General features: G+C 43.7%; 3 protein-coding genes across 11 annotated transcripts in view; 1 reads left to right on the forward strand and 2 right to left on the reverse strand.

Moving 5' to 3' along the window:
• Window positions 1–36,254: 36,254 nt before the first annotated feature.
• On the reverse strand, window positions 36,255–89,560 carry LOC121569326 (hepatocyte nuclear factor 4-gamma). 3 transcript variants are annotated; one of them, XM_041880192.2, is made up of 10 exons: window positions 89,344–89,560; window positions 45,233–45,398; window positions 44,893–45,005; window positions 41,598–41,704; window positions 41,280–41,435; window positions 40,901–40,988; window positions 39,533–39,685; window positions 38,613–38,849; window positions 38,337–38,456; window positions 36,255–37,742 (listed from the first exon to the last, which is right to left on the reverse strand). In XM_041880192.2, exons 2-10 carry the CDS (start codon window positions 45,391–45,393, stop codon window positions 37,618–37,620), a joined length of 1,260 nt encoding a protein of 419 aa, XP_041736126.1. In that variant the 5' UTR covers window positions 45,394–45,398; window positions 89,344–89,560; the 3' UTR covers window positions 36,255–37,617. The 3 variants fall into 3 exon arrangements, with proteins under 3 accessions (XP_041736126.1, XP_041736124.1, XP_041736125.1); XM_041880190.2 differs by lacking the exon at window positions 89,344–89,560 and adding an exon at window positions 50,751–50,975; XM_041880191.2 differs by lacking the exon at window positions 89,344–89,560 and adding an exon at window positions 50,751–50,973 and having other exon boundaries at window positions 44,911–45,005.
• A 176-nt stretch (window positions 89,561–89,736) lies between these two features.
• On the reverse strand, window positions 89,737–104,781 carry LOC121570484 (probable G-protein coupled receptor 141). The gene is made up of 3 exons (XM_041881944.2): window positions 104,606–104,781; window positions 94,191–94,596; window positions 89,737–90,586 (listed from the first exon to the last, which is right to left on the reverse strand). The coding sequence occupies exons 2-3, from the start codon at window positions 94,589–94,591 to the stop codon at window positions 90,055–90,057; spliced, it is 933 nt and encodes a 310-aa protein (XP_041737878.2). The 5' UTR covers window positions 94,592–94,596; window positions 104,606–104,781; the 3' UTR covers window positions 89,737–90,054.
• A 29,904-nt stretch (window positions 104,782–134,685) lies between these two features.
• The window catches only part of LOC121569324 (RAB11-binding protein RELCH homolog), a 65,526-nt gene continuing 56,032 nt past the window's right edge, over window positions 134,686–144,179 (forward strand). For all 7 annotated transcript variants that reach the window (XM_041880182.2, XM_041880183.2, XM_041880185.2 and 4 more), the window contains exon 1: window positions 134,686–135,238. In XM_041880182.2, coding sequence (XP_041736116.1) covers window positions 134,776–135,238 — 463 coding nt within the window. In that variant the 5' untranslated portion in view covers window positions 134,686–134,775. The remainder of the gene's footprint in view (window positions 135,239–144,179) is intronic.

Consider the following 144,179-nt stretch of genomic DNA (forward strand, 5'->3'; position numbering starts at 1 on the left):
TCCTAGTGACTACTGTTGTAAGGCAGTGAATGGAGATGTTATTATGTGTTGACTCCTAGTGACTACTGTTGTAAGGCAGTGAATGGAGATGTTATTATGTGTTGACTCCTAGTGACTACTGTTGTAAGGCAGTGAATGGAGATGTTATTATGTGTTGACTCCTAGTGACTACTGTTGTAAGGCAGTGAATGGAGATGTTATTATGTGTTGACTCCTAGTGACTACTGTTGTAAGGCAGTGAATGGAGATGTTATTATGTGTTGACTCCTAGTGACTACTGTTGTAAGGCAGTGAATGGAGATGTTATTATGTGTTGACTCCTAGTGACTACTGTTGTAAGGCAGTGAATGGAGATGTTATTATGTGTTGACTCCTAGTGACTACTGTTGTAAGGCAGTGAATGGAGATGTTATTATGTGTTGACTCCTAGTGACTACTGTTGTAAGGCAGTGAATGGAGATGTTATTATGTGTTGACTCCTAGTGACTACTGTTGTAAGGCAGTGAATGGAGATGTTATTATGTGTTGACTCCTAGTGACTACTGTTGTAAGGCAGTGAATGGAGATGTTATTATGTGTTGACTCCTAGTGACTACTGTTGTAAGGCAGTGAATGGAGATGTTATTATGTGTTGACTCCTAGTGACTACTGTTGTAAGGCAGTGAATGGAGATGTTATTATGTGTTGACTCCTAGTGACTACTGTTGTAAGGCAGTGAATGGAGATGTTATTATGTGTTGACTCCTAGTGACTACTGTTGTAAGGCAGTGAATGGAGATGTTATTATGTGTTGACTCCTAGTGACTACTGTTGTAAGGCAGTGAATGGAGATGTTATTATGTGTTGACTCCTAGTGACTACTGTTGTAAGGCAGTGAATGGAGATGTTATTATGTGTTGACTCCTAGTGACTACTGTTGTAAGGCAGTGAATGGAGATGTTATTATGTGTTGACTCCTAGTGACTACTGTTGTAAGGCAGTGAATGGAGATGTTATTATGTGTTGACTCCTAGTGACTACTGTTGTAAGGCAGTGAATGGAGATGTTATTATGTGTTGACTCCTAGTGACTACTGTTGTAAGGCAGTGAATGGAGATGTTATTATGTGTTGACTCCTAGTGACTACTGTTGTAAGGCAGTGAATGGAGATGTTATTATGTGTTGACTCCTAGTGACTACTGTTGTAAGGCAGTGAATGGAGATGTTATTATGTGTTGACTCCTAGTGACTACTGTTGTAAGGCAGTGAATGGAGATGTTATTATGTGTTGACTCCTAGTGACTACTGTTGTAAGGCAGTGAATGGAGATGTTATTATGTGTTGACTCCTAGTGACTACTGTTGTAAGGCAGTGAATGGAGATGTTATTATGTGTTGACTCCTAGTGACTACTGTTGTAAGGCAGTGAATGGAGATGTTATTATGTGTTGACTCCTAGTGACTACTGTTGTAAGGCAGTGAATGGAGATGTTATTATGTGTTGACTCCTAGTGACTACTGTTGTAAGGCAGTGAATGGAGATGTTATTATGTGTTGACTCCTAGTGACTACTGTTGTAAGGCAGTGAATGGAGATGTTATTATGTGTTGACTCCTAGTGACTACTGTTGTAAGGCAGTGAATGGAGATGTTATTATGTGTTGACTCCTAGTGACTACTGTTGTAAGGCAGTGAATGGAGATGTTATTATGTGTTGACTCCTAGTGACTACTGTTGTAAGGCAGTGAATGGAGATGTTATTATGTGTTGACTCCTAGTGACTACTGTTGTAAGGCAGTGAATGGAGATGTTATTATGTGTTGACTCCTAGTGACTACTGTTGTAAGGCAGTGAATGGAGATGTTATTATGTGTTGACTCCTAGTGACTACTGTTGTAAGGCAGTGAATGGAGATGTTATTATGTGTTGACTCCTAGTGACTACTGTTGTAAGGCAGTGAATGGAGATGTTATTATGTGTTGACTCCTAGTGACTACTGTTGTAAGGCAGTGAATGGAGATGTTATTATGTGTTGACTCCTAGTGACTACTGTTGTAAGGCAGTGAATGGAGATGTTATTATGTGTTGACTCCTAGTGACTACTGTTGTAAGGCAGTGAATGGAGATGTTATTATGTGTTGACTCCTAGTGACTACTGTTGTAAGGCAGTGAATGGAGATGTTATTATGTGTTGACTCCTAGTGACTACTGTTGTAAGGCAGTGAATGGAGATGTTATTATGTGTTGACTCCTAGTGACTACTGTTGTAAGGCAGTGAATGGAGATGTTATTATGTGTTGACTCCTAGTGACTACTGTTGTAAGGCAGTGAATGGAGATGTTATTATGTGTTGACTCCTAGTGACTACTGTTGTAAGGCAGTGAATGGAGATGTTATTATGTGTTGACTCCTAGTGACTACTGTTGTAAGGCAGTGAATGGAGATGTTATTATGTGTTGACTCCTAGTGACTACTGTTGTAAGGCAGTGAATGGAGATGTTATTATGTGTTGACTCCTAGTGACTACTGTTGTAAGGCAGTGAATGGAGATGTTATTATGTGTTGACTCCTAGTGACTACTGTTGTAAGGCAGTGAATGGAGATGTTATTATGTGTTGACTCCTAGTGACTACTGTTGTAAGGCAGTGAATGGAGATGTTATTATGTGTTGACTCCTAGTGACTACTGTTGTAAGGCAGTGAATGGAGATGTTATTATGTGTTGACTCCTAGTGACTACTGTTGTAAGGCAGTGAATGGAGATGTTATTATGTGTTGACTCCTAGTGACTACTGTTGTAAGGCAGTGAATGGAGATGTTATTATGTGTTGACTCCTAGTGACTACTGTTGTAAGGCAGTGAATGGAGATGTTATTATGTGTTGACTCCTAGTGACTACTGTTGTAAGGCAGTGAATGGAGATGTTATTATGTGTTGACTCCTAGTGACTACTGTTGTAAGGCAGTGAATGGAGATGTTATTATGTGTTGACTCCTAGTGACTACTGTTGTAAGGCAGTGAATGGAGATGTTATTATGTGTTGACTCCTAGTGACTACTGTTGTAAGGCAGTGAATGGAGATGTTATTATGTGTTGACTCCTAGTGACTACTGTTGTAAGGCAGTGAATGGAGATGTTATTATGTGTTGACTCCTAGTGACTACTGTTGTAAGGCAGTGAATGGAGATGTTATTATGTGTTGACTCCTAGTGACTACTGTTGTAAGGCAGTGAATGGAGATGTTATTATGTGTTGACTCCTAGTGACTACTGTTGTAAGGCAGTGAATGGAGATGTTATTATGTGTTGACTCCTAGCCTAGTGACTACTGTTGTAAGGCAGTGAATGGAGATGTTATTATGTGTTGACTCCTAGTGACTACTGTTGTAAGGCAGTGAATGGAGATGTTATTATGTGTTGACTCCTAGTGACTACTGTTGTAAGGCAGTGAATGGAGATGTTATTATGTGTTGACTCCTAGTGACTACTGTTGTAAGGCAGTGAATGGAGATGTTATTATGTGTTGACTCCTAGTGACTACTGTTGTAAGGCAGTGAATGGAGATGTTATTATGTGTTGACTCCTAGTGACTACTGTTGTAAGGCAGTGAATGGAGATGTTATTATGTGTTGACTCCTAGTGACTACTGTTGTAAGGCAGTGAATGGAGATGTTATTATGTGTTGACTCCTAGTGACTACTGTTGTAAGGCAGTGAATGGAGATGTTATTATGTGTTGACTCCTAGTGACTACTGTTGTAAGGCAGTGAATGGAGATGTTATTATGTGTTGACTCCTAGTGACTACTGTTGTAAGGCAGTGAATGGAGATGTTATTATGTGTTGACTCCTAGTGACTACTGTTGTAAGGCAGTGAATGGAGATGTTATTATGTGTTGACTCCTAGTGACTACTGTTGTAAGGCAGTGAATGGAGATGTTATTATGTGTTGACTCCTAGTGACTACTGTTGTAAGGCAGTGAATGGAGATGTTATTATGTGTTGACTCCTAGTGACTACTGTTGTAAGGCAGTGAATGGAGATGTTATTATGTGTTGACTCCTAGTGACTACTGTTGTAAGGCAGTGAATGGAGATGTTATTATGTGTTGACTCCTAGTGACTACTGTTGTAAGGCAGTGAATGGAGATGTTATTATGTGTTGACTCCTAGTGACTACTGTTGTAAGGCAGTGAATGGAGATGTTATTATGTGTTGACTCCTAGTGACTACTGTTGTAAGGCAGTGAATGGAGATGTTATTATGTGTTGACTCCTAGTGACTACTGTTGTAAGGCAGTGAATGGAGATGTTATTATGTGTTGACTCCTAGTGACTACTGTAGCAGGCAGTGAATGGAGATGTTATGTATGTTGACTCTAGTGACTACTGTTGTAAGGCAGTGAATGGAGATGTTATTATGTGTTGACTCCTAGTGACTACTGTTGTAAGGCAGTGAATGGAGATGTTATTATGTGTTGACTCCTAGTGACTACTGTTGTAAGGCAGTGAATGGAGATGTTATTATGTGTTGACTCCTAGTGACTACTGTTGTAAGGCAGTGAATGGAGATGTTATTATGTGTTGACTCCTAGTGACTACTGTTGTAAGGCAGTGAATGGAGATGTTATTATGTGTTGACTCCTAGTGACTACTGTTGTAAGGCAGTGAATGGAGATGTTATTATGTGTTGACTCTAGTGACTACTGTTGTAAGGCAGTGAATGGAGATGTTATTATGTGTTGACTCCTAGTGACTACTGTTGTAAGGCAGTGAATGGAGATGTTATTATGTGTTGACTCCTAGTGACTACTGTTGTAAGGCAGTGAATGGAGATGTTATTATGTGTTGACTCCTAGCCTAGTGACTACTGTTGTAAGGCAGTGAATGGAGATGTTATTATGTGTTGACTCCTAGTGACTACTGTTGTAAGGCAGTGAATGGAGATGTTATTATGTGTTGACTCCTAGTGACTACTGTTGTAAGGCAGTGAATGGAGATGTTATTATGTGTTGACTCCTAGTGACTACTGTTGTAAGGCAGTGAATGGAGATGTTATTATGTGTTGACTCCTAGTGACTACTGTTGTAAGGCAGTGAATGGAGATGTTATTATGTGTTGACTCCTAGTGACTACTGTTGTAAGGCAGTGAATGGAGATGTTATTATGTGTTGACTCCTAGTGACTACTGTTGTAAGACAGTGAATGGAGATGTTATTATGTGTTGACTCCTAGTGACTACTGTTGTAAGGCAGTGAATGGAGATGTTATTATGTGTTGACTCCTAGTGACTACTGTTGTAAGGCAGTGAATGGAGATGTTATTATGTGTTGACTCCTAGTGACTACTGTTGTAAGACAGTGAATGGAGATGTTATTATGTGTTGACTCCTAGTGACTACTGTTGTAAGGCAGTGAATGGAGATGTTATTATGTGTTGACTCCTAGTGACTACTGTTGTAAGGCAGTGAATGGAGATGTTATTATGTGTTGACTCCTAGTGACTACTGTTGTAAGGCAGTGAATGGAGATGTTATTATGTGTTGACTCTAGTGACTACTGTTGTAAGGCAGTGAATGGAGATGTTATTATGTGTTGACTCCTAGTGACTACTGTTGTAAGGCAGTGAATGGAGATGTTATTATGTGTTGACTCCTAGTGACTACTGTTGTAAGGCAGTGAATGGAGATGTTATTATGTGTTGACTCCTAGTGACTACTGTTGTAAGGCAGTGAATGGAGATGTTATTATGTGTTGACTCCTAGTGACTACTGTTGTAAGGCAGTGAATGGAGATGTTATTATGTGTTGACTCCTAGTGACTACTGTTGTAAGGCAGTGAATGGAGATGTTATTATGTGTTGACTCCTAGTGACTACTGTTGTAAGGCAGTGAATGGAGATGTTATTATGTGTTGACTCCTAGTGACTACTGTTGTAAGGCAGTGAATGGAGATGTTATTATGTGTTGACTCCTAGTGACTACTGTTGTAAGGCAGTGAATGGAGATGTTATTATGTGTTGACTCCTAGTGACTACTGTTGTAAGGCAGTGAATGGAGATGTTATTATGTGTTGACTCCTAGTGACTACTGTTGTAAGGCAGTGAATGGAGATGTTATTATGTGTTGACTCCTAGTGACTACTGTTGTAAGGCAGTGAATGGAGATGTTATTATGTGTTGACTCCTAGTGACTACTGTTGTAAGGCAGTGAATGGAGATGTTATTATGTGTTGACTCCTAGTGACTACTGTTGTAAGGCAGTGAATGGAGATGTTATTATGTGTTGACTCCTAGTGACTACTGTTGTAAGGCAGTGAATGGAGATGTTATTATGTGTTGACTCCTAGTGACTACTGTTGTAAGGCAGTGAATGGAGATGTTATTATGTGTTGACTCCTAGTGACTACTGTTGTAAGGCAGTGAATGGAGATGTTATTATGTGTTGACTCCTAGTGACTACTGTTGTAAGGCAGTGAATGGAGATGTTATTATGTGTTGACTCCTAGTGACTACTGTTGTAAGGCAGTGAATGGAGATGTTATTATGTGTTGACTCCTAGTGACTACTGTTGTAAGGCAGTGAATGGAGATGTTATTATGTGTTGACTCCTAGTGACTACTGTTGTAAGGCAGTGAATGGAGATGTTATTATGTGTTGACTCCTAGTGACTACTGTTGTAAGGCAGTGAATGGAGATGTTATTATGTGTTGACTCCTAGTGACTACTGTTGTAAGGCAGTGAATGGAGATGTTATTATGTGTTGACTCCTAGTGACTACTGTTGTAAGGCAGTGAATGGAGATGTTATTATGTGTTGACTCCTAGTGACTACTGTTGTAAGGCAGTGAATGGAGATGTTATTATGTGTTGACTCCTAGTGACTACTGTTGTAAGGCAGTGAATGGAGATGTTATTATGTGTTGACTCCTAGTGACTACTGTTGTAAGGCAGTGAATGGAGATGTTATTATGTGTTGACTCCTAGTGACTACTGTTGTAAGGCAGTGAATGGAGATGTTATTATGTGTTGACTCCTAGTGACTACTGTTGTAAGGCAGTGAATGGAGATGTTATTATGTGTTGACTCCTAGTGACTACTGTTGTAAGGCAGTGAATGGAGATGTTATTATGTGTTGACTCCTAGTGACTACTGTTGTAAGGCAGTGAATGGAGATGTTATTATGTGTTGACTCCTAGTGACTACTGTTGTAAGGCAGTGAATGGAGATGTTATTATGTGTTGACTCCTAGTGACTACTGTTGTAAGGCAGTGAATGGAGATGTTATTATGTGTTGACTCCTAGTGACTACTGTTGTAAGGCAGTGAATGGAGATGTTATTATGTGTTGACTCCCTAGTGACTACTGTTGTAAGGCAGTGAATGGAGATGTTATTATGTGTTGACTCTAGTGACTACTGTTGTAAGGCAGTGAATGGAGATGTTATTATGTGTTGACTCCTAGTGACTACTGTTGTAAGACAGTGAATGGAGATGTTATTATGTGTTGACTCCTAGTGACTACTGTTGTAAGGCAGTGAATGGAGATGTTATTATGTGTTGACTCCTAGTGACTACTGTTGTAAGACAGTGAATGGAGATGTTATTATGTGTTGACTCCTAGTGACTACTGTTGTAAGGCAGTGAATGGAGATGTTATTATGTGTTGACTCCTAGTGACTACTGTTGTAAGGCAGTGAATGGAGATGTTATTATGTGTTGACTCCTAGTGACTACTGTTGTAAGGCAGTGAATGGAGATGTTATTATGTGTTGACTCCTAGTGACTACTGTTGTAAGGCAGTGAATGGAGATGTTATTATGTGTTGACTCCTAGTGACTACTGTTGTAAGGCAGTGAATGGAGATGTTATTATGTGTTGACTCCTAGTGACTACTGTTGTAAGGCAGTGAATGGAGATGTTATTATGTGTTGACTCCTAGTGACTACTGTTGTAAGGCAGTGAATGGAGATGTTATTATGTGTTGACTCCTAGTGACTACTGTTGTAAGGCAGTGAATGGAGATGTTATTATGTGTTGACTCCTAGTGACTACTGTTGTAAGACAGTGAATGGAGATGTTATTATGTGTTGACTCCTAGTGACTACTGTTGTAAGGCAGTGAATGGAGATGTTATTATGTGTTGACTCCTAGTGACTACTGTTGTAAGGCAGTGAATGGAGATGTTATTATGTGTTGACTCCTAGTGACTACTGTTGTAAGGCAGTGAATGGAGATGTTATTATGTGTTGACTCCTAGTGACTACTGTTGTAAGGCAGTGAATGGAGATGTTATTATGTGTTGACTCCTAGTGACTACTGTTGTAAGACAGTGAATGGAGATGTTATTATGTGTTGACTCCTAGTGACTACTGTTGTAAGGCAGTGAATGGAGATGTTATTATGTGTTGACTCCTAGTGACTACTGTTGTAAGGCAGTGAATGGAGATGTTATTATGTGTTGACTCCTAGTGACTACTGTTGTAAGACAGTGAATGGAGATGTTATTATGTGTTGACTCCTAGTGACTACTGTTGTAAGGCAGTGAATGGAGATGTTATTATGTGTTGACTCCTAGTGACTACTGTTGTAAGGCAGTGAATGGAGATGTTATTATGTGTTGACTCCTAGTGACTACTGTTGTAAGACAGTGAATGGAGATGTTATTATGTGTTGACTCCTAGTGACTACTGTTGTAAGGCAGTGAATGGAGATGTTATTATGGCGTTGACCAGTGGCTAGCTAACTGCTGTAGGTAGTGAACTGTGATGTTGATGTAGTGCTGACTCCTAGTGACTACTGTTGACTAAAGAGTGAATGGAGATGTTATTATGTGTTGACTCCTAGTGACTACTGTTGTAAGGCAGTGAATGGAGATGTTATTATGTGTTGACTCCTAGTGACTACTGTTGTAAGGCAGTGAATGGAGATGTTATTATGTGTTGACTCCTAGTGACTACTGTTGTAAGGCAGTGAATGGAGATGTTATTATGTGTTGACTCTAGTGACTACTGTTGTAAGGCAGTGAATGGAGATGTTATTATGTGTTGACTCCTAGTGACTACTGTTGTAAGGCAGTGAATGGAGATGTTATTATGTGTTGACTCCTAGTGACTACTGTTGTAAGGCAGTGAATGGAGATGTTATTATGTGTTGACTCCTAGTGACTACTGTTGTAAGGCAGTGAATGGAGATGTTATTATGTGTTGACTCCTAGTGACTACTGTTGTAAGGCAGTGAATGGAGATGTTATTATGTGTTGACTCCTAGTGACTACTGTTGTAAGGCAGTAAATGGAGATGTTATTATGTGTTGACTCCTAGTGACTACTGTTGTAAGGCAGTGAATGGAGATGTTATTATGTGTTGACTCCTAGTGACTACTGTTGTAACACAGTAAATGGAGATGTTATTATGTGTTGACTCCTAGTGACTACTGTTGTAAGGCAGTGAATGGAGATGTTATTATGTGTTGACTCCTAGTGACTACTGTTGTAAGGCAGTGAATGGAGATGTTATTATGTGTTGACTCCTAGTGACTACTGTTGTAAGGCAGTGAATGGAGATGTTATTATGTGTTGACTCCTAGTGACTACTGTTGTAATACAGTGAATGGAGATGTTATTATGTGTTGACTCCTAGTGACTACTGTTGTAAGGCAGTAGAATGGAGATGTTATTATGTGTTGACTCCTAGTGACTACTGTTGTAAGGCAGAGAATGGAGATGTTGAATGAAATATGTGTGTTGACTCTAGTGACTACTGTTGTAAGACAGTGAATGGAGATGTTATTATGTGTTGACTTCTAGTGACTACTGTTGTAAGGCAGTGAATGGAGATGTTATTATGTGTTGACTCCTAGTGACTACTGTTGTAAGGCAGTGAATGGAGATGTTATTATGTGTTGACTCTCTAGTGACTACTGTTGTAAGGCAGTGAATGGAGATGTTATTATGTGTTGACTCCTAGTGACTACTGTTGTAAGGCAGTGAATGGAGATGTTATTATGTGTTGACTCCTAGTGACTACTGTTGTAAGGCAGTGAATGGAGATGTTATTATGTGTTGACTCCTAGTGACTACTGTTGTAAGGCAGTGAATGGAGATGTTATTATGTGTTGACTCCTAGTGACTACTGTTGTAAGGCAGTGAATGGAGATGTTATTATGTGTTGACTCCTAGTGACTACTGTTGTAAGGCAGTGAATGGAGATGTTATTATGTGTTGACTCCTAGTGACTACTGTTGTAAGGCAGTGAATGGAGATGTTATTATGTGTTGACTCCTAGTGACTACTGTTGTAAGGCAGTGAATGGAGATGTTATTATGTGTTGACTCCCTAGTGAGGACCTACTGTTGTAAGGCAGTGAATGGAGATGTTATTATGTGTTGACTCCTAGTGACTACTGTTGTAAGGCAGTGAATGGAGATGTTATTATGTGTTGACTCTTAGTGACTACTGTTGTAAGGCAGTGAATGGAGATGTTATTATGTGTTGACTCCTAGTGACTACTGTTGTAAGGCAGTGAATGGAGATGTTATTATGTGTTGACTCCTAGTGACTACTGTTGTAAGGCAGTGAATGGAGATGTTATTATGTGTTGACTCCTAGTGACTACTGTTGTAAGACAGTGAATGGAGATGTTATTATGTGTTGACTCCTAGTGACTACTGTTGTAAGGCAGTGAATGGAGATGTTATTATGTGTTGACTCCTAGTGACTACTGTTGTAAGGCAGTGAATGGAGATGTTATTATGTGTTGACTCCTAGTGACTACTGTTGTAAGGCAGTGAATGGAGATGTTATTATGTGTTGACTCCTAGTGACTACTGTTGTAAGGCAGTGAATGGAGATGTTATTATGTGTTGACTCCTAGTGACTACTGTTGTAAGGCAGTGAATGGAGATGTTATTATGTGTTGACTCTAGTGACTACTGTTGTAAGGCAGTGAATGGAGATGTTATTATGTGTTGACTCCTAGTGACTACTGCTGTAAGGCAGTGAATGGAGATGTTATTATGTGTTGACTCCTAGTGACTACTGTTGTAAGGCAGTGAATGGAGATGTTATTATGTGTTGACTCCTAGTGACTACTGTTGTAAGGCAGTGAATGGAGATGTTATTATGTGTTGACTCCTAGTGACTACTGTTGTAAGACAGTGAATGGAGATGTTATTATGTGTTGACTCCTAGTGACTACTGTTGTAAGGCAGTGAATGGAGATGTTATTATGTGTTGACTCTAGTGACTACTGTTGTAAGGCAGTGAATGGAGATGTTATTATGTGTTGACTCCTAGTGACTACTGTTGTAAGGCAGTGAATGGAGATGTTATTATGTGTTGACTCCTAGTGACTACTGTTGTAAGGCAGTGAATGGAGATGTTATTATGTGTTGACTCCTAGTGACTACTGTTGTAAGGCAGTGAATGGAGATGTTATTATGTGTTGACTCTAGTGACTACTGTTGTAAGGCAGTGAATGGAGATGTTATTATGTGTTGACTCCTAGTGACTACTGTTGTAAGGCAGTGAATGGAGATGTTATTATGTGTTGACTCCTAGTGACTACTGTTGTAAGGCAGTGAATGGAGATGTTATTATGTGTTGACTCCTAGTGACTACTGTTGTAAGGCAGTGAATGGAGATGTTATTATGTGTTGACTCCTAGTGACTACTGTTGTAAGGCAGTGAATGGAGATGTTATTATGTGTTGACTCCTAGTGACTACTGTTGTAAGGCAGTGAATGGAGATGTTATTATGTGTTGACTCCTAGTGACTACTGTTGTAAGGCAGTGAATGGAGATGTTATTATGTGTTGACTCCTAGTGACTACTGTTGTAAGGCAGTGAATGGAGATGTTATTATGTTGTAAGGCAGTGAATGGAGATGTTATTATGTGTTGACTCCTAGTGACTACTGTTGTAAGGCAGTGAATGGAGATGTTATTATGTGTTGACTCCTAGTGACTACTGTTGTAAGGCAGTAAATGAGATGTTATTAGGTGACCCTAGTGACTACTGTTGTAAGGCAGTGAATGGAGATGTTATTATGTGTTGACTCCTAGTGACTACTGTTGTAAGGCAGTAAATTGAGATGTTATTATGTGTTGACTCCTAGTGACTACTGTTATAAGGCAGTAAATGGAGATGTTATTATGTGTTGACTCCTAGTGACTACTGTTGTAAGGCAGTGAATGGAGATGTTATTATGTGTTGACTCCTAGTGACTACTGTTGTAAGGCAGTGAATGGAGATGTTATTATGTGTTGACTCCTAGTGACTACTGTTGTAAGGCAGTGAATGGAGATGTTATTATGTGTTGACTCCTAGTGACTACTGTTGTAAGGCAGTGAATGGAGATGTTATTATGTGTTGACTCCTAGTGACTACTGTTGTAAGGCAGTGAATGGAGATGTTATTATGTGTTGACTCCTAGTGACTACTGTTGTAAGGCAGTGAATGGAGATGTTATTATGTGTTGACTCCTAGTGACTACTGTTGTAAGGCAGTGAATGGAGATGTTATTATGTGTTGACTCCTAGTGACTACTGTTGTAAGGCAGTGAATGGAGATGTTATTATGTGTTGACTCCTAGTGACTACTGTTGTAAGGCAGTGAATGGAGATGTTATTATGTGTTGACTCCTAGTGACTACTGTTGTAAGGCAGTGAATGGAGATGTTATTATGTGTTGACTCCTAGTGACTACTGTGGTGGCAGTGAAGGGAGATGTTATTATGTGTTGACTCTAGTGACTACTGTTGTAAGACAGTGAATGGAGATGTTATTATGTGTTGACTCCTAGTGACTACTGTTGTAAGGCAGTGAATGGAGATGTTATTATGTGTTGACTCTAGTGACTACTGTTGTAAGACAGTGAATGGAGATGTTATTATGTGTTGACTCCTAGTGACTACTGTTGTAAGGCAGTGAATGGAGATGTTATTATGTGTTGACTCTAGTGACTACTGTTGTAAGGCAGTGAATGGAGATGTTATTATGTGTTGACTCCTAGTGACTACTGTTGTAAGGCAGTGAATGGAGATGTTATTATGTGTTGACTCCTAGTGACTACTGTTGTAATGCAGTGAATGGAGATGTTATTATGTGTTGACTCCTAGCCTAGTGACTACTGTTGTAAGGCAGTGAATGGAGATGTTATTATGTGTTGACTCCTAGTGACTACTGTTGTAAGGCAGTGAATGGAGATGTTATTATGTGTTGACTCCTAGTGACTACTGTTGTAAGGCAGTGAATGGAGATGTTATTATGTGTTGACTCCTAGTGACTACTGTTGTAAGGCAGTGAATGGAGATGTTATTATGTGTTGACTCCTAGTGACTACTGTTGTAAGGCAGTGAATGGAGATGTTATTATGTGTTGACTCTAGTGACTACTGTTGTAAGGCAGTGAATGGAGATGTTATTATGTGTTGACTCCTAGTGACTACTGTTGTAAGGCAGTGAATGGAGATGTTATTATGTGTTGACTCCTAGTGACTACTGTTGTAAGGCAGTGAATGGAGATGTTATTATGTGTTGACTCCTAGTGACTACTGTTGTAAGGCAGTGAATGGAGATGTTATTATGTGTTGACTCCTAGTGACTACTGTTGTAAGGCAGTGAATGGAGATGTTATTATGTGTTGACTCCTAGTGACTACTGTTGTAAGGCAGTGAATGGAGATGTTATTATGTGTTGACTCCTAGTGACTACTGTTGTAAGGCAGTGAATGGAGATGTTATTATGTGTTGACTCCTAGTGACTACTGTTGTAAGGCAGTGAATGGAGATGTTATTATGTGTTGACTCCTAGTGACTACTGTTGTAAGGCAGTGAATGGAGATGTTATTATGTGTTGACTCCTAGTGACTACTGTTGTAAGGCAGTGAATGGAGATGTTATTATGTGTTGACTCCTAGTGACTACTGTTGTAAGGCAGTGAATGGAGATGTTATTATGTGTTGACTCCTAGTGACTACTGTTGTAAGGCAGTGAATGGAGATGTTATTATGTGTTGACTCCTAGTGACTACTGTTGTAAGGCAGTGAATGGAGATGTTATTATGTGTTGACTCCTAGTGACTACTGTTGTAAGGCAGTGAATGGAGATGTTATTATGTGTTGACTCCTAGTGACTACTGTTGTAAGGCAGTGAATGGAGATGTTATTATGTGTTGACTCCTAGTGACTACTGTTGTAAGGCAGTGAATGGAGATGTTATTATGTGTTGACTCCTAGTGACTACTGTTGTAAGGCAGTGAATGGAGATGTTATTATGTGTTGACTCCTAGTGACTACTGTTGTAAGGCAGTGAATGGAGATGTTATTATGTGTTGACTCCTAGTGACTACTGTTGTAAGGCAGTGAATGGAGATGTTATTATGTGTTGACTCCTAGTGACTACTGTTGTAAGGCAGTGAATGGAGATGTTATTATGTGTTGACTCCTAGTGACTACTGTTGTAAGGCAGTGAATGGAGATGTTATTATGTGTTGACTCCTAGTGACTACTGTTGTAAGGCAGTGAATGGAGATGTTATTATGTGTTGACTCCTAGTGACTACTGTTGTAAGGCAGTGAATGGAGATGTTATTATGTGTTGACTCCTAGTGACTACTGTTGTAAGGCAGTGAATGGAGATGTTATTATGTGTTGACTCCTAGTGACTACTGTTGTAAGGCAGTGAATGGAGATGTTATTATGTGTTGACTCCTAGTGACTACTGTTGTAAGGCAGTGAATGGAGATGTTATTATGTGTTGACTCCTAGTGACTACTGTTGTAAGGCAGTGAATGGAGATGTTATTATGTGTTGACTCCTAGTGACTACTGTTGTAAGGCAGTGAATGGAGATGTTATTATGTGTTGACTCCTAGTGACTACTGTTGTAAGGCAGTGAATGGAGATGTTATTATGTGTTGACTCCTAGTGACTACTGTTGTAAGGCAGTGAATGGAGATGTTATTATGTGTTGACTCCTAGTGACTACTGTTGTAAGGCAGTGAATGGAGATGTTATTATGTGTTGACTCCTAGTGACTACTGTTGTAAGGCAGTGAATGGAGATGTTATTATGTGTTGACTCCTAGTGACTACTGTTGTAAGGCAGTGAATGGAGATGTTATTATGTGTTGACTCCTAGTGACTACTGTTGTAAGGCAGTGAATGGAGATGTTATTATGTGTTGACTCCTAGTGACTACTGTTGTAAGGCAGTGAATGGAGATGTTATTATGTGTTGACTCCTAGTGACTACTGTTGTAAGGCAGTGAATGGAGATGTTATTATGTGTTGACTCCTAGTGACTACTGTTGTAAGGCAGTGAATGGAGATGTTATTATGTGTTGACTCCTAGTGACTACTGTTGTAAGGCAGTGAATGGAGATGTTATTATGTGTTGACTCCTAGTGACTACTGTTGTAAGGCAGTGAATGGAGATGTTATTATGTGTTGACTCTAGTGACTACTGTTGTAAGGCAGTGAATGGAGATGTTATTATGTGTTGACTCCTAGTGACTACTGTTGTAAGGCAGTGAATGGAGATGTTATTATGTGTTGACTCCTAGTGACTACTGTTGTAAGGCAGTGAATGGAGATGTTATTATGTGTTGACTCCTAGTGACTACTGTTGTAAGGCAGTGAATGGAGATGTTATTATGTGTTGACTCCTAGTGACTACTGTTGTAAGGCAGTGAATGGAGATGTTATTATGTGTTGACTCCTAGTGACTACTGTTGTAAGGCAGTGAATGGAGATGTTATTATGTGTTGACTCCTAGTGACTACTGTTGTAAGGCAGTGAATGGAGATGTTATTATGTGTTGACTCCTAGTGACTACTGTTGTAAGGCAGTGAATGGAGATGTTATTATGTGTTGACTCCTAGTGACTACTGTTGTAAGGCAGTGAATGGAGATGTTATTATGTGTTGACTCCTAGTGACTACTGTTGTAAGGCAGTGAATGGAGATGTTATTATGTGTTGACTCCTAGTGACTACTGTTGTAAGGCAGTGAATGGAGATGTTATTATGTGTTGACTCCTAGTGACTACTGTTGTAAGGCAGTGAATGGAGATGTTATTATGTGTTGACTCCTAGTGACTACTGTTGTAAGGCAGTGAATGGAGATGTTATTATGTGTTGACTCCTAGTGACTACTGTTGTAAGGCAGTGAATGGAGATGTTATTATGTGTTGACTCCTAGTGACTACTGTTGTAAGGCAGTGAATGGAGATGTTATTATGTGTTGACTCCTAGTGACTACTGTTGTAAGGCAGTGAATGGAGATGTTATTATGTGTTGACTCCTAGTGACTACTGTTGTAAGACAGTGAATGGAGATGTTATTATGTGTTGACTCCTAGTGACTACTGTTGTAAGGCAGTGAATGGAGATGTTATTATGTGTTGACTCTAGTGACTACTGTTGTAAGGCAGTGAATGGAGATGTTATTATGTGTTGACTCCTAGTGACTACTGTTGTAAGGCAGTGAATGGAGATGTTATTATGTGTTGACTCCTAGTGACTACTGTTGTAAGGCAGTGAATGGAGATGTTATTATGTGTTGACTCCTAGTGACTACTGTTGTAAGGCAGTGAATGGAGATGTTATTATGTGTTGACTCCTAGTGACTACTGTTGTAAGGCAGTGAATGGAGATGTTATTATGTGTTGACTCCTAGTGACTACTGTTGTAAGGCAGTGAATGGAGATGTTATTATGTGTTGACTCCTAGTGACTACTGTTGTAAGGCAGTGAATGGAGATGTTATTATGTGTTGACTCCTAGTGACTACTGTTGTAAGGCAGTGAATGGAGATGTTATTATGTGTTGACTCCTAGTGACTACTGTTGTAAGGCAGTGAATGGAGATGTTATTATGTGTTGACTCCTAGTGACTACTGTTGTAAGACAGTGAATGGAGATGTTATTATGTGTTGACTCCTAGTGACTACTGTTGTAAGGCAGTGAATGGAGATGTTATTATGTGTTGACTCCTAGTGACTACTGTTGTAAGACAGTGAATGGAGATGTTATTATGTGTTGACTCCTAGTGACTACTGTTGTAAGGCAGTGAATGGAGATGTTATTATGTGTTGACTCCTAGTGACTACTGTTGTAAGGCAGTGAATGGAGATGTTATTATGTGTTGACTCCTAGTGACTACTGTTGTAAGGCAGTGAATGGAGATGTTATTATGTGTTGACTCCTAGTGACTACTGTTGTAAGGCAGTGAATGGAGATGTTATTATGTGTTGACTCCTAGTGACTACTGTTGTAAGGCAGTGAATGGAGATGTTATTATGTGTTGACTCCTAGTGACTACTGTTGTAAGGCAGTGAATGGAGATGTTATTATGTGTTGACTCCTAGTGACTACTGTTGTAAGGCAGTGAATGGAGATGTTATTATGTGTTGACTCCTAGTGACTACTGTTGTAAGGCAGTGAATGGAGATGTTATTATGTGTTGACTCCTAGTGACTACTGTTGTAAGGCAGTGAATGGAGATGTTATTATGTGTTGACTCCTAGTGACTACTGTTGTAAGGCAGTGAATGGAGATGTTATTATGTGTTGACTCCTAGTGACTACTGTTGTAAGGCAGTGAATGGAGATGTTATTATGTGTTGACTCTAGTGACTACTGTTGTAAGGCAGTGAATGGAGATGTTATTATGTGTTGACTCCTAGTGACTACTGTTGTAAGGCAGTGAATGGAGATGTTATTATGTGTTGACTCTAGTGACTACTGTTGTAAGACAGTGAATGGAGATGTTATTATGTGTTGACTCCTAGTGACTACTGTTGTAAGGCAGTGAATGGAGATGTTATTATGTGTTGACTCCTAGTGACTACTGTTGTAAGACAGTGAATGGAGATGTTATTATGTGTTGACTCCTAGTGACTACTGTTGTAAGGCAGTGAATGGAGATGTTATTATGTGTTGACTCCTAGTGACTACTGTTGTAAGGCAGTGAATGGAGATGTTATTATGTGTTGACTCCTAGTGACTACTGTTGTAAGGCAGTGAATGGAGATGTTATTATGTGTTGACTCCTAGTGACTACTGTTGTAAGGCAGTGAATGGAGATGTTATTATGTGTTGACTCCTAGTGACTACTGTTGTAAGGCAGTGAATGGAGATGTTATTATGTGTTGACTCCTAGTGACTACTGTTGTAAGGCAGTGAATGGAGATGTTATTATGTGTTGACTCCTAGTGACTACTGTTGTAAGGCAGTGAATGGAGATGTTATTATGTGTTGACTCCTAGTGACTACTGTTGTAAGGCAGTGAATGGAGATGTTATTATGTGTTGACTCCTAGTGACTACTGTTGTAAGACAGTGAATGGAGATGTTATTATGTGTTGACTCCTAGTGACTACTGTTGTAAGGCAGTGAATGGAGATGTTATTATGTGTTGACTCCTAGTGACTACTGTTGTAAGGCAGTGAATGGAGATGTTATTATGTGTTGACTCCTAGTGACTACTGTTGTAAGGCAGTGAATGGAGATGTTATTATGTGTTGACTCCTAGTGACTACTGTTGTAAGGCAGTGAATGGAGATGTTATTATGTGTTGACTCCTAGTGACTACTGTTGTAAGGCAGTGAATGGAGATGTTATTATGTGTTGACTCCTAGTGACTACTGTTGTAAGGCAGTGAATGGAGATGTTATTATGTGTTGACTCCTAGTGACTACTGTTGTAAGGCAGTGAATGGAGATGTTATTATGTGTTGACTCCTAGTGACTACTGTTGTAAGGCAGTGAATGGAGATGTTATTATGTGTTGACTCCTAGTGACTACTGTTGTAAGGCAGTGAATGGAGATGTTATTATGTGTTGACTCCTAGTGACTACTGTTGTAAGGCAGTGAATGGAGATGTTATTATGTGTTGACTCCTAGTGACTACTGTTGTAAGGCAGTGAATGGAGATGTTATTATGTGTTGACTCCTAGTGACTACTGTTGTAAGACAGTGAATGGAGATGTTATTATGTGTTGACTCCTAGTGACTACTGTTGTAAGGCAGTGAATGGAGATGTTATTATGTGTTGACTCCTAGTGACTACTGTTGTAAGGCAGTGAATGGAGATGTTATTATGTGTTGACTCCTAGTGACTACTGTTGTAAGGCAGTGAATGGAGATGTTATTATGTGTTGACTCCTAGTGACTACTGTTGTAAGGCAGTGAATGGAGATGTTATTATGTGTTGACTCCTAGTGACTACTGTTGTAAGGCAGTGAATGGAGATGTTATTATGTGTTGACTCCTAGTGACTACTGTTGTAAGGCAGTGAATGGAGATGTTATTATGTGTTGACTCCTAGTGACTACTGTTGTAAGGCAGTGAATGGAGATGTTATTATGTGTTGACTCCTAGTGACTACTGTTGTAAGGCAGTGAATGGAGATGTTATTATGTGTTGACTCCTAGTGACTACTGTTGTAAGGCAGTGAATGGAGATGTTATTATGTGTTGACTCCTAGTGACTACTGTTGTAATACAGTGAATGGAGATGTTATTATGTGTTGACTCCTAGCCTAGTGACTACTGTTGTAAGGCAGTGAATGGAGATGTTATTATGTGTTGACTCCTAGTGACTACTGTTGTAAGGCAGTGAATGGAGATGTTATTATGTGTTGACTCCTAGTGACTACTGTTGTAAGGCAGTGAATGGAGATGTTATTATGTGTTGACTCCTAGTGACTACTGTTGTAAGGCAGTGAATGGAGATGTTATTATGTGTTGACTCCTAGTGACTACTGTTGTAAGGCAGTGAATGGAGATGTTATTATGTGTTGACTCCTAGTGACTACTGTTGCAAGGCAGTGAATGGAGATGTTATTATGTGTTGACTCCTAGTGACTACTGTTGTAAGGCAGTGAATGGAGATGTTATTATGTGTTGACTCCTAGCCTAGTGACTACTGTTGTAAGGCAGTGAATGGAGATGTTATTATGTGTTGACTCCTAGTGACTACTGTTGTAATACAGTGAATGGAGATGTTATTATGTGTTGACTCCTAGCCTAGTGACTACTGTTGTAAGGCAGTGAATGGAGATGTTATTATGTGTTGACTCCTAGTGACTACTGTTGTAAGGCAGTGAATGGAGATGTTATTATGTGTTGACTCCTAGTGACTACTGTTGTAAGGCAGTGAATGGAGATGTTATTATGTGTTGACTCCTAGTGACTACTGTTGTAAGGCAGTGAATGGAGATGTTATTATGTGTTGACTCCTAGTGACTACTGTTGTAAGGCAGTGAATGGAGATGTTATTATGTGTTGACTCCTAGTGACTACTGTTGTAAGGCAGTGAATGGAGATGTTATTATGTGTTGACTCCTAGTGACTACTGTTGTAAGGCAGTGAATGGAGATGTTATTATGTGTTGACTCCTAGTGACTACTGTTGTAAGGCAGTGAATGGAGATGTTATTATGTGTTGACTCCTAGTGACTACTGTTGTAAGGCAGTGAATGGAGATGTTATTATGTGTTGACTCCTAGTGACTACTGTTGTAAGGCAGTGAATGGAGATGTTATTATGTGTTGACTCCTAGTGACTACTGTTGTAAGGCAGTGAATGGAGATGTTATTATGTGTTGACTGCTAGTGACTACTGTTGTAAGGCAGTGAATGGAGATGTTATTATGTGTTGACTCCTAGTGACTACTGTTGTAAGGCAGTGAATGGAGATGTTATTATGTGTTGACTCCTAGTGACTACTGTTGTAAGGCAGTGAATGGAGATGTTATTATGTTGTAAGGCAGTGAATGGAGATGTTATTATGTGTTGACTCCTAGTGACTACTGTTGTAAGGCAGTGAATGGAGATGTTATTATGTGTTGACTCCTAGTGACTACTGTTGTAAGGCAGTGAATGGAGATGTTATTATGTGTTGACTCCTAGTGACTACTGTTGTAAGACAGTGAATGGAGATGTTATTATGTGTTGACTCCTAGTGACTACTGTTGTAAGGCAGTGAATGGAGATGTTATTATGTGTTGACTCCTAGTGACTACTGTTGTAAGGCAGTGAATGGAGATGTTATTATGTGTTGACTCCTAGTGACTACTGTTGTAAGGCAGTGAATGGAGATGTTATTATGTGTTGACTCCTAGTGACTACTGTTGTAAGGCAGTGAATGGAGATGTTATTATGTGTTGACTCCTAGTGACTACTGTTGTAAGGCAGTGAATGGAGATGTTATTATGTGTTGACTCCTAGTGACTACTGTTGTAAGGCAGTGAATGGAGATGTTATTATGTGTTGACTCCTAGTGACTACTGTTGTAAGGCAGTGAATGGAGATGTTATTATGTGTTGACTCCTAGTGACTACTGTTGTAAGGCAGTGAATGGAGATGTTATTATGTGTTGACTCCTAGTGACTACTGTTGTAAGGCAGTGAATGGAGATGTTATTATGTGTTGACTCCTAGTGACTACTGTTGTAAGGCAGTGAATGGAGATGTTATTATGTGTTGACTCCTAGTGACTACTGTTGTAAGGCAGTGAATGGAGATGTTATTATGTGTTGACTCCTAGTGACTACTGTTGTAAGGCAGTGAATGGAGATGTTATTATGTGTTGACTCCTAGTGACTACTGTTGTAAGGCAGTGAATGGAGATGTTATTATGTGTTGACTCCTAGTGACTACTGTTGTAAGGCAGTGAATGGAGATGTTATTATGTGTTGACTCCTAGTGACTACTGTTGTAAGGCAGTGAATGGAGATGTTATTATGTGTTGACTCCTAGTGACTACTGTTGTAAGGCAGTGAATGGAGATGTTATTATGTGTTGACTCCTAGTGACTACTGTTGTAAGGCAGTGAATGGAGATGTTATTATGTGTTGACTCCTAGTGACTACTGTTGTAAGACAGTGAATGGAGATGTTATTATGTGTTGACTCCTAGTGACTACTGTTGTAAGGCAGTGAATGGAGATGTTATTATGTGTTGACTCCTAGTGACTACTGTTGTAATGCAGTGAATGGAGATGTTATTATGTGTTGACTCCTAGTGACTACTGTTGTAAGGCAGTGAATGGAGATGTTATTATGTGTTGACTCCTAGTGACTACTGTTGTAAGGCAGTGAATGGAGATGTTATTATGTGTTGACTCCTAGTGACTACTGTTGTAAGGCAGTGAATGGAGATGTTATTATGTGTTGACTCCTAGTGACTACTGTTGTAAGGCAGTGAATGGAGATGTTATTATGTGTTTACTCCTAGTGACTACTGTTGTAAGACAGTGAATGGAGATGTTATTATGTGTTGACTCCTAGTGACTACTGTTGTAATACAGTGAATGGAGATGTTATTATGTGTTGACTCCTAGTGACTACTGTTGTAAGGCAGTGAATGGAGATGTTATTATGTGTTGACTCCTAGTGACTACTGTTGTAACACAGTAAATGGAGATGTTATTATGTGTTGACTCCTAGTGACTACTGTTGTAAGGCAGTGAATGGAGATGTTATTATGTGTTGACTCCTAGTGACTACTGTTGTAAGACAGTGAATGGAGATGTTATTATGTGTTGACTCCTAGTGACTACTGTTGTAACACAGTGAATGGAGATGTTATTATGTGTTGACTCCTAGTGACTACTGTTGTAAGGCAGTGAATGGAGATGTTATTATGTGTTGACTCCTAGTGACTACTGTTGTAAGGCAGTGAATGGAGATGTTATTATGTGTTGACTCCTAGTGACTACTGTTGTAAGACAGACGACAGCTTTATAAATCTCTCTCTCTCTCTCTCTCTCTCTCTCTCTCTCTCTCTCTCTCTCTCTCTCTCTCTCTCTCTCTCTCTCTCTCTCTCTCTCCATCATCCCGCTCCCTTTTATCTCTCCTCCTCTCTTCCTCTTTCCCTTTTCATTTCCTCTCCTCCTACCTCCGTCTTTATTTCCCCTCCCCTCCTCCAATGTAAGAAAAACAGACATTTATAGGAGTAATAGATTTATGCATTCCTCTCAATACTATAGAGTTGTACACAGGTAATAGTTGACTATTTAATAGCAAAGTATTAAACAGTAAAATTATTATGTTGATAAGTGAATATGTGTATTGTCTGAACTCTGGACCAGCCATCCCTGTCTCTGTCTGTCCTTAGCTGCTCTGTTGGGGTGAATAGCATTACCGTATTCCTGTAAAACCATTAGAAAGCTATTATAGTTTACACACACACAGACAGACACACACACACACATGAAAAAATACAACCACACACAGTGAGTGCTCAGCCTTTCCCCTGTTTCTCAACCTCAGCCCACCCAGTCGCCTCCTCTCCTCTCCACAGTAAAACAAACAGTGAAACACAGTCTGTGGGTTTGAGGGTTTGGCTGGGACATCACACACTCAAAAAATGAAGTATGATCAGCATTGTGTGTGTGTGTGTGTGTGTGTGTGTGTGTGTGTGTGTGTGTGTGTGTGTGTGTGTGTGTGTGTGTGTGTGTGTGTGTGTGTGTGTGTGTGTGTGTGTGTGTGTGTGTGTGTGTGTGTGTGTGTGTGTGTGTGTGTGTGTGTGTGTGTGTAGTGGAGGGGACGGACACTATTACCGTGGTGGTGAACTTCAATCCAAACTGTCCTTTGGTTTTTTTAATGGAGTGACTGTCAGAAGCTGTGAGTTCGATTGACCAGTCTGAGGTCCAACTGTGACTTCCAGATTGCTGTTGTCAAGCTGTGCTTCTCAATCACACCCAGGCTTTGAAGTGTGGCAACTGTCTACCATCTATCTCCATCTATCACCATCTATTTCCAACACCACACCCATATCACAAATCAAATATACACACAGGCCTACATACCAGGGGTTGGAACCAGTTCAGGGAACAGAGCCGAAAACCAGAAAATAACCACATTTCAAGGAACAGAAAGCGTAAACAAAGGTGATCTCTAGTGTTTTGGAACAGAACCATTATTTTACAAGCATGGGAACCGGTTAATAACGTTTTTTTTTACTCTCCAAGCTTTTTTGGGGGGGCCCACGAAAACACTATCAGTGTCTGCCTGCCAGCTGGTTTTCTAGGCTAGTAAAGGAAACTATAGTTATTATAGATACACTCCTTTATATGTATACCTAGACACTGAGTGTACAAGACATTAGGAACACCTGCTCTTTCCATTACATAGACTAACCAGGTTAATCCAGGTGAAAGCTATGATCTCGTATTCGTCACTGGAATTAAATCCACTTTAATCAATGTAGATGAAGGGGAGGAGACAGGTTAAATAAGGATTTTTAAGCCTTGAGAAAATTGAGACGTGGATTGTGTATGTGTGCCATTCAGAGAGTGAATGGGCAAGACAAAAGATTTAGGTGCCTTTGAATGGGGTATTGTAGTAAGTGCCAGGCTCACTGGTTTGAGTGTCAAGAACTGCAATGCTGCTGGGTTTTTCACACTCAGCAGTTTCCCACCCAGGGTGACAGACATTGAGAAACTAAGATGAAAAATAAAAAAACACGACATAAGATGTCAACCCTAACCCAAATCAACCATAGTTAAAAACCCTCTGTGGCTTCCTCCCTCACTGTCTCTCATAAGCCCCATTAATTACACTTCCCTACACTAGGATTTGAATAAAAATTAACATTCAATGTATAACAAAATATACTGAACAAAAACATAAACGCAACATGTAAAGTGTTGGTCCCAGGTTTCATGAGCTGAAATTAAAGATCTCAGAAATTGTCCATATGCACAAAAAGCAAATTTCTCTCAAATGTTATGCACACATTTGTTTGCATCCCTGTTAGTGAGCATGTCTCCCTTGTCAAGATAATCCATCCACCTGACAGGTGTGGCATATCAAGAAGCTGATTAGACAGCATGATCATTACACAGGTGCACCTTGTGCTGATGACAATAAAAGGCCACTCAAATGTGCAGTTTTGTCACACAACACAATGCCACAGATGTCTCAAGTTTTGAGGGAGCATGGAATTGGCCTGCTGACTGCAGGAATGTCCACCAGAGCTGATGCCAGAGAATTTAATGTTAATTTTTCTACCATAAGCCGCCTCCAACGTCGTTTTAGAGAATATGGCAGTACGTCCAACCGGCCTCACAACCACAGACCACATGTAACCACGCCAGCCCAGGACCTCCACATCCGGCTTCTTCACTTGCAAGATCGTCTGAGACCAGCCTCCCGGACAGCTGATGAAACTGTGGGTTTGCACAACCAAAGAGTTTCTACACAACTGTCAGAAACTGTCTCAGGGAAGCTCATCTGCGTGCTCGTCGTCCTCAACAGGGTCTTGACCTGATTGCAGTTTGGCGTCGTAAGCGACTTCAGTGGGCAAATGCTCACCTTCGATGGAAACTGGCACAGTGGAATCCCGGATTTAACTGTACCGGGCAGATGGCGTCATGTGGGCGAGCGGGTTGCTAATGTCAACGTTGTGAACAGAGTACCCCATGGTGGCGGTGAGGTTATGGTATGGGCAGGCATAAGCTACGGACAACGAACACAATTGCATTTTTTTGATGGCAATTTGAATGAACAGAGATACCGTGACGAGGTCCTGAGGCCCATTGTCACAACAGATGCATATCTGTATTCCCAGTCATGTGAAATCCATAGATTAGGGCCTAATTAATTTATTTCAATTGACTGGTTTCCTTACATGAACTGTAGCTCACTAAAATCTTTGAAATTGTCGCATGTTGCGTTTATATATTTGTTCAGTGTACATAGTTGACCCCTACTCATCATTATAAGAGGAAGATGTCATGTGCACAGTCTACCACTAGGTGGCGACACTCATGTTGAAATAGTCAACTGATCAGTTCACTGAGAGTGTTTAGCGTTTACATCTATCTATGTGTGAGCTAGCAACGTGGCATGGGGTCCTCGCTGAGTTTGAGGTTTATCACGATCCAGCTAATTGGACAGGTGTTAACGGCCATTATCATATTAACACGTCATGTCAGGCGATTAGCCCGAAACAGCAAGAAATCCCAGAACCCGCCAAGGATTAGCCGTCTGTTAAAAATAGGCCTGTCAGAATGGAGAGATAGAAAGATGAGGGGATGGGGAGAGAGCTTAGAGGGAAAACTCCTTCAGTGTTCAGTAAGCCACAGACAGACAGATCCCTGTCACAGACCCCCTGTAGACTGCTGCTACACCCCTAGGTGGGGGGCTCGGTGTGTGTGTGTGTGCACTGCTTCCCTACCACCTGCCTCTCTCCCCAGTTGTTATTGGACGAGGCACCTTAGCCAGTAGAGAGACACTCAATGAATGGATCATTATTGATTTCACCTAAAAGGCATGTAGGACCAATTCAACCTCTCAACTATTCCCTCACTTACCCTTCTCCTCTCTCTCTGTTTCTATCGTGTACACACACTATCAGCCTCTTTCTCTCCCTCTCTCTTTCTCTCTCTCTCTCTCCCTCACACACACACAGACTGTGACCCCCAGGCCCTCCTAAATGACCCTGTGAAGTGGTGTTAGCCTCTTCAGTCCGTGACGATGGTAGAACACACGTCAAATCTCCTCCTATCGATCCACACCCATAAAGATCAACGAGGGAGAGTTTACACAAAACACACTGGTGTGCTAGTGACTAGATGAGCTAACACACACACACACACACACACACACACACACACACACACACACTACAGTCAGGCAAGATAATGAAGCTTAGCAGACAGAGACAACAGAGAGCACTCATCAACGTTCCAAAGACATGAAATCCCACTATCTATCTATCTATCTATCTATCTATCTATCTATCTATCTATCTATCTATCTATCTATCTATCTATCTATCTATCTATCTATCTATCTATCTATCTATCTATCTATCTATCTATCTATCTATCTATCTATCTATCTATCTATCTATCTATCTATCTATCTATCTATCTATCTATCTATCTCATCTCATCTACTCTATCTATCTCATCTCTCTACTCTCTCTCTCTCTCTCTCTATCTCTCTCTCTCTCTCTCTCTCTCTCTCTATCTCTCTCTCTCTCTCTCTCTCTCTCTCTCTCTCTCTCTCTCTCTCTCTCTCTCTCTCTCTCTCTCTCTCTCTCTCTCTCTCTCTCTCTCTCTCTCTCGCTCTCTCTCTCTGTCTCTCTCTCTCTCTCTCTATCTCTCTCCCTTTCACTCTCTTTTATGCTAGTGTGTGTGTGCATGTGTGTGTGTGCGTGCGTGTGTGTGTGTCTGTGCGTGCATGCGTGCATGTGTTTGTGTGCGTGTGCGTGTGTGTGCTTGAGCTTGTGCGTGTGTGTTTTTGTGCGTGTACGTTTGTGTGTGTGTGTGTGTGTTTGTGCTTGTGCGGACGTGTTTAACTATACTTGTGGGTTTAGGGTTAAGGTTAGAAATAGTGTTAGGTTTAGAATTTGGTTTAGGGTTAGGGTTAGGAGATAGGGTTAGTTTTAGGGTTAAGGTTAGGACCTAGGGTTAGGTTTAGTGTTAGGATTAAGGTTAGGTTTTTGGGTTAAGGTCAGGGTTAGGGTTAGGGTAAGGGTACAGGTTAGGGTTAGGTTTAGGGTTAGGGAAAATAGGATTTTGAATGGAACTTAATTGTATGTCCCTACAAGGTTAGCTGCACAAGACTGTTTTGTGTGTGTGTGTGCAACATTGTGTGTGTGTGTGTCTATGCTATGTGCTATGTGCTACCCTCATAGCTAGGCAATAAAATATATTAAGGAACAACATGATGGTTTAATAGAGAAAGATTACTCCTCGCTACATCAACTTGATTTGAACTGAATACATTTTCCATCCGGCTGACCAGCGTCCTGGATGGAAGAGCTGTCTGGATGTTTGTGAGAGAGAGAGAGAGAGAGAGAGAGAGAGAGAGAGAGAGAGAGAGAGAGAGAGAGAGAGAGAGAGAGAGAGAGAGAGAGAGAGAGAGAGACAGAGACAGAGACAGAGACAGAGACAGAGACAGAGACAGAGACCGAGACAGAGACAGAGAGAGAGAGAGTGTGTCATTGAGTCCTAATGTGCGTCTCCAGGCTGTTTGTCTTATTCCTTCTTCATATACGTAAGACCACAGAAATTAGATCTATTTTCTTTTCCTGAACCATAATTGTTTATTCAGAGAGGATATGTACACGGAATCAGGAGAGAGGAACAGGGAATCATTCAGGTGTGTGAGAGTGTGATTTGAAGGAGTCAGACGCAGGAGGGTAAATCACAGAATACAGAGTTTATTCCGTAGTACACGGTTACGCTGGATAGCGTCAACAGTCCAGTGTGCAAAACAGGTGCACTGGAAAAAAAATACAGGCACACGGGAAAAATATACCCCGGCAATGCAAAGTACAGGTAGCTCCACCGAGCTACACTCATCTCACATGCAACAATCACCCACAAGGACAACGGGGCAGAGGGAACACTTAAACACATACTAATGAGGGGAATATGAACCAGGTGTGTGTAATTGACAAGACAAGACAAATGGAATGAGAGATATGGAGCGGCAGTGGCTAGAAGGCCGGTGACGACGAACGCCGAAGCCTGCCTGAACAAGGAGGGGAGGCAGCTTCGGAGGAAGTTGTGACAAGGTGTTTCAAAATAATTCTGGAAAATAGGTAGTTATCAATAAAACATCACAATACGGTGCAGAGTGTTCTATTTGGCTGCTGGGGGGGGGGCAAAGAGACTGCGTGCCATTTTCTTGTAACTGTCACACCAGCCTTTGCTTTGGCTCCCCCTCCTGTCCAGCTCAGGCGTTGCCGGCCTTCTAGCTGCTGCCGAACCTACTGCTGGAAAACTCCCTTCACTCATCAACCCCGGACTTGTCTCGTCATTATTACACACACCTGGTTCCAATCCCTGCTCTATCCCTGTATATATCCTCCCTCTGCCATTTGTCTTTGTCGGTCATTGTAAATGTTTCCTGAGATCTCTCCTACTATTTCCTGAGTACTTTATATTTTGCACTTTTGGTTTGCCCTGTGTTTATGAAGATATATTTTGAGCACAACATAGTTTGGGTTTTGTTCTGCTTTGATCTATGCTGCTTAAATAAATTAATCATCATCTCTTGAAGAACATAGACAGAACTACACATTTCCCATTAATCCACATTTAGCTCTATCGTCAGTGTTATACAGCAAGAAACAGCATGCTTTTCATGAACAGTAAACATAAATTGATCATGTAATTTCAGATACGTAAGGGAAGGAAATTTGTAGTTCTGTCTGTGCTCTTCAAGAGGTGATGATATTACAACCAAATAGTAAACATTTATTTAACAATCCCTTGAAAACGGCACGCAGTTGTCAATGGTTTTAGCGGAGCTGGGGGTCTCCTTGTCCCTCCAGCAGGGTGTTGCACCGTATTGGGATGTTTTATTGATAACGACCTATAGCAGGTTCTAAATTAATTCTGGTGTGAGAAAAATATTCCTACTCCTTCCGCTGGGTTAGAGGAGAAAGACAGAGAGAGAGGAATTGTGGGTAAATGAATGTGTGACAAATTACTGGCTGCAATCTCTTCCCTAATCTGGAACTGGTGACACACGCCATTCATTTTAAACTGTACCTACAGATGTAGGATATTAATTTGATCACTCTTTTGTTGCAGAGAATGTTCCTGCACCACAGGAAATGCAGATTAGCTTCATTATTGACATAAATTCATTGAAGACCCGCACTAATACACAGTTATATTAACAGTACTGCAATTTTCATGTAGCCTAATTTTCGTCAGCTAATAGCCTAACCACCGATTAAGCAACTTATACTACCCTATATGAGCTTTAAGGTTAGACTTAGTAAGGAAGGTAAAATAACTTTACAAAGAATGTCCATTCTTTCTAACATAGTCAGATAATGTTGACTGGGGGGTTTTAGCTAATTCATAACTGCCAATATCGAGAGGCAGAGAGGAAAGGCTTTTAAAAGGATACTATAGAGTAATACTGCCATCTGGTGGTAAAGTTCTGTATGACAAGCTGCCTGATTCCTGATCGTGTATCAACACCAAGCCCCCAGCTCTGAGGCACTGTGTGTAGAGCGGGAAAGATTGGATATATACAGCATAGGAAAGGAATGGAGGTGTACAAATATATGCCCAGGGGATATTAGCCAGGGGTTAATTTAAAGATTGGGCAGGTTATAAACTGTAATTCTCTGCCATTGCCTTCATCATCACCAAAACCACACAAAGAATTGATGTGTAGAACAATGAAAAGGCAAAGATGATTATTCCGCTCCATCCCTCCCTCCCTCCATCCTTCCATCCCTCCATGTACATGCTGGGTAGTAATACCGAGCTGTCAGTGTGAGACGAGCGGGGTGTGTGTGAGTGTGCTTTTGGAGGGGGTATGGGGGGGGGGGGGGGCAAGGGGGGGTTGTCTGAGATGAGATATGTGACCAGCATTTTAACACGCAGGTTTGTCTGCTACAGGAGCCAGAATCACACACACACACACACACACACACACACACACAGAAACACACACACACATACACATGTAAATACACACAAACACACACACACATACACATACACACAAACACATACATACACAAAGACATACGCACACAAACACACCATGCAATGTTGTTTAAACCTGACATGGTTTCCTACTTCATTATAGAGTTGATAGAGGGGTTTTTGCCATGTTGATTTCAGACACCATCATCTCCCTCCCACACACACAGAATAGAATTGGACAGGTGTCAGTGTAAACAGGGTTGGGGAGTAACGGATTACATGTAACTGAATACAACAACAAAAACTATAACAGTTATCCATTACTTTACCAGCAAAAAATACTGTAATCAGATTACAGACACTTTTGAAAAACTAGATGATTGCTTCTATGATTACTTTTCTATTCAGAAAGGATGTTTGTGAGAGAAAAAAAAATATTACACATTTTATTTCTCAAAGACATTCAAATCAGCATTGAAAAAAGTTTACGCCTGAGTCAGAGACCACTATTTGCATTCGTATTTGTATTTATTATGGATCCCCATTAGCTGCTGCCAAGGCAGCAGCTACTCTTCCTGGTGTTCAGTAAAATTAAGGCGGTTTATACAATTTTAAATACATTACAAAACATTCACAGATTTCACAACACACTGTGTGCCCTCATGCCATTACTCCACCACATATCTACAGTACAAAATCCATGTGTACGTGTGTGTGTGTATGTGTGTGTGTCTATGTTTGTGTTGCTTCACGGTCCCTGCTGTTCCATAAGGTGTTTTTTATCAGTTTTTTTTTTCATCTCATTTTACTGCTTGCATCAATTACTTGACGTGGAATAGAGTTCCATGTAGTCATGGCTCTATGTAGTACTGTGCGCCTCCCATAGTCTGTTTTGGACTTGGGGACTGTGAAGAGTCCTCTTGTGGCATGTCTTGTGGGGTATGCATGGGTGTCCGTAGTTCAAACAGACAGCTCTGTGCATTCAACATGTCAATACCTCTCATAAATACAAGTAGTGATGAAGTTAATCTCTCCTCCACTTTGAGCCAGGAGAGATTGACATGCATATTATTAATATTAGCTCTCTGTGTACATCCAAGGGCCAGCCGTGCTGCCCTGTTCTGAGACAATTGCAATTTTCCTAAGTCCCTTTTTGTGGCACCTGACCACACGACTGAACAGTAGTCCAGGTGCGACAAAACTAGGTCCTGTAGGACCTGCCTTGTTGAAAGTGCTGTTAAGAAGCTAGAGCATCGCTTTATTATGGACAGACTTCTCCCCATCTTAGCAACTGTTGAATCAATATGTTTAGACCATGATAGTTTACAATCCAGGGTTACTCCAAGCAGTTTAGTCTCCTCAACTTGCTCAATTTCATTTACATTACATTTACATTTTAGTCATTTAGCAGACGCTCTTATCCAGAGCGACTTACAGGAGAAATTAGGGTTAGGTGCCTTGCTCAAGGGCACATTTACGTCATTTAGCAGACGCTCTTATCCAGAGCGACTCACCAATTGGTGCGTTCACCCTATAGCCAGTGGGATAACCACTTTACAATTTTGGGGGGTAGAAGGATTACTTTATCCTATCCCAGGTATTCCTTAAAGAGGTGGGGTTTCAAATGCCTCCGGAAGGTGGTGAGTGACTCCGCTGTCCTGGCGTCGTGAGGGAGATTGTTCCACCATTGGGGTGCCAGAGCAGCGAACAGTTTTGACTGGGCTGAGCGGGAACTATGCTTCCGCAGAGGAAGGGAGCCAGCAGGCCAGAGGTGGATGAACGCAATGCCCTCGTTTGGGTGTAGGGACTGATCAGAGCCCGAAGGTACAGAGGTGCCGTTCCCCTCACTGCTCCATAGGCAAGCACCATGGTCTTGTAGCGGATGCGAGCTTCAACTGGAAGCCAGTGGAGTGTGCGGAGGAGGGGGGTGACGTGAGAGAACTTGGGAAGGTTGAACACCAGACGGGCTGCGGCATTCTGGATGAGTTGTAGGGGTTTAATGGCACAGGCAGGGAGGCCAGCCAACAGCGAGTTGCAGTAGTCCAGACGGGAGATGACAAGTGCCTGGATTAGGACCTGTGCCGCTTCCTGTGTAAGGCAGGGTCGTACTCTCCGAATGTTGTAGAGCATGAACCTGCAGGAGGCGGGTCACCGCCTTGATGTTGGCGGAGAACGACAGGGTGTTGTCCAGGGTCACGCCTAGGCTCTTCGCACTCTGGGAGGAGGACACAGCGGAGTTGTCAACCGTGATGGCGAGATCATGGAACGGGCAGTCCTTCCCCGGGAGGAAGAGCAGCTCCGTCTTGCCAGGGTTCAGCTTGAGGTGGTGATCCGTCATCCATACTGATATGTCTGCCAGACATGCAGAGATGCGATTCGCCACCTGGTTATCAGAAGGGGGAAAGGAGAAGATTAGTTGTGTATCGTCAGCGTAGCAATGATAGGAGAGGCCATGTGAGGATATGACAGAGCCAAGTGACTTGGTGTATAGGGAGAAAAGGAGAGGGCCTAGAACTGAGCCCTGGGGGACACCAGTGGTGAGAGCACGTGGTGCGGAGACAGCTTCTCGCCACGCCACTTGGTAGGAGCGACCGGTTAGGTAGGACGCAATCCAGGAGTGAGCCGCGCCGGAGATGCCCAGCTCGGAGAGGGTGGAGAGGAGGATCTGATGGTTCACAGTATCAAAGGCAGCAGACAGGTCTAGAAGGACAAGAGCAGAGGAGAGAGAGTTAGCTTTAGCAGTGCGGAGAGCCTCTGTGACACATAGAAGAGCAGTCTCAGTTGAATGACCAGTCCTGAAACCTGACTGGTTTGGATCAAGAAGGTCATTCTGAGAGAGATAGCAAGAGAGTTGGCTAAAGACGGCACGCTCAATAGTTTTGGAAAGAAAAGAAAGAAGGGATACTGGTCTGTAGTTGTTTACATCAGTGGGATCGAGTGTTGGTTTCTTGAGAAGGGGAGCAACTCTCGCTCTCTTGAAGACGGAAGGGACATGGCCAGCGGTCAAGGATGAGTTGATCAGCGAGGTGAGGTAGGGGAAAAGGTCACCGGAGATGGTCTGGAGAAGAGAGGAGGGGATGGGGTCAAGCGGGCAGGTTGTTGGGCGGCCTGCAGTCACAAGTCGCAGGATTTTATCTGGAGAGAGAGGGGAGAAAGAAGTCAAAGCATAGGGTAGGGCAGTGTGAGTAGGACCAGCAGTGTCATTAGACTTAACAAACGAGGATCGAATGTCGTCAACCTTCTTTTTTCAAAGTGGTTGACGAAGTCATCCACAGAGAGAGAGGAGGGGGGCGGGGGGGGAGGATTCAGGAGGGAGGAAAATGTGGCAAAGAGCTTCCTAGGGTTAGAGGCAGATGCTTGGAATTTAGAGTGGTAGAAAGTGGCCTTAGCAGCGGAAACAGATGAAGAAAATGTAGAGAGGAGGGAGTGAAAAGATGCCAGGTCGGCAGGGAGTTTAGTTTTCTTCCATTTCCGCTCCGCTGCCCGGAGCTCTGTTCTGTGAGCTCGCAATGAGTCATCAAGCCACGGAGCTGGAGGGGAGGACCCGAGCCGGCCGGGAGGATAGGGGACACAGAGAGTCAAAGGATGCAGAAAGGGAGGAGAGGAGGGTTGAGGAGGCAGAATCAGGAGATTGGAGGAGAAGGATTGAGCAGAGGGAAGAGATGATAGGATGGAAGAGGAGAGAGTAGTGGGAGAGAGAGAGCGAAGGTTGCGGCGGCGCATTACCATCTGTGTAGGGGCAGAGTGAGTAGTGTGGGAGGAGAGCGAGAGAGAAAAGGAAACAAAGTAGTGGTCGGAGACATGGAGGGGAGTTGCAGTGAGATTAGTAGAGGAGCAGCATCTAGTAAAGATGAGGTCAAGCGTATTGCCTGCCTTGTGAGTAGGGGGACGGTGAGAGGGTGAGGTCAAAAGAGGAGAGAAGTGGAAAGAAGGAGGCAGAGAGAAATGAGTCAAATGTGGACATAGGGAGGTTGAAATCCCCCAAAACTGTGAGGGGTGAGCCATCCTCAGGAAAGGAACTTATCAAGGCGTCAAGCTCATTGATGAACTCTCCAAGGGAACCTGGAGGGCGATAGATGACAAGGATATTAAGCTTAAATGGGCTAGTGACTGTGACAGCATGGAATTCAAATGAGGAGATAGACAGATGGGTTAGGGGAAAAATTGAGAATGTCCACTTGGGAGAGATGAGGATTCCTGTGCCACCACCCCTCTGACCAGATGCTCTCGGGGTATGCGAGAACACATGGTCAGATGAGGAGAGAGCAGTAGGAGTAGCAGTGTTTTCAGTGGTAATCCATGTTTCCGTCAGCGCCAGGAAGTCGAGGGACTGGAGATTAGCATAGGCTGGGATGAAGTCAGCTTTGTTGGCAGCAATTTCCACATTGTTTATTTCAAGATTTAGTTGAGGTTTAGTGATTAGTGAATGATTTGTCCCAAATACAATGCTTTTAGTTTTAGAAATATTTAGGACTCATTTATTCATTGCCACCCACTCTGAAACTAACTGCAACTCTTTGTTAAGTGTTGCAGTCATTTCAGTCACTGTACGATGACACACCAATGCTGATGGATTGTGGAAAAAGCAGGAATATGCGTTCTTTGTAGGCTACAGTCCAAGCTATGTCTTCCAACGGTGCGACTGCTGTCGGCATCCAGATATTCTACATCCAACTTCAATAAACGCTTGGAGGTTAGGATGACGACAGTGGTGTAGCTTACGGCGATACGGATATCACTTATTGATATCTACATAGCGCATTGACGTGAATCACACTGCTGCTCTCTCATTTAGCTATTTGCGGCTTACGGATTGTGGTTGTTGTGGATGGCTGTTCACAAATGTGCATTTTAACCCAATAATGGTTGAATTGAAGAAGTTTAAGCTGCCTATCAATCATTGTTTTTGCAACCAGTGGACAGACAGTGAAAAGTGCGCTCTTGAAAGAGCTGCATAGTGCTGATCCCAGCCTATGGAATAAATGTTTGAGGGAGTTCCTCTCTTCTAAACTCCTCCATATTGTGCTCCACATACTGTCAAAAACCAGTTGAATTTAAGAAGACCACACGTGGGGCTTTAATTGTTCAATCTAATTCGTACTGATTCAAAAAAAATCTCCATAGCCCTAATGAACACATGCTCAAATTCGCACACTTTTAATAGACTTAAACAGCTGCAAATTATTGAGATATCATAGTGTCACCAACAAACGCGTAAACAATAGGCCTATAGTAAATGCAGCATATGGCATTAATTTTTCACATGCAAATAGCACTTTTCGGTAGTGCTCAAAGCATGTCATTCCATGAGAGCAGCATTTATTTTTTTACTCAAAGCGATGAGCCCAACCAGTCCTCCATTACAACAAAATGAACAACAGTGTAGGATAATAAGTCCTTAATTTTTGGATTACGCTCAGGTAAAACAATTTGGCTAATCTATATTTCCATATTTCTAAGTCCTATTGTTGAAGATTCAATTAATTGGAATGACTGGAAATCTGACAGAAATTGGTTTTTATTGTAAAGATATACCCTAATCGTTTTATGATCTGTATTGAATTAGAGAGCAATGGGTTAGAAGAAGCCTACATAACCCATAAAGTAAAATGCAACATCCATTTATGGCCAGCTATGGAAACTCTAACATTGATTTATCCTGCATTCATTTTGTTCAATTGGTCATATTCATTTTTGCCTTCTTCTAATGCCGTTTAAGGGGAGAGTAATCTAAAAGTAACTGAATGTAATCAGATTACGTTACTGAGTTTGGGTAATCCAAATGTTACTTACTGATTACAATTTTGGACAGGTAACTGTAACGGATTACATTTGGAAAGTAACTTACCCAAGCCTGAGTGTAAACATACCACACTAAAGCATTCAGTACGAGTAGGGTTTATTTATTTCTAGATTATGTTTGTGTTTTCTCATTTTCTTTTAGGTGAGAGGGCAAAATGAGCATCAGCTGGTATCAACTTTCACTCAACTCATATCAACAAACAGCATATCCCAGACCAATACAGAAATGGACACACACCACATATCCTAGACCAATAGAGCAGTGATAGGAGCCGTCGGGTGAAAGGTCACGGAGCATATGGAATATGGAACCTATCTATATTATTATTTATATATTATTATCATATAAAATACTCAGTTAATTAATAACAAACACCTCACATACTTTATCATCAGCTCTGACAATTATTGACACCTTGGCCATCTAGTGATTGCAGGATTGTTATTTCTATTTAAACCACATGGGGGAACCAGTACCCATATTTTCTCTGCTGTGGGACACCGTGGTTGCTGGGTTAGTTCTGTTACGGTGTGTATTTTTTCATAACTATGTCCATGTTCATGCAAAAGCCTACAAAAGCAGAGGCTACAATTCATTGAAAATAGTGTTCTGTTTCAATAACAATATACAGCTTACATTTTCTAATTTGTATACACTATTCGACAGTCTAACGAAGGCCAATAAGATTCATTTGACATATTCAATTGAATTTAAACACCAAATTTGAAAAATGTCATATAATTTCATATCATGACAGTAATCTCAAAAGACTGAAAGCCACTGCAGAGTTGATTAGGAACTAAATGTATGGTTAGTTATACATAGTTATACAAGCAACATGGCAACACGTGAACATCATGTGCTCCAAACACAGTCCTAATCACTTTTAGTTAACACATACTGTATATAATGTACATGGTGATTTGCAAATCTCTCGCTCCATCTTCAATGATGTGCCTACGGAAAGCTCAAATACACACTCCCATTTACATCATGATAACAGAGGGTCAGAGACTAGGAATATTCTAATGATTTATAGATGCTACAATTTACACAGATTACTCCATTTCTAGACTCCTGAACTGGAGTGAAAACCTATGGCACTGAATGGAGAGAAAACATCAAATATTTTACACCTTTAAACACATAGGGCAAACTCAAGTTTTGAAACTACCATTGATCGTGCTTCTACATCTGCATTGCTTGCTTTTTGGGGTTTTAGGCTAGGTATCTGTATAGCACTTTGTGACATCTGCTGATGTTAAAATGGCTTGATAAATACATTTGATTTGATTTGAATGCATGGTTTACAAGTTACGCATGGAATGTAGATCTCAAATTAGTATTTGGCCCATCGAACAGGCTTTCTGTAGTTTTGGTTGCATTCATGGCTGACAGTATGTTTTGTCTGTTTTGTTATTCGCGGGTCGGGTGCTGTACACTCAGAGGGAGGGATCGTGGGTACGTCTGTGTGGGAGGGGCGGGGCCACCAGGAGGGAGGGGCTAGAAGAGGACTTGTACATCTCTGGACCCTGAGGAGGAGACGGGATAGGAGTGTCTGGAGACGCTGTGAAGAGAGAAGAGGGAGTGAAGGGGGGGTAGAGAGAGAGAGAGAGAGAGAGAGAGAGGGTGGAGAGAGAGAGAGAGAGAGAGAGAGAGAGAGAGAGTAGAGAGAGAGAGAGAGAGAGGGAGAGAGAGAGAGAGAGAGAGAGGGTAGAGAGAGAGAGAGAGAGGGAGAGAGAGAGAGAGAGAGGGGGGGAGAGAGAGAGAGAGAGAGAGAGAGAGAGAGAGAGAGAGAGAGAGAGGGGGGGTAGAGAGAGAGAGAGAGAGAGGGTGAGAGAGAGAGAGAGAGAGAGAGAGAGAGGGTAGAGAGAGAGAGAGAGAGGGAGAGAGAGAGAGAGAGAGGGGGAGAGAGAGAGAGAGAGAGAGAGAGAGAGAGAGAGAGAGAGAGAGAGAGAGAGAGAGAGAGGGGGGTAGAGAGAGAGAGAGAGAGAGAGAGAGAGAGAGGGGGGGTAGAGAGAGAGAGAGAGAGAGAGAGAGGGGGGGTAGAGAGAGAGAGAGAGAGTTGAGCCACACCAGAGGGACAGAGAGAGTAATATGGAGCAGTCATGGTTGCTTGCCAGTGAATGCCCAACTGCATACATGTGTGTGTGTATCTTACCTATCTGAGAAGTGTGTGTAGCAGGCATGGTGCTGATGACCAGTGTGTGTCCAGTCAAAGGGTCCTGGGCTAACTGGGTGTGACCTGGGTGGTGCAGGTGGGTTGCCTCTGAAGCCAGACCTGGAGACAGGCAGACAAACCAGCCAATGAGGACACAGGAGAAGATATTTGCTTTCGTCCACCGTTAATGTACACTACTACTACTCACCTCAAAGTAGCGTCACAACATCTATATTGCTTATCAATATTATCAATGTTCTGTTATCATACACCCACCTCCCAGCAGCATCTCCTGCAGTAGGTTGTCGATCTTGGCCAGGCCATAGAGTTTAACAAACTGCAGTTGTTCTATCATCTGCCAGGTGATGGACTGTAGAGTAGGCAGCAGTAGCAGCAGCTCTCCGAACCTCCCTCTGGAGTCATACTGACGGTCGTTAATATAGTCCTCTAGACTCATCTGGACCTGCAGACGCATCGCCTTGATCTTCGACGGATCACGCAGAGACTTGGCATCTGGAGAGAAGGAGGGATGAACGGATGAAGGGGTGAAGGGAGAGGGAGAAAATGTATGGGTGAATGATATGATATGAATGTGTGAAGACTATTGGTGTCTGGTGGAACAAAGGGAACAGAGAACAGTCACATGTCAATGATTAACAAAACCATTCAAATTAACTTTGTTCGATTGAATAAATAAAGCTATTGTGTGGTGTGTGGGGTGTGGGGTGTGTGTGTGGTGTGTATGAGTGTGTGTGGTGTGTATGGGTGTGTATGAGTGTGTGTGCTGTGTGTGGTGTGTAAAAGTGTGTGTGGTGTGTATGAGTGTGTGTGCTGTGTGTGGTGTGTATGAGTGTGTGTGGTGTGTGTGGTGTGTATGAGTGTGTGTGGTGTAAAAGTGTGTAAAAGTGTGTGTGGTGTGTATGGGTGTGTGTGGGTTGTGTGTGGTGTGTATGAGTGTGTGTGGTGTGTGTGGTGTGTAAAAGTGTGTGTGGTGTGTGTGGGGTGTAAAAGTGTGTGTGATGTGTATGTGTGTGTGTGGTGTGTGTGGTGTGTATGAGTGTGTGTGGTGTGTGTGATGTGTATGAGTGTGTGTGGTGTGTATGAGTGTGTGTGGTGTGTAAAAGTGTGTGTGGTGTGTAAAAGTGTGTGTGGTGTGTGTGGAAGGTTGCCTGGTACGGAGGCGTTAAAGTGCTTACCAGGGTCAAAGAAGACGATGGCCTTGAGAGCAGCATACTCATTGTCATCTATCTGGATGTCCTGGAAGGGCAGGACCAGCTCACCTAGAACACGGTTAGCTACACGACCCATCTCCGGCTCCGCACTGCTACCATGGATCACACACCCATTACCTGGAGAGGGAGGGGGGGGAGATCAGTGTGTGTTTTGGGAGGGGGGTTGAGTGTGTGTTTTCCACGTGTTATGGGGGATGTACTGTTTGTGTGTGTCTGTTAGTGATTTGGTTTTTGATTAGATTTATCAGGATCCCCATTAGCCGACACCAATGGCGACAGCTAGTCTTGCTGGGGTCCGACACATAACAAAAAAGACATTACAGACAAAAATACATCCATTTGAACATGTAGTGTGTGAGCATCTATCAGTTACACATACATGTCAGTACATACACACAACAAGTAGGTCACATGGGGAGAGGCGTTGTGCCGTGAGGTGTTGCTTTATTAGTTTTTTTGAAACCAGGTTTGCTGTTCACTTGCGCTAATGCAATAATGGCTCTGTATAATACTGTATGCTTCCTTGAATTAGTTCTGGACCTGGGGACTGTGAAAAGACCCCTGGTGGCATGTCTGGTGGGGTAAGTGTGTGTGTCAGTGCTGTGTGTAAGTTGACTATGCAAACTATTTGGAATTTCCAACACATTAATTATTCTTTTTTTTTGTGTACACCACACTTCACATGTTTGACATTAGAGAAGCTTCCATTAAAGAAAACCCTCTGTTATATTACATTGAGATACTGTGGCTCCCAATCCACGATATGGCTGAAAAGCCATAACACATCACTTTTCTCAACAGCAGGTTATTGGTCAATAATATCAAAGGCTGCAGTGAAATCTAACCGCTCCCACTATCTTATTATTATCCATTTCTTTCAACCAATCATCAGTCAGTCGTGTCAGTGCAGTACATGCTGAGTGCATTCTGAATGTCTGTTATTCATTTGTTTCCAGATAAATAGCATTGTATTACTGTGTGTGTGTGTGTGTGTGTGTGTGTGTGTGTGTGTGTGTGTGTGATGGTGTGTGTGTGTTAGTGCCTGCGTCTGAGTGATGGTATCACCACTTACTAACTCATTATTTGGATAGTTTTACAAATCATCTGTAGGGGCAATCCAAGTAAAGTGTCTTCCATGTATTTCTCTCTGATAAGAAGTGTTTAAGTCAGAGGCCTCCATAGACAAAGCCTTGAGTCAATGATTATCAGGGTGAATAACAGTCTTGCAGGGCAACGACCTGTTAGCCTTAAAACAAGCTTGGCAAAGCAGTATGGCAAGTTTTGACTGGGTGTTACTGAGGCATGAAGGAGAGGTGATTGGTCAGTTCTTACCAAGGAGCAGGAAGTCCTTATAAGGCATTGACCTCTTGGCGACCCCAAGTAGAAGGTGTTCCCCTGCATGAGCCCTGAGCAGACTCACCTGGACAAACACACACACACACACAAAACACACACACACACACACACACACACAAAACACACACACAGCGTGAGAAACAAGGACATCAGTGACCAAACATCTCAGCATCATGTGACTCTAAACCATTAGCTACGGACTGAAGAAATATTACTTTGTGTTTCTGGAAGGTCACAGGCACATTCAAAAGCCTTTAGTTGAGTCTTTGGTAACCACTGTTTAGTTTCAGTTCCAGTTCCAGTCACTTCTTGGTAGTCGTGTAGTTGGTTGGCCTAGCCTAGTCAGGTTGTGTACCTGGTCGTCCAGGGGCAGCTCTCCGAAGGCAGGAATGTACTTGGCCCATTCCACCAACACAAGCAGCTGTTGTCTCATGGAGTCACAGACATCACCCACACCAGCCGACTTCTGTTCTGATACATCTACTGCACCACTGGGACTGGATACACTGATCTAGAGAGAGAGGGGAGTGAGATGTCATGCAGAGGAATGGAAACAATCATGAAGATATGAACCACCTTCTACAGTGACCTGATAATGATTACTTAGAGCAATTGTGTGTGTGTGTGTGTGTGTGTGTGTGTGTGTGTGTGTGTGTGTGTGTGTGTGTGTTACCTGTTGAGACAGTGACTCTGCTTGGGCCAGAATAGTGATAGGTAGGAGATCCTGATTGTCCTGAACACTTCTTCTAGAGCTGATACGATCTCTCTCATTCTGAACCGCTGAAATACACACATACACACATCAGATGAGATATATCACTATGATATTACTATGTTAACATTTCTCAAGGCTAAGGTGTAAGACTTACAAACACATGGATCTGGTTTGATTCCAGTGCCATTTGGCTACCCCCTGAAATTGCTGCAATATCATAATAAATCATTTTGAAATGCTGACCAAACCATCCTAGAAAAATAGCAGTGTAGAGAGGTGAAGTCAAACATTAACCAATAGCAGCCCTGACCAACTTGTCTGAAAGGCACATGATTTGCATGTCGTAAAGCTCTCTGCCAAGGTTATAGGGCCCACAAACACACACACACAAACACACAAACAAACACAAAAAGACACAAACACACACACAAAGACACAAACACACACAATCCTTCTCTGATACCCCTCATAAACACAGCATTCACAGCATTCATGTCTGGTTTATGGCAGAGTTAGTTTCAGCCTCCCAGACTCCCAGAGCAAGTTTCAGCCTCCCAGCCACCAAGTATCCATAGTTTCAACCTCCCAGCCCCCAAGTATCCAGTTTCAGCCTCCCAGCCACCCAGTATCCATAGTTTCAACCTCCCAGCCACCCAGTATCCATAGTTTCAACCTCCCAGCCACCCAGAATCCATAGTTTCAGCCTCCCAGCCACCCAGTATCCATAGTTTCAACCTCCCAGCCACTCAGTATCCATAGTTTCAACCTCCCAACCACCCAGTATCCATAGTTTCAGCCTCCCCGCCACCCAGCATCCATAGTTTCAACCTCCCAGCCACCCAGTATCCATAGTTTCAACCTCCCAACCACCCAGTATCCATAGTTTCAGCCTCCCAGCCACCCAGCATCCATAGTTTCAACCTCCCAACCACCCAGTATCCATAGTTTCAGCCTCCCAGCCACCCAGAATCCATAGTTTCAACCTGCCAGCCACCAAGTATCCTTAGTTTCAGCCTCCCAGCCACCCAGAATCCATAGTTTCAACCTCCCAGCCACCAAGTATCCATAGTTTTAGCCTCCCAGACACCCAGAATCCATAGTTTCAACCTCCCAGCCACCCAGTATCCATAGTTTCAGCCTCCCAGCCACCCAAAATCCATACTTTCAACCTCCCAGTCAACCAGTATCCATAGTTTCAGCATCCCAACCACCAAGCATCCATAGTTTCAAACTCCCAGCCACCAAGTATCCATAGTTTCAACCTCCCAGCCACCAAGTATCCAGTTTCAGCCTCCCAGCCACCCAGCATCCATAGTTTCAACCTTCCAGCCACCCAGTATTAATAGATTCAACCTACCAGTCACCCAGTATCCATAGTTTCAGCCTCCCAAACACCCGGCATAGTTTCAACCTCCCAACCACACTGTATCCATAGTTTCAACCTCCCAGCCAACCAGTATCCATACTTTCAACCTCACAGCCACCCAGTATCCATAGTTTCAGCATCCCAACCACCAAGCACCCATAGTTTCAACATCCCAGCCACCCAGCATCCATAGTTTCAACCTCCCAGCCACTCAGTATCCATAGCTTCAACCTCCCAGCCACCTAGTTGCCATAGTTTCAGCCTCCCAACCACCCTGTATCTATAGTTTCAGCCTCCCAGTCACCCAGTATCCATAGTTTCAGCATCACAGCCACCTAGTATCAATAGTTTCAGCCTCCCAACCACCCAGTATCCATAGTTTCAGCCTCCCAGCCACCCAGCATCCATAGTTTCAAAATCCCAGCCACCCAGTATCCATGGTTTCAACCTCCCTGCCACCCAGAATCCATAGTTTCAACATCCCAGCCACCCAGCATCCATAGTTTCAGCCTCCCAGCCACCCAGCATCCACAGTTTCAACCTCCCAGCCACCAAGTATCCAGTTTCAACCTCCCAGTCAACCAGTATCCATAGTTTCAGCATCCCAACCACCAAGCACCCATAGTTTCAACCTCCCAACCAACCAGTATCCATAGTTTCAGCCTCCCAAGCACCCGGTATCCATAGTTTCAACCTCCCAGCCACCCAGCATCCATAGATTCAGCCTCCCAGTCACCCAGTATCCATAGTTTCAGCCTCCCAAACACCTGGTATAGTTTCAGCCTCCCAAACACCCAGTATAGTTTCAACCTCCCAGCCACCCAGTATCAATAGATCCAACCTCCCAGTCAACCAGTATCCATAGTTTCAGCATCCCAACCACCAAGCACCCATAGTTTCAACCTCCCAACCAACCAGTATCCATCGTTTCAGCCTCCCAAGCACCCGGTATCCATAGTTTCAACCTCCCAGCCACCCAGCATCCATAGATTCAGCCTCCCAGTCACCCAGTATCCATAGTTTCAACCTCCCAAACACCTGGTATAGTTTCAGCCTCCCAAACACCCGGTATAGTTTCAACCTCCCAGCCACCCAGTATCCATCGTTTCAGCCTCCCAAGCACCCGGTATCCATAGTTTCAACCTCACAGCCAGCCAGCATCCATAGATTCAGCCTCCCAGCCTCCCAGAGTTAGTTTCAGCCTCCCAGCCACCCAGTATCAATATATTCAACCTCCCAGTCACCCAGTATCCATAGTTTCAGCCTCCCAAACACCCGGTATAGTTTCAACCTCCCAACCACCCTGTATCCATACTTTCAACCTCACAGCCACCCAGTATCCATACTTTCAACCTCACAGCCACCCAGTATCCATAGTTTCAGCATCCCAACCACCAAGCACCCATAGTTTCAACATCCCAGCCACCCAGCATCTATAGTTTCAACCTCCCAGCCACTCAGTATCCATAGCTTCAACCTCCCAGCCACCTAGTTGCCATAGTTTCAGCCTCCCAACCACCCTGTATCTATAGTTTCAGCCTCCCAGTCACCCAGTATCCATAGTTTCACCCTCCCAGCCACCCAGCATACATCATTTCAAAATCCCAGCCACCCAGTATCCATAGTTTCAACCTCCCAGCCACCCAGTATCCATAGTTTCAACCTCACAGCCACCCATCATCCATAGTTTCAGCCTCCCAACCACCTAATATCCATAGTTTCAACTTCCCAGAATCCATAGTTTCAACCTCCCAGTCCTGATTCCCTCCTCACACTTACTACTTCTCTTTTCATCATGTAATACGTTTCATTTGAGAGTACAGAGTTAGTGCTGGGCTGGAACAAAAGCCTGTACATTAATGGTATTGTATTGGTATTCAGTAGTACTGGTTTGATGTGGCCGACCTTCTTTCTTCATGCCAGCTCTGAAACACTTGTGGAGTCTGCAGAACCGACACTGGTTCCTCTTGTCCTTGTCCACCACACACTGACGGTTAAACCTGGAGACGCACAGACAGATACAACACAGGATCACTGTCAATATCTGAACTCTACGGGCCTGCCTTGTAGTTCTGTTCGTTCCAGCATTACCAACTAGTGACTTCTGTACCTGCAGCAGTGTAATGATTACAGTAACGTTAATATCTCATGTTATGTTTGTTGTTATAATAGACACAGTCTCTGGTGGCTGCAGCTGAAAGCTGAACACACGGGCACACACACCTACCTGCAGGAGTAGACGTGGTTCTTGCGTATGGAGCGTCTGAAGAAGCCTTTACATCCGTCACAGCTGGAGGCTCCGTAGTGTTTCCCTGTAGCCTTGTCTCCACAGATAGCACAGTTAGCATTCACTACGTCTGCCGGGGACAGGCCCGGCTCCGCTGGCATACTGTCTGGAACACATACATTATCCAAAGACTGGGTTAGCCTGCTGAGCTTATGTCTAGCTGTAAGTGCAGTGAGCTAATGCAAGTTTTATGGTCACAGGAAAGGTTGTACGCATGCACACACACATGCACACACACATACACATGTGCATCCTCCTGCCATCAGAAAAACCTCTTCAGTTGAAATAGGGAAATCAATCATTCGTTTTGTGCATGTGAAATCAAGGCGTCTTGACAAAGGAAGAGAAGGACAGTGACTATAGCTTTGTACTAGCTGACTGCTATCTGCCTATTACAGTATGGAGGACAGTGGGAACAGGTTTGATTAGGAACGCTTTGGGTGCATTCATCTGGCTTATTTGTTGAAATTGTGGTGTTGAGGTTGTGCCTAGTGGTTATTTTTATTCTTCTTGTTTTATTTGTAATGTACATTTCTCTTCCTGTTTGTGAGAAATGTTGTACTCAGGGCAACATTGGGATTTATAAATAAAAGTTCATAAACAATCTGAGATAAATGGACAGCAATAATATTAAACCACACTCCAAAACCATGTTATCTAGGGTTTTTGTATCTACATGGCTTCATAGATGGAGTCAAGAGAGGAGGCCTCAAAAATATAGAACCAGGCCAAGTTCCAACCCCTGCAGACCCAGACTAAGAACAAGATCCAGTGTATTGAGACAAAGACCCAGGATGTGGTCTGAATCGGTCTCTAGACCAAAACCATCTGATCAAATACCAACAAAGACAAACACACAGGAATACATCTCCTGTAATCTGTGCATTCATGTCTCTACTCACACCAGACATATTCCTGCATACACCAACCATGTCCAAGGTGGAAGAATACATCTTGACAATGCCAAAGAGAAGAAAGTCAATGTTTGACCAACTTCCCTTTAATCGTATTTTTATCAGTTCACGTGTTGAGATGACATCAGTGGATGTTCCAACTTCTTTTCATACTTTAAAGCCACAATAAAGCTGTCTTTATGACACACTGTAGATTCCTATCGAAACAGACCTCTTATCATTAATGGATAATTAATTAATGGATAGATACAATATTCAACTGTTCTTTTTAAGTGCATTAGGGATTGTGAGTGAATAAGCAGAATGACAAATGACAATCAATGTTATTCAGACAGGTGAAACTGCTCTAATTTGGCCCCATGGAGCTGGATGGCCAAAATAATTGTGTGCATATTTTGGTTGTTTGATTGTGTTCTCCACATCGCATTTTAAGCCATCAGTGGGCATTACATAGCAATTATCTATGGAAATACAGCCATGGAGCTGGTTGGCGACCATATTGGAAAACTGCTGCCCTAGAAAATCAAATCAAATTGTATTTATCACATGCTTTGTAAACAACAGAGAAAAATATAGAAAAATAATTAAAACACGAGGAATAAATACACAATGAGTAACGATAAGTTGGCTATATACACGGGGTACCAGTACCGAGTCGATGTGCAGGGGTACGTGGTAAATGAGGTAGATATGTACATATAGGTAGGGGTAAAGTGACTAGGTAACAGGATAGATAATAAACAATAGCAGCAGCGTATGTGATGAGTCAAAAGAGTTAGTGCAATGCAGTTAGAGTTAGGGTCAATGCAACTAGTTCCTGTAGCTATTTGGTTAACTATTTAGTAGTCTTATGGCTTAGGGGTATAAACTGTTCAGGGTCCTGTTGGTTCCAGACTTGGTGCATCGGTACCGCTTGCCGTGCGGTAGCAGAGACAATAGTCTGTGACTTGGGTGGCTAGAGTCTTGACAATGTTGTACTGGGTCGTACTCACCACCCTCTGTAGCGCCTTGCGGTCGGCTGCTTTGCAGCTGCCGTACCAGGCGGTGATGCAGCCAGTCAGGATGCTCTTAATGGTGCAGCTGTAGAACCTTTTGAGGATCTGAGGGCCCATGCCAAATCTTTTTAGCCTCCTGAGGGGGAAGAGGCATTGTCGTGCCTTCTTCACGACTGTGTTGGTGTGTTTGAACCATGTTGATTCCTTAGTGATGTTGACACCGAGGAAATTGAAGCTCTTGACCCGCCCCACTACAGTCCTGTCGAGGTTGTTGTCCTGACACCACACTGCCAGGTCACGGACTTCCTCCCTATAGGTGGTCTCTTCATCATCGGTGATCAGGCCTACCTCCGTCGTGCCGTCAGCAAACTTAATGATGGTGTTGGAGTCGTGCGCTGCCACGCAGTCATGGGTGAACAGGGTGGCAGATGTGTTGTTGCATACCCTCACCACCTGTGGGCGGCCCATCAGGAATTCCAGAATCCAGTTGCAGAGGGAGGTGTTAAGTCCCAGGGTCCTGAACTTAGTGATGAGCTTGGAGGGCACTATGGTGTTGAACAATGAGCAGTAGTCAATGAACAGCATTCTCATATAGGTGTTCCTCTTGTCCAGGTGGGAAAGGGCAGTGTGGAGTGCAATAGAAATTGCGTCATCTGTGGATCTGTTCGGGTGGTATGTGAATTGGAATGGGTCCAGGGTGTCTGGGATGATGGTGTTGATGTGGGCCATGACCAGCCTTTCAAAGCATTTCATGGCTACAAATTCGACTGCTACGGCGTGATAGTCATTTAGACAAGTTAACTTGGCATTCTTGGGCACAGGGACTATGGTGGTCTGCTTGAAACATGTAGATATTACAGACTGGGTCAGGGAGTCGTTGAAAATGTCAGTGAAGACACCCGCCAGCTGGTCAGCGCATGCTCTGAGTACACGTCCTGGTAATCCGTTTGGCCCTGCGGCCTTGTAAAGGTTAACCTGTTCAAAGGTATTACTCACATCGGCTACAGAGAGCGAGATCACACAGTTGTCCCAAACAGCTGGTGCTTTCATCCATGGTTCAGTGTTGCTTGCCTCGAAGTGAAGGCATTTAGCTCGTCTGGTAGGCTCGTGTCACTGGTCAGCTCGCGGCTGGCTTTCCCTTTGTAATCCGTAATAGTTTGCAATCCCTGCCACATCTGACGAGCGTCAGAGCCGGCATAGTAGGATTCGATCTTAGTCCTGTATTGACGCTTTGCCTGTTTGATGGCTTCTCGGAGGTCGTAGTGGGATTTCTTATAAGCATCCGGATTAGTGTCCCGCTCCTTGAAAGCGGCAGCTCCAGCCTGTAGCTCAGTGCGGATGTTGCCTGTAATCCATGGCTTTTGGTTGGGATATGTCACTGTTGGGACGACGTCATTGATGCACTTATTAATGAAGCCGGTGAATGATGTGAGCTTTGGCGGTCCAGATGCTCGCCAACGTAGTCTAATCATGAAGCCGCCTCATTGCCTCTCTTTCGCCGTCGCGTCCTCTTTCGAGTCCCAGTGTAACGATCCCGGCAGTCTGAGTCGGGTCCTGTCTGTGGACTAGTTTTTCTGCTCGGGATCTCCAGTTTCCCGAGGGTTCTGGAACGCTCCGGGGAGCTCTCTTGATTTCCGCACCTGCATCCCATCAGCAATCTGCACACCTGGTCTTGATCATCACCCTTCTTAGGCTCTGGCCTAACATCCATTCCCTGCCGGATCGTTAGCCATGAACAGTAGGTTTACCAGAGTATCAGTCTTAGAGCTTCTAGCGTTAGTTTTGTTGTTTTTGCACCTTGTTGGTTTATTGTTTACTTACCTCCGTTTTGTTCCATCTGCAGTCACTCGTCCGGAACCTTCATCCAACCTCTGCCTGGTGGTCGGCGGCTGCCGAGCCATGATGGGATCAACCACTGCACCCCCAACAACTAATCAACGCCGCCCGCTCTGTTCCCTGGATTATTCAGCACCACTCTTGAATTTGTAAATAAACACTCACCTTCGTTTCAACTTACCTTGTCCTGGTCTGCTTCTGGGTTCTGGCTTTGTAACTCGTGACACCCAGGGATCATAGCCTGGTCTGGGGTAAGCAGAACACCCAGAGCTGCCAACTCGTTGAAGTAGAAATCTTCATCCAAATCGATGTTCTGATGTCCATAAGATTATTTTGGTCAAAGGAAATGATTGAGGTAACATAACGTTAAAAACCACAGTTAAGATCAGTCTAAAAAACACAAAATAGCAGAATTGGTCAAAAGCTCGTAAGACGGCAGCTATCCACTACAGCGCCATCTTATGTTCAGTGTAATAGGTTAAATCTGCAATGGCACTATACCTAGACATCTTTAGTAAGGCATATCCTGGCTTTTTGTAAAAGTTGTATTGTGTCACCATAAAGGCATTTTGTTCAAATGGGTTACCTATCTCTCTGCTGGACATAGTGTATTCCTATTGGATTTTATCTACTGTCACATTTCTTAAAAGTGACACAGTATATAATATCATATTATATATCATTGTAACCAGTACACTCTTAGAAAAAAGAGTTCCAAAAGGGTTCTTCGGCTGTCCCCATAGGAGAACAGGGTTCTTCATGGAACCCAAAGGGGTTCTACCTGGAACCAAAAGGGTTCTACCTGGAACCAAAAGGGTTCTACCTGGAACCAAAAATGGTTCTTGAAAGGGTTCTCCTATAGGGACAGCCGAAGACCCATTTTAGGTTCTACATAGCACCTTTTTTTCTAAGAGTGTAGACTTCAGGGATCACTGATATAACTTGTGTAAAAAGTAACTTTGAAAGTGAGAATATCCCAATTTTACTGCGATTGCTGGTGATGGTTTTTCATCATTGTTTATTGATTGATTGATTGAATTTATTTGACAATTTGTAAAATACACATACAATTTAAGAAAATCATCAAGGATAACACAATAAAGCTTAACAGGTTATTTCCATTGTGGTCCTTCATCAAGGTCAAAACAAAGACCATATGGTTTTCATTGTTGATTAAATGTGTTGCCCCAAAACCAATACAAACATTTTAAACTATTTTGGGGCCACATAGACCCAACACAAGGGAAGCCATGACCCAAAACGTATTTTCACCATTCACCTACAGGGGGCCATACAGTCCGACCCAAGGCTTTTCTGAAATGGCACCATATCAGGTTTTGTTCAGCAAGAAAAATTATACCAGTGTGTCAATTTTCACGATTCTATACCAAATCGAACAATATGGTCTTTTTTGGGAGCTTATCTACTGGACTAAATGTACAATATCACATTTGAATGCCTATATTCAAGGTAAGGTTGACTTTAGGCTTTTTACTGAAGTCAGACATCAGTTAGTGATATTTCACAGTGTGTGTCAGATAATGTATTCTACTAATCATTACTGAGTGCTGGTAGAAGGATCAGGATGAAGAATATTCAACTTCAGATTTCAGAAGACACAAACCGACCACACAGACATGATGCTAGCACCTGTTAACCTGTCATTTTAGTAGACCGTGTGTGTGTGTCTGTGTCTGTGTCCAGTCCACTCACCCCTCCCACCATAGAGGACGTCAGCGTGTTCGAAGCCCAGGGTGCTGTACGTTGGGTCCAGTCCCTCACTGTAGTTGGCTACATCCATGTCCAACAAGGAGTTACTCACTGACACAGACGGATACTTCATCCCTCACTTTCTATCCCTCTGTCACTGTCCTTCTCTCTCTCTCTCTCTCTCTCTCTCTCTCTCTCTCTCTCTCTCTCTCTCTCTCTCGTTCTCTCTCCCTTTCTCCCTTTCTTTCTCTCTCTCCTTTTCTCTCTTTCTTTCTCTCTCTCTCTATTTCTCTCTGTCTCCTTTTAATTTGTTCTAATGTATTTTCCTAACACTATTTCTTCCTCTACCACTTCCTGTCTGCCTCGGTCTCCCTATCCCTCTCTCTTGTTCGTCTTCCTCTGTCACATTCAGTTCTTCCACCGTCTGGAGTGTAGAAGGTAACCTAAGGTCCCTGCCATTTGATTGGTACTTTTTTAAGAAAGTGGGTGGGGCCTTGGCAAAGACTTCTCACCTTATCTCTTCCCTTCTTTCCCTCACTTATCACAGGTATGGAGAGATATCGGAGAGATAGATATTCCCTTCCCTCTCCATTCTCTCTCTTTTCCCGAGGCATATTGGCAAGTTTGACAGGGTGGAGACGATGTCATGGGGGGTGCATGCGTGTGTGTGCGTGTGTGCGTGTGTGTGGCCAGTATGCTGTGGCCTCCATGGTCTGCTGAATCTAATCAATAGTAGAGCAATACAACAGCCTCTACCATGATCACATCTAATCTAATCAATAGTAGAGCAATACAACAGCCCCTACCATGATCACATCTAATCTAATCAATAGTAGAGCAATACAACAGCCCCTACCATGATCACATCTAATCTAATCAACAGTAGAGCAATACAACAGCCCCTACCATGATCACATCTAATCTCCAGGGAGGCAGAGCACAGAGAAAAACACCACTGATAACTTCCATTGATTAATCAGACTCCCTAAGTGAAACTAGGGGAGACCCATTGACTCCCATTAATTTCCCTCTATGGAAGCCACTGATCAAATCCTTCTGTATAGACAACACATGGTTAACTCTCTACTCCCACTACCAGTCACATAGATTTACTGCACTAAATACCTGTTAGAGAATACATGCAATCTGATTGAGGTACTATAATAATATAATAATAATATAATATGCCACTTAGCAGACGCTTTTATCCAAAGCGACTTACAGTCATACATTTTTACGTATGGGTGGTCCCAGGGATCGAACCCACTACCCTGGCGTTACAAGCGCCATGCTCTACCAATTGAGCTACAGAGGACCATTTTATATCCATTATTTTATAATGGATATAAAATAATTGAATGGCCTGCATCATTCAGTTTATGAGTGGGAAATAGGCAAGAGGGTAGTGAGGAGGGCGTAATCACTCATTAACTCAACCTGAAAGAATGGCAAAGAGAGTGTGTGCGTGTGTGTGTGTGTGTGTGTGTGTGTATGTGTGTGTGTGTGTGTGTGTGTGTGTGTGTGTGTGTGTGTGTGTGTGTGTGTGTGTGTGTGTGTGTGTGTGTGTGTGTGTGTGTGTGTGTGTGTGTGTGTGTGTGTGTGTGTGTGTGTGTGTGTGTGTGAGAGAGAGAGAGAGAGAAAGTGAGAGAGAGGACAGTGACCATGAGCAAAACAAAAATTATGATTTTCCAAAAGAATGTGTTTCCATCGCATTTTCAACTCTACTGATGGTTTTGTCACAAAATAATGTTACGTTATATAGCGAATGTGCCCACTCTGGTGTTGGCACCTGCGCTCTAGCCAACAGCTCGCAGATACAATGTGCGTATAGCCTACATGATGAGATTATTATGGACAAAAGAGAGAGATTATTTTTATTTCTCAAACAGCAGCCAAGCAGTGATCATCATGTCACCAGAATAAGACCCTCGATATTTATTGGAAAGGAGCATCAAGCTCATCACCTTGCACTTTCACCACCCTGTGAATTTCATCATCATTTATTTAATCTGTAGCGTAAAAAACTGCATGCTTTCCCGAGTCGTAGTGGGAGGACCATACAACATGTCATCGCGTGACTCCAAGTTCACTTTGATATGATAGTTATTATATCAATATTGGCGCATAAAAGCATTTCCGCCACCATTTATCACATAATTAATTTGACCGACAGAAAAAGAGCCCACCTTGTCTAGCGTATTTTGTTTTGTCGACATTTGGAAAGTTAACGGACACATTTGCTGTTTCCATCAGGCCTGTAGTGAATTTTGTGAATGTACTCTACTCACATAAAAAGGTTGGATGGAAACCTGGTTACTGGCAGTAAAGTATGGGGACCACTCTTACAGTGAAATATGGGGACCACTTTTACAGTGGAATATGGGGACCACTCTAACAGTGAAATATGGGGACCACTCTTACAGTGAAATATGGGGACCACTCTAACAGTGAAATATGGGGACCACTCTAACAGTGAAATATGGGGACCACTCTTACAGTGAAATATGGGGACCACTCTAACAGTGAAATATGGGGACCACTCTTACAGTGAAATATGGGGACCACTCTTACAGTGAAATATGGGGACCACTCTAACAGTGAAATATGGGGACCACTCTTACAGTGAAATATGGGGTCCACTCTTACAGTGAAATATGGGGTCCAATATTAAAGTGAAATATGGGGTCCACTATTAAAGTGAAATATGGGTCCCACTCTTACAGTGAAATATGGGGTCCACTATTAAATTGAAAAATGGGGCCCACTGTTAAATTGACATATGGGGCCCACTATTAAAGTGAAATATGGGGACCACTATTCAAGTGAAATATGGGGACCACTATTAAAGTGAAATATGGGGACCACTCTTACAGTGAAATATGGGGACCACTATTAAAGTGAAATATGGGGACCACTCTTACAGTGAAATATGGGGACCACTCTTACAGTGAAATATGGGGACAACTCTTACAGTGAAATATGGGGACAACTCTTGCAGTGAAATATGGGGACCACTCTTACAGTGAAATATGGGGTCCACTATTAAAGTGATATATGGGGACCACTATTAAAGTGAAATATGGGGACCACTATTACAGTGAAATATGGGGACCACTATTACAGTGAAATATGGGGACCACTCTAACAGTGAAATATGGGGACCACTCTTACAGTGAAATATGGGGACCACTCTTACAGTGAAATATGGGGACCACTCTTACAGTGAAATATGGGGTCCACTCTTACAGTGAAATATGGGGTCCACTCTTACAGTGAAATATGGGGACCACTCTTACAGTGAAATATGGGGACCACTCTTACAGTGAAATATGGGGACCACTCTTACAGTGAAATATGGGGACCACTCTTACAGTGACATATGGGGACCACTCTTACAGTGAAATATGGGGTCCACTCTTACAGTGAAATATGGGGACCACTCTTACAGTGAAATATGGGGACCACTCTTACAGTGAAATATGGGGTCCACTCTAACAGTGAAATATGGGGACCTCTCTTACAGTGAAATATGGGGACCACTCTTACAGTGAAATATGGGGTCCACTCTTACAGTGAAATATGGGGACCACTCTTACAGTGAAATATGGGGACCACTCTTACAGTGAAATATGGGGACCACTCTTACAGTGAAATATGGGGACCACTCTTACAGTGAAATATGGGGACCACTCTTACAGTGAAATATGGGGACCACTCTTACAGTGAAATATGGGGACCACTCTTACAGTGAAATATGGGGTCCACTCTTACAGTGAAATATGGGGACCACTCTTACATTGAAATATGGGGAAAACTCTTACAGTGAAATATGGGGTCCACTCTTACAGTGAAATATGGGGTCCAATATTAAAGTGAAATATGGGGTCCACTCTTACAGTGAAATATGGGTCCCACTCTTACAGTGAAATATGGGGTCCACTATTAAATTGAAATATGGGGCCCACTATTAAAGTGAAATATGGGGACCACTATTCAAGTGAAATATGGGGACCACTATTAAAGTGAAATATGGGGACCACTATTAAAGTGAAATATGGGGACCACTCTTACAGTGAAATATGGGGACCACTCTTACAGTGAAATATGGGGACCACTCTTACAGTGAAATATGGGGACAACTCTTACAGTGAAATATGGGGACAACTCTTACAGTGAAATATGGGGACAACTCTTGCAGTGAAATATGGGGACCACTCTTACAGTGAAATATGGGGTCCACTATTAAAGTGATATATGGGGTCCACTATTAAAGTGAAATATGGGGACCACTATTACAGTGAAATATGGGGACCACTATTACAGTGAAATATGGGGACCACTCTTACAGTGAAATATGGGGACCACTCTTACAGTGAAATATGGGGACCACTCTTACAGTGAAATATGGGGTCCACTCTTACAGTGAAATATGGGGACAACTCTTACAGTGAAATATGGGGACCACTATTAAAGTGATATATGGCGTCCACTATTAAAGTGAAATATGCGGACCACTATTACAGTGACATATGGGGACCACTATTAAAGTGATATATGGCGTCCACTATTCAAGTGAAATATGGGGACCACTATTACAGTGAAATATGGGGACCACTATTACAGTGAAATATTGGGACCACTATTACAGTGAAATATGGGGACCACTCTTACAGTGAAATATGGGGACAACTCTTACAGTGAAATATGGGGACCACTATTACAGTGAAATATGGGGACCACTCTTACAGTAAAATATGGGGTCCACTCTTACAGTGATATATGGGGCCCACTCTTACAGTGAAATATGGGGACAACTCTTACAGTGAAATATGGGGACCACTATTAAAGTGATATATGGGGTCCACTATTAAAGTGAAATATGGGGACCACTCTTACAGTGAAATATGGGGACCACTATTAAAGTGATATATGGGGTCCACTATTAAAGTGAAATATGGGGACCACTCTTACAGTGAAATATGGGGACCACTATTACAGTGAAAAATGGGGACCACTATTACAGTGAAATATGGGGACCACTTTTATAGTGAAATATGGGGACAACTCTTACAGTGAAATATGGGGACAACTCTTACAGTGAAATATGGGGACAACTCTTACAGTGAAATATGGGGTCCACTGTTAAAGTGATATATGGGGACCACTATTAAAGTGAAATATGGGGACCACTATTACAGTGAAATATGGGGACCACTCTTACAGTGAAATATGGGGACCACTCTTACAGTGAAATATGGGGACCACTCTTACAGTGAAATATGGGGACAACTCTTACAGTGAAATATGGGGACCACTCTTACAGTGAAATATGGGGACCACTCTTACAGTGAAATATGGGGTCCACTCTAACAGTGAAATATGGGGACCTCTCTTACAGTGAAATATGGGGACCACTCTTACAGTGAAATATGGGGTCCACTCTTACAGTGAAATATGGGGACCACTCTTACAGTGAAATATGGGGACCACTCTTACAGTGAAATATGGGGACCACTCTTACAGTTAAATATGGGGACCACTCTTACAGTGAAATATGGGGACCACTCTTACAGTGAAATATGGGGTCCACTCTTACAGTGAAATATGGGGACCACTCTTACATTGAAATATGGGGACCACTCTTACAGTGAAATATGGGGTCCACTCTTACAGTGAAATATGGGGTCCAATATTAAAGTGAAATATGGGGTCCACTATTAAAGTGAAATATGGGTCCCACTCTTACAGTGAAATATGGGGTCCACTATTAAATTGAAATATGGGACCCACTGTTAAATTGACATATGGGGCCCACTATTAAAGTGAAATATGGGGACCACTATTCAAGTGAAATATGGGGACCACTATTAAAGTGAAATATGGGGACCACTCTTACAGTGAAATATGGGGACCACTCTTACAGTGAAATATGGGGACAACTCTTACAGTGAAATATGGGGACCACTCTTACAGTGAAATATGGGGACAACTCTTACAGTGAAATATGGGGACAACTCTTACAGTGAAATATGGGGTCCACTAATAAAGTGAAATATGGGGTCTACTATTAAAGTTAAATATGGGGCCCACTCTTACAGTGAAATATGGGGACCAATATTAAAGTGAAATATGGGGTCCACTATTAAAGTTAAATATGGGGCCCACTCTTACAGTGAAATACGGGGACCACTATTAAAGTGAAATATGGGGACCATTAGTACAGTGAAATATGGGGCCCACTCTTACAGTGAAATATGGGGCCCACTCTTACAGTGAAATATCGGGACCACTCTTACAGTGATATATGGGGATCACTCTTACAGTGAAATATGGGGACCATTATTACAGTCAAAATATACATCATGGGACAAAATACCCACTGAAAAACTCCACCTGGAATTTGGCAAAAACATCCTATATGTACACAGAAATTCCACCAACCACACATGCAGGGCAGAACTAGGAAGACTTCCTCTTCTACTGCCCTTTGAAAAAAGAGAATGCAAATTCAGGATGCACCTAGCCCAATCAAATTGATGGTCATACAAGCACAGAGCATTTATGGTCAACAGTGCCCAGACAGTGACCCCTTAACAAAACTGGCCCAAAAACACAAGATTGACATTAACAGAAATGAGCTGGTCCCAAAGGCAGAATTTAAACAGCTAGAGGTGAATAATAAGAATGCATACATTGACTATTGGCGGAGTTTAGGTCGAAGGTCAGAGTAAGATGGAATGCTTTAGTCACATGCAGGTAGTCACATGTCTGGTTGGTGTGTTAGCAACTAAAACCCTACCGCAGGGCCATAAAGCTTAGCGCTGACAGGCTAGCACTGTGTGAAACACCCATAATTCTGTCTGTCTGTCCGTCCGTCTGTCTGTCTGTCTGCAGTGTTTAGATTTCAGCCCTAATGAACAGGAATGATAAGACCTTCCTACCTGCATGGTGACACCTTAAACAACAGAGATGCAGCATTAAAGCCACAATCCTGAGTGTGGGTTTCAGCCCAACTGCAACCCCGATGTCCCTTGGTTGGGTATAATGCTACGGAAATTGAACTACTCTGATGTTGGGTCACAAAAGTTGTGCACTTTCAGCTGCTAAGATCAGTCATTTCTGATAAAATCGGTTAATAAGTACCTTTTGGTTCAAGTACAGGACGTGAAATAGGTTATCATGTGATCTTTACCATCCTATGTGCAGCAAAGATTTCTTATGTTTTACCTCAAGAAAAACATGTGTACATACTGTCTGTCTGTCAACCAGGGGAGATTATTCTATACTATCAGATTTAGATATTATTACATAGCAAAAATTGCAGCATCCCATCTTTTTGATTACTTTCAAAAGAATATCTTGAAGATTGCAATTTCACAATCTCAAGCTGGTATCATCCTTTGATCTGATGAGAGCCAATGGTCTCATATCCAAGATATTGAATTGATTAAATTATCCTTTAAAACTATTGGTCTAATATAAGGAAGTCATGGTCTATAGCTCTACAGTTGATGGGTCTAATTTATCCTCTAAAGCCATTGGTCTAATATAAGGAAGTCATGGTCTATAGCTCTACAGTTGATGGGTCTAACTTATCCTCTAAAGCCATTGGTCTAATATAAGGAAGTCATGGTCTATAGCTCTACAGTTGATGGGTAGGTCTACATGCATCAAGAACAATGAGATTGACTACAGCCATGAGCAAACAAATGTTTTATGGAACTGTATGAGGAAGTTCTCACACAATTATTGAATTCACACAAGTAGCTTAAAGTAAGCTATGGTATAGCCCAACCCTAACTACCACCCTCTTTAGTGGTTCTCTTTGGATGCAGACCTACATGAATTATATTCTATTTTAGTAGCCTAGTTAGGATCTATGTTTTATGTCTGTGGGATATAGGCTAGTATATAGAGCTAGCTTGCCCAACCCCTCTGTAACCCCACTCCTATAATCTAATTTAGGCCTATAGATAACCTACCTGTCCTATCCTGTGCAGGCCCCACTAGTCAAAAACAGGACCACGTGACATGTCAATGAATGAGTGAGCCTACCACTCAAATACTAGTGATGGGAAGTTCGGCTCTTTTTAAAGACTCTAATGTTTTCAACTAATTTCATTTATTTGAGTCAGTAATGCCCAGAGCACGCAGGACCGGCAAACAATGAACTGAAAACTTGAAATAGTCATGATTTTACAAGCATCTCGTTCACATGTCGTTCACCATAAGGGACTTATTGGAATTGTCATTTGTGACTGAGACTTGTAAAAGTGTGTTGAAAAAACAATGTACATTTGTTGATTGCTAAGCATACAAATAAGATTATTATTTGGTACATAAACACTCATCAAATGTCAAAATCGCAATGCTTGTATTAAGTAAAGCCTATGATTATGTGGAGCCGTATATCACATTCGAGTGATGGTAGTTCTATTTGGAGTCAGCGTTTCCATGTTGTAATGATTCTTCAATTCGAGAGTTGAGCTTTTCATTATGAGGAGAGTATGGCACAGAGGTAGGAGGAGTGGAGTCAGTCAATCATAAGCTCCATCCCTACACCTCAATCCACAAAAACTTAACTCGATCGCGTCTACTTTTATCAAGGCAACCAATCACATCGTTGTCACTAGTTACCAAAGTCACAAAGTCATAAATCCCACCTATTTCTACAATTTATCTTCTTAAAATTGTATTTTAAACCTAACCTAAACCACACTGATAATATTATGCCTAATCCTAACCGAAACCACACTGATAATATTATGCCTAACCCTAACCTAAACCACACTGATAATATTATGCCTAACCCTAACCTAAACCACACTGATAATATTATGCCTAGCCCTAACCTAAACCACACTGATAATATTATGCCTAACCCTAACCTAAACCACACTGATAATATTATTCATAACCCTAACCTAAACCACACTGATAATATTATGCCTAACCCTAACCTAAACCACACTGATAATATTATGCCTAACCATAACCTAAACCAAACTGATAATATTATGCCTAACCCTAACCTAAACCACACTGATAATATTATGCCTAACCCTAACCTAAACCACACTGATAATATTATGCCTAACCCTAACCTAAACCACACTGATAATATTATGCTTAATCCTAACCTAAACCACACTGATAAAATTATGCCTAACCCTAAACTAAACCACACTGATAATATTATGCCTAACCCTAACCATAACCACAATGATAATATTATGTCTTACCCTAACCTAAACCACACTGATAATATTATGACTAACCCTAACCTTAACCACAATGATAATATTATGTCTTACCCTAACCTAAACCACACTGATAATATTATGACTAACCCTAACCTTAACCACACTGATAATATTTTGCCTAACCCTAACCTAAATCACACTGATAATATTATGCCTAACCCTAACCTTAACCACACTGATAATATTTTGCCTAACCCTAACCTAAACCACACTGATAATATTATGCCTAACCCTAACCTAAACCACACTGATAATATTATGCCTAACCCTAACCTAAACCACACTGATAATATTACACCTAACCCTAACCTAAACCACACTGAAAATATGATGCCTAATCCTAACCTACACCACACTGATAATATTATGCCTAACCCTAACCTAAACCACACTGATAATATTATGCCTAACCCTAACCTAAACCACACTGATAATATTATGCCTAACTCTAACCTAAACCACACTGATAATATTATGCCTAACCCTAACCTAAAACACACTGATAACATTATGCCTAACCCTAACCTAAACCACACTGATAATATTATGCCTAACCCTAACCTAAACCACACTGATAATATTATGCCTAACCCTAACCTAAACCACACTGATAATATTATGCCTAGCCCTAACCTAAACCACACTGATAATATTATGCCTAACCCTAACCTAAACCACACTGATAATATTATTCATAACCCTAACCTAAACCACACTGATAATATTATGCCTAACCCTAACCTAAACCACACTGATAATATTATGCCTAACCATAACCTAAACCAAACTGATAATATTATGCCTAACCCTAACCTAAACCACACTGATAATATTATGCCTAACCCTAACCTAAACCACACTGATAATATTACACCTAACCCTAACCTAAACCACACTGAAAATATGATGCCTAATCCTAACCTACACCACACTGATAATATTATGCCTAACCCTAACCTAAACCACACTGATAATATTATGCCTAACCCTAACCTAAACCACACTGATAATATTATGCCTAACTCTAACCTAAACCACACTGATAATATTATGCCTAACCCTAACCTAAAACACACTGATAACATTATGCCTAACCCTAACCTAAACCACACTGATAATATTATGCCTAACCCTAACCTAAACCACACTGATAATATTATGCCTAACCCTAACCTAAACCACACTGATAATATTATGCCTAGCCCTAACCTAAACCACACTGATAATATTATGCCTAACCCTAACCTAAACCACACTGATAATATTATTCATAACCCTAACCTAAACCACACTGATAATATTATGCCTAACCCTAACCTAAACCACACTGATAATATTATGCCTAACCATAACCTAAACCAAACTGATAATATTATGCCTAACCCTAACCTAAACCACACTGATAATATTATGCCTAACCCTAACCTAAACCACACTGATAATATTATGCCTAACCCTAACCTAAACCACACTGATAATATTATGCTTAATCCTAACCTAAACCACACTGATAAAATTATGCCTAACCCTAACCTTAACCACACTGATAATATTTTGCCTAACCCTAACCTAAACCACACTGATAATATTATGCCTAACCCTAACCTAAACCACACTGATAATATTATGCCTAACCCTAACCTAAACCACACTGATAATATTACACCTAACCCTAACCTAAACCACACTGAAAATATTATGCCTAACCCTAACCTACACCACACTGATAATATTATGCCTAACCCTAACCTAAACCACACTGATAATATTATGCCTAACCCTAACCTAAACCACACTGATAATATTATGCCTAACCCTAACCTAAACCACACTGATAATATTATGCCTAACCCTAACCTAAAACACACTGATAACATTATGCCTAACCCTAACCTAAACCACACTGATAATATTATGCCTAACCCTAACCTTAACCACACTGATAATATTATGCCTAACCCTAACCTAAACCACACTGATAATATTATTCATAACCCTAACCTAAACCACACTGATAATATTATGCCTAACCCTAACCTAAACCACACTGATAATGTTATGCCTAACCCTAACCTAAACCACACTGATAATATTATGCCTAACCCTAACCTAAACCACACTGATAATATTATGCCTAACCCTAACCTAAAACACACTGATAACATTATGCCTAACCCTAACCTAAACCACACTGATAATATTATGCCTAACCCTAACCTTAACCACACTGATAATATTATGCCTAACCCTAACCTAAACCACACTGATAATATTATTCATAACCCTAACCTAAACCACACTGATAATATTATGCCTAACCCTAACCTAAACCACACTGATAATGTTATGCCTAACCCTAACCTAAACCACACTGATAATATTATGCCTAACCCTAACCCTAACCAGACTGATAATATTATGCCTAACCCTAACCTAAACCACACTGATAATATTATGCCTAACCCTAACCTAAACCACAAAGATAATATTATGCCTAACCCTAACCTAAACCACACTGAAAATATTATGCCTAACCCTGACCTAAACCACACAGATAATATTATGCCTAACCCTAACCTTAACCACACTGATAATATTATGTTTAACTTTAACCTAAACCATACTGCTAATATTATGCCTAACCCTAACCTAAACCACAAAGATAATATTATGCCTAACCCTAACCTAAACCACACTGAAAATATTATGCCTAACCCTAACCTAAACCACACTGATAATATTATGCCTAACCCTAACCTTAACCACACTGATAATATTATGTCTAACCCTAACCTAAACCACATTGATAATATTATGCCTAACCCTAACCTTAAATTAAGATTTGTTAAGAGCCGCAATGCTCGGTCTGAACATTAACACGCATCACTTGCGGTACGGTTTTGGAAGCATAAGGACCTTATCTTTGCGAAATAATTTTCAGAAAACAAAAGGTTAAATTGATACACACTTTTATAAGGTTAGGGTTCCCACACGGACAAAACTCCATGTTACAGCGCTTGTTTACGGAAAACAGATGGAAGACAGAGTGGATTACCTGTGCTAATTAGGAAGACAGAGTAGACTACCTGTGCTAATTAGCTATCTGCGTCTCCGAAAACCTTTGTGTAAATGGAAGACAGATGCCACAAGCGTGTTGTCACTGAAAAATACTGTTGACTGCAACTGTGTTAAAACCGATTAAAACAGTGTACAGTACCTGTGTATTTTGCATTTGTGAAATTATTTTGATGTGATATGAAAGTAGAGGGCTTTTGTTTCTATAACCGTACCGCAATTGACAATCGATTCACGTTTAGATAGAGTATTTGGCTGTTTTGGCTGCCAGAGCCAATTCACCTCTAAACAGAACATGTAAGGTCCTTGGACTACAAGAAGTAACGTTAGGCTCCTTTAGTCCAATATTGGGATAGGTCTGGTCTGCTTTATTCACTGACTGTATAATATATATACAGTGAGGGGAAAAAGTATTTGATCCCCTGCTGATTTTGTACATTTGCCCACTGACAAAGAAATGATCAGTCTATCATTTTAATGGTAGGTTTATTTGAACAGTGAGAGACAGAATAACAACAAAAAAATCCAGAAAAACGCATGTCAAAAATGCTATACATTTATTATCATTTTAATGAGGGAAATAAGTATTTGAACCCTCTGCAAAACATGACTTAGTACTTGGTGGCAAAACCCTTGTTGGCAATCACAGAGGTCAGACGTTTCTTGTAGTTGGCCACAAGGTTTGCATACATCTCAGGAGGGATTTTGTCCCACTCCTCTTTGCAGATCTTCTCCAAGTCATTAAGGTTTCGATGCTGACGTTTGGCAACTCGAACCTTCAGCTCCCTCCACAGATTTTCTATGGGATTAAGGTCTGGAGACTGGCTAGGCCACTCCAGGACCTTAATGTGCCGTGTGTTTTGGGTCATTGTCATGCTGGAATACCCATCCACGACCCATTTTCAATGCCCTGGCTGAGGGAAGGAGGTTCTCACCCAAGATTTGACTGTACATGGCCCTGTCCATCGTCCCTTTCATGCGGTGAAGTTGTCCTGTCCCCTTAGCAGAAAAACACCCCCAAAGCATAATGTTTCCACCTCCATGTTTGACGGTGGGGATGGTGTTCTTGGGGTCATAGGCAGCATTCCTCCTCCTCCAAACATGTCGACTTGAGTTGATGCCAAAGAGCTCCATTTTGGTCTCATCTGACCACAACACTTTCACCCAGTTCTCCTCTGAATCATTCAGATGTTCATTGGCAAACTTCAGACGGGCATGTATATGTGCTTTCTTGAGCAGGGGGACCTTGCGGGTGCTGCAGGATTTCAGTCATTCACGGCGTAGTGTGTTACCAATTGTTTTCGTGGTGAATATGGTCCCAGCTGCCTTGAGATCATTGACAAGATCCTCCCGTGTAGTTCTGGGCTGATTCCTCACTGTTCTCATGATCATTGCAACTCCACGAGGTGAGATCTTGCATGGAGCCCCAGGCCGAGGGAGATTGACAGTTCTTTTGTGTTTCTTCCATTTGCGAATAATCGCACCAACTGTTGTCACCTTCTCACCAAGCTGCTTGGCGATGGTCTTGTAGCCCATTCCAGCCTTGTGTAAGTCTACAATCTTGTCCCTGACATCTTTGGAGAGCTCTTTGGTCTTGGCAATGGTGGAGAGTTTGGAATCTGATTGATTGATTGCTTCTGTGGACAGGTGTCTTTTATACAGGTAACAAGCTGAGATTAGGAGCACTCCCTTTAAGAGTGTGCTCCTACTCTCAGCTCGTTACCTGTATAAAAGACACTTGGGAGGCAGAAATCTTTCTGATTGGGAGGGGGTCAAATACTTATTTCCCTCATTAAAATGCTAATCAATTTATAACATTTTTTACATGCATTTTTCTGGATTTTTTTGTTGTTATTCTGTCTCTCACTGTTCAAATAAACCTACCATTAAAAATATAGACTGATCATTTCTTTGTCAGTGGGCAAACTTACAAAATCAGCAGGGGATCAAATACTTTTTTCCCTCACTGTATACAGTACCAGTCAAAAGATTGGACACACCTACTCATTCCAGGGTTTTTCTTTATTGTTACTATTTTCTACATTGTAGAATAATAGTGAAGACATCAAAACAACGAAATAACACATATGGAATCATGTAGTAACAAAAAAAGTGTTAAACAAATCAAAATATATTTTAGATTTTAGATTCTTCAAAGTAGCCACCCTTTGCCTTGATAACAGCTTTGCACACTCTTGAAATTCTCTCAACCAGCTTCATGAGGAATGCTTTTCCAACAGTCTTGAAGGAGTTCCCACAAATGCTGAGCACTTGTTGGCTGCTTTTCCTTCACTCTGCGGTCCAACTCATCCCAAACCATCTCAATTGGCTTGCGGTTGGGTGATTGTGGAAGCCAGGTCATCTGATGCAGCACTCCATCACTCTCCTTCTTGGTAAAATAGCCCTTACACGGCCTGGAATTGTGTTTTGGGTCATTGTCCTGTTGAAAAACTAATGATAGTCCCACTAAGCGCAAATGAGATGGGATGGCGTATCGCTGCAGAATGCTGTGGTAGCCATGCTGGTTAAGTGTGCTTTGAATTCTAAATAAATCACTTACAGTGTCACCAGCAAAGCACCCCCACACCTTAACACCTCCTCCTCCATGCTTCACAGTGGGAACCACACATGCAGAGATCATCCGTTCACCTACTCTGCGTCTCACAAAGACAAAGTGGTTGGAACCAAAGATCTCAAATTTTGACTCATCAGACCAAAGGACAGATTTCCACCGGTCTAATGTCCAAGCAAGTCTCTTCTTCTTATTGGTGTCCTTTAGAGTGGTTTCTTTGCAGCAATTCGACCATGAATGCCTGATTCACGCAGTCTTCTCTGAACAGTTGATGTTGAGATGTGTCTGTTACTTGAAGTCTGTGAAGCATTTAAAAGGAACTTATCCTCTGCAGCAGAGGTAACTTTGGGTCTTCCTTTCCTGTGGCGGTCCTCATGAGAGCCTGTTAAGCTATGGTTAAACCCAGCACTCAGAGAAACAAAACATGACTAAGGGAGTGGAAGAAACAAAAATTATTTAATAAAAGTTCAATTTGTCTTAGTCCAAAAACAACTGAAGAAAAGGAACAGAGAGGGCTAGTCGGCTCCGGAGGAAGGAGAGGCTGAGGCAGGCAGGCAGGCAGGCAGGCAGGCAGGCAGGCAGGCAGGCAGGTTGGGAGGCAGGCAGGTTGGGAGGTATGTCTGAACGCTCTAGTAAGAACAACGATCTGGCGCCGGTGGAGAGCCATGCCCAGGAATTAGTAGTGCAGGTTGATGAGAGAATAGGATGCAGCTGCATAGGCAGGAATCACTGGAAACAACCCGCAGCTGCACAGGAGAGGCAGATCCTGAGCACGCCCCCCGATCCACTCCAGACACACCCACATAATGAGGACAAACACACATACAGATACAACAGACAAAGAGGGGACAAAACAAGGAGGAAGGGAAACAGAAAAGGGAGAGACTAGCTGCCCACATAACAGTACCCCCCCCTCAATGGTCGCCACCTGGCGACCCACCAAGCCTGTCAGGGTTGTCGTGATGGAAGTCCGTGATCAGCTGAGGATCCAACACAAAACGCTTAGGGACCCAAGACCTCTCCTCTGGTCCATAACCTTCCCAATCGACTAGGTATTGGAGACCCCTACCCCGCCTCCGAGAGTCCAGGAGCCTACTGACGGTGTAGGCCGGATGGTCGTCAATGAGGCGAACAGGTGGAGGTGGATCTGCCGGCGGACACAAAAGGCTGGAGGACACAGGTTTCAGTTGGGAGACGTGGAAAGTAGGGTGTATCTTCATGGCTGAAGGCAACTTCAAACGAACCGCAGCGGGGTTAACGATGGACTCCACCACAAACAGACCCAGGTACCGAGGAGACAGCTTGCGTGATTTGGTACGAAGAGGTACGTTCTTAGATGACAGCCAAACTTCTTGACCAGGATGAAACACAGGTGCGGGAGTCCTGCTCCTATCTGCTGTCGTCTTGTTCCTGTCGGTGGTCCGAAGCAACGCTTCCCGAGCGTCGCTCCACACTCTCTGGCAGCGGCGGAGGTTCTCCTGAACCGAAGGAACAGCCAATTCCTTCTCCTGAGCAGGAAACAGAGGGGGTTGATAACCCATGGTTACTTCGAAGGGTGAAAGGCCGGTGGCAGAGGTGGTGAGGGAGTTGTGGGCGTACTCTATCCAAGGCAGATGTTTGGCCCAGGATGATGGATGTTGAGCAGCCACACAACGAACGGTTGCTTCGAGGTTTTGATTGGCTCTTTCTGTTTGACCGTTGGTCTGGGGATGAAACCCTGAGGACAGACTAACGGAAGCACCCAAAGCAGAACAGAAAACCTTCCAAACACGGGAAGTAAACTGTGGGCCTCTATCAGATACGATGTCCACAGGTATTCCATGGGGACGGAATACATGTTGGACTAGGAGGTCCGCTGTCTCACTGGCAGACGGTAATTTTGGTAATGCTATATAGTGAACAGATTTAGAGAATCTGTCCACAATGGTAAGTATAGTTTCATTACCTTCAGACTTGGGTAGGCCGGTGACAAAATCCATGGCTATGTGGGACCATGGACGGCTGGGAACTGGGAGGGGTAGCAGCAGCCCGAAGGGGACTGATGGGAGGCTTTGCCCCGAGCACAGGTTGAACAGGCTGCCACAAAAGCCCGAACGTCAGTTTCCATTGAAGGCCACCAAAAATGTCTCCTAAGCAGCGTCAACGTGCGTCTCATCCCAGGGTGACCAGCAAAACAGGAGGTGTGAATCCACTGCAACACCTGAGACCGGACCGTCTCGGGAACAAAGAGTAGGTTGGGAGGTCCATCACCCGGTCCCGGGTCCGTGGCAAGTGCAGTCTTCACAAGAGACTCGATCTCCCACTGTACTGCCGCCACGACGCATGAGGAAGGTAGGACTGCCTCAGGCTCGCTGGTCTCCGAAGGGTCAGCAAACTGGCGGGACAAAGCATCAGGTTTAACATTTCTTGACCCCGGTCTGTATGTAAGAATAAAGTTAAACCTACTAAAAAACAGGGCCCATCTGGCTTGGCGTGAGTTGAGTCTCTTAGTGGCTTGGATGTAAGCCAAGTTTTTGTGGTCTGTCCAGACCACAAACGGCAGTTCAGCTCCATCCAGCCAGTGCCGTCATTCTTCCAGTGTTAGCTTGACCGCCAGCAGTTCCCGGTTTCCAACGTCGTAATTCCGTTCTGTGGGTGACAATTTCTTGGAGAAAAAAGCACAGGGGTGAAGCTTTTGGTCAGTGGGGGAGCGCTGGGAGAGGACTGCTCCCACACCTGAGTCAGACGCGTCCACCTCCACAATAAACTGCAGAGAGGTATTGGGGTGTATCAACACGGGGGAGGTAGAAAACAGTTCCTTCAAAACCCCTACCGCCTGCTCCGCCTCAGGGGACCACAGAAAAGGGACTTTTGGGGATGTGAGTCTAGTAAGGGGTGCCACCACTTTACTAAAACCCTTAATGAATCTACGGTAGAAGTTAGCAAAGCCCAAAAATCGTTGAAGTTGCTTACGGGTGGTGGGTGTGGGCCATTCCGCCACTGCCCGGATCTTCTCGGGGTCCGCCTTCACCTGCCCGCTCTCAATGATGAAACCAAGGAACGATGTAGACTGTTTGTGGAACTCACACTTTTCTGCTTTGACGTACAGCTTATTCTCCAAGAGCCGTTGAAGGACTTGACGGACGTGTGACTCATGCTCCTCGGGTGACTTGAAAAAAACAAGAATATCATCCAGGTATACAAAGACAAAACGGTTCAAAAAATCCCTAAGAACATCGTTCACCATGGCTTGGAATACAGCAGGGGCATTTGAGAGCCCAAAGGGCATGACCAAATACTCAAAATGCCCCAGTGGAGTGTTGAAAGCGGTTTTCCACTCATCTCCCTTTCGGATTCTGACAAGGTGATAAGCGTTCCTGAGGTCGAGCTTGGAGAAAACTGTGGCGCCATGCAGAGGTTCAAAAGCTGAGTTGATGAGTGGAAGGGGATACTTGTTTTTAACAGTTATGTTGTTTAAACCCCTGAAATCGATACAGGGGCGTAACGACTTGTCTTTCTTTTCAACGAAAAAGAAACCTGCACCCAAAGGAGACGACGAGGGACGGATTATGCCCGAGGCCAGAGAATCACCAATATACTGCTCCATTGCCTCTCTTTCCGGTCGGGACAGATTGTATAAGCGACTAGAGGGCAAGGGAGCACCAGGAAGCAGTTCAATAGGGCAATCATAAGGCCTATGTGGTGGTAGAGACAGAGCCTTGTCCTTACTGAAAACCTCCGCTAAGTCATGGTATTCTTTGGGGCCAGATCGTTCTGTTAAGCTATGGTTAAACCCAGCACTCAGAGAAACAAAACACGACTAAGGGAGTGGAAGAAACAAAAATTATTTTAATAAAAGTTCAATTTGTCTTAGTCCAAAAACAACTGAAGAAAAGGAACAGAGAGGGCTAGTCGGCTCCGGAGGAAGGAGAGGCTGAGGCAGGCAGGCAGGCAGGCAGGCAGGCAGGCAGGTTGGGAGGCAGGCAGGTTGGGAGGTATGTCTGAACGCTCTAGTAAGAACAACGATCTGGCGCCGGTGGAGAGCCATGCCCAGGAATTAGTAGTGCAGGTTGATGAGAGAATAGGATGCAGCTGCGTAGGCAGGAATCACTGGAAACAACCCGCAGCTGCACAGGAGAGGCAGATCCTGAGCACGCCCCCCGATCCACTCCAGACACACCCACATAATGGGGACAAACACACATACAGATACAACAGACAAAGAGGGGACAAAACAAGGAGGAAGGGAAACAGAAAAGCCCACATAACAGAGCCATTTTCATCATAGCGCTTAATGGTTTTTGCGACTGCACTTGAAGAAACTTTCAAAGTTCTTGAAATGTTCCAGATTGACTGACCTTCATGTCTTAAAGTAATGATGGACTGTCGTTTCTCTTTGCTTATTTGAGTTGTTCTTGCATCTTATCTTTGGTGTCATAAACATTCCTTGGTTCCGCAACAATTTGGCGTCACGAATTAGACGATTGATTCTGCCTGCAGAGCTTTCCAGTGGGGGTCTGTGAGGAAAACCGGCGGCGCATTTTATGAAGCTTGAGGGAAATTTCCATCTGACCAAAAGAGGACGAGACCCGCCCAGAATCCTTACTGTGATCTACCCAGGAGTAGACACATCATCCGCTAACAATTGAGGGACGAACACTGATTTCAGTAAGTCAATTTAAATGAATCTGTATAAAATAAAAAAGAATGATTAAAACATTTATCAAAGCGAGTAACGCATAAAAAGGTACCCATAGTCTTACAGAGAGAAGGCTATTCACACGTTTTATGAGAAGACTAGAGCGAGGGTGTAATGGTACCATGGAAAGCCCCACTGACAGCTGTCTGTAGGCATTATAAGAAATGTCTACGTGGTCTGCAGCCACTACAAATAACTCAAGGTATTTTTGAATACGGGGTGTTATTTATATGTATAGCAGTGTACATATGGTGCATAGCAAGTAACGACAAGATAATCGTTGAAGATGCACATGGGGTAATAAGGGAGATTACAGAGTGTGTTTGGGAATAGTACTAAGTGAATGTGGATGTGAAAGTTGTGTGATTGTGAGATATGACACTGATAGAAAATTGGATAATAAGATTGAAATTTGGATAATAAATTCACTGAAATTAATACTATTAAGATTGAAATGTGGATATTAAACTGATTGAAATTTGGATAACAACATTGAAATATGGATAAAAAGCTGATTGAAAAATAGATAGTAAGATAGAAATGTAGCTATAAATTACTGAGTGATTAATAGCTGTCAGGGGACTATCTCCAGTGTTAAAGAGGATTACTGAGTGCGTGAAAGAATGGATACCCCAACCAGTTCTGTGTGAGCTGAGTTTTTCGATCTATAACGTTATCTAGGGGTTCTGTCCACCACTGCCCTTCGATCTATAGGTAGTGAGTACTGACAGGAGAACCATTTAAATATTTGAGAGGGTAACAGCCCCCGTAAACTGATTTCCTCGATATGAAAGACGTGTACCTCTCAGGCTGCTGCGCTGTGATCATTGCTGCGATGTGGACATGAATAACTAAATATTTATAACGTTATATAGGGATTCTGTATGGAGATATGAAAGTAGAGAGTATTATTCCCGAATATGCTGTTAAATAGAACAACTAGTGTAAATATCTAAACCCCTGTATGAATAATAAGCTCAACCAGAGCTTCAGGGACCTGAATGAGCTGGAGCACATCATGGAAATACTGGTAGTCTTGATCACCAGAACTTGGAGGAAATTATGACATTATAAAGAGAACAAGACATTGAAATGTAGTGTTTACTCTGTCCAGTTGATCACACGGTTTAATGACTGAAATGTGCTGTTTTTATACAAAAAAAGAAAAAGCTGAATGAGAGACTAGCCTACTTTTTCTAGTAGTGGTGTTTTGAATGTTAAATGTAATATTCCTTAAGCCTAGCTATATCAAGAGATTATATTGTAAGATGTTCCTAATAGCAAATCAGTTCAGACTGATGTCCAATAAATTAAATAGTGGGTAGGATTGACTCAAACAGTTGGAATTTTGGAATACCATTACATGCCTCAGACATCTATTGAAGGGAAGGTAGATGACAATTTCTAAATGTGAAATAACCACTAACCTGAGGGGAAATGTCTTCTGTGAAGAAATCCCTTTCACTGGTCTTACTCCAGTAGGTTGAGGGTTAATATTGAACACATTCTCACATCCTTCAATATCACAAAAGTACAACTGAACTACAATAATACTGCATTGTATTGGTCAGTATGTTCTGTAGTAGTAGCCTACCTTGCCTAACCAGTATGCATAATTAGGCTACATATTGAGCTGTGCCACTAGCTTACAGCTAGCTTCAGCCATTAGGAAATACAAATATTACCTTAACCCGAGTTACTGGCTGTGAAATGTCATGGTGCTTACCAGTAGTTCAATATCAGGTTATAACAGCTGTAGTTAATATGAAGGAATTCCTCAATTTGGTTGTGCGTGCAATGATGTCTAAGGGGAAAAATAGTGTTTGCTTGCAGTAACTTGGTTGTTGTAATATCCCAAACGTATGTGGCAGTTTCATCATTAAGGTTTTCATTAAGGTCTATTGTGTGGCATTTAGAAAATGTCTAACCAGGGTCAATGTAAGTCACTCTGAATAAGAGCGTCTGCTAAATGACTTAAATGTAAATGTAAATGTAATAGAACACTGGTGTAGAGGAGGAATGTGTGATGTAACACAAATGTATAATGGTTTACTAGAGATAAATTAACATAATATTGAGTATAATGGGTTACTATAGATCTGATGAATTAACAATAATAAAAATATATATATATATACAACTTGCACACCCACACGTAGACGTACGTAAGTGGTTTGAAAAGTATTCTGAGAAATGTTCCGAGTGGTCCCTTTCTGGATCATTTGAGGTATGATAAGGTTAAAGCATTGTACGGGACTTGACTTACCTCTAACCAATAAAACTATAAATAGAACCAATGAAGTTGAACATGATTTTATTTTAACTAAACTTAAGGCTACAATGTATTGTACTGCTGATGGAGTTGTTGTTAATATCCCAAATGATGAGATATTAAACCAATGAGTGAGCAGGCAAATGGAACCACTCCCCCGGGAGGACTGGGGGTCTAACTCTACTTTGTCTCATAGAAATCTTATGATAGAACATTCCAATGATAGTGGACTGACAGGCAGTGCTAGCCCAGTTATAATACCTGTTTATCTTTCCCCTTCTGAATTGACCGATGTATTTTATAAATTCGGCAAAATAATAGACATTTAATAAGTGTGAAGCAGAAAGTGAATATCCAACAGAAATTTGAAATAAATATATAGAGTTAGGGTAGACTAAAATAAAAACAATGCCTTCCAATTTGGAGAAAGTTATCATGTTTGTTTTGTTTTAAACCTTGCAATAGAGGGAACAGTTGAATGTTGTTTGATATGGAGACTAGTGAAAGTAACAAAGTGAATGGTAATTGGCTTTCAGATAGCATTCTTATAATGCAATATCTTAGTCATTTGAAGACGATTGAGCATTGGGACTGATATTAAGTTAGAGGCTGCTCACTCTTAAAGGCCTGGTCCACTGCTCTCGTGTTTAAGTCATCTGTTGTTTGGGTTAGAGATAAACAATAGGTAGCCGCCAGTACACACTGAACTCAAACAGGCTGTAAGAGACACAGTGGGGAAATTAGGGACAGTTTGTACAGAACTGTATGTCAATGAAACAGGTCAAAATGACAATGATTACAAGAGAGGGGCTCTGGGATTGTTTACTTTGGAAGGTGCCTATTCAGCTTGATGGGACACTGTATCATCTGATGTGTCTGAAGTATAATTCTGTATACAACTGATGGAATGTCCGCTAACAAGTTTTTTGTACATGTTTATCAATGATTCTTTATCTCTCCCTTTGAAAGGCTTCCTAAGGCAAGTGCCTTAAAGTGCATTAAGTACCTTAGTTAAAGGTACCCGGATTCAGCTGTTAAGGGAGCTTTTATTTTGGTTTTAGGATACTGTACACAAATTACATTTTCTGAAGTTTCTATTGTCAGAGTTTTGGGTGCACACATATACATTCTCTTGATTAGAAACCCAATGTAAACCTGATATAATTTTTTTTTGAAATGTTTGAAATATCTTTAAATAATGTCTGAGGTACAGGAAAACAAACACTCACTTAATAGGACTGACTGACCTCTGACCTCTGTTCTGACTTCCTGGTAAGGCCTGATCACCCTCACTAGAAGGGTCAATCACCAATCAGGATATTACTATATTAAAACGTATTAATAAGGTAATAAGCGAGGCTGGTCTGCCCAGCAGTCTTGACTGTTGGGCTGAGAGCCCCGACACAAAGAATACAAATATATTTTATAGCAAAGATACACCCTCTTAGTCTACATGACAAATAACAGATGTATGGAATGGGTCACAAGGTGAGACTTGATATATGAGAAAGGAGTATCTCCCAGCCAGATAGCATTTGCCGTGAAGACTGTACTTATTGTACAGAAACCAGAGTTTGGCCCCCAAAACAAGCTTCCTCTCATCATTATCCATACCCGAGCCATCTCTCCCTTGTACGTCATTACACAAACACCAACTCATTCTATGGAATGCATGCTGTAGGTTTTATCACCAAAGGCAACGTAAATCTATCACATGAGAGTTCTAAGAACCGTATTCTATTGCAGAAAACAACAATTTGATGCAATAACAGTATTATAACATCATCTAGTCATTTTTGCTCTCACACTAGAAAGACTGGAGACTTTGGGTGAGATTTAAATGGGCTATGTAAACACTAATAATTAGAATAAGTTTATTATTTATCAATAGTACCATGTGTGAATCGGACCACGAGAAGACAGAGAGAGAGCGCTGCCCCTAAATGAGGGACACCTGTCTCTAGTCTATTTTATCAAGTTATCAATATATATATATATATATATATATATATATATATATATATATATATATATATATATATACATACAGTGGTGTAAAGTACTTAAGTAAAAATACTTTAAAATACTAATTAAGTAGTTTTTTGGAATATCTGTATTTTACTTTACTATTAATATTTTTGACAACTTTTACTTTTACTTCACCACATTCCTAAAGAAAATGTTCTTTTTACTCCATACATTTTCCCTGACACCCAAAAGCACAAGTTACATTTTGAATGCTTAGCAGGACAGGAAAATGGTTCAATTCATTCACTTATCAAGAGAACATCCCTGGTCATCTCTACTGCCTCTGATCTGGCGGACTCACTAAATACAAATGCTTCATCGTAAATTATATCTGAGTGTTGGAGTGTGCCCCTTGCTAGCCGTAAAATGTAAAAAGATTGTGCCATCTCCATTTGCTGAACATAAGGAATTTGAAATTATATATACTTTAACTTTTGATACTTAAGTATAGTTTAGCAATTACATTTACTTTGATACTTCAGTATATTTAAAACCGAATACTTTTAGACTTTTACTCAAGTCGTATTTTACTGGGTGACATTCACTTTTACTTCAGTAATTTTCTATTAAGGTATCTTTACTTTTACTCAAGTCTGACAATTGGTTACTTTTTACACCACTGTATATATACACTACCAGTCAAAAGATTGGACACACCTACTCATTCAAGGGTTTTTCTTTATTTTTACTATTTTGAACATTGTAGAATAATAGTGAAGACAACAAAACGATGAAATAACACATATGGAATCATGTAGTAACCAAAAAAGTGTTAAACAAATCAAAATATATTTTATAGTTGAGATTCTTCAAATAGCCACCCTTTGCCTTGATGACAGCTTTGCACACTCTTGGCATTCTCTCAATCAGCTTCATGAGGAATGCTTTTCCAACAGTCTTGAAGGAGTTCCCACATATGCAGAGCACTTGCTGGCTGCTTTTCCTTCAATCTGCAGTCCGACTCATCCCAAACCATCTCAATTGCGTTGAGGTCGGGGGATTGTGGCCAGGTCATCTCATGCAGCACTCCATCACTCTCCTTCTTGGTAAAATAGTGTTGGGTCATTGTCCTGTTGAAAAACAAATGATAGTCCCACTAAGCCCAAACCAGATGGGATGGCATATCGCTGCAGAATGCAGTGGTAGCAATGCTGGTTAAGTGTGCCTTGAATTCAAAAATAAATCACAGACAGTGTCACCAGCAAAGCACCCCCACACCAACACACCTCCTCCTCCATCCTTTAAAGTGGGAAATACACATGCGGAGATCATCCGTTCACCTACTCTGCGTCTCACAAAGACACAGCGGTTGGAACCAAAAATCTCAAATTTGGACTCCAACCCAAAGGACAAATTCCACCGGTCTAATGTCCATTGCTCATGTTTCTTGGCACAAGCAGGTCTCCTCTTCTTATTGGTATGCTTTAGTAGTGGTTTCTTTAAAGCAATTCGACCATGAAGGCCTGATTCACACAGTCTCATCTGAACAGTTGATGTTGAGATGTGTCTGTTACTTGAACTCTGTGAAGCATTTATTTGGGATGCAATTTCTGAGGCTGGTAACTCTAATTAACTTATCCTCTGCAGCAGAGGTAACTCTGGGTCTTCCATTCCTGTGGCGGTCCTCATGAGAGCCAGTTTCATCATAGCGCATTATGGTTTTTGCGACTGCACTTCAAGACATTTTCAAAGTTTGTGAAATGTTCCGTATTGACTGACCTTCATGTCTTAAAGTAATGATGGACTGTCATTTTTCTTTGCTTATTTGAGCTGTTCTTGCCATAATATGGTCTATTACCAAATAAGGCTATATTCTGTATACTCTGAATATCTACCTTGTCACAACACAACTGATTGGCTCAAACACATTAACTTTTAACAAGGCACACCTGTTAATTGAAATGCATTCCAGGTGACTACCACATAAAGCTGGTTGAGAGAATACCAAGGCAAAGGGTGGCTAATTGAAGAATCTCAATTATAAATATATTTTGATTTGTTTAACACTTTTTTGGTTACTACATGATTCCATATCTGTTATTTCATAGTTTTGATGTCTTCACCATTATTCTAACAGAAATTGAATAATGTGTCCCTGAACAAAGGTGGGGTCAAAATCAAAAATAACAGTCAGTATCTAGTGTGGTCACCAGCTGCATTAAGTACTGCAGTGCATCTCTTCCTCATGGACTGCACCAGATTTGCCAGCTCTTGCTGTGAGATGTTACCCCACTCTTCCACCAAGGCACCTGCAAGTTCCCGGACATTTCTGGGGGGAATGGCCCTAGCCCTCACACTCCGATCCAACAGGTCCCAGATGTGCTCAATGGGATTGAGATCCAGGCTCTTCGCTGGCCATGGCAGAACACTGACATTCCTGTCTTGAAGGAAATCACACACAGAATGAGCAGTATGGCTGGTGGTATTGTCATGCTGGAGGGTCATGTCAGGATGAGCCTGCAGGAAGGGAACCACATGAGGGAGGAGGATGTCTTCCCTGTAACGCACAGCGTTGAGATTGCCTGCAATGACAACAAGCTCAGTCCGATGATGTTGTGACACACCGCCCCAGACCATGATGGACCCTCCACCTCCAAATCGATCCCGCTCCAGAGTACAGGCCTCGGTGTAATGCTCATTCCTTCGACAATAAACGCAAATCCGACCATCACCCCTGGTGAGACAAAACCGCGACTCGTCAGTGAAGAGCACTTTTTGCCAATCCTGTCTGGTCCAGCGACGGTGGGTTTGTGCCCATAGGCGACGTTGTTGCCGGTGATGTCTGGTGAGGACCTGCCTTACAACAGGCCTACAAGCCCTCAGTCCAGACTCTCTCAGCCTATTGCTGAGTATTATCTGAGCACTGATGGAGGGATTGTGCGTTCCTGGTGTAACTCGGGCAGTTGTTGTTGCCATCCTGTACCTATACCGCAGGTGTGATGTTCGGATGTACCGATCCTGTGCAGGTGTTGTTACACATGGTCCTGTCTCCCTGTAGCACTGTCTTAGGCGTCTCACAGTACGGACATTGCAATGTATTGCCCTGGCCACATCTGCAGTCCTCATGCCTCCTTGCAGCATGCCTAAGGCACATTCACGCAGATGAGCAGGGACCCTGGGCATCTTTCTTTTGGTGTTTTTCAGAGTCAGTAGAAAGGCCTCTTTAGTGTCCTCAGTTTTCATAACTGTGACCTTAATTGCCTACCGTCTGTAAGCTGTTAGTGTCTTAACGACCATTCCACAGGTGCATGTTCATTAATTGTTTATGGTTCATTGAACAAGCATGGGAAACAGTGTTTAAACCCTTTACAATGAAGATCTGTGAAGTTATTTGGATTTTTTATAATTATCTTTGAAAGACAGGGTCCTGAAAAAGGGACATTTCTTTTTTTGCTGAGTTTATATATACAGTACCAGTCAAAAGTTTGGACACGCCTACTCATTCAAGGGTTTTTCTTTATATTGTGATGTCACGAGAGGCTGTGTCCTGGAGGGACGTTACATCCCCCTGAGGTGGCTGCAAACCCAGACAGCTATGGCTCCATCTGCTGGTATGGTCGGGAACTCCACCCCTCTATGGCCAATCTTCCCACGCAGCTGAAACAAATGAGGAGCTGATGAGCTGAAGGTTTGGGAAGGGAAGAGACACACTGAGGGAGTGTGTGGGGGGTGAAGAGACACAGTCTCCAACCTGGGCTCTCTGGAGGACAAGAGTGCTGCACGTCCACTTCCATGAGGAATATAAGGATTTGGAGATACTTACCTTTGGGAAATACTCACCTTTGGATATATGCACCTGTGGAAATACGTGAGAGACATTTGGAAGGACTTTTTGCTGGGTTGGCCACTAGCTGCAACGTGGACTACAGTAAGGCTGGGGAAAAGTTATCTGAGCGAGTGAGAATTATGATTTTGGATGTGGAAGAGACATCCCTGAACTGTTAACCCTTAAAGAGCAACAAGAGAACAGAATTTTGTTATATTTTCGTTAATTTCCCAAGACCTATAATAAAATCCTTGTTTTGTTTGAACCTTGTCTCCTTGCACTACTTGAGCAATCCCGCTGAAAGCTGTGTAGCCTCTCGTGACGTCACAGATGGTGGAGAATACGGGCACGCTCAAGCGTTAATAGTGCATGTCAGAGGAGGATACCGAAGGTTTGATCACCCAGTTTTCCAAGTTGGCCGTAGGCTCCCCGCCGACTGAAATGGAGGACATATTGAAAGCCCTTGTTGCTGGCCAGCAAGCCCAGATGCAAGCAAACGTGGCTCTCTTGGAGGAGCAAAAGAAAGCCAACCTTCTGAAGGCAGAGGAATTGCAGTTGCAGAGACAGAGGGTTGTCCAAAATACCCGCCCAATAAAGGCAAGTGACTTTATATCTAAGATGGGAGCTACCGATGACATTGAGGCATACCTGCATGCATTTGAGGCCACGGCCACTAGGGAAGCCTGGCCCAAGCAACAGTGGGTTGGTCTGTTAGCCCCCTTTCTAACCGGGGAATCGCTGAATGCTGTCCGGGACCTGGGCCCTGACCAGGTTACTGACTATGATGCCCTGAAGTCTGAGATCCTCAGCAGATATGGACTCACAAAGTTTGGTATGGCCCAGCGCTTTCACGGCTGGACCTTCCAACCAGACCAACCTCCTCGGGCGCAGATGCATGAACTTGTCCGAATCGCAAGGAAATGGCTGGATCCGCAGAGGAATACAGCAGCGGCGGTGGTGGAGGCCGTTGTGGTGGATCGTTACCTACGCGCCCTGCCTTATGAGGCAAAACGGTTCATCAGTCAACAGGCCTTGACCACGGCTGATCTGACCGTGGAAGCTGTGGAAAAGTACCAGGCCACAGCGGAGATGCTGAATGCTTCCCGAAAAGACCCCAGGAGTGCGGCCCCACCACAAATGGGAAGAACCCGTCCAAAGGACACCAAGGTCTCGAACCCAGCCACGTCAGGACTTATCCCGGCTCCAGGGGGGAGCCAGAAACCAGGCGGGTCCAAGAAGAGTACACCAGGAGGGGGGAAACTCGACAGTGTTACCGGTGTGGGGAGATGGGACATATCTCCTGGCAGTGTGGGAAACCAGCCGATGAACCTATGCCCACTGCGGAGTCCTCCAGCTCAGCACCCACACACCGTTTTGCCTCGCTCTTGGGAGTCGTAGATGGCGGCCCAGATCGACCCCCACCTGCCCGGTAACTGTGAATCACCATGATGTGGAGGCCTTACTGGATTCTGGTAGCCGGGCCACCCTGGTGCGTAAGGATTTGGTGGGCCCCACGTGTCTGACCCCCGGGGAAAGTCCTCCCAGTTTCCTGTGTCCATGGGGACACCAGAGAATACCCCATTACTGAACTTACAATGACCAGCACACGGGGAACCATACACACGACGGCGGGGGTGGTTGATTCCCTCCCCGTCCCTGTCCTAATTGGACGAGACTGCCCAGCCTTTTACCCACTCTGGAGAGAGTCTCAGGAGAGGATAACCCGAGTACCTCGGAAACGGAGAGGCAAGACTCATCCTGGGAAGGCTCCGGTGCAATCCTCCGAGTTACTCACTCCCGCCCGGGCTCTGATAGGGATGGCAGGTGCCCAGACCGACACAGAGACGGAGCTACAGAATCTGGACAAAGAACTGTCTGGTCTGAAGGGGACCGCTGAGAGGTATCGTTTGTTAAAGCAACAGTTAGACATGAAGACAGAAGAGTTAGATATCCTCCAGGCTAAACTCCAACAGAGCTCCTTCCATAAGCAACAGGAGGAGCTGGAGAGGCTGCGCAGGACCATCGAGGAGTGTGAGGAGACCCTGCGCAGTAGTAAGGAGGTCCAGAAGAAGGCAGAGGAGAAGTACAAGGTGTTGGAGAACAAGATGAAGAATGCGGAGGCAGAGAGAGAGAAGGAACTGAAAGCTGCTCAACAGAAGCTAAACTCTGCTAAAACCAAGGCGGATGCGTTCAGTAAGAAACTCAAGGAGAGACAACAGGAGGCTGAGTCCCTGGTCCTAGAGGTGGAGGAGTTGAAGAGAGAGCAGGCTGGCAAGCACCACGGCAATGCGGACGCCCTCTCCCGGCGTGATGCCTTCTTCGCTGCCTTTACCCGACGAGGACGTCGGTCCCGAGGAGGGGGATGTGTGATGTCACGAGAGGCTGTGTCCTGGAGGGACGTTACATCCCCTGAGGTGGCTGCAAACCCAGACAGCTATGGCTCCATCTGCTGGTATGGTCGGGAACTCCACCCCTCTATGGCCAATCTTCCCACGCAGCTGAAACAAATGAGGAGCTGATGAGCTGAAGGTTTGGGAAGGGAAGAGACACACTGAGGGAGTGTGTGGGGGGTGAAGAGACACAGTCTCCAACCTGGGCTCTCTGGAGGACAAGAGTGCTGCACGTCCACTTCCATGAGGAATATAAGGATTTGGAGATACTTACCTTTGGGAAATACTCACCTTTGGATATATGCACCTGTGGAAATACGTGAGAGACATTTGGAAGGACTTTTTGCTGGGTTGGCCACTAGCTGCAACGTGGACTACAGTAAGGCTGGGGAAAAGTTATCTGAGCGAGTGAGAATTATGATTTTGGATGTGGAAGAGACATCCCTGAACTGTTAACCCTTAAAGAGCAACAAGAGAACAGAATTTTGTTATATTTTCGTTAATTTCCCAAGACCTATAATAAAATCCTTGTTTTGTTTGAACCTTGTCTCCTTGCACTACTTGAGCAATCCCGCTGAAAGCTGTGTAGCCTCTCGTGACGTCACAAATATATATATATATATATATATATATATATATATATATATATACAGTGAGGGAAAAAATTATTTTATCCCCTGCTGATTTTGTACGTTTGCCCACTGACAAAGAAATGATCAGTCTATAATTTTAATGGTAGGTTTATTTGAACAGTGAGAGGCAGAATAACAACAACAAAATCCAGAAAAACGCATGTCAAAAATGTTATAAATTGATTTGCATTTTAATGAGGGAAATAAGTATTTGACCCCTCTGCAAAACATGACTTAGTACTTGGTGGCAAAACCCTTATTGGCAATCACAGAGGTCAGACGTTTCTTGTAGTTGGCCACCAGGTTTGCACACATCTCAGGAGGGATTTTGTCCCACTACTCTTTGCAGATCTTCTCCAATTCATTAAGGTTTCGTGGCTGACGTTTGGCAACTCGAACCTTCAGCTCCCTTCACAGATTTTCTATGGGATTAAGGTCTGGAGACTGGCTAGGCCACTCCAGGACCTTAATGTGCTTCTTCTTGAGCCACTCCTTTGTTGCCTTGGCCGTGTGTTTTGGGTCATTGTCATGCTGGAATATCCATCCACGACCCATTTTCAATGCCCTGGCTGAGGGAAGGAGGTTCTCACCCAAGATTTGATGGTACATGGCCCCGTCCATCATCCCTTTGAAGCGGTGAAGTTGTCCTGTCCCCTTAGCAGAAAAACACCCCCAAAGCATAATGTTTCCACCTCCATGTTTGACGGTGGGGATGTTGTTCTTGGAGTCATAGAGAGCATTCCTCCTTCTCCAAACACGGCGAGTTGAGTTGATGCCAAAGAGATCCATTTTGGTCTCATCTGACCACAACACTTTCACCCAGTTCTCCTCTGAATCATTCAGATGTTCATTGGCAAACTTCAGACGGGCCTGTATATGTGCTTTCTTGAGCAGGGGGACCTTGCGGGCGCTGCAGGACGTCAGTCCTTCGCAGCGTAGTGTGTTACCAATTGTTTTCTTGGTGACTATGGTCCCAGCTGCCTTGAGATCATTGACAAGATCCTCCCGTGTAGTTCTGGGCTGATTCCTCACCGTTCTCATGATCATTGCAACTCCACGAGGTGAGATCTTGCATGGAGCCCCAGGCCGAGGGAGATTGACAGTTCTTTTGTGTTTCTTCCATTTGCGAATAATCGCACCAACTGTTGTCACCTTCTCACCAAGCTGCTTGGCGATGGTCTTGTAGCCCATTCCAGCCTTGTGTAGGTCTACAATCTTGTCCCATACATTCTTGGAGAGCTCTTTGGTCTTGGCCATGGTGGAGAGTTTGGAATCTGATTGATTGATTGCTTCTGTGGACAGGTGTCTTTTATACAGGTAACAAGCTGAGATTAGGAGCACTCCCTTTAAGAGTGTGCTCCTAATCTCAGCTCGTTACCTGTATAAAAGACACCTGGGAGCCAGAAATCTTTCTGATTGAGAGGGGGTCAAATACTTATTTCCCTAATTAAAATGCAAATCAATTTATAACATTTTTGACATGTGTTTTTCTGGATTTTTTTGTTGTTATTCTGTCTCTCACTGTTCAAATAAACCTACCATTAAAATTATAGACTGGTAATTTCTTTGTCAGTGGGCAAAAAATCAGCAGGGGATCAAATACTTTTTTCCCTCACTGTATATATATATATATATACAGTGCGTTTGGAAAGTATTCAGACCCTTTGACTTTTTCTACATTTTGATATGTTACAGCCTTATTCTAAAATTCGTTAAATTGTGTTTTTTTTCCCGCTCATCAATCTACACACAATACCCCATAATGACAAAGCAAAAACATTTTTTTTTTTTTGCAACTGTATTGAAAATAAGAAACTGAAATATCACGTTTACATAAGTATTCACACCTTTTACTCTTGTTATACTTTGTTAAAGCACCTTTGGCAGCGATTACAGCCTCTAGTCTTCTTGGGTATGATGCTACAAGCTTGGCACACCTGTATTTGGGGAGTTTCTCCCATTTCTCTCTACAGATCTTCTCAAGCTCTGTCAGGTTGGATGGGGAGCGTCGCTCCACAGCTATTTTCAGGTCTCTCCAGAGATGTTAGATCGGGTTCAAGTCTGGGCTCTGGCTGGGCCACTCAAGGACATTCAGAGACTTGTCCCGAAGCCACTCCTAAGTTGTCTTGGCTGTGTGCTTAGGGTCATTGTCCTGTTGGAAGGTGAGCCTTCGCCCCAGTCTGAGGTCCTGAGCGCTCTGGAGCAGGTTTTCATCAAGGATCTCTCTGTACTTTGCGCCGTTCATCTTTCCCTCGATTCTGACTAGTCTCCCAGTCCCTGCCGCTGAAAAAAATCCAGGGTTCCTCCAGACGTGACGCTTGGCATTCAGGCCAAAGAGTTCAATCTTGGTTTCATCAGACCAGAGAATCTTGTTTCTCATGGTCTGAGAGTCTTTAGGTGCCTTTTGGCAAACTCCAAGCGGGCTGTCATGTGCCTTTTACTGAGGAGTGGCTTCCATCTGGCCACTCTACCATAAAGACCTGATTGGTGGAGTGCTGCAGAGATGGTTGTCCTTCTGGAAGGTTCTCCCATCTCCACAGAGGAACTCTAGAGCTCTGTCAGAGTGACCATCGGGTTCTTGGTCACCTCCCTGACCAAGGCCCTTCTCCCCCGATTGCTCAGTTTGGCCGGGCGGCCAGCTCTAGGAAGAGTCTTGGTGGTTCCAAACTTCTTCCATTTAAGAATGATGGAGGCCACTGTGTTCTTGAGGACCTTCAATTATGCAAAACATTTTTGGTACCCTTCCCCAGATCTGTGCCTCGACACAATCCTGTCTCGGAGCATTACAGACTATTCCTTCGACCTCATGGCTTGGTTTTTGCTCTGACATGCACTGTCAACTGTGGGACCTTATATAGACAGTTGTGTGCCTTTCCAAATCATGTCCAATCAATTGAATTTACCACATGTGGATTCCAATCAAGTTGTAGAAACATCTCAAGGATGATCAATGGAAAGCGGATGCACCTGAGCTCAATTTTGGGTCTCATAGCAAAGGGTCTGAATACTTATGTAAATAAGGTATTTCTGTTTTTTATTTTTAATACATTTGAAAACAATTCTAAAAACCTGTTTTCGCTTTGACGTTATGGAGTATTGTGTAGATTGATGAGGAAAAAATTAATGTAATCCAATTGAGAATAAGGCTGTAACGTAAAAAAAAGTGGAAAAGGTCAAGGGGTCTGAATACTTTCCGAATCCATTAATTCAAACAGCGCCTATATACAGCTTGCAGGTCCTTGAGTTGCCTCTCCAACAGACACGTTTCCCTAAAATCCCTGGTTCACTCCTCCCGCAGCCGTTGGATAGGCCTATATCATCAATATGATATAGTCTAATTTACTTTCACTTACCCACTGTAACCTACTGTCATCCAACAGGTTATGGGTTCTCAATCTAGTGGGCCGCTGTAGGTTCAGTCTGGGTTTATAATGGGCTGCAAAATAGAGTTGTTGTAGCGAATTTGGAGGGCAGCTCGACATGGGACACATACACACTCATAGCTCCTGTTCTCCAGGATCCCAAGACAATTAGCCTACAGTCGTTAGAAGGATAGTTGTCATAAGGGGGAAATACTGTAAGTAAAGCACCATGGATTTGGTCTAAGGCACTGCATCGCAGTGCTAATCTGTGCCACTAGAGATCCTGGTTCGAATCCAGGCTCTGTCGCAGCCGGCCGCGACCGGGAGACTCATGGGCGGCGCACAATTGGCCCAGCGTCGTCCAGGGTAGGGGAGGGAATGGCCGGCAGGGATGTAGCTCAGTTGATAGAGCATGGCGTTTGCAACGCCAGGGTTGTGGGTTCAATTCCCATGGGGGGCCAGTATAAAAAAAATAAAAAAAATAAAAAATATGTATTCACTAACTGTAAGTCGCTCTGGATAAGAGCGTCTGCTAAATGACGTAAATGTAAAATGTAATGTAAATGTCATTGCCATTACGCACAGGTTGTTTTGTTCCCCCCTATTCTGAACGTCCCTTTTGTCATATAGGCCTAGCTGTTAGACTTTCTAAACTACTGTAGGCTATGCAAGGTGTTCGCCTAGGCTACGCAGCAGAACGTTATAGCGAATTCGGTGTGACTCAGTCCCAGGTCTCTTCTCAGTCCGTGACAGTGCAAAGAGAGTTTCTTCATTTGGTTGTGCTCATAACACATCATGGCCATTTTAATAGAGTGTATGCTTACAGTCTGAAGTTGCCAGTGGGAAACTTGGTGTGTGTGTGTGTGTGTAGAGGTGTGTGTGTAGAGGTGTGTGTGTGTGTGTGTGTGTGTGTGTGTGTGTGTGTGTGTGTGTGTGTGTGTGTGTGTGTGTGTGTGTGTGTGTGTGTGTGTGTGTGTGTGTGTGTGTGTGTGTGTGTGTGTGTGTGTGTGAGTGTGTGAGCTTGTGAGGTGTGTGTGTGTGTGTGTGTGTGTGTGAGAGAGAGAGATTTCTCATCCAAAGTACCCCCATTAATTTACCACTTTGAATGAGAAGGCTCCCTGCTCAATAGTAGCGTCCACTTGAACCACGTGTTTAGAAATCACCCAGTTTTCCTAACCGCACCAATATTTCTTCTTAAATTTTGAAACAAGGTAAATTTGAAAATTTGAAAAACTATATAAAAATCTCAATTTTACATGGTATAAAAATTAGAAATGGAAAAACTGAAACTCAGTTTCTAATTTTAAATGTTATGAGTAGATCAGAAAATTGAAAATGAAACATTGAAACTAATATTATGTTATTCAACATGAATGATCGTATTTTAGATCACTGGATTAATAAGCATTACACGCACCTCATTGGTTGCTTTGATAAAAGTAAACTTGATCAAGTGTGATTGTGTGGATAGAGGTGCAATTTTGTGGGTTGAGGAGCAGGGGCGAGTGTGTGGCCGTGGTCTCCTTGTAATGAAAAGCTAATGTCTGGAATTGAAGAGGCACATCACAACATGGAAACGCTAACGCCGTATAGAAGCCCCATAGCTGGAATGTGACATCCACTTCCACATTATAATTGGCATTGCGTAACACAAGCATTGCGATTTTGGCATTCGAGGTGTGTTTATGTTACTTGTAACTCGACAAAGCCCATTACTTGCACCAAGTTTTCATTATCTGATGTGTAAATTCTATAGTTAAATGTAGATTGTTTTTCCATAGGTTGTGGCCGCAACCGGACTAGATTGGCGGAATGCATTGCTTGAATGCCGTGAGGGTGATATGGACAATATCGTTCGCAAACTGCAACACCCCAAACGATTCGTTCTCGAATTAGAGTTTGTTAGAGATGCTGTGTATGTTTTGATTCTACAAAGCTGTGTCCAGTGGTGTAGTGGTGCCTGGAGAACTGAGTATGCTCTAAGTTTGCCAACATTTTTCCAAACAGCCCGACTGGCAAAGGAAAGGTGCCCTGTGTGAAACATTCTATGAGAAACAGTGACATACACTCTGAATGACCTAAAATGATAAATCCCATATTGGTCTTTCACAGTCAGGCCAACCCAAGCTGTACTGTGCAGTAGGCTAATAGTAGGTCTACTCTTGAACCAGATAAATGAAGCTGTCAAATTTGTTCGAAATTCACCGGTTTCAGAATTTCCCAAAAAAAATCTGGTTTTTGTTGTCAAAGTCACACTTTTTTAAACAGAAAAACAACAAACATAACAATAACAATGCTTAAACCACATCAGGAGACCACTTTTGAGGTCTGGGGAAAATATAAGAAATGTTGATTTTGGAGTGTAGTTACCCTTTAATTCAAGTGTGCAAGCACCTAGCACTGTTGTTTGGTTTGCAGTGTTTCTGTAGCACATGAGATGGAGTTTGCAAAACAAATGGCCACTGGATTGATGCAAATAATCATGATAGGTGCAAATAATCACGAGTGGTGCAGTGGTCTAGCTGTGCCACTAGAGATCCTGGTTCGAATCCAGGCTCTGTTGTAGCCGGCCGCGACCGGGAGACCCATGGGGCGGCCCGCAATTGGCCCAACGTCTTCCAGGGTAGGGGAGGAAATGGCCGGCAGGGATGTAGCTCAGTTGATACAGCATGGCGTTTGCAACGCCAGGGTTGTAGGTTCGATTCCCACAGGGGGTATGAAACAAAATAATGTATGCACTAACTGTAAGTCGCTCTGGATAAGAGTGTCTGCTAAATGACTAAAATGTAAATGTTTATTGATAGAGAAGGTTTTTTGGAAAGCCTTTCCATCTACCAGAAGACGGTTAGGCCTATCATTAGCATTGCTATATTTTTCCTGTTCCTTAATTGTTTGAAACCTGGACGTTTTACTTCATATTATGAGGTATGTCTTACCTTGATTCAAAGTAGCCTATAGCCAAAATCCCACCATAGAAACGTGGAGGATTTTTTAAAATAAATTATATAAAGACATACACATATATGTTCCATATATGTTCTATTGGTTTTATTTCAATTTTCGTTAATTGTCTAGCAGCCAAAGGCATTATCCTAATCATATTAGCAACACATGATACATCTTTAAATCCCCCATCTTTCTAACGGATATTTCCATATCTCTCCATAAACCGGTTTACCTGTGCGTTGCGCATTTTAGAACTGTGTTTTCCCGCAAATTGCATTTAGGAACATTGAAGCGTAGGCCTACTGCGTGTATACATTTCTGCGCCTAAAAAGTGAAGAAAGAATAGTTCATCAACATTTTAAGCTAAACATTCCGATCTGTTCCATCAGCCCTATTAATTGATACGGCGTATACCTCCAATACCACTACTTTGATACATTTCACATTTTAGTAGACACTCTTATCCAGAGCGACTTACAGTTAGTGAGTGCATACATTTTCATACTGGGCCCCCGTGGGAAACGAACCCACAACCCTGGCGTTGCAAGCGCCATGCTCTACCAACTGAGCTACAGGGATAGTATCAGTCGGTTTTAAGAAGTGAGTATATGCAAGCCCACTGAAAAACAAGAGGGTATATGGCGTATACCTGCGTCTACCCTCCACTACACATCTGGATGTGACCATCATAGCATTCAATGATCAATTAATTGCATGAATTCTTGCACCATGCCATAAATTATCAGTTCTAAACATGTATTTTCTTCTTTTTGCTGCCTGCAGCATGATCTATTTTGCCTGCGTGCATATATGACAGACGGTTATTGGTCTGAGCAGGCCTCTGCAGTCACGGGAGGAGCGCATATTAATCCCCTCCACATTGAAGTTGAAATTTAAAGTCTAAGAAGCAGCAGATCTGTTCTATGTGTGCTATTTTTATGCTTCACATTCTTAAGTTTTGTTTTTGCATGTTTTACTTTAGGTTTTGTACACCAGCTTCAAACAGCTGAAAATACAATATTTTTGCTTATGGAAAATATATTTCACAGCGGTTTAAATGGTACAATGATTATCTACACTATATTTGCTTGTTTTGTCACATAAACTGAAATTAGGCTAACTATTAGAATTGTAGCAACCAGGAAATGGCAGAGCGATTTCTGCATAGCGCATCTTTAAAATGGTTAAGGTAAGGGTTAAGGTTAGGGTTAGGTAAGGGTTATGGTTAGGGTAAGGGTAAGGGTAGGGGTGAAGGTTAGGGTTAGGGTTTAGGGTAGGGAGGTCCCAAGGATCCCACATAGCACGACAAATTCATTGCGGCCAACAGGTCAAACGAAACACTAAAATGAACGAGTCACTCATAAAAACGAATGACTGACTCTCTAGTCAGTAAAAAGAGTCGTTCAAAAAGAACGAATCGTTCGCGAACTGCACTTCAGTATCAAATACTGCCGAACCGACAAGGTACGGTATGGAATGAGCTGATGTCTCACCTTAAAACACGCAACAAAGTGACTGATCAGACTATTAAACTGTAATAACTGAACTATATAAGATTTAGGCAACAAATATCATATGTTAATTTTTTGTTACTTCAAAGGAGACCGCTTACCTTTCACTTGGTCCGTCAGCGATGTGCATTAATCCAACAGGACGCTAGTCCACCTGTATACTAGCCACCAGCTTTGACACTTGTCCTCCCGTGGCACCACACGAAATGAGAGAGTCGTGGGCGAGTAGTTGCAACAACACATGGAAGGTTGGAAAGGAAAGCTATGGGCCTATAATTCATTGAGCGACACATTGGATGGCGCCGGCTTCGGTTGTCATTAGATCGATTTACTAAACAAACTGAAAGTAGGGTGGGGACGTTAAACAGTAACTAGCCTCCATAAAACTGAGGGAAAATAATATAGGTGCGTGTGTGGTCAGCATTGCCTATTCTGTCGAGACGGGGGTAAAGGGTGAGGAGGAGGTAATGTTTCACAAAATAATAGTAGAACAGTAACATTTTAGCCATTTATTTATTTATTACAATATTTAGATCATCTGTAGCCAGATCTTGCCGTTACAAAAAGTTTTTGCAAAGATTGAACTCGACATATTGAGAGAAACGTCATTGGCACGAGTTATTTTAAATTCCAATATGATACAAAATACATTTTAGTCCTGTATAGTCAAACTACAGTAGACCTACAGTAGACTTTGTTGTGTAGCTACATGAACAACCAGTAGATGGCGATAAAGTACTGTTTAAAAGGGAAGCAATCTTACGGCGAGGATTTGGCGCTGAGTTCTTGGTTTAAGGTCATGTGAAAAGAGGTCACACAGTCCGCCCTCTGTCACACATATAGCAGTGTCCCCTCCCTAGGAAGGTAAACATGTCAAAACAGCTGAGGGCCGTGAGACTGAGGAACACCTCGTTAGGGGCCTCCAGCTGCAGCAGGTTTCCCAGGTAGTAAATTCTGAACACGTGATAGGGGGCGAAACACACAAGCAGCACCATAACAAAACACAGGCTCTTCAGCTGAGCCCAGAACTCCTGGTGAGACCTGCAGTCTCGCCCGTACTTCCTCGTCAGAAGGATCATGACGTGACACTGCAGTGCTGTCAGCACACAGGCCACGATGATGATCACAGTGCTCATGATGTAGTTCAGCATTTTGACGACATCATGCTTTTTCAGGTGGCTGCCGAACTGGAAACATTGGGAGACATTGGAGGCCGTCTTGTTTCTGTTGTGGTTGGTGCTGTCTTCGTGGTCTTCCTTGCCGTAGTTGAAATAGAGGAGTGGGAAAATGACCACGAAGACCACCACCCACACCGCCACACTGGCGACAAAAGCATGCAACTTCCTGAAGAAGAGCAAGGAAGAGAAGAGAACTTCAGTGATTTTGTGAGAAACTGATATTTGCCTTTCCCATTCCCTATGCCACGACACACATTGAGAGGTATATGGTCCACCTCTCTAACCTCTACTACTTCTAGAACACTGTACCAGTATAACACGGACGGTTAACTACCTGTAGAACTCATTTAATAATCCTTAAGAGTCTATATTTAAGTAACATAATAAAACTATTCCCATAAAAATCCATCAGTTTAAACTAGATATATCAGTTTTTGTACATGAGCTGCGTCTCAATCCACCACATCTGCCAATGTCGCCCTTCCGCATCTGCGGTGGAAGGTGGTCGAGCTACAGCAATGTTTGTCAGACCATGAGACATCCTGAAAATCGGTCTTCTCATGAAAATTACTGTACAGTCGTGGTCAAAGGTTTTGAGAATGACACAAGTATTGGTCTTCACAAAGTTCGCTGCTTCAGTGTTATGATATATTTTTGTCAGTTGTTACTATGTTATACTGAAGTATAATTACATAAGTGTCAATGGCTTTTATTGACAATTACATTAAGCTATGAGAAGTGGCTTCCTCGCTGCCCTTCTTGACACCAGGCCATCCTCCAAAAGTCTTCGCCTCACTGTGCGTGCAGATGCACTCACATCTGCCTGCTGCCATTCCTGAGCAAGCTCTGCACTGGTGGTGCCCTGATCCCGCAGCTGAATCAACTTTAGGAGACGGTCCTGGCGCTTGCTGGACTTTCTTGGGCACCCTGACGCCTTCTTCACAACAATTGAACCTCTCTCCTTGAAGTTCTTGATGATCCGATAAATGGTTGATTTAGGCACAATCTTACTAACAGCAATATCCTTGCCTGTGAAGCCCTTTTTGTGCAAAGCAATGATGACGGCACGTGTTTCATTGCAGGTAACCATGGTTAACAGAGGAAGAACAATGATTTCAAGCACCACCCTCCTTTTAAAGCTTCCAGTCTGTTATTCTAACTCAATCAGCATGACAGAGTGATCTCCAGCCTTGTCCTCGTCAAAACTCTCACCTGTGTTAACGAGATAATCACTGACATGATGGCAGCTGGTCCTTTTGTGGCAGGGCTGAAATGCAGTGGAAATGTTGTTTTGGGATTACGTTCATTTTCATGGCAAAGATGGACTTTGCAATTAATTGCAATTCATCTGATTACTCTTCATGACATTCTGGAGTATATGCAAATTGCCATAATCAAAACTGAGGCAGCAGACTTTGTGAAAATTAGTATTTGTGTCATTCTCAAAACGTTTGACCACGACTGTAGAGTCCGAACAGTTTGGCTTCCAAACTATTATGACAACTATGGAAATGGGAGACTCTCACAAACATTATGTTTTGCTCTACCACCACCACAAGTGTCACAGGACTCGTCTGAAGGTAACCAATACAAACGAATGGAAGTATGGAGGTAGTTTTGTGCCAACGATAATATAAAGTATTAAATATGTGTCCAAAAAATCTTTAAACATTCCTGAGCTTACTTAAATCTCCTAGATATAGGACAGACACTTCAAAACCTTATTCATTATGATGACATTTTACCATAAACATTGTTATGCCTAACATTTTTAGAATCATTAAACCAGAACCTTGACACTGTTTGATGTCTAAATTAGTCATGAAGATTAGGCTATTTTGTTTGTCTGGGTGGCCAGATCTAGAAAGAGTCTTGGTGGTTCCAAACTTCTTCCATTTAAGAATGATGGAGGCCACTGTGTTCTTGGGGACCTTCAATGCAGCAGAAATGTTTTGGTACCCTTCCCCAGATCTGTGCCTCGACACAATCCTATCTCGGAGCTCTATGGACAATTCCTTCGACGTCATGGCTTGGTTTTTGCTCTGACATGCACTGTCAACTGTGGGACCTTATATAGACAGGTGTGTGCCTTTCCAAATCATGTCCAATCAATTGAATTTACCACAGGTGGACTCCAATCAAGTTGTAGAAACATCTTTAGGATAATCAATGGAAACAGGATGCACCTGAGCTCAATTTCGAGTCTCATAGCAAAGGGTCTGAATACTTATGTAAATAAGGTAAAAAACCTGTTTTTGCTTTGTCATTATGGGCTATTGTGTGTAGATTGATGAGGGAAAACATTTATTTAATCAATTTTAAAATAAGGCTATAACGTAACAAAAATCTGAAAAAGTGAAGAGGTCTGAATACATTCCGAATGCACTGTATTGGCACGGGTGTTGCTAGGCCCAAGACAACGGGTTATCAACATATTCAAATAATGATTGACATTTGCATTAAAATCATTATTTGGATTAATTTATTCATAGTATTTAATCCTTTCACGAGATATAGTCCCGGCACAAATCTAGGGTTGCTACCCAAGCCAGCTGGTCGTTCATTCTATTGGTTCGGTTGCCAGAGACGCGACCCAGTCGTTAAGTATTTTTTATATAAATCTATGGACGCGACCCAGTCGTTCGTTCTAAATGTTCCGTTGCCATGACGGCTGGCAATGTTCTTATCCCTTGCTTGCTAGCTAGCCAACTTTACGCTAACACAAACAGTGCAGCCAGAATAACAGCAGAGTAGCTGCATTTGCATTTGTTTAAGCTGTTTTCTAGTGACTTTTATTTGGATACATCCATAACAATGAGTTAATGATGCGTGGCATAGAAAATGTGCTCTCTCAACAGAGGAGCTAGCCAACAACACAGTTAACACAATCACTTCAAACTGAAGCTGGAAAGACTGCAAACTAGCTGCATCTCGTTTAGTTTTAACTGTTTTCTATTGACATTTCTTTGTATATATCCATAAAAATGATGCTGATTCATGATTTCGACTGGCTGAGAAAAGCTCCCTGCCTGTCTGTCTCGTCAAGACTCCTGACCCCACACGTTCATGACTACAGGACAGCTGGATATTGAATTTCAATATTGAAACAATGTTGCAAATGTCAGAGAGACATACAGCAAAGTTTCTACAAATCTCCGCTATTGAAAACCAATTGCTAGTCAAAAAGAAATGGGAGATAATGTCTAGATGCTTTTTACAGTGGAGATCAAGCGTATAAATTGCCTGGCTGGGCTGATGAGACAGTGGATTGCGCAGTGAGATGGAACAGAGTAAATAGGCATTTCAACGTCATAGCTTTAGCCGGTGGTAACTTGTGGAATAGACACAGGCTGGAATGCAGTTTTAACCAATCAGCGTTCAGGATTAGACCCACCCGTTGTATAACTACCTCTAGAACATGATTAACTACCTGTAGAACATGGTTAACTACCTGTAGAACACGGTTAACTACCTGTAGAACACAGTTAACTACCTGAAGAACATGGTTAACTACCTGTAGAACACAGTTAACTACCTGTGTAGAACAAAGTTAACTACCTCTAGAACATGGTTAACTACCTGTAGAACACAGTTAACTACCTGTAGAACATGGTTAACTACCTGTAGAACACAGTTAACTACCTGTAGAACATGGTTAACTACCTGTAGAACACAGTTAACTACCTCTAGAACATGGTTAACTACCTGTAAAACACAGTTAACTACCTGTGTAGAACAAAGTTAACTACCTCTAGAACATGGTTAACTACCTATAGAACTCGTAGCGGTCCTTCTTGCTTCGGAATCCCAGCAGTCGTATGACGAGGATGACCACGTAGAAAAAAAACGCCATGTACATGTGCACGTGGATCATGCTGCTGACCACCTTACACAGCGGCTTCCCCAGCCCCCAGTACCCAGCCACATAGTAGTAGATCCTGAAGGGAACGGTGAGCAGGAAAAATAAGTGGGCCAGGGTGAGGTTGAGCAAAGCGATGGTGATGACTGATCTCATGTTGTTTTGGAGGATGTGGATAATCAGGCCCAACCCGATGGTCCCGATGACCAGGACCAGGCTGTAGATGGACAGCAAGACCAGGCGGTAGAGGAAGGGAAGGGCGTCGTCCTCAGACACGGACATGGTAGAGTTAGAGGAAACCTGAGACGACATCTTAGCTGGGGAATGGAAGAGAGAGAGAGCGAGATAGAGAATATACATGTCATCCTTAAGAGTCTATTGACGCACCCCTGTATGTAAAATATATATATATATTTCCTGAGCTTTCTTTTATCTCTTAGATATAGGACAGACACTTCAAACCCTTATTCCTTATGATACATTTTTGCCTGTCTTTATTGCCATTTATTAATGTGTTATTCAATGCGTTTCTATGGGCTATAGTAGTAAAGGCCAAATTCTATATTTCAATATCAAATCATACAATTTTTAAATAGAAATGACACCTAAAGGGATGCTAAAATTACAAATAAAATAGCTGAATGATTATGGTATGATCATCTTAAAATAATTACACACTTTCGTGTAGCTCAGTTGGTAGAGCATGGCGTTTGCAACGCTAGGGTTGTGGTTTCATTTCACACGGGTGGCCAGTAAGAAAAAAAAATGTATGCACTCACTAACTGTAAGTCGCTCTGGATAAGAGCGTTTGCTAAATGTAAGAATTTCAAAAAAATTACACTTATAGAAATAGAATGTTGTTAGTCACATAGCAGACGCTCTTATCAATTCACATATGGAGGAAAAACTAAAAGAAATGGAGGAACTTAATAAAAAGAGATCACATGTACAGTGGGGAAAAAAAGTATTTAGTCAGCCACCAATTGTGCAAGTTCTCCCACTTAAAAAGATGAGAGAGGCCTGTAATTTTCATCATAGGTACACGTCAACTATGACAGACAAAATGAGAAAAAATTATCCAGAAAATCACATTGTAGGATTTTTAATGAATTTATTGGCAAATGATGGTGGAAAATAAGTATTTGGTCAATAACAAAAGTTTCTCAATACTTTGTTATATACCCTTTGTTGGCAATGACACAGGTCAAACGTTTTCTGTAAGTCTTCACAAGGTTTTCACACACTGTTTCTGGTATTTTGGCCCATTCCTCCATGCAGATCTCCTCTAGAGCAGTGATGTTTTGGGGCTGTCGCTGGGCAACACAGACTTTCAACTCCCTCCAAAGATTATCTATGGGGTTGAGATCTGGAGACTGGCTAGGCCACTCCAGGACCTTGAAATGCTTCTTACGAAGCCACTCCTTCGTTGCCCGGGCGGTGTGTTTGGGATCATTGTCATGCTGAAAGACTCAGCCACGTTTCATCTTCAATGCCCTTGCTGATGGAAGGAGGTTTTCACTCAAAATCTCACGATACATGGCCCCATTCATTCTTTCCTTTACATGGATCAGTCGTCCTGGTCCCTTTGCAGAAAAAACAGCCCCAAAGCATGATGTTTCCACCCCCATGCTTCACAGTAGGTATGGTGTTCTTTGGATGCAACTCAGCATTCTTTGTCCTCCAAACATGACGAGTTGAGTTTTTACCAAAAAGTTATATTTTGGTTTCATCTGACCATATGACATTCTCCCAATCCTCTTCTGGATCATCCAAATGCACTTCAGACGGGCCTGGACATGTCCTGGCTTAAGCAGGGGGGACACGTCTTGCACTGCAGGATTTGAGTCCCTGGCGGCGTAGTGTGTTACTGATGGTAGGCTTTGTTACTTTGGTCCCAGCTCTCTGCAGGTCATTCACTAGGTCCCCCCGTGGTTCTGGGATTTTTGCTCACCGTTCTTGTGATCATTTTGACCCCACGGGGGTGAGATCTTGCGTGGAGCCCCAGATCGAGGGAGATTATCAGTGGTCTTGTATGTCTTCCATTTCCTAATAATTGCTCCCACAGTTGATTTCTTCAAACCAAGCTGCTTACCTATTGCAGATTCAGTCTTCCCAGCCTGGTGCAGGTCTACAATTTTGTTTCTGGTGTCCTTTGACAGCTCTTTGGTCTTGGCCATTGTGGAGTTTGGAGTGTGACTGTTTGAGGTTGTGGACAGGTGTCTTTTATACTGATAACAAGTTCAAACAGGGGCCATTAATACAGGTAACGAGTGGAGGACAGAGGAGCCTCTTAAAGAAGAAGTTACAGGTCTGTGAGAGCCAGAAATCTTGCTTGTTTGTAGGTGACCAAATACTTATTTTCCACCATAATTTGCAAATAAATTCATAAAAAATCCTACGATGTGATTTTCTGGATTTTTTTCCCTCAATTTGTCTGTCATAGTTGACGTGTACCTATGATGAAAATTACAGGCATCTCTCATCTTTTTAAGTGGGAGAACTTGCACAATTGGCGGCTGACTAAATACTTTTTTTCCCCACTGTAATATATTTAACAAATAAGGCTAACTGGATGGAATATGGGGAAAAATGCACCATTTAAAAAAGTCACCTAACCAAACGATATTCTGAAAGAGGAAGCAAAGTACTTTAAGCATATGTTTTTGTTTCAATCTCCTTCATCTCCACTAACCGAAGTTAATTGTAAGGATTTTTCAGTTTAATACACCAGAAAAGACAGAATAAATATTACAACAAACATTGTGGTTAAACTCAAACATACTAATTTATCCAAAAAAACTATATATTTGAAAAAAAAAAAAAAAAAAGGTATAATCTTTGTAAATGATAACTTAAATAGGACTGGTGGAGTTGTGTCACACATGCAGCTAACAAAAATATATGGAAATGTCTGCTCTAATCAAAATTACAACCAACTGATTGCAGCATTACCGCAAAAATGGAAGAGGCAAGTCGAAGGGGGAGAAAGTAAGGAACATGTCTGTCGGCCCTGCATTAAAGACCAAAATTGGCTAAAGAAAGGTGTGATAAATAAAAAAGTATACCAGTTTCATTTAAGGAACAAAAAATTGACAGCTGTGCCAAATAGATTGCAAAATAGTTGGGAAGAGATTTTCGATGTACCGATTCCATGGAACATGGTTATTATACAAAATTATTGCAACCAATAGAATGTTATGTATATGGAGGATACAACCATCCCAGCTCTGCAGATTTTGCTGCGAAGAGACAGAATCATTAGATCACTTGTTTTGGTACTGCCCATATGTAGCTTGTTTTTGGTCGCAGGTTCAGGAATGGCTGAAGAATTTCAACATTTACCTGCAGCTAACTCTGAAAATAGCACTTCTGGGTGATTTAAAAAGTCATAGTCAATCGATCAATAATATAATAATACTCTTAGCAAAAATTGTATCTTTAATTTATGATATGTAGAATCCATGAGAATAGAAAGGTTCAGAACTTTTGTGAAACATCACAGCACAGTTGAAAAATATATGACCAATAGAAATCAAAACTGGATGTTGTTCAGAGATAGATGGGAGGGGTTGAGTGGAGCTGAAGGATGGGACTAAAAACAAACAAAAGATAACTATTGTAAAATATACTGTGTCCATAAAACGTACGTAGTATGTATAAGCTGGAAGTAGAAGCCTAAGAGTTGTTGTCCATTAGTTTACTTCAATTAGGGGAGGGATGGTAGAGTTAGGGGAAAATATTACACATATATACAGTGGGGAGAACAAGTATTTGATACACTGCCGATTTTGCAGGTTTTCCTACTTACAAAGCATGTAGAGGTCTGTAATTTGTATCATAGATACACTTCAACTGTGAGAGACGGAATCTAAAACAAAAATCCAGAAAATAAAATTGTATGATTTTTAAGTAATTAATTTGCATTTTATTGCATGACATAAGTATTTGATCACCTACCAACCAGTAAGAATTCCGGCTCTCACAGACCTGTTAGTTTTTCTTTAAGAAGCCCTCCTGTTCTCCACTCATTACCTGTATTAACTGCACCTGTTTGAACTCGTTACCTGTATAAAAGACACCTGTCCACACACTCAATCAAACATACTCCATATTCAAAACTCTCCACAATGGCCAAGACCAGAGAGCTGTGTAAGGACATCAGGGATAAAATTGTAGACCTGCACAAGGCTGGGATGGGCTACAGGACAATAGGCAAGCAGCTTGGTGAGAAGGCAACAACTGTTGGCGCAATTATTAGAAAATGGAAGAAGTTCAAGATGACGGTCAATCACCCTCGGTCTGGGGCTCCATGCAAGATCTCACCTCGTGGGGCATCAATGATCATGAGGACGGTGAGGGATCAGCCAAGAACTACACGACAGGACCTGGTCAATGACCTGAAGAGAGCTGGGACCACAGTCTCAAAGAAAACCATTAGTAACACACTACGCCGTCATGGATTAAAATCCTGCAGCGCATGCAAGGTCCCCTTGCTCAAGCCAGCGCATGTCCAGGCCCGTCTGAAGTTTGCCAATGACCATCTGGATGATCCCGAGGAGGAATGGGAGAAGGTCATGTGGTCTGATGAGACAAAAATAGAGCTTTTTGATCTAAACTCCACTCGCCGTGTTTGGAGGAAGAAGAAGGATGAGTACAACCCCAAGAACACCATCCCAACCGTGAAGCATGGAGGTGGAAACATCATTCTTTGGGGATGCTTTTCTGCAAAGGGGACAGAACGACTGCACCGTATTGAGGGGAGGATGGATGGGGCCATGTATTGCGAGATCTTGGCCAACAACCTCCTTCCCTCAGTAAGAGCATTGAAGATGGGTTGTGGCTGGGTCTTCCAGCATGACAACGACCCGAAACACACAGCCAGGGCAACTAAGGAGTGGCTCCGTAAGAAGCCTCTCAAGGTCCTGGAGTAGCCTAGCCAGTCTCCAGACCTGAACCCAATAGAAAATCTTTGGAGGGAGCTGAAAGTCTGTATTGCCCAGCGACAGCCCCGAAACCTGAAGGATCAGGAGAAGGTCTGTATGGAGGAGTGGGCCAAAATCCCTGCTGCAGTGTGTGCAAACCTGGTCAAGACCTACAGGAAACGTATGATCTCTGTAATTGCAAACAAAGGTTTCTGTACCAAACATTAAGTTCTGCTTTTCTGATGTATCAAATACTTATGCCATGCAATAAAATGCAAATTAATTACTTAAAATTCATACAATGTGATTTTCTGGATTTTTGTTTTAGATTCCGTCTCTCACAGTTGAAATGTACCTATGATAAACATTACAGACCTCTACATGCTTTGTAAGTAGGAAAACCTGCAAAATCGGCAGTGTATCAAATACTTGTTCTCCCCACTGTATATATATATATATATTGTGATGTCACGAGAGGCTGTGTCCTGGAGGGACGTTACATCCCCCTGAGATGGCTGCAAACCCAGACAGCTATGGCTCCATCTGCTGGTATGGTCGGGAACTCCAACCCTCTATGGCCAATCTTCCCACGCAGCTGAAACCAATCAAGAGCTGATGAGCTGAAGGTTTGGTGAAGGGAAGAGACACGGTCTCCAACCTGGGCTCTCTGGAGGACAAGAGTGCTGCACGTCCACTTCCATGAGGAATATAAGGATTTGGAGATACTTACCTTTGGGAAATACTCACCTTTGGATATATGCACCTGTGGAAATACGTGTGGGACATTTGGAAGGACGTTTTGCTGGGTTGGCCACTAGCCACAACGTGGAATACAGTAAGACTGGGGAAAAGTTATTTGAGCGAGGGAGAGTTATGATTTTGGATGTGGAAGAGACATCCCTGAACTGTTAACCCTTAAAGAGCCACCAGAGAACAGAATTGTGTTATACTTTCGTTAGTTTCCCAAGACCTTTAATAAAATCCTTGTTTTGGTTGAACCTGGTCTCCTTGCACTACTTGAGCAATCCCGCTGAAAGCTGTGTAGCCTCTCGTGACATCACAGATGGTGGAGAATACGGGCACGCTCAAGCGTTAATAGTGCATGTCAGAGGAGGATACCGAAGGTTTGATCACCCAGTTTTCCAAGTTGGCCGTAGGCTCCCCGCCGACTGAAATGGAGGACATATTGAAAGCCCTTGTTGCTGGCCAGCAAGCCCAGATGCAAGCAAACGTGGCTCTCTTGGAGGAGCAAAAGAAAGCCAACCTTCTGAAGGCAGAGGAATTGCAGTTGCAGAGACAGAGGGTGGTCCAAAATACCCGCCCAATAAAGGCAAGTGACTTTATATCTAAGATGGGAGCTACCGATGACATTGAGGCATACCTGCATGCATTTGAGGCCACGGCCACTAGGGAAGCCTGGCCCAAGCAACAGTGGGTTGGTCTGTTAGCCCCCCTTTCTAACCGGGGGAAGCGCTGAATGCTGTCCGGGACCTGGGCCCTGACCAGGTTACTGACTATGATGCCCTGAAGTCTGAGATCCTCAGCAGATATGGACTCACAAAGTTTGGTATGGCCCAGCGCTTTCACAGCTGGACCTTCCAACCAGACCAACCTCCTCGGGCGCAGATGCATGAACTTGTCCGAATCGCAAGGAAATGGCTGGATCCGCAGAGGAATACAGCAGCGGCGGTGGTGGAGGCCGTTGTGGTGGATCGTTACCTACGCGCCCTGCCTTATGAGGCAAAAACGGTTCATCAGCCAACAGGCCTTGACCACGGCTGATCTGACCGTGGAAGCTGTGGAAAAGTACCAGGCCACAGCGGAGATGCTGAATGCTTCCCGAAAGGACCCCAAGGTCTCGAACCCAGCCACGTCAGGACTTATCCCGGCTCCAGGGGGAGCCAGAAACCAGGCGGGTCCAAGAAGAGTACACCAGGAGGGGGAAACTCGACAGTGTTACCGGTGTGGGGAGATGGGACATATCTCCTGGCAGGGGTGGGAAACCAGCCGATGAACCTATGCCCACTGCGGAGTCCTCCAGCTCAGCACCCACACACCGTTTTGCCTCGCTCTTGGGAGTCGTAGATGGCGGCCCAGATCGACCCCCCACCTGCCCGGTAACTGTGAATCACCATGATGTGGAGGCCTTACTGGATTCTGGTAGCCGGGCCACCCTGGTGCGTAAGGATTTGGTGGGCCCAACGTGTCTGACCCGGGGAAAGTCCTCCCAGTTTCCTGTGTCCATGGGGACACCAGAGAATACCCCATTACTGAACTTACAATGACCAGCACACGGGGAACCATACACACGACGGCGGGGGTGGTTGATTCCCTCCCCGTCCCTGTCCTAATTGGGACGAGACTGCCCAGCCTTTTACCCACTCTGGAGAGAGTCTCAGGAGAGGATAACCCGAGTACCTCGGAAACGGAGAGGCAAGACTCATCCTGGGAAGGCTCCGGTGCAATCCTCCGAGTTACTCACTCCCGCCCGGGCTCTGATAGGGATGGCAGGTGCCCAGACCGACACAGAGACGGAGCTACAGAATCTGGACAAAGAACTGTCTGGTCTGAAGGGGACCGCTGAGAGGTATCGTTTGTTAAAGCAACAGTTAGACATGAAGACAGAAGAGTTAGATATCCTCCAGGCTAAACTCCAACAGAGCTCCTTCCCTAAGCAACAGGAGGAGCTGGAGAGGCTGCGCAGGACCATCGAGGAGTGTGAGGAGACCCTGCGCAGTAGTAAGGAGGTCCAGAAGAAGGCAGAGGAGAAGTACAAGGTGTTGGAGAACAAGATGAAGAATGCGGAGGCAGAGAGAGAGAAGGAACTGAAAGCTGCTCAACAGAAGCTAAACTCTGCTAAAACCAAGGCTGATGCGTTCAGTAAGAAACTCAAGGAGAGACAACAGGAGGCTGAGTCCCTGGTCCTAGAGGTGGAGGAGTGGAAGAGAGAGCAGGCTGGCAAGCACCACGGCAATGCGGACGCCCTCTCCCGGCGTGATGCCTTCTTCGCTGCCTTTACCCCGACGAGGACGTCGGTCCCGAGGAGGGGGATGTGTGATGTCACGAGAGGCTGTGTCCTGGAGGGACGTTACATCCCCCTGAGATGGCTGCAAACCCAGACAGCTATGGCTCCATCTGCTGGTATGGTCGGGAACTCCAACCCTCTATGGCCAATCTTCCCACGCAGCTGAAACCAATCAAGAGCTGATGAGCTGAAGGTTTGGTGAAGGGAAGAGACACGGTCTCCAACCTGGGCTCTCTGGAGGACAAGAGTGCTGCACGTCCACTTCCATGAGGAATATAAGGATTTGGAGATACTTACCTTTGGGAAATACTCACCTTTGGATATATGCACCTGTGGAAATACGTGTGGGACATTTGGAAGGACGTTTTGCTGGGTTGGCCACTAGCCACAACGTGGAATACAGTAAGACTGGGGAAAAGTTATTTGAGCGAGGGAGAGTTATGATTTTGGATGTGGAAGAGACATCCCTGAACTGTTAACCCTTAAAGAGCCACCAGAGAACAGAATTGTGTTATACTTTCGTTAGTTTCCCAAGACCTTTAATAAAATCCTTGTTTTGGTTGAACCTGGTCTCCTTGCACTACTTGAGCAATCCCGCTGAAAGCTGTGTAGCCTCTCGTGACATCACAATATATATATATATATATATATATATATATATATATATATATTATATATTTACAAAAAAATATATGGGGGATTATAAATGTTGCAGACAATTACATTGAAGTAAGCCACAATGGGGGCGGCAGGTAGCTTAGTGGGTAAGAGCGTTGTGCCAGTAACCGAAAGGACGCTGGTTCTAATCCCCGAGCCGACTAGGCGAAAAATCTGTCGTTGTGATCTTGAGCAAGGCACTTAACCCTAATTGCTCCTGTAAGTCGCTCTGGATAAGAGCGTCTGCTAAATGACTAAAAATAAATAAATAAATAAATCTATCTGCAATATTAAAGCTCATCTACCCCCTAAAAATAAAAATAGAGTGTACACAACCAACCACCCTATACCATAATTGTAGGTATTGACATTATATATGTAAAGTAGGTCACAGTAGCTACATATTTTAATAGAGTGATTGATTGTGTATGTCTATATCTACTGGGAGTGATTATAAAATCAAATGTTGTCACAACCCTTAAACAGCTAAAACAGCACCTTTCTAAAAACATAAAGGAAAAACTTTCTACCCGATGACATCATCAGAAGCTAAAACATTTTAAGAACAGTGATTTTGAAACATTGGGGAGAAAGTAAATACCTTCTCTCTGACTAGATTTTGTTGCAGGTTTAGAAAATTACTGTTTTCTACCTTGTGATGTCACAGAGAAGCATTTTTTAGTACCTTTCTTATTATCTTTAACCACAGATCATAGAAACACGCAGTTTTCACGTATGTAGACATGTTATTGTGCTGGAGATAATGAATATGAGGTTGAAAAGTGGCAGAATCTTAAGTTAGCGATCATCAACTAGATTCAGCCATGGGTGGATGTTTTCTTGAGTGGATGGTGAGAGGGCCAGAACATAATTACAAATAATTTGTAGACTGCTAATTGACCGCAAGAAGCCTAAACAGATATAATATTTGACTAAAACATAATAATTTCAAACCTTACTTACATTTATATACAATCACTCTATTATGCGTGTGAATACTTTGGAACAGATTTCCAAAATTAAAATAAAATAACTTGGAGCTGATATGCTGGTGTTTTTAGAGTCTTTTATGTCCAACAACTCCAAAAACTTGGGGGGCCAAATAAATTCACCCGAGGGCCAAATTTGGCCCGTAGGCCACCAGTTGGGGAACGCTGTCTTAAGTTCTGAATAAAGGAACAGCTTATTCATATTGAGTTGCACCCCTTTTTGCCCTCAGAACAGCCTCAATTCGTAGGGGCATGGACTCTACAAGGTGTCGAAATTGTTCCACAGGGATGCTGGCCCATGTTGACTCAAATGCTTCCCACAGTTGTGTCAAGTTGGCTGGATCTCCTTTGGGTGGTGGACCATTCTTGATACACACAGGAAACTGTTGAGCGTGAAAGGCACAGCAGCGTTGCAGTTCTTGACACTCAAACCGGTGCCCCTGGCACCTACTACCATAACCCGTTCAAAGGCAATATTTTGTCTTGCCCATTCACCCACTGAATGGCACACATACACAATACATGTCTAATTTGTCTCAAAGCTTAACAATCCTACTTTAACCGTTCTCCTCCCCTTCATCTACACTGATTGAAGTGGATTTAACAGGTGACATCAGTAAGGGATCATAGCTTTCACCTGGTCAGTCTGGTCACCTCGTCATCCTATGTCATGGAAAGAGTTTTGTAAACTCAGTGTTTAGCAATAGCATATAAAAGCATTCGATAGACCTACCTTCTGATGGATGAGATAGAAACTATCCACTGAGAAGGAAACCAGGGTGGTGTGAGTGTCCCCTACACTGTGTTAGCAGAGCTAATCTCCCCTCACTATTCTCTGTATAAATACAAACTGTGTTTTATAGAGGGTGTCTGTGGTCCTTATGGCATATTGTCTGCAGAGTCAGAAACACCCACAAGTCACTCCCTGGAGATGAGTACACACATTGCAGCTCTGCCACAGAACTAGCAACTTCCTCCATTTGGAGCTCTATGCATGCACACACAGAGAGAGAGAGAGAGAGAGAGAGAGAGAGACCTGTTGCCACAAGAAAAGGGCAACCAGTGAAGAACAAACACCATTGTAAATACAACCCATATTTATGTTTATTTATTTTCCCTTTTGTACTTTAACTATTTGCACATTGTTACAACACTGTATAAAGACATAATATGACATTTGAAATGTCTTTATTCTTTTGGAAATTCTGAGTGTAATGTTTACTGTTAATATTTATTGTCTATTTCACTTTTGTTTACTATCTACTTCACTTGCTTTGGCAATGTTAACATACGTTTCCCATGCCAATAAAGCCCTTAAATTGAATTGAATTGAGAGAGAGAGAGAGAGAGAGACAGAGAGAGACAGAGAGACAGAGACAGAGAGAGAAAGAGAGAGAGAGAGAGAGAGAGAGAGAGAGAGAGAGAGAGAAACTTCCCGTCTCTCTGTATGTGGGATGACTCTACATAAATGCAATTCTATATGCCTTATAAAGGGTTTATGAAGCTTTATTAAGCCTCATAAGAAAAACTATCCGAATGCACTGCAATTAGTAAAGAACTTCCCTCACCTGATTGTTTAAGTCTTAATTGAAAGGAGAAAACAAAAACCAGCCCTCCGTGGAATGAGTTTGACACCCCTGGTGTATTCCATCAGGTGAGAGAGAGAGGGGGCTTTACAACGGATGTGAAACAGGATGTGGTGAGAAATTGAGAGATATTCTCAGACATATCAAATTAGCCAAGAATCTTCCCCAGTGAACCAGATCTTGACTCCATCATGGTTCTCAGAAACAGCTCATATCAAAGAAGAAAATATCATGTTGAACCACTGAAAGTTCACTGAAATATATCTTAATTGGTGGTGAAGGTGTTTAAACAGTTGAAGGTGTTAAAACAGGTGTTATCTCTGGGTGTACTGTAGAAACAATACAGGACAACACACTGGCAGTACATTAACCTTTTAAATACACCATCCATCTCCACCAGGTAATATGGACGGCAGCATGCAGGAGAATGTCCTCTCGTGCCAATAGATTGATACTGGCGCTGTCGTCCTCCGCTCTCCCGGATCGCCGCTCCACCCAGCTCCATCAGCTCGTGATCCGGGTTGGGTGGGGGTGGAACGGGCAGGCAACTTCCAGGACGTTCTCTAACAGCCAGCAGGTTGTCCAACCGGATGGCCATGTCCACCAGTTGATTGAAGGACAACATGGTGTCCCGGCAGGCTAGCTCCCTTCGGATGTCCTCTCGTACATGACACCGGAAGTGGTCAATGAGGGCCTGCTCATTCCACACGGACCAAGCCGCTAGAGTCTGAAGCTCCAGGGCGAAGTCCTGCGTGGTCCTCATCCCCTGCCTCAGGTGGACCAGCCGCTCGCCTGCCTCTCTACCTTCGGGCGGATGATCGAAGACGGCCCGAAAGAGGCGAGCGAACTCCCCGTAGTAGTCGGCTCCTCCTTCACTCCAGACCGCGTTGGCCCACTCCAGGGCTTTCCCCGAGAGGCAGGAGACTAGGGTGGACACCTTCTCCCGCTCCGATGGAGCCGGGCTGATGTTCGAATAATATAACTCCAGTTGTAGGAGGAATCCCTGGCAGAGAGCAGCTGTCCTGTCGAAATCCCATGGTCGGGATATATGGATCCCTCTGGATGCTGGGGTGTGGGTGGCTGGATCCGGTCGCCCAGCTGGTCCTGACAGATCGGGTCCTCTCCTCTCCAGGCATTGGACGACCTGGAGAACCCGATCCATCGCTTCTCCCAAGCTGGCTAGCATTGTCGAATGCTCCCAGACCCGTGCCACGACTCCAGGCATGTGCTCCTCTCCTGCTGACTCCATGGCGGGTGTGTGATTCTGTGATGGGTGATTTGAAGGAGTCAGGCGCAGGAGGGTAAATCACAGAATAACAGGATTTATTCCAGAATACAGAGTTACGCAGTAATGCGTCAAAACAGTCCAGTGCGCAAAACAGGCGCACTGGAACAAACAAGGCACATGGGGAAAATAACCCGGCAATACAAAATACAAGGAGCTCAACTGAGCTTCACAATCCTCACAATAAACAATCACACACAAAGACAAGGGGGCAGATGGAACACTTATACAGGTACTGATGAGGGGTTATGAACCAGGTGTGTGTAATAAACAAGACAAAACAAATGGAGTGATGAGATGAGGAGCGGCAGTGGCTAGAAGGCCGGTGACGACGAAAGCCAAAGCCTGCCCGAACAAGGAGAGGAGGCAGCTTCGGAGGAAGTCGTGACAGTGATATCGATAACCCTGTTGAATATAAAACTATTTACCACACATCAAAGTACAACATAATTAAATAATACATGAGTAACACACAAATACACCCCTTATCCACTATTCCTTATCAACTATCCCTTATCCACTATCCCTTATCCACTATCCCTTATCCACTATCCCTTATCCACTATCCCTTATCCACTATCCCTTATCCACTATCCTTATCCACTATCCCTTATTGCTATTCTGTGTTAAAGTAAGTTAGTTAGGCTACTGCTGGTCCATTACTTCATGCCTTCATTTAAATTACTTAACAATGCTTTTGTTTTTGGCTAACAGTAGTTGAAAATAGTATTGACAATATCATTCACCGACAGTCAAATATTCAAGTATACTTTGTCTTATATGTAACCTTAATAAGAAAGTTTTAATGTAGACCTCTATAGTAATACAAGTCCAGTGCAAATGAAAAGTCAGTCCACGGCATCTTGGACAAACATTCAATTAATTACATTTTAGCCCATATCAAAATAATAACACAATCATAACTGCTTTGCAATACATGAGGCAATTGTGCCCTTCAGGTACATCTAATCCTCAATAAATAGGCATCATAAAATCTCAAACACACACACACAGAGAGAGAGAGAGAGAGAGAGAGAGAGAGAGAGAGAGAGAGAGAGAGAGAGAGAGAGAGAGAGAGAGAGAGAGAGAGAGAGAGAGAGAGAGAGAGAGAGAGAGAGAGAGAGAGAGAGAGAGAGAGAGAGAGAGAGAGAGAGAGAGAGAGAGAGAGAGAGAGAAGAGAGAGAGAGAGAGAGAGAGAGAGAGAGAGAGAGAGAGAGAGAGAGAGAGAGAGAGAGAGAGAGAGAGAGAGAGAGAGAGAGAGAGAGAGAGAGAGAGAGAGAGAGAGAGAGAGAGCGAGAGAGAGAGAGAGAGAGAGAGACAGAGAGAGAGAGAGAGAGAGAGAGAGAGAGACTAACACACACACAGAGAGACAGACTAACACACAGGGTGAGGAAGTGGGTTATCAGACTCAGCAGCATCAGGAAGATGGTCATGGACATCACAATCACATAGTGTCTGATACTGGACACAGAGAGATACACAGGGTAAGGGTGTATGTGTGTGTGTTTGTGTGTGTGTGTGTGTGTGTGTGTGTGTGGGGGTGTGTGTGTGGGTGTGTGTGTGTGTGTGGCCAGAAGTACTACAGCATGCAGTGGAATGAATGGAGACGTATCAGACACATTTTCATTTGCTACAATGAGCCCATCCTCCTATATATATCCCCCACCAGCCTCCTCTGAACCGGTTCAGGGAACAGAAACTGAACTGAAAGATGAGCTTCCCTGAGATGGTTTCTGACAGTTTATGCAGAAATTCTTTGGTTGTGCAAACCCACAGTTGAAGAAACCGGATGTGGAGGTCCTAGGCTGGCGTGGTAACATGTGGTGGTTGTGAGGCCAGTTGGAATTAATGCCAAACTGCACATTTTAGAGTGTCATTTTATTGTTCCCAGCACAAGGTGCACTTGTGTAATGATCATGCTGTTTAATTAGCTTCTTGATATGCCACTCCTGTCAGGTGGATGGATTATCTTGGCAAAGGAAAAATGCTCACTAACAGGGATGTAAACAAATTTGTGCACAGAATTTGACAGAAATAAGCTTTTTGTGCTTCTGGAAAATTTCTGGGATCTTTTATTTCAGGTCATGAAGCATGTGACCAACACTTTAGATGTTGCGTTTATATTTTTGTTCAGGATAGCTCAAGCTTGTTAGCTAGCTAGCTCAAAGGACATTCAAAGTTCCTCCATAGAAGCCACTCCTCCAAGGTATAATTATGTGGACCTAATTCAGATAATGTATGTCATAACAAGATGCCCAGAGCTTCAAGCCTCCTCCTCAACCCTCTCTCGCTTTCTTCCAACCCGCAAAATGTCAGTCGCATCTTGCGCCATAGGGTACACTTGTCTGTCCATCACGCATGTAAACAACTAGCTTGCCTGCTCTATCCACACTGATTGGTGAAGTAATTGAATGAGCTAAATGTAAAAAACGGTTGATTTTACTGATTAAAAAAGGAACAGAAAGGAACAATATAAACCAGTACTTTTTGTGGGTTCGACCCGGTTCAGAACTTTATTTTGCTGGTCAGAACAGTGGTATGGAACGAAAAAAAGAGTGCTTCTTTTCAGAACTACACCATTGAAAAATCATTTGTGTTCCAACCCCTGGTCTCTCTCCTGGGTCCTACCTGGTGCCAATGTCCAGCCAGCACCCATAATCCCATACTAGGAAGAAGAAATGCTGGAGAAATAGAGAAGAGGAGAGAGGGATGGAGAGAGAGACGGCAGGCAGAGGTTCGTAATCCAGGTCAGAGTCAGGCAGGTCCAGGACGGCAGGCAGGCTCAGGGTCAGGACAGGCAGAAAGGTCAGAACCAGTACAGTACTCAGTACTAGGAAGGTGGCTGTGAGGGATGACTATCTCTTACCCAGTACTCAATACTAGGAAGGTGGCTGTCAGGGATGACTATCTCTTACCCAGTACTCAATACTAGGAAGGTGGCTGTCAGGGGTGACTATCTCTTACCCAGTACTCAGTACTAGGAAAGTGGCTGTGAGGGATGACTATCTCTTACCCAGTACTCAATACTAGGAAGGTGGCTGAGAGAGAGAGAGAGAGAGAGAGAGAGAGAGAGAGAGAGAGAGAGAGAGAGAGAGAGAGAGAGAGAGAGAGAGAGAGAGAGAGAGAGAGAGAGAGATAGTTCACCTACAGAGAGATTAACTTGGAGAAGAGTCCCCTAAGTAAGCTTGTCCAGGGGCTCTGTTCACAAACACAAACAGACCCCACACAGCCCCAGGACAACAACAACAACAACAACAACAACAACAACAACAACAACACAATTAGACCCAACCAAATCATGAGAAAACAAAAAGAGAATTACTTGACACATTGGAAAGAACAAACAAAAAAAACAGAGCAAACTAGAATGCTATTTGGCCCTAAACAGAGAGTACACAGTGGCAGAATACCTGACCACTGTGACTGACCCAAACTTAAGGAAAGCTTTGACTATGTACAGACTCAGTGAGCATAGCCTTGCTATTGAGAAAGGCTGCCGTAGGCAGACCTGGCTCTCAAGAGAAGACAGGCTATGTGCACACTTCCCACAAAATGAGATGGAAACTGAGCTGCACTTCCTAACCTCCTGCCAAATGTATGACCATATTAGAGACACATATTTCCCTCAGATTACAGCGATCCACAAAGAATTCGAAAACAAACCCAATTTTGATAAACTCCCTTATCTACTGGGTGAAAAACCACAGTGTGCCATCACAGCTGCAAGATTTGTGACCTGTTGCCACAAGAAAAGGGCAACCAGTGAAGAACAAACACCATTGTAAATACAACCCATATTTATGTTTATTTATTTTCCCATTTGTACATTAACTATTTGCACATTGTTACAACACTGTATATATACATAATATGACATTTGAAATGTCTTTATTCTTTTGAAACTTCTGAGTGTAATGTTTACTGTTAATATTTATTGTTGATTTCACTTTTGTTTACTATCTACTTCACTTGCTTTGGCAATGTTAACATACGTTTCCCATGCCAATAAAGCCCTTAAATTGAAATTGAAATTGAATTGAAATTGAATTGATAGATAGAGATAGAGAGAAATTAAACATTTATATTTTACAGTAGTGCTTCGTACTCCTGCCATATTGCTTGCACTTATCCAGTCTTTTCAGATTTGTGCACATCAAAGGGGAAGGGGTTAAGAACTACAACCCACTTCTAGTTTTACCTTGAACTTGCTGTAAAGGCCAAAGAAGAGGGGCTAAATACGGGACTAGCTAAGAACAACAAGCCACTCCTAGTCTTACTTTGGCCTTTCTGTAGAGGCCAGAGAGGAGGGGCCAGACAGAGAGAACCCACAGGCTTACAGTCAGCATGGCCCAATGGAAGAAACTCACCACCTGGGGGAGACAGACACAGGAGCAGATCTTTACAAGAGCTCCAGCAGAAATGCAGATTCCATTGAATTGAGCCCTCAGTGAAATGGTTGCTGTATGATGGCTGCTAACCAGAAGTTAAATCCCAAATGTGACCAGGACAAAGTAGCCAAAGCATTTACACAGTGGGAGGGAACTGTACGAACTGAACCAGGTCTATTAGGGTTCCAAACCTGAAACACACACACACATTTGTAAGGTTGATATCATCAAAATAAACACTTTGCTGGATTGACAGCGTGGTCAATGTAGTCAACCTTTTCTGGCCCATTGTGTTGCATGTGAATGTTTATATTTTTAAGCTTGGAAAAGAGACCCTTAAACCCAGACTTGGACCACACACCCACTCCACTGAATAGCAGGCTAGTGATTGCTTGGCAACACTTGCAGTTAGCCACGGATTCCTTCCAAACCACTCATTGTTGAATTTGCGATTTCCAACTTGTTGTGTGATGTTTATGTCCAATGGCCGATGAGCACCGGATTTGCCAGTAGATTGTCGACTTGATTCATGATGATGACTGGTTGTCTAGCTTGCTAGCCAGTATTGAAAAGGATTTGCCAGTAGATTGTCGACTTGATTCATGATGATGACTGCTTGTCTAGCTTGCAAGCTAATTTTGGAAAGTATGATGTTGACATGATGACATGTTGACAGCCCAATCAAAGCTACGGTAGATATAACGTGATTTGTGTTAATTTAATCTGTGGCCAATGACCTTGAGCCTTCTTGGATGGGCACTTCTAATGTAACTCTATGGCAGCACCCAAGGGCCTTGAATTTCGAGCTCTCCCCGTAGATTTTGCTGCTACACAGTGTCCCCATGAGTGACAGTACACTGAGCCAATCACGGCACAACTACAGAACATTACCAACCCCTACGCTCCATATTTTCCGCTGGCTGCCCCACCACCACAGAAAGCACTGAGCTAGGCTGAAACACCTGAATTTTGGAGCTACCTGACTCAAGAAAGCAAAAAAGAGACCATGTTTGTATACAACTTTATGAACTCAATTATTTAAAAAATTACATTGTTTGCAAACTGATACAGTTGAAGTCGGAAGTTTACATACACCTTAGCCAAATACATTTAAACTCTGTTTTTCACAATTCCTGCCATTTAATCCTAGTAAAAATGCCCTGTCTTAGGTCAGTTAGGATCACCACTGTATTTTAAGAATGTGAAATGTCAGAATAATAGTAGAGAGAATTATTTATTTCAGCTTGTATTTCTTTCATCACATTCCCAGTGGGTCAGAAGTTTACATACACTCAATTAGTATTTGGTAGCATTGCCTTTAAATTGTTTAACTTGGGTCAAACGTTTCGGCTAGCCTTCCACAAGCTTCCCACAATAAGTTGGGTGAATTTTGGCCCATTCCTCCTGACAGAGCTGGTGTAACTGAGTCAGGTTTGTAGGCCTCCTTGCTCGCACAAGCTTTTTCAGTTCTGCCCACAAATGCTCTATAGGATTGAGGTCAGGGCTTTGTGATGGCCACTCCAATACCTTGACTTTGTTGTCCTTAAGCCATTTTGCCACAACTTTGGACGTATGCTTGTGGTCATTGTCCATTTGGAAGACCCATTTGTGACCAAGCTTTAACTTCCTGACTGATGTCTTGAGATGTTGCTTCAATATATCCACATAATTTTCCATCCTCGTGATGCCATCTATTTTGTGAAGTGCACCAGTCCCTCCTGCAGCAAAGCACCCCCACTGCATGATGCTGCCACCCCCGTGCTTCACGGCTGGGATGGTGTTCTTCGGCTTGCAAGCAACCCCCTTTTTCCTCCAAACATAACGATGGTCATTATGGCCAAACAGTTCTATTTTTGTTTCATCAGACCAGAGGACATTTCTCAAAAAAGTACAATCTTTGTGCCCATGTGCAGTTGCAAACCGTTGTCTGGCTTTTTTATGGCGGTTTTGGAGCAGTGGCTTCTTCCTTGCTGAGCGGCCTTTCAGGTTATGTCGATATAGGACTTGTTTTACTGTGGATATAGATACTTTTGTACCTGCTTCCTCCAGCATCTTCATAAGGTCCTTTGCTGTTGTTCTGGGATTGATTTGCACTTTTCTCACCAAAGTACATTAATCTCTAGGAGACAGAACGTGTCTCCTTCCTGAGCGGTATGACGGCTGCGTGGTCCCATGGGGTTTATACTTGCGTACTATTGTTTGTACAGATGAACGTGGTACCTTCAGGCATTTGGAAATTGCTCCCAAGGATGAACCAGACTTGTGGAGGTCTACAATTATTTTTTGGAGGTCTTGGCTGATTTCTTTAGATTTTCCCATGACGTCAAGCAAAGAGGCACTGAGTTTGAAGGTAGGCCTTGAAATACATCCACAGGTACACCTCCAATTGACTCAAATTATGTAAATTAGCCTATCAGAAGCTTCTAAAGCCATGACATCATTTTCTGGAATTTTCCAAGCTGTTTAAAGGCACAGTCAACTTAGTGTATGTAAACTTCTGAGCCACTGGAATTGTGTAAACAATTGTTGGAAAAATGACTTGTGTCATGCACAAAGTAGATGTCCTAACCGACTTGCCAGAACTATAGTTTGTTAACAAGAAATTTGTGGAGTGGTTGAAAAATGAGTTTTAATTACTCCAACCTAAGTGTATGTAAACTTCCGACTTCAACTGTATGTGACATGAATGAATGCCAAAATAACATGCAAAACAGGCAACAAAATATATATAATATATATATATATATTTTTTTAGCTAAACAGGTGGGGTTCAAAACAGGTGGTTCTCTGCCAAGTTAGAGCAATACTCCAATTCCCTACATCACACACACTGCCCCTATTGAGAGGTTATAAACTCAGCAAAAAAAGATATGTCCTCTCACTGTCAACTGTGTTTATTTTCAGCAAACTTAACATATATTTGTATGAACATAACAAGATTCAACAACTGAGACATAAACTGAACAAGTTCCACAGACATGTGACTACAGAAATTGAATAATGTGTCCCTGAACAAATAGTAACAGTCAGTATCTGGTGTGGCCACCAGCTGCATTAAGTACTGCAGTGCATTTCCTCCTCATGGACTGCACCAGATTTGCCAGTTCTTGCTGCGAGATGTTACCCCAATCTTCAACCAAGGCACCTGCAAGTTCCCGGACATTTCTGGGGGGAATGGCCCTAGCCCTCACCCTCCGATCCAACAGGTCCCAGACGTGCTCAATGGGATTGAGATCCGGGCTCTTCACTGGCCATGGCAGTACACTGACATTCCTGTCTTGCAGGAAATCACGCACAGAACGAGCAGGATGGCTGGTGGCATTGTCATGCTGGAGGGTCATGTCAGGATGAGCCTGCAGGAAGGGTACCACATGAGGGAGGAGGATGTCTTCCCTGTAACGCACAGCGTTGAGATTGCCTGCAATGACAACAAGCTCAGTCCGATGATGCTGTGACACAACGCCCCAGACCATGACGGACCCTCCACCTCCAAATCGATCCCGCTCCAGAGTACAGGCCTCGGTGTAACGCTCATTCCTTCGACGATTAATGTGAATCCGACCATCACCCCTGTTGAGACAAAACTGCGACTCGTCAGTGAAGAGCACTTTTTGCCAGTCCTGTCTGGTCCAGCGACGGTGGGTTTGTGCCCATAGGCGACGTTGTTGCTGGTGATGTCTGGTGAGGACCTGCCTTACAACAGGCCTACAAGCCCTCAGTCCAGCCTCTCTCAGCCTATTGCGGACAGTCTGAGCACTGATGGAGGGATTGTGCGTTCCTGGTGTAACTCGGGCAGTTGTTGTTGCCATCCTGTACCTGTCCCGCAGGTGTGATGTTCGGATGAACCAATCCTGTGCAGGTGTTGTTACACGTCGTCTGCCACTGCGAGGACGATCAGCTGTCCATCCTGTCTCCCTGTAGCGCTGTCTTAGGTGTCTCACAGTACGGACATTACAATTTATTGCCCTGGCCACATCTGCAGTCCTCATGCCTCCTTGCAGCATGCCTAAGGCACGTTCACGCAGATGAGCAGGGACCCTGGGCATATTTCTTTTGGTGTTTTTCAGAGTCAGTAGAAAGGCCTCTTTAGTGTCCTAATTTTTCATAACTGTGACCTTAATTGCCTACCGTCTGTAAACTGTTAGTGTCTTAACGACCGTTCCACAGGTGCATGTTCATTAATTGTTTATGGTTCATTGAACAAGCATGGGAAACAGTGTTTAAACCCTTTACAATGAAGATCTGTGAAGTTTTTTGGATTTTTACAAATAATCTTTGAAAGACAGGGTCCTGAAAAGGGGAAGTTTCTTTTTTGCTGAGTTTATTACATGAGATTATACCTTATCGTCTGCACATACATTTTATTTTGCATCTCACCACAGTACAGATAGTAGTTACTGTCTAACAGCATTTCTGATCATATGTTTCTGTTGATTATGGTATTACAAAGATACTGTTATGGGATGTGGGTGACTCACCACAGACTTGAGATGGAGGTACTCCAATAAGAGATTACATCAGAGGTGCTATGTCTGCCTGTAACACACATCTAGCCTCATACTGGGGAACAGATCACTGTTGCTTTCTGACTATTTTCAACACACAGAGGAAATACGTGGTTGTGACGTCATCAGTCAGGGCCAGATGCTGTGAGGATACATTGGTGAGGAGGCCACTCTGACACAGAGACACCAATAGAGACATCAACATCATGTCAGCATTATGACAGTGTTATACAGGTAGAACAACTGATGGTCCCTGTGCCCAAGAAGAGGAAAAGTACATATCCCAGGCATGAAAGCTGCCAGAGCGCGTGGGGACATTGCTTACATTGCTATGACAGGCTCATTGTCCACCCTCCCTCCCAAAAGCCTGCAAGGGATGAGCGAGTCAATGGGTTCGTATCTTCAACCCCGCAGCACACACACACACAGTTACACACACCACCTGATTAAAGAGCCAAGAGCTTGAGAAGAACGTATATCTTTCTCAACGAGGACTATCCTGAAGTTGTGCGCCAGAAGAGGAAAGAACTTATCCCAGCCATGAAAACGATAGTTACCGGAGTGTAACTCCAGTTCTATGAGTGGAGCGGAGCCCCATAGGGGAGCTCTGCTCCTATTGGTTCACCCTCTGCCCTAAGGCAGCATCAGCCTGAGACAAAATGATGCACACACCTGCAGCCAATAGGAGTACAGGTGTCCCTATAAGAGGGGATGCCTCCCCTCAATCAGCCTCCCGAGATATTTATCTTCAGCGAGACTAGAGAGGGTCGGCAGGGCCTTAAGTCCTATGGGGCTCTGCTCCACTCATAGAACTGGAGTTACACTCCGGTAACTAATCGTTCTATATCGTGGAGCTCCGCCCCATGGGGGAGCTCTGCTCCTATTGGTTTAAGGCGGAGCGTAGCGCTCCAAAATGTACTCCCTGCCGAGCCCAACACTTCCCATCGAAACGAAAAGGTCAGGCCTAGCAATGGCTGCAACCAAGTCCCGCAGTACTGCAACCACTGTATGACAATACAAGTGTCACAATATACTGCGTCATCGGATAAAAAGCCGCCCCACCTAGTCCAATGGCAACACCAGTGACTAGTGAGTGGGCAGATCATCAGAATACGGGCCATACTAATCTGTACTAGCAGATAGATGGTACCTCAATATCCTGTCACAATCATACCGACCACTAATGGAATGACACAAAGTGTCACTCTACATTGCGTACACGGTAGGCCGCCTCACTCAATCAATGGAACCCCAGAGATTAGTGGGCAGATCCCAGAACATGACTCATACTAATCTGAACAAGCAGATAGATGACGTCATATTCCGTCAAAATTGTCATGACCGGTCAAATAGTACCGTAACCAAGGTTACTACTATCATCCCTCATCATACAAATATGTCCTTCCATCAGAAGCGGACCTGAAAGAGACCTGTCTCCTCAGTCCTGCATTCCTCTCTCCTAGCTCAAGTCCTCCCCTCAGCCACGCTGAGTACAGACTGAGCCAAAGAGTTAGAAGACATATCCAAGAGATAGAAACTGATAAATGGAGACGGTGACGACCATGACGCCGCTGCACATATATCCTCTACCCCTGTTCCTCTGAAAGGGGCAGTAGAAGCCGCTACTCCACGCGTGGAGTGAGCTCTTATACCCTGAGGCAATTGTCGCCCCGCTGCCTCATAAGCTGTCTCAATGCCTTCGTAAAGCCAATGAGACAAACGCTGTTTTCAAAGTGGTCTACCTAGTGCAGCCGCACCGTGACACACAAACAACTGAGGCAATGACCTAATCACTGCTGTGCGCTCAACGTAACACGCCAAAGCGCGCACTGGGCACAGGCGATGGAGCCTTTCCTCACTCCTCTCCTTATGAGGAGGGGGAGAAAAAGCCCACAGCTCCACGGTCTGTGACCTATATGAGCTCTTAATAACCTTCGGCACAAATGCCAGGTTAGGACGTAACACCGCTCTGCTCAGATCGCCATTAATGGCAAGGCAGTCGGGTCTCGTCGAAAGAGCACACAAATCACTGACACGCTTAGCAGTAGTCAAAGCGAGCAACAGTGCCATCTTCATAGACAGCATCTTGAGGGGTATTTGATTCAATGGCTCGAACGGCGACTTACATAGCGCTTCGAGTACCAAAGCCAAATCCCACTGAGGAAGCGTGGCTCTAGGCATTGGCCTAAGCCGCTGTGTTCCCAATAAGAAACGTTTCACTAGAGGGTGGCTGAAGACATTGTCTCTGCCAAACCCTTCGTGACAAGCTGAAATCGCAGCTGCAAACACCTTAATGGTGGCGGGCGATCGCTGCTTATCAAACATAAACTGCAGGAAAGAGAGAACACTCTCAACCTGACAGCTCATGGGGTCTACACCCTGTGTGACACACCACTGTGAAAAGACGTTCCATCTACTGGCATACATCCTGGAAGTGGAACTGGCACGTGAACCCTGTATGGTCCTGATCACTGCATCAGATAACCCACGGCGCTCTAGCCTGTCCCTCTCAGGAGCCAAGCCTTCAGTGGTTGGCCGATTATGGGCAATTGCCCTATCGAACCCCCCACCTGAGACAATGCGTCCCGTCGATGTGGAATTGGCCAAGGTGGCGCAATCAACATCTGACTCATCTCCGCAAACCATGGAGCCCCTGGGCGATCGGGGGCTATCAATATTATTGACAGCCCTCCTGATCTCACCCTGGCTAACAGTGGGAGAATGCAGGACAGCGGAGGGACAACTATCGGCCACGGGTGGTGCGCAAATGCGTCTCTTCCCAGTGGCGGTTCGTCCTGTTCCCTCAGAGAGAACCATAGAGGACATTGCGCGTTCACACGTGACGCGAATAGATCCACCTCGGCTCTCCCGAACTGTTCCCACATTGTCCGGATGCAGAAACCACTCGTCGTCTCGAGGACCCCCTCGCGACATGAGGTCTGCTCCTACGTTCAAGTAGCCCGGAATGTGTGCTGCTCTCAATGAGCGAAGGTGCTCGTGAGCCCACAGCCACAATTCCTCTGCCGCCCGGTGGAGAGCAGGAGACCTGACTCCTCCCTGGCGATTTATGTGAGCTACTGTGGTCCGGTTGTCTGACCAGACCAACACATCGCGACCCCGAAGGGTAGATGCGAAGTGGGTCAGAACCAGTCGAACCATTTCCAACTCCAAGAGGTTGATGTGGCGACTCGAAAGAGGCCACACACTTCCTATCGCTTGGGTCTGACATGTCCCTCCCCATCCAGTCAGAGAGGCATCTGTAGACACTGGAATGTAGGAGGACACTTTGCCTATCAGGACTATGTGCGTGAGAACGCGCAGGTTTCTCCAATAGTTCAGATCTGCACTGAGCGAGAGGGGAACCACCACCAACCGATGACGTTGACGCACTGGGTCTAGTCTTAGTTGGGCGAACCATCGCTGCATCCTGCGCATGCGCAGGAGTCCCAGCGGAACCATGGAATGGGCTGACGACATGAGACCCAAAAGTGACATGACCGACAGCGCCGTTACCGTGTGATTCGGACGACACTTCCTCAGGGCTAGCAACAAGGCTACCCTTCGAGGGTCCGAAATTTGAGCCCTCATCTTTACAGTGTCTAGCTGCAATCCCAGGTAGACATTCTGATGACTGGGCCAGGGGGCGCTCTTTTTCCAATTCACAGCGAACCCCAGACGTGTGAGATTAATCACTGTCTGTGTCGTGTGAGTGAATGCCAGCTCTGCTGACGGGGCGCGAACCAGTAGGTCGTCTAGGTAGGCTAGTAGCCTTATTCCCTGACGACGCAACGGTTCCAATGCCGCCTCCACACACTTGGAAAACGTGCGAGGTGCCAGGGCGTACCCGAATGGCATCCTTGTGTATTCGTACGCCACCCCTTGAAAGGCGAATCGCAGAAACTTCCTGTGACGTGGCTGCACTGGCACATGAAAGTACGCGTCCTTTAGGTGTATGCTTGTACAAAAGTCTCCTTTCTGGACACATTCCAGTAGACGTTTTGTCGTGAGCATTCGGAAGGGCCGTTTGGTTACGCTCTCGTTGAGAATGTGTAAATCCAATATCGGCCTCATTCCCCCCGTCTTTTTGGGCACCAGGAAGTAGGGCGAATACAGCCCTCTGTTCCTTTGCTCCTGGGGAACTACTGTGACCGCCTCCTTCGCCAAAAGTTCCGTAATCTCTGAAACCAGAGCGGCCACTTTTTCGGGCGTTTTCATCACCATCTCCACCACTTCCCTGAATGGGGGTGGGGTCCGATGGAATTGGATGGCATAACCCTTCTGCAACTTCTGGTCTAGCCAGCGTGAGAGGGTACAGCTTCGCTGCCACTGCCAGCAATGCAGAGAAAGCGGGCGAGCGCGAAGCTGTGGTGCATTCAGTAGGAATGACCTGTATTCCTCTATGGCCCTTGCCGCCGCTGTTCCCCAGCACTGAGGTGGTGGATCAGCCCAAGGCGGGCCTCCCATGAAAGGGAGAGGAAATATTAGCGCGTTCTGAGAGAAACGGGGGCGCCGATACGTTGGTTAAACCCATAACCATAGTATTCCGGCCCTCCGTGAACGCAGCGCGGGTCTGAACTGCACTGACCGAGGCCATAGACTGCGACAGAGCACCATCCCCAGAAAACGATTGCGTCATTATTCCAGAATCTGGCTGTGACTGCAGTTCGCTATGAGAGTCCTTCACTACAGTACTCCTAGGAGTCTGTAATGTGAGGTCTCTGTGAGGTAACCCAAGGCGGCGCCTTGATACCTTCTTAACATTCACCTCCTGTGTGTGCTCAGCTCTGCACCTCTGGTGGGTTGAACTACACACAGCGTGGTGAGCATCAGCGCGTTCTGAGAGAAACGGGGGCGCCGATACGTTGGTTACGCCCGTAACCATAGTATTCCGGCTCTCCGTGAACGCAGCACGGGTCTGAATCGCACTAACAGAGACCTTAGTCTGAGATAGTGCGCCATCCCCGAATAGCGGTTGCGTCATCCTGTCATTACCTGACTGAGACTGCAGCCTGCTATGTGAGACACTCACTACAGCACTCCTAGGAGTCTGTAATGTGAGGCCTCTATGAGGTAACACAAGGCGGCGCCTTGATACCTTTTTAACTTTCACCTCCTGTGTGTGCTCAGCTCTGCACCCCTGGTGGGCTGAGCTACACTCAGTGTGGTGAGCATCAGCGCGTTCTGAGAGAAACGGGGGCGCCGATACGTTGGTTACGTCCGTAACCGTAGTAATCAGGCCCTCCGTGAACGCAGCACGGGTCTGAATCGCACTAACAGAGACCTTAGTCTGAGATAGTGCGCCATCCCCGAATAGCGGTTGTGTCATCCTGTCAGTGTCTGACTGAGACTGCAGCCTGCTATGTGAGACACTCCTTATAGTACTCCTAGGAGTCTGTGAAGTGAGGTCTATACCTACCTTGTGTGTTTGCTCAGCAACGCACCCTTGGTGGGCTGAGCGGCACACAGAGTGGTAAGAGAGAGAAAGAGAGGGTGAGATATGAACGCTCTCGGACGTATTATGGAAAAGGGGCTCTTTTTTGACAAAGTCAGGTGGAGCCAACTCTTTATTACAATATACATCAACAATAGCATTGTCACCCATCCCTTCAACCGAAGGGTGGGGGGGAATAGTGGGCACGTTCGACACCGTCGTCGCGTCCTCTATCCACTCCCCCACGTCCCGTCATGTGCGCCTCCTCTTATGGCCACCCTTAGGCTGCCAGGTCGGCGTCTTGATGACCTCCCTCGCCGGCTGCGTCATTGGGGCCACCGTGGCTGCTGGGGGGGCGGGGCCCGCTCTCCTGCCGCCTGTAGCCGCCGTCTGGCGCCAGATACGCCGCCTCGCAGTAGACCCCGGCCTACTCTGGGCGGTGGAGGTGGACGGTCTCTGGGGCGCAGGGCCTAACCTTCCTGCCAATGGCAGATGTCTGGCCAGCTGCTTCTTCTCCTCGTCAAGCTTAGAAAACCTCTGTGTCGCCTCTTTGACGGCGACTCCGAAGAGTCCGTCGTCAGCAAGGGGGGCGTTCAAAAGCGACGTCCTGTCTGCTTCTTTCATAGTTGTCAACGACAACCAGAGGTGTCGCTCCGTGACCACCGAAGTGGCCATGGACCTCCCCGCGCAGACAGCTGAAGCTTGTGTTAGGTGGAGAATAGCGCCAGAAATTCTGGACGCCTCCTCCACCTCCTCTGTGTCCAGCTCGGTCTTACCCGTGATTAAACGGGACAGAGCGGCTGCCAAGAGGGCAATGTTATTAGCTGCTGCTGTCACGAGTTACAAAGCCAGAACCCAGAAGCAGACCAGGACAAGGTAAGTTGAAACGAAGGTGAGTGTTTATTTACAAATTCAAGAGTGATGCTGAATAATCCAGGGAACAGAGCGGGCGGCGTTGATTAGTTGTTGGGGGTGCAGTGGTTGATCCAATCATGGCTCGGCAGCCGCCGACCACCAGGCAGAGGTTGGATGAAGGTTCCGGACGAGTGATGTTCATGGCTAACGATCCGGCAGGGAATGGATGTTAGGCCAGAGCCTAAGAAGGGTGATGATCAGGACCAGGTGTGCAGATTGCTGATGGGATGCAGGTGCGGAAATCAAGAGAGCTCCCCGGAGCGTTCCAGAACCCTCGGGAAACTGGAGATCACGAACAGAAAAACTAGTCCACAGACAGGACCCGACTCAGACTGCCGGGATCGTTACAGTACCCTCCGACGAACGCCACCGGGCGGACTCCCGGAGCGCCAGGATGGAGGCGGTAGAAGTCACGGATGAGGTCAGCATCTAGGATCTGTCGCCGCGGAATCCAACTCCTCTCTTCAGGACCATACCCCTCCCAGTCCACGAGATACTGGAAACCCCGGCCCCGCCGTCTGGAATCCATGATGCGTCGCACCGTGTAGGCAGGACCACCTCCGATCATCCGAGGAGGAGGAGGAGGAGGCGGAGGAGGCAACAGAGGACTGAGGAAAACAGGCTTGAGGCAGGAGACATGAAAGGTGGGATGGACTCTGAGCGTCCTCGGGAGTTTGAGTCGAACTGCCACCGGATTGATCACCTTCTCCACCACAAACGGACCAATGAACTTCGGTAACAACTTCCTAGACTCAGTCCGTAAAGGAAGATCCCGTGTGGCCAACCAGACCCTATCTCCGATGGTGTAGGTGGGAGCGGGGATCCGGCGACGATTCGCCTGGAGCTGATACCGGTCCGAAACTCTAAGGAGTGCCTTTCTGGCCCGATGCCAGGTCCGGTGGCAACGACAATATGGGCCTGAACAGAAGGCACTGAGAGCTCCTTCTCCTGAGAAGGGAACAAGGGAGGTTGGTAGCCATACAGGCACTGGAAGGGAGACATCCCAGTGGCAGATGTAGGGGAGAGTATTGTGGGCATACTCAACCCAAGGCAACTGAGAGACCCAGGAGGTGGGGTTGGAAGAGGCCAGGCAGCGTAGCGTGGATTCCATCTTCTGGTTGGCTCTCTCCGCCTGACCATTAGATTGGGGGTGAAAACCAGATGTGAGACTGACTGTAGCTCCAATGGCCAAACAGAAGGACTTCCAGACAGCAGAGGTAAACTGAGGGCCACGGTCGGAAACGATATCACTGGGCAACCCGTGGACCCTGAAAACCTCCCTAACCAGGATCTCGGACGTCTCCGAGGCAGAGGGAAGCTTGGCAATTGGCACAAAGTGGGCGAACTTGCTGAATCTATCCACGATAGTCAGAACGACCGTGTTCCCCTCAGAAGCGGGCAACCCAGTGACAAAGTCCAGGGCCAGATGCGACCATGGTCGCCGGGGAATAGGAAGGGGGTGAAGTAGTCCAGAGCTGGGCCGATTGGTACTCTTATTCTGCGCACACACTGGACAGGCAGCAACATAACCCCGAGTATCCTCGGCCATGGCAGGCCACCAAAAACGTCTGCGAAGAAACGCCATCGTCCGAGCCACGCCAGGGTGACAAGCCATCTTGCTGGCGTGGGACCATTTGAGGACCGCAGGACGAACCGACTCAGGCACAAACAACTGACCGGGTGGACCGTTACCGGGACCGGGCTGCGTCCGAAGAGCCGCCATCACCTCCTCCTCAATCTTCCACCTAACAGCTCCCACGACGCAGTTCCGGGGGAGAATTGTCTCGGTCTTGGACCCACTCTCCTCCGTCTTGGAGAACATCCGAGACAAGGCGTCCGCCTTGCCGTTCTTAGATCCAGGTCGGAACGTCAGGGAAAAATTGAATCGTCCGAAAAACAACGACCACCTGGCCTGACGGGAGTTGAGACGTCTATCCGATTGCACGTAAGCAAGATTCTTGTGGTCAGTCCAGACAATAAACGGCTGCTCCGCCCCCTCCAACCAGTGGCGCCACTCCTCCAAGGCAAGTTTCACCGCGAGAAGCTCCCGGTTACCCACATCGTAATTCCTCTCCGCAGGCGAAAGGCGACGAGAGTAGTAGGCGCAGGGATGGAGTTTACTGTCCGTGGAGCATCGCTGCGACAGGATGGCGCCAACTCCCACATCAGACGCGGTCCACTTCAACGACGAACTGACGGGCCGTGTCCGGTTGAGAGAGAATCGGTGCGTTGGTGAATCGCCTCTTCAAATCCAGAAACGCTCGATCCGCCTCCGGATTCCACTTGAAGCTCCTGATACTGGAAGTCAAGGCCGTTAACGGAGCGGCCACACGGCTGTAATCCCGGATGAATCTGCGGTAGAAATTCGCAAACCCCAAAAATCTCTGGAGCTGCAATCTCGTACCGGGCTGGGCCCATTCCAGAACCGCTCTAACCTTCTCCTGGTCCATCCTAATCTCTCCCCTGGAGATGATGTACCCGAGAAAGGATGTCGTGTGGGCATGAAACTCGCACTTCTCGGCCTTCACGAACAGGCGATTCTCCAACAATCGCTGCAGAACCTGCCGGACATGCTGGACGTGGTCGGAAGGTTCCTTCGAGAAGATCAGAATGTCATCCAGGTAAACAAACACAAAGAGACCGATCATATCTCTCAGGACGTCGTTCACCATACTCTGGAATACCGCTGGAGCATTGGTCAGTCCAAACGGCATCACCTGATACTCGAAGTGACCCATCGGTGTACTGAAACCCGTCAACCACTCGTCTCCCTCTCTGATCCGGACCATGTGATACGCATTGCGTAGGTCTAGCTTGGTGAACACCGTAGCACCCTGTAAGGAGTCGAAGGCAGAACTCATCAAGGGCAGGGGATACTTGTTCTTGACCGTGATGTCATTCAACCCCCGATAATCAATACACGGTCGAAGAGAGCCATCCTTCTTACCCACAAAGAAGAATCCTGCCCCAGGGGGTGATGACGAGGGACGAAACGAGACCAGCAGCTAGGGACTCCTTGATGTAGGTCTCCAAAGCCTCACGTTCAGGGCGGGAGATACTGTATAACCTTCCCTTGGGGTAGACAGCTCCAGGGAACAGGTTGATGGCACAATCATATGGTCGGGTGGGGAGGGAGTGACAGAGCCTTCTGCTTACTGAACACTTCCCCCAAATCGTGATATGTCTCGGGAACCAGGGACAAATCTGGGGGTTTAGCCTCAATCACCTGACTGGGAACCGAATGGGGACAGGCAGTCTTGAGACAGTTAGCATGACAATCAAGGCTCCAACTCGTTACCTTGCCCGTCACCCAATCGAACGTGGGATTGTGTTCCTTCAGCCAGGGGTATCCAAGGACCAGAGGAACATGGGAAGACGGCAGAATGAAGAATGAAATCATCTCCGAATGATTCCCCGACAACAGCATCTTAACCGGTTCAGTCCTCATCGTGATACGTGCCAGACTACTGCCGCTCAGAGTGGTCGCCTAATGGCTTCCGGCAATTGCTCCTTGGAAAGCCCCAGCTGTTCCACCAACTTCGGCATCAAGAAAGCTTCCATCGGCACCTGAATCGATAAAAGCGTTAATCGCTAAGCTCTGATTCCTGTTCACAAGGGTAGCCGGGAAACGGGGTCTGACAGAGGTACTGAGAGGTTGAAACTGGCTCGCTAAAAGTCCTCCCAACTTTAGCGAGCCGGGCAGTTTGACGACCGCCGGGAACAAGTGGAGATGTAATGTCCCGAGCTACCACAGTAGAGGCAGCAGTTGGTCTTACGTCTATGTTGACGCTCCTCCTTGGTTAACCCGTGCCGCCCACTTGCATGGGTTCAGAATCGGGAGAGAGGACCTCTCCACTAATCCTTTGTGGTGGAGAATGATCGACGTGTTCTGGTCCACCACCCGACCCGACTGGGAACTGAGACGCTGATCGATTGGACGGACCCCATTGCTTCTCCCTCCTTCGCTCTCGGACTCGATTATCCACCCGAATAGACAAGGCTACCAAGCTGTCCAGGTCACTAGGCTCCGGATAGGAGATCAACTCATCCTTGAGCTGCTCCGACAGACCCTGGTAAAAGGCCGCTTGCAGAGACTCCTCATTCCACCCACTCTCCACAGCCAACGTCTTGAACTCGATCACGAAGTCGGCCACGCTGCGAGTTCCTTGGTGAAGCGAAAACAGGCGCCTAGCTGCGTCCCTTCCTCGGACGGAATGGTCGAAGAGCTTCCTCATCTCGGCCGTGAACCCCTGGTATGAAGCCATGCAGGGGTCTTGTCGTTCCCAAACGGCTGAAGCCCACTCCAGCGCTCGACCACGCAGCAACTCAATCACAAAGGCTATCCTAGCCTTGTCTGTGGCATAAGAGTAGGGCTGTAGATCGAACACTAACCCACACTGCATAAGGAAAGAACGGCATCTTCCCAGCTCCCCCTCATATTTATCCGGCGCCGGAACCTTGGGCTCACGGAAGGACACAGCTCCAGACGCGGCAGGCGAGATGGGTGAAACCGGTAGTGGATCCTCCACCGGAAACTTGCGCTGGTTCTGGACCTCCGTCAGACCGGTAGAAAGGTTCCGAACTGACAACGCTATCTCCTGTAGTGCCGTGCTATGTTGTCCCAACATCTTCTCCTGATGGGAAATGGCATGGCGAACAGAGTCCAGGTCCGCTGGGTTCATTACTGGCCGGATCGTTTCTGTCACGAGTTACAAAGCCAGAACCCAGAAGCAGACCAGGACAAGGTAAGTTGAAACGAAGGTGAGTGTTTATTTACAAATTCAAGAGTGATGCTGAATAATCCAGGGAACAGAGCGGGCGGCGTTGATTAGTTGTTGGGGGTGCAGTGGTTGATCCAATCATGGCTCGGCAGCCGCCGACCACCAGGCAGAGGTTGGATGAAGGTTCCGGACGAGTGATGTTCATGGCTAACGATCCGGCAGGGAATGGATGTTAGGCCAGAGCCTAAGAAGGGTGATGATCAGGACCAGGTGTGCAGATTGCTGATGGGATGCAGGTGCGGAAATCAAGAGAGCTCCCCGGAGCGTTCCAGAACCCTCGGGAAACTGGAGATCACGAACAGAAAAACTAGTCCACAGACAGGACCCGACTCAGACTGCCGGGATCGTTACAGCTGCTACAGCTTGGGCTCCCAAAGTAAAGGACTTTTCTAACAGCTGCGCTGTGAAACGGTCCTTTTGCGATGGCAAGGTGGCCTTCTTGGAAGAGGGCCAGGGACTCGAATCCGGTACGAGGTACGCAGCCATGGCGCTCTCTAACCTGGGGATTCCCTTTGAAAGGCCCTGGTATCTTCCCTCCACTCTAGTGAATGGGAGGTACGATCTAGCCGGCGAACGCGCCGCTAGAGGTGCCTCCCATGAGCCCTCGACGTACTTAGCCAATGAGGGCATTGCTGGAGCCAGTGGCTCTGCCGCTCTCCTTGGCCGGGAATAGGGGCCGCCCTCCATTAAATCCACCTCCGGTGCGGAGGGAATAGGGGGCAGCGCTATCTCCAGACGTCTGGCAGCCCTCTCAATGAGTCCGGGAAAGTCCGACCTCAGAGAGGCTGCAGCGAAAGACAAGGTTTCTGACCTCTCAGAGCCTGTGTCGTCATCGCCAAGGGAACTGCAAGCCCTCTCATTCTCCAAGGGAAAGGGGGGCTTGAACGTATGAGTCAGGGGGTCGGATTGTTCCATCGGAACACCCGTCTCTTCCTCATAATCCCCATCATCTCCTGAGTCGGCGCAGTCCGATGACGCCTCTGAAGCAGAGGCTAACACCGACAGCACGTCCTCTAGAGGAATATCCTCCCTGAAAAACGCCCAACGCTGCTTCCTCTCCTTTACAGAAAGGAGGGCGCAGGAGGCGCAGTTAGGGGGATTGCTGATGCCCTCTTTGGCATGCTGAGAACCCAAACACACGAAACACATGTTGTGGGAGTCTACAGCCGCCATGGAGGAGCATCGGCATTGAGCTCTGAAAATAGCTTTTGGGGGTGGAAAATCTCCAGGTGTGCTCATTATAAGGCATAATTATAAGTGCATAATTTTGTCTCAGGCTGATGCTGACTTAGGGCAGAGGGCAAACCAATAGGAGCAGAGCTCCCCTATGGGGCGGAGCTCCACGATATAGAACTGTCAGAGCGCATGGGGACATTGCTTACATCCGCTATGACAGGCTCATTGTCCACCCTCCCTCCCAAAAGCCTGGAACGGATGAGAGAGCCAAGCCTATGGGTTTGTAGCTTCAACCCCGCAGCACACACACACACCAATTGATTAAAGGACTGCTGAATGTATATATTTTTATCTTGCTTTGTTTGTTCTTTTCCATATTATGTCTATCTCTGAGAAGCTACACTGGAAAGAGCTGAAAATAGCCCATATTAATATATGTAGCCTTAGAAATAAGGTTAATGAAATCAATAACTTGCTAACATCAGATAACATTAATATATTAGCCATTTCTGAGACCCACTTAGATAATTCATTTGATGATACAGCAGTAGCAATACAAGGATATAACATCTACAGAAGAGACAGGAATGGTTATGGGGGAGGTGTTGCTGTATATATTCAGAGCCATATCCCTGTAATATGTAGAGAAGATCTTATGTGAAGTGTTATTGAAGTGTTGTGGTTGCAGGTTCATCTGGCACATCTAAAGCCTTTTATTTTGGGGTGTTGCTATAGGCCACCAAGTGCTAACAGTCAGTATCTAAATCATATGTGTGAAATGCTTGATAGTGTATGTGATGTAAACAGAGAGGTCTACTTTCTTGGGGACCTGGATATTGCCTGGTTTTCATCAAGCAGTGCCTGTAATCTGGTTCAGGTTATTAATCAACCTACCAGGATGTTTATAAACACCACAGGAACAAGATCATCCACATGTATTGATCACATTTTTACTAATACTGTAGAACTTTGTTCTAAAGCTGTATCCATACCCATTGGATGCAGTGATCACAATATAGTGGCTATATCCAGGAATCTTCCAAAAGCTGGGCCTAAAATAATGTATATGAGATCATACAAAAGATTTTGATGTGACTATTATGTGGATGATGTTTAAAATGTGTTGGTCTGATGTGATTAATAAGGTGCATCCAGAAGCTGCACTTATGAAATTGCTTCTTCTAATTATTGATAAACATGCATCACTGGGTTCTCCTTCCAGCCTACACACACACACACACACATACACACACACACACACACACACACACACAGAGAAAGATGATAAACTCAGCATTAGTTTTTTTTTAAACAGTAAGTCACTGACAGTCCCACACAAACCAACCCCCTACCATCTCACTGTACACACACAGACCTTTAGCGACAGCGCTGATATCTTCATAGAACCCAGCGATCAGAGCAACGTGGCCGGGCCGAGACTCCGTGGGAACGCAAGTGTGACACACCACAACTTCCCCTCTCCTCTATCACACGCCTGATTGAACACACACACTTTTTGAGAAATAATGCATACACACAAGCAAACATATATTATTTATTTCTCTCTTTCTTTCTCTCTCTCTAACACACACACCACACACACTACCTGGCCACCCCCATCCCACAAACCATACACACACACACACACACACACTTCCACACAGCGAGTTCATCTGAAGGAGAGCTCAGTCACCTTAAGAAAGGAGCCCTGGTGGATCCATTGCCATCAGGCTAATAGAGGCTGTCTGCCCTGTAACCACCAGCACCATGCAGGAGGCAGGGGGGACACCTGGGGGGGACACCTGAGGGGGGGGGCTGGGGGGCCATGCCGTGGACCAGGGGCGACGTGAAGTAGATGTCAAACATAGAGATGAAGAAAACTACATGGACCAGAAGTCCAACCAGGAAGGACATCATCATCCTCATGATGAAGGCTGGGCGCTGGGGAGACCTCCAAGGTCCTTGAGAGGGAGGGCGAAAGGAGGGAGAAAGGATGGAGTGAGAGAAGAGCAAAGCGGGGATACAGACTTCAAATAATCTGTTGTGGCCATATGAGTTAGAGGTGCTACCGTCCATTCATAAATGTCAGAAACTCTACCTATCACGTCCACTCACTAGAACACAAATGTTCCACATGTTAACAACAACAGAAGTGCTAAACAGAATTAAAATCTGACCTTTCAACACTTTCTTGTTTCAGATCCAACCACACAAGCCGGTGGCAGTCTGGTTACTTGGAATCTTGAATGAATAAGAGGCCTGAGTTTCAAGTCATTCAAACACACAGACACACACCTGCTACTGTCTGCTCTCTGGCGACCCAAGTTCACCCAAGTCATCAACAGCCCTTAGTTTCAGGTGAACTGAATTAAGAAGCACACGTATATATCCGGAATAAGGACAGTGTGTCAAGTTTATCTACCGGTGCTACAGAAATTAAATAGGTCATTGTCGCTATTTTGGATTCACATGGTTAAAATTATATAGCTATGGTCCATTCATGCTTTATTTTTGTGATGGTGAGTAAATGATCACTTTCCACTAGCAAGGGTAGCTAGCTAGCTGTCAAACCGATGTTGTCAGCCGTGAAATCTCCTACCCTGCCCAGTTTCTCCCTGACCTAACGTAGCAGCAGGCGTAGCGTCCAATTGTGTGTGATTGCAGCATGCAATTTGGGGTGTTCCTGCATGTGGGCATTCCCCCTCGAGCATCCCATTGGTTCCTGCATGAACGCCACCCCTTGAAGCTACCCATTGGTTCCTGCATGAACGCCACCCCTTGAAGCTACCCATTGGTTCCTGCATGACCCCCCCATATCTATTAGTGATGGGAAGTTTGGCTATTTTTACTGACTCTGATCTTTTTGAGTCGTTCAGTCAAAAGAACGAATCGTTCGACTCATTTAGTTCATTTGAGTCAGTAATGCCCAGAGCACACAGGCACAGGACCCCTACCCCTACTGAAAACTCTAAAGAGTCATAATTCTACAAGCCTCTCGTTCACATGACCTTCACCATAGGGGGCTTATTGGAGCGGTCATCTGTGACAGACTTGTAAAAGTGTGCTTTAAACAATGTACATTTGTTGATTGCTAGGCATACAAATAAGATTATTTCTTGATATAGTTGAAACAAGTTCTATTTGTGGTGGCCGCAACCGGACTAGATTGTGACACTTGGAGGAATGCATTGCTTGACTGCTGTGAGTGTTATACACAAACAATAGCCTATCATTCGAGAACTGCAACCCCCAAATGATTCGTTCTCGAGTTCGAGTTTGTTGAGCAGAGGCTGTGTTTGTTTTGATTCTACAAATCTGTGTCAATCAAAACATTCAATAATCAATTAATTGCATTCATTCTTGCACAATGCCATCAATTATCAGTTCTAAACATTTTCTCCTCTATGCTGCCTGCAGCATGATCTATTTTCCCTCGCGCACATGATAGACAATTGCTGGTCGGAGCACTTCTCCGGCGTCGCTGAGCCGGAGGAGTGTGTATTTTACTCCTGTTGTAGAATTCATTGCGTCCAGCAGGTCAAATGAATTACAAAAATGAATGAGTCACTCTGAAAAAAATTAATCATGACTCTCGAGTCAGTAAAAAGAGCTGTTCAAAAAGAACAAATCGTTCGCGAACTGCACATCACTATTGTATATGCAATTAAAATGTGGGCCACCTGGTGTAAAAAAACAAAAGTAAAAGATGTAAAAACAAAACTTAACAACAGGAAGCCAGCATCATACCATCCTGCATACCACTGCTGGCTTGACTCTGAAGCTAAGCAGGGTTGGTCCTGGTTGGTCCCTGGATGGGAAGTGGAAATGGTGTGGGTAGGCCAGTAGGAGGCACTCTTTCCTCTGATCTAAAAATAAAGAAATATCCCAGGGCAGTGATTGGGGACATTCAATCAATCAATCAAATTTGATTCATAAAGCCCTTTTTACATCAGCAGATGTCACAAAGTGCTATACAGAAACACAACCTAAAATCCCAAACAGCAAGCAATGCAGATGTAGAAGCACTGTGTAGGGTGCTGTCTTTCGGATGGGACGTTAAGTGGGTATCTTGACTATCTGTGGTCACTAAAGATCCCATGGCACTTATTGTAAGAGTAGGGATGTTAACCCCGGTGTCCTGCTAAATTCCTAATCTGGCCCTCATACCATCATGGCCACCTAATCATCCCCAGCTTCCAATTGGCTCATTCTTCTCCCATGTAACTATTCCCCATACAACGGGTGGGTCTAATCCTGAATGCTGATTGGTTAAAACCGCATTCCAGCCGGTGTCTATACCACAAATTTCCACTGGCTAAATCTATGACTTTAAAATGCCAATTTACTCTGTTCCATCTGACTACACAATCCACTGTCTCATCAGCCCAGCCAGGCAATTTATAAACTTGATCTCCACTATAAAAAGCATCTAGACATTATCTCACATTTCTTTTAGACTAACATTTCGTTTTCAACAGCGGAGATTTGTATACACCTTGCTATCTGTCTCAGACACTTGCAACATTGTTTCAATATTCAAATTCGATCTCCTGCTGTCCCATAGTAATGAATGTGTCAGGAGCCGGGATGAGACAGACAGACAGGCAGGCAGCTTTTCTCAGCCAGTCGAAATCATGAATCAGCTGGCATCATTTTTATGGATATACAGTATTGTTGGGATTTGTTTTCTCATAATTTGATCTGTATGTGATGAATAGCTTAGAAGGAATGCATTAATGATAAGCATAGGTTTGTACTATACTGATATAAATTGTTTCACATAACAGGCTGTGATTCATGTGAGGAACGTTAGGGGCTAGGATGAGATAAAACTTGTATTTCTTATAGATAAGACTTGTATTTCTCACAGATACGAACACTGCCTCTTTGTTGTCTGTGAACCGTCCTTGAACGTAGTACAGTGGAATGGTGTCTTTTGGGTGCTAACTCCACAGGTTATTATGATAGCAACTTATGCCTGGCAACAGGGATGCGCCAAGGGGTTGGGACCAGCCCGTGCGCCAACGGATAGGCTGAGTAAGTCTAAACCACGCTCAGTCTCTACTCTGATTGGCCAGCAGAGAGTGGGAACTATCTCTGTCAGAGTATTTGAAGAAGAACCTGTAACAATGGATTAGTTCTCTGTCTGCCCTGCGTGGTATTTCGGTGAGCCCGTATACGAACCAACATACTTATCATACATACATTTTGCATATAATAAATTTTGCTTGGATTGAATATCTCTTGATTATGTTTTCTCTTATTCCAATACCAGATTTGAATTACGCAATTTCTAACAGTATACAAAAAAAAAGGTCAGTTGAAAAAAGGTCAAACGAAACTCTGCTAATTTGCAGTTTTCCAGCTTCAGGTTGAAGTGATTGTGTTACTGTAGCTGTGTTGTTGGCTAGCTCCTCTGAACAACAGTGTCCTGACGGGTGAGCACATTTTCTATGCCAGGCGAAATCTCGCCTCATTAGCTCATTGTTATGGATGTATCCAAATAAATGTCACTAGAAAACAGCTTAAACAAATGCAAATGAAGCTACTTTGTTGTTATTCTGGCTGCACTTTTTGACATGACTGTAAATTAGCCGTAGTTGGCTAGCTATCAAGCAAGGGATAAGAACGTTGCCAGCCAGTATGGCAATGGAACACTTAGAAGGAACGACTGGGTCGCGTCTATAGATACAGAACAAAAAGACTGAACGACTGGGTCGCGTCTATAGATACAGAACAAAAAGACTGAACGACTGGGTCGCGTCTATAGATACAGAACAAAAAGACTGAACGACTGGGTCGCGTCTATAGATACAGAACAAAAAGACTGAACGACTGGGTCGCGTCCATAGATACAGAACAAAAACACTGAACGACTGGGTCGCTTCTATAGATACAGAACAAAAAGACTGAACAACTGGGTCGTGTCTTTAGCAAGCCCAGATTTGTGTCGGGACTATATCTTGTGAAAGGATGAAATAGTATGAATAATTTGATCAAAATAACGTTTTTAATGAAAATATGTCAATCATTATTTGAATATGTTGGTAACCCCTTGTATAGAAGTGATAATGCCCTCGAAGCCGGTGTTTGGATGATATATTGGCAAGTCTCGGGCCTAACAACACCTGTGCCAATATATCGTCCAAACATCGGCTTCTCTGGCATTATCACTTCAATCAAATCAAATCAAATCAAATGTTATTTGCCACATGCCCGAATACAACAGGTGTAGACATTACCGTGAAATGCTTACTTACAGCCCTTAACCAACAATGCATTTATTTCTTAATAAAAAAGTAAAATAAAACAACAACAACAAAAAAGTGTTGAGAAAAAAAGAGCAGAAGTAAAATAAAATAACAGTAGGGAGGCTATATACAGGGGGGTACCCTGTATATAAATATATATAAATATAGCACATAGAACAGATCTACTGCTTCTTCGACTTGCTTTCAATGAGAATGACTGATCTATAACTCATATTTCTATGTGAATTTGGTCAGGTTGCCCAAAAAGTTACATACTGCAGTTTTAAAAACGGTCCAATACAAGTCTAAAGAGGGGATCCTGCTGATGCAGAAATGACCAGATGCAGGAACGCCCCGAATTCCGGCCACCCTTCTCGTAGTTTCTCCTAACCTCTCCCGTATCCAATCTAATCCCACTATTCAATGTAGGAGGCGGGTGCTGGAATGACATTCAACCAAACCCTACCCTGCATTCACCCCCTTTCATGCTGATCGGGGAAGGAAGGGCAGCTAGCCATCCGTCCAGGAAGAGGGGTCCAATTTTAAGCTATCTAGCTAGCTAGGTTAAATCTTTATAGTGGAAAAATGGCGGCGGGTAGCGTCAACCCGTTTAATCTGAGCGATTCTGAAGATGAGGCACAGCAGAGACCAGAGGACGGGGTTGATACCGAAAGGAGCCCTAGCGATGGAGCGCCTGGGCCCCCGTCCAACAATCCCTTCTCCCTGCAGGCAGACGCCGAGCCCCCGGCCCTTCTGCTGTCCAGCACCCGGACCAGCCCCAGTGTGGAAGGCATCTCCATAGCGGCCGCAGCTGTCGCAATGGCAGGCGGCTTGGCAGAGACTCGGGTATCTGTAGATGTGATTGCTGCTCAGCTAATACGGGATCAATACATCCTCACGGCCCTTGAATTTCATACGGAGCTGTTGGAGTCAGGGAGGGAGCTTCCCCGGTTGCGGGATTATTTCTCCAACCCCGGCAATTTCGAGAGGCAAAGCGGCACTCCGCCCGCTTGTAAAGACCAAGGACTGGGGCAAGGTGGACCGCTAAGTAAGTAGCTATTCGCTAACCGTACTAGCTAATTTATAACCAAAATGCATTATAATGTAGATAGCTATGTGTATTAGCTAGATAGCAGCCAACTTGTTATTCAATGGGGAAACAATGTTGGCACGGTGCTTGTCAGCCAACATTGGTCTGGCTATGCAGAATAAACGAAATTCGATACGACACCTGTCTTTCGCTCTAGCTAGTTAACTAGATTAGATAATAGCAATGGAAACCACGGAAAATTCACTAATCGTACAGAGTTAGCTCACCTACCTTTTGTTAACCTGTGAGACGGGAGTTTCTCCCCTAGGTGTCAACTGCTTGGAACAGATGCAACCAAATCAAATGAAATTGTATTTGTTACATGCTTCGAAGACAACAGGTGTAGACTAACAGTGAAATGCTTACTTACGGGTTATTTTCCAACAATGCAGAGTTAAAGATAAGATAAAACATTTAATTAAGAATATAAATACTGACACGGTGAATAACGAATAAAAATAACGAGTAAAAATAACATGGCTCTATATAGGGAGTAGAAAATAACTGCTATATTCAGGGAGTACAAGTACCGAGTCGATGTGCAGGGATGCAAGGTAACTGAGGTAGTTATGTACTGTACATATAGGTAGGGGTTAAGTGACTAGCAGCAGCGTATGTGTTGAGTGTGAAAATGTGTGTGACTTCAGTATGCGTGTGTGTGTGTTGAGGTGTGAGTGTGTGGGTAGAGTCCAGTATGCAAAAAAGGTATATGCTGGCAGTCCAGGAAGCCATTTGATTAACTAATTAGCAGTCTTGTTCAGAACGCTTATGGCGTGGGGGTAGAAGCTGTTCAGGTTCCTGTTGGTTCCAGACTTGGTGCATTGGTACCGCTTGCCGTGCTGTAGCAAAGAGAACAGTCTGTGGCTGGAGTCTTTGACAGTTTTTTAGGCCTTCATCTGACAACGCCTGGTATAGAGGTCCTGGATGGCAGGGAGCTCGGCTCCAGTGAGGTACTGGTCCGTACACATTACCCACTACCCTGTAGCGGCAAGCAGTTGCCATACCGAGCGGTGATGCAGCCAGTCAAGATGTTCTTGATGGTGCAGTTGTTTAACTTTTTGAGGATCTGAGGGTTCATGCCAAATCTTTAATGCCTCCTGAGGGGCGTTGTCATGCCCTCTTCACGACTGTGTTGGTGTGTTTGGACCATGATCCTTAGTGATGTAGATACAGAGGAACTTGAAGCCCTCGACCCGCTCCAGTACAGCCCTGTCGATGTGAATGGGGGCGTGCTTGGCCTTCCATTTCCAGTAGTCCACGAACCAGAATAGTAGTGACTATGAATAGGTAGCTGGCAACCTGAAAAGGCCTATCAGACAACCTTCTTTATACGGCCATCATATTTGCCACCAATGCTCCTTATAGGACACATCACTGCACTCTATACTCCTCTGTAAACTGGTCATCTCTGAATACCCATCGCAAGACCCACTGGTTGATGCTTATTTATAAAACCCTCTTAGGCCTCACTCCCACCTATCTGAGATACCTACTGCAGTCCTCATCCTCCACATACAACACCTGTTCTGCCAGTCACATTCTGTTAAAGGTCCCCAAAGCACACACATCCCTGGGTCGCTCCTCTTTTCAGTTCACTGCAGCTAGCGACTGGAACGAGCTGCAAAAAATCACTCAAACTAGACCGTTTTATCTCCATCTCTTCATTCAAAGACTCAGTCATGGACACTCTTACTGACCGTTGTGGCTGCTTCGTGTGATGTATTGTTGTCTCTACCTTCTTTCCCTTTGTGCTGTTGTCTGTGCCCAATAATGTTTGTACCATGTTTTGTGTTGCTACCATGTTGTGCTGCTGCCATGTTGTGTTGCTACCATGTTGTCATGTTGTGTTGCTACCATGCTGTGTTGTCATGTGTTGCTGACATGCTATGTTGTTGTCTTAGGTCTCTCTTTATGAAGTGTTGTGGTGTCTCTCTTGTCATGATGTGTGTTTTGTCCTATATAGTTTTTATTATTATTTATTTAAATCCCAGCCCCCGTCCCCGAAGGAAACCTTTTGCCTTTTGGTAGGCCATCATTGTAAATAAGAATTTGTTCTTAACTGACTTTCCTAGTTAAGTAAAGGTTAAATAAAAAAAATACCAGTCTAGTAATTGAGATACAGTTGAAGTCGGAAGTGTACATACACAAGTCATTAAAACTTGTTTTTCAACCACTCCACACATTTCTTGGTAACAAACTAGAGTTTTGGCAAGTCGGTTAGGACATCTACTTTGTGCATGACACAAGTAATTTTTTCCAACAATTGTTTACAGACAGATTATTTAACTTATAATTCACTGTATCACAATTCCAGTGGGTCAGAAGTTTACATTACAGTTTAAACTGCTTGGAAAATGACAGAAAATTGTCATGGCTTTAGAAGCTTCTGATAGGCTAATTGACATCATTTGAGTCAATTGGAGGTGTACCTGTGGATGTATTTCAAGGCCTACCTTCAAACTCAGTGCCTCTTTGCTTGACATTTTATTTTATTTTACCTTTATTTAACTAGGCAAGTCAGTTAAGAACAAATTCTTATTTACAATGACGGCCTACACCGGCCCAACCCGGACGACGCTGGGCCAATTGTGCGCCGCCCTATGGGACTCCCAATCACGGCCGGTTGTGATACAGCCTGGAATTGAACCAGGGGGTCTGTAGTGACGCCTCAAGCACTGAGATGCAGTGCCTTAGACTGCTGCGCCACTCGGGAGCACATGGGAAAATCAAAAGAAATCAGCCAAGATCTCAGAAAAAAATGTGTAGACCTCCACAAGTCTGGTTCATCCATGGGAACAATTTCCAAATGCCTGAAGGTACCACGTTCATCTGTATAAAACAATAGTATGCAAGTATAAACACCATGGGACCACGCAGCCGTCATACCGCTCAGGAAGAAGACGCGTTCTGTCTCCTAGAGATGAACGTACTTTGGTGCGAAAAGTGCAAATCAATCCCAGAACAACAGCAAAGGACCTTGTGAAGATGCTGGAGGAAACAGGTACAAAAGTATCTATATCCACAGTAAAACGAGTCCTACATCGACATAACCTGAAAGGCCGCTCAGCAAGGAAGAAGCCACTGCTCCAAAACCGCCATAAAAAAAGCCAGACTATGGTTTTTTTAACTGCACATGGGGACAAAGATTGTACTTTTTGGAGAAATGTCCTCTGGTCTGATGAAACAAAAATAGAACTGTTTGGCCATAATGACCATCGTTATGTTTGGAGGAAAAAGGGGGTTGCTTGCAAGCCGAAGAACACCATCCCATCCGTGAAGCACAGGGGTGGCAGCATCATGCTGTGGGGGTGCTTTGCTGCAGGAGGGACCGGTGCACTTCACAAAATAGATGGCATCATGAGGAAGAAAATTACGTGGATATATTGAAGCATCATCTCAAGACATCAGTCAGGAAGTTAAAGCTTGGTCACAAATGGGTCTTCCAAATGGACAATGACCCCAAGCATACTTCCAAAGGTGTGGCAATATGGCTTAAGGACAACAAAGTCAAGGTATTGGAGTGGCCATCACAAACCCCTGACCTCAATCCTATAGAACATTTTACGGGCAAAACTGAAAAAGCATGTGCGAGCAAAGAGGCCTACAAACCTGACTCAGTTACACCACCTCTGTCAGGAGGAATGGGCCAAAATTCACCCAACTTATTGTGGGAAGCTTGTGGAAGGCTACCCAAAACCTTTGACCGAAGTTAAACAATTTAAAGGCAATGCTACCAAATACTAATTTTGTGTATGTAAACGTCTGACTCACTGGGAATGTGATGAAAGAAATAAAAGCTGAAATAAATAATTCTCTCTACTATTATTCTGACATTTCACATTCTTAAAATTAAATGGTGATCCTAACTGACCTAAGACGGGGAATGTTTACTAGGATTAAATGTCAGGAATTGTGAAAACTGAGTTTAAATGTATTTGACTAAGGTGTATGTAAACTTCCGACTTCAACTGTATTTGCATCCTGACGTCATGTAGGCTGCTGCTGAAGATGGCTATACATGGCTCTGTGCTATAGTTCCAATACTAACTAGGCCTATCTCTCTTCTGTCTCTCTCTAACTGCCTGTAGCTGTCTTTAGCTGTCGCTAACTGCAAAAAGTTTTCAAAAAGTATTCATACCCCACTTACAGTGGCTTGCGAAAGTACTCACCCCCCTTGTCATTTTTCCTATTTTGTTGCCTTTTTTGGGGGGGGTTGTATCATTTGATTTACACAACATGCCTACCACTTTGAAGATGCAAAATATTTTTTATTGTGAAACAAACAAGAAATAAGACAAAAAAACAGAACTTGAGTGTGCATAACTATTCACCCCCCAAAGTCAATACATTGTAGAGCCACCTTTTGCAGCAATTACAGCTGCAAGTCTCTTGGGGTACGTCTCTATAAGCTTGGCACATCTAGCCACTGGGATTTTTGCCAAATCTTCAAGGCAAAACTGCTCCAGCTCCTTCAAGTTGGATTGGTTCCGCTGGTGTACAGCAGTCTTTAAGTCATACCACAGATTCTCAATTGGATTGAGGTCTGGGCTTTGACTAGGCCATTCCAAGACATTTACATGTTTCCCCTTAAACCACTCGAGTGTTGCTTTAGCAGTATGCTTAGGGTCATTGTCCTGCTGGAAGGTGAACCTCCGTCCTAGTCTCAAATCTCTGGAAGACTGAAACAGGTTTCCCTCAAGAATTTCCCTGTATTTAGCGCCATCCATCATTCCTTCAATTCTGACCAGTTTCCCGGTCCCTGCCGATGGAAAAATATCCCCACAGCATGATGCTGCCACCACCATGCTTCACTCTGGGGATGGTGTTCTCGGGTGATGAGAGGTGTTGGGTTTGCGCCAGACATAGCGTTTTCCTTGATGGCCAAAAAGGTCACTTTTAGTCTCATCTGACCAGAGTACCTTCTTCCATATGTTTGGGGAGTCTCCCACAAGCAAACATATTTTTTTCTTTAAGCAATGGCGTTTTTCTGGCCACTCTTCCGTAAATCCCAGCTCTGTGGAGTGTATGGCTTAAAGTGGTCCTATGGACATATACTCCAATCTCAGCTGTGGAACTTTGCAGCTCCTTCAGGGTTATCTTTGGTGTCTTTGTTGCCTCTCTGATTAATGCCCTCCTTGCTTGGTCTATGAGTTTTGGTGGGCGGCCCTCTCTTGGCAGGTTTGTTGTGGTGCCATATTCTTTCAATTTTTTTAATAATGGATTTAATGGTGTTCCGTTGGATGTTCAAAGTTTCTGATATTTTTTTATAACCCAACCCTGATCTGTACTTCTCCACAACTTTGTCCCTGACCTGTTTGGAGAGCTCTTTGGTCTTCATGGTGCCGCTTGCTTGGTGGTGCCCCTTGCTTAGGGGTGTTTGAAACAAGGTATTATTTTAATTTCAGTTCACCAATTTTGACTATTTTGTGTATGTCCATTACATGAAATCCAAATAAAAATCCATTGAAATTACAGGTTGTAATGCAACAAAATAGGAAAAACGCCAAGGGGGATGAATACTTTTGCAAGGCACTGTATTCCACATTTAGTTGTGTTGCAGCCTGAATTCAAAATAAAAATTGTATTTTTCTCACCCATCTACATAGTGACAAAGTGAAAACATGTTTTTAGACATTTTTGCAAATGTATAGAAAAATTAAAAACATAAATATCTCATTTACATAAGTATTCACACCCCTGAGTCAATACTTTGTAGAAGCACCTTTGGCAGCAATTACAGCTGTGAGTCTTTCTGGGTAAGTCTCTAAGAGTTTTCCACACCTGGATTGTGCAACATTTGCCCATTATTATTTTCATTGCTATACAGGTCTTGCCATAGATTTTCAAGCAGATTTAAGTCCAAACTGTAACTCAGCCACTCGGCAACATTCACTGTCTTCTTGGTAAGCAACTCCTGTGTAGATTTGGCCTTGTGTTTTAGGTTATTGACCTGCTGAAAAGTGAATTCATCTCCCAGTGTCTGGTGGAAAGCAGAATTGAATCAGGTGTTCCTCTAGGATTTTGCCTGTGCTTAGCTCCATTCCGTTAACTTTTTATCCTGAAAACCTCCCCAGTCCTAAACAATTACAAGAATACCCATAACATGATGCAGCCACCACTATGCTTGAAAATATGGAGAGTGGTACTCAGTAATGTGTTGTATTGGATTTGCCCCAAACATAATACTTTGTGGGTTCGATTCCCACGGGGGTCCAGTAAGAAAATATATGCACTCACTAACTGTAAGACGCTCTGGATAAGAGCGTCTGCTAAATGACTAAAATGTAAAAATGTGAAATGTATTCAGGACAAAGAGTTAATTGCTTTGCCACATTTCTTGCAGTATTACTTTTGTACCTGGTTGCAAACAGGATGCACGTTTTGGAATATTTTTTATTATGTACAGACTTCCTTATTTTCACTTGGTCAATTAGGTTAGTATTGTGGAGTAACTACAATGTTGTTGATCCATCCTAAGTTTTCTCCTATCACAGCCATTAAACTCTGCAACTGTTTTATAGTCACCATTGGCCTCATGGTGAAATACCTGAGCGGTTTCCTTCCTCTCCAGCAACTGAAGGACACCTGTGTCTTTGTAGTCAAGTGTAATTAATAACTTCACCATGCTCAAAGGGATATTCAATGTTTGCTTCTGCTATTTTTTTACCCATCTACCAATTGGTTCCCTTCTTTGTGAGGCATTGGAAAACCTCTGGTGTTTGTGGTTGAATCTGTGTTTGAAATTCACTGCTCGACAGAGGGACCTTACAGATAATTGTATCTGTGGGTTACAGAGATGAGGCAGTCATTCATAAATCATGTTAAACACAATTATTGCACACAGTCCATGCAACTTATTATGTGACTTGTTAAGCACATTTTTACTCCTGAACTTATTTAGGCTTGCCACAACAAAGAGGTTGAATACTTATTGACTCAAGACATTTCAGCTTTTCATTATTAACTAATTTGTAATAATTTCAAAAAACATAATTCCACATTGACATTATGGGCTATTGTGTATAGGCCAGTGACAAAACATCTCAATTTAATCCATGTTAAATTCAGGCACAACAAAATGTGAAAAAAGTCAAACTTGCTAATTGCCTGGTACGCAGCACTCTATTGTCCCTCAAATCACTCTGACATCAATGCAAATGTATTCACAAATCTAATCTAACACTTCATGAGAGCCCATGAGCTCATGTTGTGCAACATTTCTATAGGCTATGCAATTGCGTGAGAAAACAGAGTGATGGCCTCTACTAAAAAGAGCAGGATCCCATCAGCTTTCTAGGCCTACTATATTTATTTATTTCTCAACTTTCCTAATATTAAGCACATTGCTTCTCTTTACAACTGGAGTATAGCCTACCTGGCTGGCATGGAAATGAACCATGAGAAAAGCATCCTCCATTCGCTATTTAAGTGCATAGATTACATGTATTTTTTCCAGCTGCCTCTGTTTCGAGACAGGTGCATGATAATGGTCCATTCTAAATCAAAACAAATTTGACACATGTGTATGTAAAGACAAGATAAATCAAGAATAGTCTGATGGGTGACTATTAGCCTATCACTTGTGAAATATATATATTATCACTTGTTAATGATGCTCAGCATAAGGCAAGAAACAATGCCTTTTTTTGCGACTTTTTCTAATCATAGTTGCACACCTCATGTAGCCTAGCCCATAGGCCTATATGTTTTGATAAGGTTTGTATCACAACTAAAGTGGCCAAATAACTTCTTAAAATTAAGCACATTAATCCGCTTTACAAGGGGTGTAGAGCCTAACTGGCATATATAAGCAGTGCGTGAGTTTCAAGTTTGGGGAAGATCATTTTCACCATAAAAATGCACCTTTATAATAAAAGCATTACATGCATAATCGCATTTGAAAATTGTGTTTTTCCGCTAATGGAACATTCGCGCTTATCGCCTACTGCCATGTGTGCATTGCTGCGCTTATAATGTGAAGAAATACCTAATAGATAATCAACATGTTAAGCTAAATGTTCTGATCTGTTGCGTCAGCCACATTGCGTAAAAAATGTTTTTTGATGGTAGTGGTTGTATTCATTTGGGATGTATCGCATCCCACAACTGTCCCAGACTATGTTTGGAATATTTATTTATCTCACAGAATAGAATAGGTCAACTTTTGTACTATGGGGGATAGTATATTGACATAGGCTAGTGCTTTTGCTGTTCGTTAGGCATACTCATCTTTGTTGGCTAACGAAAAATAAATGTCGACAGTTCTTCCAATATCTTCAATATGCACCTCGGAATTGGATAAGGACGTGCGCAGTTGCGTCCCTGATGTGTCTGTCTTCACTTGTAGCCTGTGAGAAAGACCCGATCACGTGGTGGAGAGCCATGTGAGTGAGAGGTGCTTCGGAGCACGCAGCACTCAGGGAGAAGGGCACAACGCAGCACTCCGAGCCAAGGGCACAACGGCCCCTGGCCGCAAAAAGGCATGGATTGTTTTAGGGTGCATTACGGCCATACAAAGGGGATGCCACCGTGAAATTCGAGGCATTATCAAGTGCTTGTCAAATTGTGAATGAGAGACTGATGAAGTGTGTACAGCCTGCGCAAAAAACAAAGCAGAGCTCATGCCTTTCATGCAACTTTTTTCATATCATCATTAGAGTCGCATCATGCAGCCTTAGAATGTATTAAAAATCTAAACATACAGCCCAACGTTTGTATCACAACTAAATTTCAATTGATAACTCTAAATTAAGCATATAGGAGTACCTGTTTCTTTGTTAACCGCTCAACACAGAATAGCCGCATGTGCGCACTCCCTCAAATCGTTTGGAGAAAATATCCTTTCTATTTTATTCAGCTTTGTTCAATTGTATTCTTCATACTATACAATAATATAAAA

The sequence above is a fragment of the Coregonus clupeaformis genome, chromosome 7 (genome assembly GCF_020615455.1).
Source record: "Coregonus clupeaformis isolate EN_2021a chromosome 7, ASM2061545v1, whole genome shotgun sequence".
In the NCBI taxonomy this organism is placed as follows: Eukaryota; Metazoa; Chordata; class Actinopteri; order Salmoniformes; family Salmonidae; genus Coregonus; species Coregonus clupeaformis.

Excerpts from the sequence above, each read along its gene's own strand:
- LOC121570484 (XM_041881944.2), bottom strand. The coding sequence starts at position 94,591 with ATGTCGTCTCAGGTTTCCTCTAACTCTACCATGTCCGTGTCTGAGGAC. Across the intron at positions 90,587-94,190 it reads GACCGCTACGAGTTCTATAG|GAAGTTGCATGCTTTTGTCG; the intron begins GTAGTTAACCAT and ends GCTCTTCTTCAG.
- LOC121569326 (XM_041880190.2), bottom strand. The coding sequence starts at position 50,880 with ATGAAGTATCCGTCTGTGTCAGTGAGTAACTCCTTGTTGGACATGGAT. Across the intron at positions 45,006-45,232 it reads AACCACGTCTACTCCTGCAG|GTTTAACCGTCAGTGTGTGG; the intron begins GTAGGTGTGTGT and ends GTGCGTCTCCAG. Across the intron at positions 41,436-41,597 it reads CAGAGTCACTGTCTCAACAG|ATCAGTGTATCCAGTCCCAG; the intron begins GTAACACACACA and ends CTCTCTCTCTAG.